A 125,000-nucleotide genomic window follows, 5' to 3' on the forward strand; every position below is an offset into this window, starting at 1 on the left:
TATTAGAATACGCTGCTTTCACCAACTTCTGTTACTTACATCGTCTACTAAGAATGCAGCTTTTTATTATAAATTTCCCTTCTTCCGTTATTCCCACTGCACAATGACGAAAAGAATCTTAAGCAAACTTAATATTTACGCTACATGAAACTAAAAAATTACAAAACAACATTGATCTAGGCCGACTTGTCAAAATGACCCTTCCTCTCCGCTCCGCTACATCTTAAAACCTAATTTTCTCTTTCCATTCCAACGTACCTCCCTCGTCATTTGGTATGCTGGTAGGGGGATAACTCTTGTCTGCCTTATTTGCTGACTTCTATACCTTATGCTGACTCCCTTGCGCTGACTCCTTTGCCTTTTTCATCCTAGGATCAGCCTAGCGAACTTTATCTAGGAATGTGTCGTTACTAATTCAACATTGTTAAATCTCAGACCTCGTTTTCACGTTTCACAACTATTTGAGTCTAATCAGCCTTTTCCATTTCCTCCACCTTCGTAAGGAGCGTTTGCTAACTAGTTGTCCTGTGAGGAATTATGTTAACAAAACATTTAGTTAATTGGCTGAACACAAACTTGTCCTTGAAATGAACGCGAGTAATCTTCCTCCCAACGATTTGCACCGGAAGTGCTACATTCCTAATACATTCCTGTCTCTCAGCGACTGAGGAAGATTTCGTTAAGCGAATTCTGGAACGCCGGGCCACAATAAACCCGCCGTTGCCTGCCGGTGTCTTGTGGCTTAGCAACAACCAACTCACTGAAGAGGGCCGTTGATGTAACCCCAGAGATAACCTTAAAATAAAGTCGTGAGGATATTTCTCTTTCTCTCTCTCTCTCTCTCTCTCTCTCTCTCTCTCTCTCTCTCTCTCTCAAAATACCGTCAGGCAGAACCAGCTTGAATTATCTGTTTGTGTACAGAATTGTCGAGTGTCTACAAACATAGCGCAATTAGTTATTGGTCTTCATTCCGTTTTATTTTTGGATGCAACAAACAGGGAGAATATTCGTGGTCTTTTAACGAATTAAAAACGGTAGTGATACTCATATTACGAGGCTAGGGGAGGGGGGGTTTACCTTCACTGTCAAGACTTGAAAATCTCCCACATTTATTTAAATATAGACTTTTTTTTCTTCCCTCTTGCTAAGTAGCGTTATTTCCATGTCTATCTTCGGTCGGTAACATTAAACCATGTTGTCCCTTGCACTGGTGTCGTTTAAATCTCTCTCTCTCTCTCTCTCTCAAATAGGACCAACGATACATTGATTTATTTATTCAACGTTTAAACATTTAAAACTAAGTATCAATTTTCCTATGATCCTGAGCTAACTACTGTCTAGGGTATTTTGGTATATATTCGCTAATTGTTGTCTTTGTTTACAGAACAAACAAAACCGAGAAGCACAGAAAGTGCTTTGGAAAACAGCATTTTAACTCCCATTAGTCTGTGTTTTCCTTGCTATGTTTTTTTGCCGTGTTATTTAGCCGCCGCAGCCTTGACAAAATATATCAACATTTCAACTTTGCAATTCTCAAGTGACGAGAGGGAGCGTTCCTTCTATCTTTGTTGTTTAAATGTGTATTTCTAGACCTTTCCTAGGCTTGTAGGCTTATAAATTTAGAATACACAGGCTTATGTGCGTAGAATACTGGACAGATGCATTTAAAATGTAGAATACGAACCCCACACTTTCCCAAATGTAGAATACAGACCAAGTGTTTCCTTCTATACCTTTCCTAGGCGAATAGGCTTATAAACGGAGAAGGCATAGGCTTATGTATGTTGAGTGGTGACTAGACCCTTTCTCAGATGTAAAAATACAAACCCCACACTTTCCCAAATGTAGAATACAGACCAAGTGTCTGTTTCTACACCTTCCTTTAACTGATGGGCTTATAAATTTAGAATTCGTGGGCTTATGTATGTAGAATATCGACTCGATCCCTTAAATATACTAGGATACAAACCCCACACTTTCCCAAATGTAGAATACAGACCAAGCGCCTCTTTCTATATCTTTCCTAGGCTTATAGGCATATAACCGTAGAATACATAGGCTTATGTATGTAGGCTACCGGTCAGATGCATTCTCAAATGTAGAATACGGAAGAGAACTTTCCGTAACGCAGAATACAGACCCTAAACCCTATATTTATGTAGCATTCGTAATCACACCAGGTGAATATTTGAATTAAGTAGGGCACACTTCTTATTTGAATTTAGGGCACACTTCTTATTTGAATTAAGTAGGGCACACTTCTTGTCTGAATTAAAATTGCCGTAGTAAATTATGCATACTTTTAGTGAATACATATATAAATAAGTATATATTATATATATTACATTTTGGAGAGAGAGAGAGAGAGAGAAAGAGAGAGAGAGAGAAAGCAATCAACCAAGCCATGTGAAAAAGAGAGAAAAAAAAAGAGAGCGAGCGGGAGTGTGAGCGCGCGTTCATGCTCTGACTCACATATAGCCGTGTTTATAGTGATGATTGGGGGTCACGCCTTCATCATGCAGCTGCTGTTGATGTTTGTTTCTTTCCCGCCCTTTCTGCCTCCCTCCCGACCACCCACACGCCTACCCGAGAGGCTGCTGAAGAGTGTTTGCACACACACACACACACACACACATGCACTCTTTCTCAAACTTTAATCGCTGCAACCAACGACTTTCTTGAGGCAGCCCACAGAGACGATTCTTTCTCTAGTCATCCTTAAAATCTCTCTCTCTCTCTCTCTCTCTCTCTCTCTCTCTCTCTCTTAGACTCCTTTAAAATATCAAGGTAATTACTGAATAATTTGATCACGATTTGTTTAGATTAATATTTGAACCGTTTATTCCTCTCTCTCTCTCTCTCACACACACACACACACACACATACACGCATACCCAACGGTACATTGATTTACTTATTCAACTTTCAAACATTAAAGGCTAAGTATTAAATTTCCTCTCTCTCTCTCTCTCTCTCTCTCTCTCTCTCTCTCTCTCTCTCTCTCTCTCTCTCTCCTAGATTCCTTTAAAATATCAAGATAATTATTGAATAATTTGATCATGATTTCTTAAAAAATATTTGAACCGTTCATCCTCTCTCTCTCTCTCTCTCTCTCTCTCTCTCTCTCTCTCTCTCTCTCTCTCTCATACAAATTCAACGATACATTGATTTAGTCATTCAACTTTTAAACATTAAAGGCTAAGTATTAAAGTTCCTCTCTCTCTCTCTCTCTCTCTGCTCTGAGAGAGAGAGAGAGAGAGAGAGAGAGAGAATTTTCCGATCGGATTGAGTCTAGTGCTAGAATACTAGATCATCTCCGCAGGTGGTTTTCTTTCCCATTCGGAAAAGCACGACTGTTTGCTCTAATTGTCATCGTGAATAGTGTGCCACAGAAAGCGCAGGATTTAATTTGTTGGATCCTTCAGGTTTTCGTCTAATTTTAGGTCTAATTTTCTGTTTATCTTGTAGTTTGAGAATTATTTTACGTTATGAAATCAAGTTTTGTTGGTAAAAGTGATGATTATTAATATAGGTGTATATACTCATATATTGGCCTTAATTATATACATATATATATATATATATATATATATATATATATATATATATATATATATATATATATATATATATATATATACAATATATTATTCGACAACAAAAGATGGCTCCAGAGCAAATGCGATAATGGTATTACCACATTCATACTTTTTAAATACCAAATCATGGATGTAACCCCTTCAGAATTTTACCCTTAGGCCTTAAAAAATGTAATATCAGAAATTGGTAATCGATGAAAATTGTTATTTTTTTTCTTAAGGAATATGTGGAACAAGTTAATAACAATTCGTATACTGACCCGCAAAAATATTAGGCCCAGCATCATCTAATAACACAGTCGCTTTGAAGGTGTTCAGTAAGTGCTTTTAATACATGAGTTAATCACTAGCTTTTATGTAATAATCACTTGCTGTCTTCAAGTAATAAAAACTAAATATATTCTTACGCTAAAGTAATTGCATGTTTAAAAACTTCGGCCACAATTCAAGACTACCTTGTGCCTATATGCCGTATACAATGCTAGCGAGGAAGAGTATGGCCCCCTTGCCACTTAAGACCCAGTATGTGAGCTTAATTTGGGATGAAATCCAGTATTTCAGGTCTATGATTTACATAACTCTAGGTCAGGTCAGGTTGAGGGGATCCATGACAGGCCAAGTGCTCCCCAGACAAATTAAGGACACGGTCCCCTCAATTACGCAAGGGACGGTAAGGTTGGTATGCCTGACGGGACCCTGCATTACGTTAAGGGAGGTAAGGTTAGGATGCATCTCTGTAACTGCCTGCAGGACATTTTTGCTTTTTATGTTTTCCGTGATTGTGCAAAATCACAAAAACAATCGTTAAAATATATATCAAATAATATACAGTAATGGAATGTGCAGTATGAAGTCATTTAGTAGCTTGAAAACAATAAAGGCCTATTGATTATGGACAAAAATCCAATATTCATTCATTCAATATTATGGTTTATGCATTTCAGACCACTTCAATTAGACCAATTCACTACTTTTGGTTACCCACAATATCGAGGTTTCCCAATAAACATTTAATAGAGACGACCGGGGGGCATACAAAAACCAGTGGTGTGCACCAACAGTAACGGTTAGATAGGCCTAAAACACTGAACAGTGGTAAAAATATATGGTTCATGTATTTGGCTAGAAATCAGTATGTATATATACATACATAGAAGTAAAACTGAATGATAGTTGACAGAAATATTGCGACCTGACACCGTCTTGGAAGAGAGAAGATTACAGGTGTCAAGGAAAATAGAAACGATGTTTTTGTAGGTTTGATAGACCTACTACACACTATATCAATCCCTATCTTTGCGCACGCACTTGTTCATAGGCTAGTAACTCTGCCCATTATTTGAAGCAAAATATAGGCCTACGGATACCTTATCTCTCTTCACCTATCATGAAAACTTATGTTAGTTCCACCCGGGTGTCTAAAATGCAAATTCATGTTATGGACGCAGCCGGGCATTGCCACGCCCAGATACGACACGGTAAAAACGCCCTTACCTAAACTACAAGTAAAGTATTACTGTTCTGTATGTTAATACATCTTAATGATGAGAATTTCATAAATCATTAATTAAAAATTAAAAGGGATATTTTATCACCTATCCAATATCTCCTCCGACTGAATATTCCCGTACATAAGCCTAGTAAATATGGCTAGCGAATTCTGCGTCATTTTATTAACATTAAGCAATAAATGACTTTCATGAAAAAAAGAGATATTAGTACGAAACTCACGAACCGAATCATTGTTTAATCACCGAATGCTAAACATATCTTCCCAAACTGGCCGCCATAACTCAGCACGAGCGGCGAAATGACCCAAATAACCGGGCGGCATAAATCTGCAGAGAAATTACCAGTTCTCAGTTCAAAAACAAACAAACCAGTTAAACAATAAACCCACCTTGTTCTGATCTGGTTATCTCTCCAAATTAGACGGCGCGAAGTTGATTAAATATTCCCAAACGGCGAGAAGAAAAGAGACGGTCTTGGGTCTTCCGCAAGGATACACAACGACGTAAACTAAAGGAATGACGTGACAAAATAATGAGAGAGGGTAATTTCGCCTCCAATGACTCTCGTCATTTCTTTTGACGGGTGAGAGAGATTTTCAGTGGCGTTTCTCACTTTATGCAATTTTATATAAACATATATATATACCTCAACGCAAACTTACTGAGCATAGGTTTATAAACAGTAGGCCATTAGGCCTATGTCTACGCAGTTGATGAGTGAGATCAGGATAATGCTGTTATAGGGAGAATGAGCTTATTAATAAGGACAAGGTGTAACATGGAAAGTAAATTATTAGTTTAGTTGGCCATTTTTTTTTACTACGTTAGTACTACAGAATTCGTAAGGAAGATCGAAGCTAGAATTTGGTCTTTTTTTTTCAAGTTGATGCTAAACACTCCCCCTCCCCGCCCCACACCTCCAGAAGTTGGTGTTTTAGTTATTCCATAACATTATCTAGGCAAAGAAATCTGAAATGTATATATTCTGTAAGTCGTCAGTGGCGTTCACACTTTCTGGCATTGTCTCTTCAGCTTATGATTACCTGAAGGTAAAGAGACTTTTGGTACAAAGTGTGAACGTCAATTGTGGATTTCTTTGCCACAGGTTTTGGAGACATCTTGTGGTTTTCCCCAGGTTAATTGATAATGTTATTAATGTGTGAAGCTATGCTGTTATTCTTCATACTGACTGACTTTGACAGAACTTCGAAATTAGAAATGCGATGATATAACCGGAGAGGTAAATGAAGCGTCCCAAACACCACCTTTGCTCCAAATGTGGTCCATTGACGAGAGCGAAAAGTTAAAATCTCAAACTTTATTTCAACAATTATCATTATTATTAATCTCATGATGATGATGATGATGATGATGATGTGATGATGATGATGATGATGATGATGATGATGATTATTATTATTATTATTATTATTATTATTATTATTATTATTATTATTATTATTATTATTATTATTCATTTTTTATTTATTTATTATTTTTTTTGTCTATCACAGTCATCCTATTCGACCGGGTGGTTTTTATAGCGTGGGGTTCCGGGTTGCATCCTGCCTCCTTGGGAGTCCATCACTTTTCTCATTACGTGCGCTGTTTCTAGTAGCACACTTTTCTGCATGAGTCCTGGAGCTACTTCGGCATCTAGTTTTTCCAGATTCCTTTTCAGGGATCTTGGGATCATGCCTAGTGTTCCTACGATTATGGGTACAATTTCCACTGGCATATTCCACATCCTTCTTATTTCGATTTTCAGGTCTTGCTACTTATCAGTTTTTTCTCTTTCTTTCTCATCTACTCTGGTGTCCTATGTTATTGCGACACCAATGAGTGATACTTTCTTCTTGATTTTGTCAATCAACGTCACGTCTGGTCTATTGGCACGTAACACCCTATCTGTTCTGGTACCATAGTCCCAGAGGATCTTTGCCTGAACGTTTTCTATCACTCCTTCGGGTTGGTGTTCGTACCAGTTATTACTGCAAACTAGCTGGTGTTTCTTGCACAGGCTTTAGTGGAGGGCTTTTGCTACTGAATCATGCCTCTTTTTGTACTGGTTCTGTGCAAGCGCCGTACATTCGCTTGCTATGTGGTTTATGGTCTCGTCTTTCATATTGCACTTCCTGCATATGGGTGAGATGTTATTTCCATTTATTGTTCTTTGGACATATCTGGTTCTTAGGGCCTGATCTTGTGCGACTGTTAGCATTCCTTGTTTCCTTCTTGAGTTCTCCCCTCTAGCCATTGCCATGTTTCATCGCTGTCCAGTTCTTTTGTCTGTCTCATGTATTATTATTATTATTATTATTATTATTATTATTATTATTATTATTCATAAAAACTGGACAATGAAAAAGTTCCATCATTATCGCTATTGGCGTATATAAATTTAATATTTGTTTTATTATTTGTTAAAATTGTTATAGCTACTGCTATAATTATCATCGTAAATGTAATTATAATTGTTATTACTATCACCTGAAATTTTTTTGTGTTAATACACCCAAGCAGATTTTCCTCTGGAGAGAACATTAAAAAATATGAAAGTGAATTGTCATAACTGCTTCAGAATTTATAAAATGTTCTTTTGTTATTGTTATTAGAAAGTTTTAGAAATGTGAGTTTCGTCACCGTCAAAATCTGATGGAAAGGGTTTTTATCGTAGGCCTATTTTTCACCTTCGCAAAATTTTAGTGAAAAGCCTTTCACGAACTTTCGTAAATATTGATGCACAGCTTTTTATACTGAACAAGCATTGATGGCCATTCTTTAATGTGCAAAGCAAGCCTTCGCTCAGTGTAAGAAAAACATCAAGAAATGATACAACATAAATAGAAAATACAGATAATACAATAATAAGCAGCCCGTAATGGCTTGGTTCGAGCGCTAAATCAGACAGCATATTCATCGGTTGATGGAGAACAAATGAAGGTAGCGATGCGTACCACTATGTTAGGATTTCTTGATAATTTGGCAATTAAGTTCTTTACGAATGTATTGTGGCTTTAAACGTTACCCCCGAAAACCTTGTAGGGTAACATTTTCTTTAAAGTGGTTTAAAGTCCATTCGTGGTATTTGAAAGGTAAACTTAAGTTTTCTTATTCGTTGCTTAATATTATAATGACTTGAACCAGTTAACGTCATGCACTACAAAATCATCATTATGAAGTTTCTGAAGCAGTTTTTTTAAGTCTATGTTTCTAATTGTTGGCTGTCATGACTTGTGTTACTTCAAGAGTTTACTAAAGTTTTAGCATATCAGAAATATTTCATCTTCACAAAGGTCTAGGCCCTGATGTTATGTAACTCCAGCTCTGTGATAAAGCAGCAACGAATGCTGTATGGAAATATGTTGTATAATAAAAAATAAACCATTAAAAAGTACAACTACGTTAATTTTAACTGGAAACAAACTGTAGTATAGGAAATGCAAGACCCAGAACAAGACAATAAACACAGCCATTGAAAGCTTGACAGAAATTGATGTGTGCTTCTTCTTAAAAACCATCTGTACACATTTATGCACACACATATGCATATGTCATTATCAAGATATTCATATAAAAGGTGCCAAGGGAAACACAATGATATCATATTGCTGGCAGACACTGTACCCCTCCCCAGAATGACTGTTGGAAACGTAAAACGAAATTGTGTTCGCGTGCTTCAATGAATTTATAAAGGATTGGCAATTGCTGAATATGCAGCCAGTCCCCATAACTTACTGTTACTGTTTCTTTTTTAACATTATCCCTGATTGAGAATACAGCTAATATGAGGTTCGAGTGTCTGCCCGTAACACAGAACTATTCAGTTTTCATCCCCCTCTGTACTTTTTACAGTATTTTCTTTCCTGTAAGCAGTGTGCATTAGATCAAAAGTCCATTGACATCTCACACGCAGTGTTACTGGAGAGAGAGAGAGAGAGAGAGAGAGAGAGAGAGAGAGAGAGAGAGAGAGAGAGAGAGAGAGAGAGAGAGAGAGAGAGAGAGAGAGAGAGCGGGGAGAAACAAACAACGCTGAGGAATATTTTGGCATAAGAATATCTGAAAAAGTATTTTTAGTTTGAGTGGTAGAATTACTGCTTTGGCTGACTCGTGTATATATTTGTTGGGGATGGGACGGGATATTAGATACTGATGATGATGAAATTAAAGAAGAGTTGAGTCACCGAGGAAATGAAAGAGGAAAAGAGCTCTGAAGGTGCAACATAAAAGAAGAGTGTTCATGGAAATAAAATTTTCAGTGTATAACCAGACTCCTGTGGTCAGTTATTCTTTACTGAAATGCGGCTGCATATTACAGTTAAACGAATTTTATCTGTCAGGTGAGCAGCTTGATAAATATTTTTACATGTTTTGGACATAAGCAAACGAGAGGTAATAAATCGTAAAAAAAAACTCACCATACATTCCTGGTTTCTTGGGAGGATGAGTAATATGGATATATGAAATGTTGACCTGAATAAGTAGCTAAACTGTCTGGACGAGATTCTAGAAAGTGCGAGTCGCTCGGAGTACATATGTTTATGTGTGTGCAACTGAATGTTGCCGTACGCAGTGTAGTGATTTATGCATTTATGAGCTAAGGGAGAGCTGGACGGTTTATATTTCCCTACTAAAGCTACACAATGAACTTAAATTAAAATAGGGATGTTATAAAACAGAACTTCTGGGTGGTTCATTTAAATAGAGCAAACGGGCAAGGACAAAATCAGAATTTTGCTGGAGGTCACGAGATGCCCGCTTGTCGCTCAAGGTAAAGTCATAATTTACATAATGCGTAGATGGCGAATCCAGGAGAAAAAAAAAACATTCCTCTTCGCTAAAAACATCATATAATGGTTGGCAAAGGTCTAAAATAAAATTATGTGGTTATAGTGAATGATGGCTCTAAACTAATTCGTATGTAGGACTCCACTTTATTATATCTTTGCTGTAATTGTTACTTTAAAGTGTTTGCACTATAATTCGCGTATTTGTATAAAAATGACTAAAATTTTAAAAATTGTTACATGTAAGATGTGTATTGCTTATACATAGTAATTTTAATATTTAAAACATAATTAACGTGATACATAACCTTTGAGTGTAGACGTCCCGGTGATAAAAGTACCGAAAGACCCTGAAAAACATAAATAAAAATAATATTAATAATATTCTACTGAACGAGATATAATCTAAACTTTATTATAATGATTCTTAATTATGTATTTTACATAATCTTTTACTGGGGGATCTTATAGTTTACTGTATAAAAAGTTAGTTTATAAATGAATTTCACGCATAAATGTATTTTTTGGTACACTGGCACGTGTTAATAACTTAGACAACAATATTTGCCACAGGTGTTTGAAAAAGATATCGCAAAATTCTTTATGATATACGGAGTATAAAGGTAACATTAGACCAAAATCGAATAAAATAAAAGCCATTTAGTTCAAATACTGCATTGCATTATATAATAAACGTGCAATAAAAGCAATAAAAAGAGATAATACCAAGAAGGATCTGTTTTGCTATTCAGCGCCGTAGCCATTTAAAACGTCGTGTTCTATTAACACACGCACTCTTAGGGGGCTCATTCAGTCCCTGACTGGCGACTGTAAATAGTCGTTAATAACTGTAACGTTAGACATAAAAGCATATATTATAATATTTATACACTTATTTTAACCGTGAGAATCGATTTCTCGCGGTTAAATTAATATGATTTAGCGAGTAAAGTGGTAAAATATGGGTTATTAGATCGTGGTGAAAACTGCGCAACACTCAAATTGGAGACTGTAAATACGCGTTAATAACATCGAGTTTAACCCCAAGAAGGTATATTTTAACACTTATACTCTTATTTTAACAGCGATAATCAATTTTCTGCGGTTATATTAACCTAATTTAACTAGTAAAGCTGTGAAAAAAAGGTTAGTAGATCGTGGAGAAAACTGCGCAACACTCAAATTGGAGACTTTGAATACGCATTAATAACACAAATTTTAACCCATAAAACGTATATTTTAACATTTATATACTTATTTTAACACCAAGAATCGATTTATCGCTGTTAAAATAAGCTAATTTAAGGAATAATTGGTAAAATTAGGGTTATTAGAGGCCGGAGAAAACTGCGCAATACTCAAATTGCTGACAAAATAAGATTATATATGGCTAATATAATTCGCTCTTGGAAGTGTTGCCATACTGAGGTCAGTGAGAAGGAGTTCGGAGGACGTCGAAGGAGTTAATGGTGAGAAAAGGATTACTATTTTAAAATATTTAAGTACTTTATCCTTTTAAATTTGTTAAATTATTTTCAGTGACGACCAATTGCTATTTTAAAGATCTATATAGGCCTAAGCGTATCTTGAAAAGCATGTTTGTGTAGGACTCTCGAAGCGAATTGTTAGGCTACTGTCGTGAGGTAGGCCTAGGATATCCTACAAGAAGAGTCCTTGCTTTAAGGGTATATATGTAGGCCTATGTGTATCTTCAAAAGCGTGTTCCTGTAGGACTCTTCAAGCGAATTATTAGGCTGTTGTCATCTGGTTGGCTAACTTTCCTATTATAGCCTAGGCCTAGGCTTACGAGATCCTATTAGCTTTGGATATCCTACACGTGGAGGCCTTGCTTTAAATATATATTAGGCCTACGATTGCCTTGAAAGTCGCGTTTGAGTAGGCTTTCTGAAGCGAATTCTTAGGCTGTTTTCGTCAGGTAGGCAAACGTTTTGTGGGCCTAGGATATCTTACCAGATTTGGATATCCTACGCGACGAGATCTTTTTTAAAGATATAGTCTAGGCCTTTGTAGTTCTACCCTACTTTTATCTTGAAAATCTCCTTCGTGTAGGTCTCTTTAAGCGAGTTGCTAGCTTACTAGCCTACCGTCAGATAGGCTAACTTTACATGTATAGGCCTAGGGTATCCTTGGATGTCCTAGGCCTATACATAGCTTTGGATAACCTACATGATGAACCCTTGTTTTTAAGATGTATGTAGACCTACATATATCAAAATGCATGTTCGTGTAGGTAGTTCTCTTGATGCAAATTGTTAGGTTATTGTCGACAGGTAGGCTAACTTTCCTTGTTTAGGCCTAGGATATCCTACTAGATTTGAATATCCTACAAGATGAAGCATTGTTATAAAATATGGGTAGGCCTACGTGTATCTTTAAGATGTTGTTTTTGTAGGACTCTTGAAACAAAGTTGTTACTGTTTAGGTAGGCTAACCTTTCTTCGATAGGCCTAGCATATCCTACTAGATTTGAACATCCTTATGTGACGATACCCTGTTTTAAAGATACATTTAGGCGTATGTGTCTTGAAAAACATTTTTGTGCAGAACTCTTGTGGTGAATTATTGCTGTTGTCAGTTAGGCTAATTAGGCTAACCTTACTTGAATAGGCCTAGGATGACCTACTAGGTTTGGATATCCTACATGAAGAGGTCTTGTTTTAATGATGTATATGTAGGCCTATGTATATCTTGAAAAGCGTTCTTATGTAGGACTCCTGAAGCAAATTGTTAGGCTGGTGTCATCAGATAGGCTAATCTTCCTCATATAGATTAGGCCTAGGATATCCTACTAGATTTGGATGCCCTGCATGATGAGGCCTTGCTTTAAAGATAGGCCTGCATTTCTTAAAAAGCGTGTTCGTTTAGTACTCTTGTATTGAATTGTTATTGTTGTCAGGCAAGCTAACCTTACTATTATAGGCCTAGGATATCCTACTAGATTTGGATGCCCTACAAGAAAAGGTCTTATTTTAAAGGTATATTTAGGCCTGTGCATGTCTTAAAAAGTGTGTTCGTGTAGGACTCTTGAAGCAAATTTTTTCTGTTTATTCTTCATGTGAGGGAACAAACGGGACCCAACACAACAAAATGCAACATAAACACAATGCAACACAAATGCAGCATTACACATGAAAAACACAAAAGGTTTGGATAAGGGTGGGCCTACTCAGCCAGTCCATGGATGGGAGAAGGGAGAGAGTGCGAAGTTTCTGATCAGTAGCATGGCTGAAGGTACGATGGAATGTTAGTAGGAGAGCATGGTAACCCCCCCCCCTCTCCCTCTCCCCATGTCTCCACTGGGTTACTGTTCTTCTTAGTCAGTTCACAGGTGTTTCAGTGGTTGCACTGAAAGATACTCCATATATTAAAGGCTACAGTATGTATGAAAGATCCTCCATATATTAAAGGCTACATATGCATACCTAGGAAAGATCCAAATTACTGGCACTTTTAAAAATTGGTTATTTTTTATATATATTTCCTTTGCTGTCTAAGGGTAATCACTATTCCATGACATTCTCAGTCATCTTATCCTAAAAAATGTAACAGGTTTGGTGTTATGTCTCATAATTCCCAGTGGCATTTATCCATACTTTTATTATATATAAATTTCCTTTTTCAAATTTTGTTCATTCTTGTTTCAGGGGTGAGAATGGTACAGTTGGTTTGCAGCTGCTTAAATATCCGCTTGCATGTGCGAGAGACACCTGAAGCCTTAGCCCCGGCGTGCCTAATCTTAAGCCGGAAGAAAGTCGACATCCTTTCTTCTCCAAGGTTATACTGATTTTTTACTTTTGGTGATGTAGTTTCTAATCTTTCCATTTAAAGCAAAAAATTATCTTTTTTATGTTCACATTATGTATTATATGTTCATATTAATGTATTATTACTCAATTTTAATAAAGTGCATTGTATCATTGGATATTTATAGTATCAATAGATGATTATCTTTCATGTTATAACTATGTATATTGAGCTAAATATGTTTTATATTTTCCTGCAGCTAGAAATGTTTTATAAATGAAGATTATTCATTCAGTATTCCAAGGATTAAGATATTTAATGTATATACTGAAGATATTCCTGTGGTCTCAGTACGAGTACCATTCAAATTTTCACAATTGTCTTTGCATTTATTTTTAGCTTCTTGTTTATGTTATAGGGTGCTTGCGTTGCCACCCTAAATTTAGGAGGTATAACAGAAGGACAAAAGTTTTTGGTACGGAGCTACTCTGTTAGTGAATGGACAGTCCATGAGTGCCTCAACTGTCATCTCTTGACACATGCCATTCATTCTACAAATGGAACGGTTGCTGTTAGCTCTCTTTTGATTGTAAGTATTTGAGTTGTTGTGAGAACATGCTATAATTTTACTTTATTTTTAGTTAGCTGAGAGCTATATAATCTAAGGTGTCTGTAATTGGAAACTTCAGCCTGATTGTGGTTATACAGATCCAGTTTTAAAATCAAGTGTAATTGATGACAAAAATGAGAGATGCATGCGACCTTTATGAAACTGTTAGCCTGATATGGGAATAATAACATTTCTGGTTAAAACAAGGAAAGTAATAGTTTCTGAAAAAATGCCTAAATTCCTTATTGGGACCCTTGAGCCTGTATAATTCTGCTATTCCAACAATGGTTACAGCTTGTATGATCTGCCCATATGACAGTCCAATTCCATGAGTAATTTTGCACTCCAGTTTTTGGCCGTCATTAAAAATGTGGAAGTTTGGATGCTGACATTCTTGATTTCATTGACTTACTGTATTTGATAATATAGTAAAAAGAATTATGAAAATAGTAATAATCTATGATTTATGAATAGTTAGGTTATGTGTCATCTTATTTATATTTATCTTTATCCTACCTGTAGAATTACATGTTTCGGATTGATACTTTAATCATTTTAAGTTCATAATCTATCTTTTTCATATAAGCAACTTACCAAGTAATTACACAGCTAATGTTTCTAACTCGCATGGCAACTTTATAAAAAAATTGCAGTAGCGCTTCTTTCGTTTTGTGTAGATAACAGGCCCCACCCACTATCAGGGAACATGGGAAATAACCTGGCAGGTAAGCTCAGTTTGTTTCTGCCGGCTCTGGTACACACATCGGCACCATTTGCAGCAGCTTTTTTTGTTTTTTTGGTTGTCTTTGCAGATTTTGGTGAAGTACAATTACTTTGTTTTGGTTGTGCAGCAGACTATTGATAGTTTATTATCCCATTTTGAGTAGTTCCCTAGTTTTTTCTGAATTATGTCAGATTCTAGCAGTTTGAGTATTTGCTATTTCATCAAAGGCTGTAGGGCTAGGCTCACAAAAGCTTGTTATGATCCTCATTCAATCTGCAGTAAATGTAGGGGGCAAGAGTATAGCATTGAGAAAACTTGTAATTAATGTTCCTCATGGGAGAGTAAACAATGGAAAATTCTAAAGTCTCACTTAGACAAATTAGAGAGAGATAGGAAGAGAAAAGCGACTTCTTGAGCCGAGAGATGTTCTCTTAGCGTAGAAGCTACACCTAAGCCTAGTTTACAGGTTAGTCCTATTGCTCTCACTACTACTGCTATTCCTACTGTTTCTCCTGTTCCTTGCCCTCCTACTATTCAGCCTCTTACTCCCGTGCCTGCCCCCCTTGCTTCTGACCCTAATGCCATCACCAGTCTCGAATACAAATGACAGAGTTAGGAGAGTCACTTAAGGTGATATGGATAAAGTGTTCTTGGATAAAGTGATGAGTGAGTGTGCAGTGCCAGTGAAGGAGTTGGCTATCCCTCCCACCAGTTCTCCTAGACCAAGGTCCCTGTCTTGCTCCCCTACATCTGGGAGAAGACATGCCAAAAGTCCGAGGGAGGCTGGTGGGGTTTGCACATTCCCAGGGGTTGGCAGACAGCCACTGGAAAGGCATGTCTTTAGATGTTCATCATTTGTCATCAAGCTCTTCCGATGACTATGGCGTGGCTAGGAGGCTCCACAAACAGTTCCTAGACTCCTCCTGACCGCTTAAGCGCGTTTCCGATGATGTTGGTCACTGTCCAGATCCGTGACCTGTTAAGCAGTATAAGAAGTCTACTAGGAGTCCCTAGCCTTCTCGTTGTTATGCTGTAGACCCTTCTGTCTCTACCTCTGTCTGTCAGTGTCCACTAATGTCTACATGGGACAGTCTGGAGGCATTCTCACCTGAGCACTCTATGGTTGAGCACCCACACCTGGCTCCCAATCTCCCAGTGACAGCTCATAAGCACTCGACTTCTGCTCCCAAACATCAGGCACCACTTCCTGAGCGCCCGGCCCTGGTTCCCGAGTGCCCGGCGCCAGCTCCTGAGAACCCGGTGCCTGCTTCCGAGCACCAAACACCCGCTCCTGGGCACCCATCGCCTCTTTCTTCTGCTCAGAGACTGCGGTCTCCTTACGTCTCCTCCAGTTAGATGTATGGCCTCATCTCCTTCACCTTTGGACCATGATGAGCCTACTCTGGCTCCTATTAAGCGGCAGTTAGCCCAAATTATGGAGTTGTTAAAGGAAGCTCCTTCCGCTCCCAAGACTCCTCAGGATGGTATCCTGTCCCTGGTCTCCTCAGAAGAGGAAGAGGTTTACCAAGAACCTGCGCCTCCTTTGGCTTATGGTGCTTTACTGCGGTATCTTTTGGCGAATTTTCCCACACGTTCACCCCAGCTGCCCTGTCATTGCCTGCTTTGACCTTTTTAATGAGGAATCAACTGGATGACAGAACAAGACATCCCAAGATGGTACTTTCTTTGTCTTCTAAGAAGTCTTTCAGGGAGATAGGAGACTGGCTCTTGGCCAAAAGGGAGCAAGGCAAAGCATCTTTCACTTTTCCTCCCTCTCATTTAATCCACAGGAGACACTTATCCTTATCCCCTTCCTTGGGAGTCACTGCCTCCTCCCAAGGGAACTTCTCTGGTCTCATCGAAGTCCTTAGTTTCCTGGACTGGATGGTCGGCGCACTGGCCAAGAAGAACGAGGCCATCAGGAGCTAGCAGCAGATATCACCTTGGACTGGCTCAGGATTCTGTCCTGTGCCAACAAAGCAATTTGAGATGGCTCCCTAGAGCTTTCCACTCTATTTACCTTCAGAGTGCTGAAGAAAAGAGAGCGCTCCTTTACTTTTAAGGGAGTGACACAAACTCAGAAGTCAGCCCTGTTGTTCTCGCTGCTAGACCAGCATCATCTCTTCCCTCAGGACACAATGAAGGGAATTGCGTCAGCTTTACAAAAAAAATCTATGCAAGACTTGATGGCCCAGTCGTTTAAGTGTTCCAGAGATTCAACTGCATTTCAAACCAGGGCTTTGTCACCCCTCCAGCAACAGCCCTTATATGGAAGTAGAGCTAGAGCCCCATTCAGGACCTGTGCCAGTGTCCGATTTACAGCCAAGTCTATTAAGAAGAGCTCTGCCAAGACAGTACCTAAAAAGTGAGAAGGAAGTCCTTCATGCACCAGTAGGAGCCAGACTTCTAGAGTTTTGGGAGAAGTGGCTGATAAGAGGAGCAGAGCCTTGGATCATTAAAGTTCTGAAGGTGGGCTATGTCATCCTATTCCTGGAGAGCCCCCCTTTAGTCACTTCTCCCATCACATTGACAGCATACTTGATAGGCTCCGAGAGACATTTGGCCCTTTTGAAGGAAGTTTCTTCACTCATTCAGAGAAGGGCCACAGGGGAAGTCAAGAACACGTACACGGAAGGGTTTCACAACCGACTCTGTGGTACCAAAGGCATCGGGGTGTTGGAGACAAGTCATTCAGTCCTTTCATCCATTCACCAGGGTGACTGGATGATAACCTTAGACATGCAGGATTGCATACTTTCACATTCCTGTCCATCCAGTTTCCAGAAAATATATAGGGTTCATCTTCCAGGACAAGGTGTATCGGTTTCGGGCCCTTTGCTTCAGCCTTTCTACAGCCCCTCATGTGTTCACTCGAGTCCTTGCTCCTCTCTCGAAATGGCTCCACTTAGTAGGGATCAGTGTCAGCCTTTATCTAGACGATTGGCTGCTTCGATCCCCATCAAAGGAAAAGTGCATGGACTTGCACAGATTCTACTTCTTATCTGGGAACTGGGTCTTCTAATTAATCTTCGAAAGTCGCAGTTGACCCTGTCGCAAGAAATCCTCTGTTTGGGGATGACTCTGAAACCTTGGATTTTTTGGTCTTTTCTGTCTCCCAAGAGAATTTCCAGCTGCCTCCAGACAGTCCAGAGTTTTCTAGCCTTTTCGTCTTGCTCGGCTCAACAGTGGATGAGCCTGCTGGGGACTCTGGCATCCATAGAGATGTTTGTCAGACTAGGCAGACTTCACATGAGAGTTCTCCAGTTCTGTCTGAAGGCCAACTGGGACAGGAAAACACAGCCAGACACATATATGTTTCTGATCTTTCTGATTACCCCGGAGATCAGATTGGACCTGCAGTGTGGCTGTCAGAAGAAAGACGTCAGAAGGGAAGTCCCTTCAACCTCTGAGCCCCGACGTAGACTTTTACTCTGACACCTCAGACATAGGCTGGGGAGCCCTTCTGTGGAGTCAGGAAGTTCAGCTTTTGAACCTCTTTGTTCTGCTTCCCTTAGGAATCTCACATGCAAGACTCTTCCTCTTTGCGTTAGCTACGGCTAAACATATTAGTGAGATTCAAGCTATTGATAAAAGGGTAGGTTTATCCCAAGGAGATGCAGTTTGCTTCTTCACCCTAGGCTTTTTGGCCAAGAACAAGGACATGTCGAAACCCTGGCCTTGTTCATTTACCATTAAGAATTTAATGGATGTTCTCGGTCATGAGGAAGAAGAGTGAGAACTTTGTCCAGTCAGAGCTCTTAGATACTATCTGAAAAGAACAGAAAAGGTAAGGGGTCCATCCAGTAACCTCTGGTGTTCAGGTAAGAACCCTTCTCATCCTCTCTCAAAGAATGCCTTGTCATTCTTCCTGAGAGATTTGATTTCAGAGGCACATTCCTAGATCCAGGGGGATGTTTTACCAAATTTTAAAGTGAAAGCTCATGATATCAGAGCGGTATCTCTCACTATTTGAAGGAAGTGGAAACAGTGTTCGATGATTGCAGTACCTGGGACCATTATTGATTGCTGGCACGGTATTGGGTGAGGAATTATTGGGAGCACTTTTTCTCCTACTATCTCTTTGCCTTGGTTTAGAGTTTTCGAGTTTTGGGGAGCCAGGGGGGTTGTGTTTGTTTTTTATAAGTGTTTTCAGTGGAGGTGACAACATTGGTTCTTTTTTAATTTTGGTATTGTGCCGAGGGCAAGGGCACCTTTGTATGCTTTGCTAGCAGTCAGGTCTTTCCTCCACTGCAAAGCTCCTACTTAAGTACGTAGAGGCGACCCACGGCTCAGCCACGCCACTGTGGGTTAAGATGAGCACCAACCAGAGTCAGTACAGTATTCACCTGCAATAGCTCTCTTACTAGGTAAGGAAACAACAAGCATTGCATTTAGTGCTGGCAAATTTTCCATTTCAAAGTCATTGCCATGCCTTAATGTTGTGGAGTAAAATATGTTCATGTATCCCACCTCCATTCAATGTGGGATTCAGCTGTGTAATTACTGTACTTGGTAAGTTGCTTATATGAAAATGACAATTTCATGATAAAATGAAGCTTTATATACTTACCAAGTAATTACAGAATCAGAGCCCTGCACTCCTCCCCTCTTATGGACATAAGAGCAAAGACAAATGGAATTTACCTGCCAGGTTGTTTCCTGTATTCCCCGATAGTAGGCAGAGCATGTCACCTACACAAAACAAAAGAAGCGCTGCCGCGAATTATTAAAAAAGTTGCCACATGAGTTAAAAATATTAGCTGTGTAATTACTTACAGATATATATGAAACTTTATTATGAAAATGTCATTTTTGTGCACTTTTTGGTATGGACATAAAGTTGAAAAACTGTGTAGTAGCTCATTAATTTTTCTTATTTTTACCCTATTGATTTTTTCAATTACCATGTTTTCCGTTACATTTGGAAAGATGATTTTTTCAAGATTTTTACCTATACAGTATTTAATCACCAAAAAACTGCCTTAGTTCAGTGGACCTAGTCAAGCTATGCTTTTACCCTTCACATTGCATGAGGGAAATAGTTGGCCTCTTTATCAAACCACACCTTCTCCTTTGCATCCTTCCTGATCACTGTAATGGTAGTGCTCAATATGATTTTCAGTTCTTTTAATTTTTACCTGGTGTGTTCTCTTCTTGTCCAGTGTAACTGGTAAATATTTCATGTCTGCTAATGTCAGTAAGTGAAGGTTTTGAGTACAACATAGTTGGGAGGTCTTACCTTTTGTGGAACTACCATTTCTAATTTAACAAGAAATTTAAAACCTAGTTTGTCTGCCTAAATAAACAAGAATGTTTGGTAGAAATAAATTATTTGTACCTAACATAAAATTGTCAAAAACTTTTTTCTCAATTATATGCACCTCAGATAAAGAGAACATAAACATTTCCAGGTTTTTAATGCATTTCTTATTGTTCTTAACATTTTCAGAACGATGCTAACAAAATTCAGATGCTTCAGAGATGTGAGGGATACTCACCCGTGTTTAACATGGTCCTCCCGACATCTTTAGATAACCGCCCGTTACCGCCACTATCGCCTACTGACTTTAACGATAAACGCTTGCCTCAGGTTGAGGAAGCCCTTGGTGCCATCCAGCAACAGGTCATTATTATTAATTTTTTGGTTTATTTAGAAAACTTGCAACAGAAGATAGGTTTGGTATTTTGTATTTATGAAATAAAAGTTATCTTGAATTTTATATTTTGTTCATTTATAGGTTGCAAAGTTCCTTAAAAAGGCTGAATCACAAGTGGAGGCCAACATACGTTCCTATACTGAGCAACAGCAGGCAGCTCTCAGTGCGCTACAAATACGTGTGAGAAGGGACAGGCAGACTATTATGAGAATTCTTTCTAACTTACAGGTTAGTTTACCTAAAAGTGCTTTTATAATATTTGAATCGTATCGTAGTTCCAGAAATATTGACAGATACATATTTTGTATTGCACATGCTTTTTGATTTTGTAAATTTTAACTACAGTGTTCATAAGAAGTATAGAACCACAGCATGATCACTGCATAGCCTGCACTAAAATAAGGTTTCTTGCCCTGTCTGGTAGTCCAGCTTGTATGGATTTCACTGTTTATGTAGTTTAGGTTAGCCGTAGTTCATACAGCTTAGATAAGAGTTGCCTGAGTTTATAACAAGTTTTATCATACTATACTATAATTATGCCTTACAGAAGTTCTGATAAAACAGAGTGCAGTAGAAGTACCAAATACTGTTTTTTTTTTTTTTTTTTTTTTTGCCTATTTTTGTGTTAAGCATGAAGTCTACACACATCAGTCCACTTGTAAGAGTGAAAGATGATCAGAAGGCTCTGGTAAGTTACTGTATGCACATACTGTCCCCTGGGGTTAAGTAGTTAACAACTCCAGTGCTTCTAAACCTTTGAAACCATAGTTCTTTGCAAAGTTAATAACATTAATTACAATTGCAAGATTTTCATCAATCCCTTGCATAATATTTGAACAGCACTGGTAGCTTGTTGAGCAGGTAGGTTATAATTTTTTAACCTTTTCAAGTACACCTTTTTTATACAATTGTTTACACTTGTTATTTTTCATAACCACTGTAAACAAAGAAGTTGTTTTTAATGTTTGTGCATGCTATTTTTGCTTTTAACATGTCTTTAAAATGATAATGTTCATGAAATGCTATACAGCAAATGAGATGTAATTTTAAATTTCAGCTATTATCTTCAGTAATTAAGTTGTATCACTATGCTGTATATTTCAAACTATTTTAAATTTCAGCTATTATCTTCAGTAATAATTAAGTTGTATCACTATGCTGTATATTTCAAACCATTGTACTATCCATAGCAATAATTTTTCAATGTCATTCCTTTAATTTAATGTACAATCTCAGTTATTTTAATATGTTTGTTAGATTACTGTAATGCATTTGTTTAATAATGTGCGATGTGGGTACTTGTTTTATGTTAATTCCTACTTCCCATTTATTCATAATTATTTCTTAAAAATTATGTAGGGCCTTTCAACACATCTCTAAATCTGGATTCTGGACTATACTATACTTTGCAACAGTATACAGTATTTTGTTGGTCAGGGAATAGAGACTAAACCCTGAATTGCTAATTAGTAATTAGTGGTTGTTAGGTAGGCGAGTGTGGTTTTCCCACCAAGGTTGCACCCTTTTTCACCCACCAGAGCTGTTGCTCTTGTTTTGCTGTAGCAGTCAGTTGCTCTTGTTGCAAGCTGGCAACGACATCCTTGTCATCAATTGTTATTTGCTGGTTTTTATGTCTACCTTTAGTGAGTGTGGCCGAAAGGTTTTTAAATCTTGGTGCTGTGGAACTTAGTGAATTGTAAGTACTGTATTATAACTTAGGTTCCTGGATAATGGGATAGTAAGGAATTTGTAAAGTCGATGGAAGGGACTTGAAGTTGTTTATTGTACATTTTTGTTTTTTCATTCATCCCGTTTCAAAAGTTCTTTATTGTACATTTTTGTTTTTTCATTCATCCCTTTTCAACTTTCTCCTCAAGCTTCTACTGTTTCTCAGTCAGTTCTGCAATATTCTTTTAAGTAAAATATCCTTAGCATTATTCTTTATGACTCATCCAGACTTCCTTTTATGTGTGACTAGAGCAGCAAGTCATGAAATGACTTTGCAAATTGGTCTGTATGATTCTAAGAAGTTAGGGGGTTGTTCAAGTACCAGGAATGTTCTAGCACATGAAATTTTTTTCTGGATTGTGGATTATAGATGTCATTTTATTTTCTTACATCTCACAGATTAGTGACTTTTCTTCTCCAGCTAAAATTCTCCTCTCTTCTTTTTCAACTCGTAAGTGCTGCTACGTGCATTTATTTGCAGATATTGTTGAATCTGTGCCTTTGTCGCTATAGCATCCACTTGGTGCACATGTAGCTTCGTTTCCACAGAAATAGAATGAAATTTTTCACTTGACTTCTAACCGCAACATCATCTTTTGCTACAGTGAGAGATTAGTCATGAAAAGTGATCCAGAATGTTTTAGTTGTAACCTCTACAGTTGTATGTTGTTGTAAATAATGTACACTCATGATTTTTTTTATATTAAGTGCATATGTAAAGTGCATTTCTTCATGAAAATGAATTCTAAATACCGTAGTGCGTTGATGGCACATTTTTGCAACAGCGGTCACCTTTATTTTAGGAACAATTTTGGATTTCTGTAGGTTTTATGTGTTTAGTATTTGTTTACACTAACTAAGCATGGAAGGGGTAGGACTTTGTGATAGCGTAGTGTATGCTAAAATATTCAGCATATAATATCTGCATCGTATACATATTCACACCCCTGTTGGGTGAGCAAGGGAGTAGTGTAATTAGAACATATTTGAAAATTGACTGGTAGCTGGAACAGTGGGTTAGAGAAGGGAATTGATATGAAATACTGTATTCCAGAGCCAATTGAACCGTGTGGTACAGAATGCTTTTGATATTTCCTTTTATGCTAAATGGACTAAAGAAAGCAAAATGAAACATCTTTCCAGACATCATTTGAATTGCAAAGTGAAGAAGATCCCTTGGATATGGAAATGGAAGGTGCTAAGGGTTTGATGGGACAAAAGGATTACCGTGACTTTTCGGAGGTTGATAAATTTGACGAAGACCTGGATGAGGCTGAGAGTGATACGCTTACTCAGGACGAACCTGATACTGCCTTACCGCCTCTCGTTAACATTCAGAGCCGAGCGTCCCAACCGCTGAGCTTAAACCCTTCCCAGGGGATAACAGTAAGTTTGAAATGATTTAATGTTAAGTACTTTCCATTTTGCTCATGTCAGCTACTTATGACACACAAAAAGGAAGTTTGCTTTTATTCATGATTTTCTGATGAAAAATAGACAACGGAATTATTTCATCCAGGTGCTAATTTGCAAAATTTTGTTTTATCTTATAAAATATATCTAAGTTGCTAAAGTAATTCTGTTACTGTATTTGTCTGATATGAAATATCTAATGCCGGTGTCACTACATATGAAATTTCCACCAAGTATGGTAAAGATTTGAACTATCTTTTCAGGCAGGAATGAGAAACATGAGGCTATCATCTTCTGTAGCTGTACCAAGAGTGAAGCCGCAGGGAAATGTGAGAGTAGCCCAGTCGTTGGATGTTGAAGGTTTGTTTCCAAATTGTGTTTGGCTTTAGTATTGGTTACAGAAGGGTCTGATAATTGTATTTTGACAAGAATGATATGCATTGTTATTCTGTTTTCTATGATTGGGTGATTTGCAAGAATGATCTGTTTGTTGGTTACTGCATTTGTTACTCCTGCCTTCATAAGTATGTTTTTGTATGCATATGTTTGTTTTTATGTGTTTAATTTAAACTCCAAAGATAAATAATTATGCAGTCAGTATTTTAATAGCAACTACAGCATTAGTCATTGAAATTAGAAGCAGAAAAGAACCAGTTAATTTACGGTAAGATATACCTGTCTGGTTTTTCTTGCTTTAGATAATTTTTTATTATTGCCTGATATCATAAAGAGAAAATTCAGTCTGAGAAACTGTGTACAGTACAAGAGAATAATTTTGTGCAGTGAGAATCATATACTGTAGAGCTTTCTATTCCAGAAATTCCTAATCTCATGAAAGGAAGACATTTTACTTTGCATTTTTAATTTTCTCGTAAAAAAAGACACTTTTGACAGATCATACTGTAATACGATGGAATAATAATTTTACATTACATTTTGCTATACTGTATTGTTTAAAAGGAGCTTTAAAGTGGTTTTGCTGAAAGATTGAAAGATGTCCAGCTGTCCGACTGTTTAGTAATGTCCCTCCCTTCACTTTCCCTTTAGCACCAAGACAAATCAGTCAGTAGGTAAGTGAATCAGATGATCTCCCTTTATTCCAGCCTGGTACAGTACAGTATATTCCACCCTACCTGCAACAGGAGAGTGTTTGTTACCTTAGTTTCTAATTGTAATAGAGCTTGAGCAGTATGAATGTAAAGCCAAATTGAGCCATTTCCATTGTACAATAAATTTGAGTCACTTTTGAGGTGGGGACATTTTTTCAATGAATGCTGGATCGTGAAAGGAACTTCTTGAATATTTATATATATTAGATACATTCTACTTTTATGATACTGTGATGTATGAAGTAAGTGTATTCTGCAGAAATTACATTGTGCTTAGTTGCATCTTGACATTTACTGTACAAAATGTAAAAATATTTCTTATGCCAAAGGGTTAAGTGTAAATTCATACATTGTAGTAAGTTTAACTTACTAAGCAGGTAGAATATGGTCTAACCAAACCATCTGGTATAGCAAAGGAACTTATGAATAAAATTTTGGTTTTGTTTTTGTCAAAGAATCAAGGGGTTGGATTTTATTTAAGTATAAAGTATCCAGAACTACTTTTGGTAGTTGAAAGTTTTACAGGACCGCCTGTGTATTGTCACAAACATCCATTACTTTACAATGGCCTATATGGGCGTCAGTTACATTTCTAGATGTGGTTCACAAGAAGAAGAAAAATCTACAGTTTCTGGGTTCCAAAATGCGGATACCAGCAGGAAATGTCATTCTACATGTGTTTGCCAGTCTGTATGGATCTGTTGACTTTGCTCCTCCATTTTTTCTTGTTTACAGTTCCACCTCAGTAGTTTGCCTCTCCTTTTGCTTTCACCATAGATTTCCCCCTTACTTGCTCCCTGGTGATTGGTGTGAGTGGTACATTTGTAAATTTTCTAATTTTCTAACTGACAAGCTTTTTAAATTATTAAGCACTGGTGGTTATTTCTTCTGACCTTCCAGTGAATGCGTATTCTTTGGCTGACCATTGTAATTCTCACCCTTTATGAACAGCTGTTCTGTTCATATGTTAATTAAGTAGTTACCAAAATTTTGTCTTGCTGTACCAATTTTGAGTTGGTTCTAAATTTTGCTACAGTTAGTTTCTTTGCCTCCAACCGTTCTTGAATGTCACTCATTGCATAATGTCCTTGGTTGGGTTTTCATTTTGCACCTTTTTGATTATTGAATTAGTCGTGGGTCCCAATGGCTCATTATTAGCATCCTGTGATATTAATGGCTTTTAACTGGGGCCATTTTTAAGTTTCTTATACTTGCCTAGTGAGATTATGTTCTTATACTTGCCTGTTGAGGTTATGTATAACCAGTAGTAATTGATTAGCTTACTGTGTTTTTTGCAATTAACAGTTTGCATAACAACTTATTTAGCTAGATGGTATCATGGTTCACCACAGGTGTAAAGCCTAGCATTGAAAGAGCCCCTTAGCTAATTTGTTATTTAATTTATTTTACATTAATGGGTCACTTGTGTAATCATTTAAGTTGCAGTGCATGTAAGGACTAGTTGTGGTCTTAGTGGATTGGATGCATTTAAGGACTAGTCGTGGTCTTAGTGGAATGGATATATAGTAGAAAGTGTGAAACGTGTCCAAGAGTTCAGAGATAAGGTGTTTTCATCTTCTGAATCTTTGTTGACCCCCTTTGCTTCTGGTTCGTCTGCTTTGTAAAGGCCTGTGGCCATAGGGCCTTTTGAATTGAAAACTTCTAGAACGGGGATGTTAATGCTTCAAGTATAAACATTTTGGAAATAAGTCTCTATAAGTTATTAGATAACTTTGATAGTAGCCTTACCACCTCCTCCAGAATAGTGACTTCAGCCTCTAATGTTTTCATGGGTAATCCCCTTCTGGGGAGATTATCAATTATGTTTTTAAGAGAGTTTAGGTGCACCCTCTATGCTCATATCAAAGCATAGGATTGGCAATGAGGTGGTTCTCCTGACACCAAACCTTTATAAGATGATCAGGTTTTGGAAGTAATCCCCATATCGACTAATACTAACTTACTTTCCTCTACTCATGCTAATACACATAGGATGCAAGAGGTGCTTGAGCACTATCTTGAAAGTATGCAAGATAGTGCTATTAGCTGTGAGGTGCATTCACTGAAAATCTTCATATGTTGATGAGGAGCATGCTTTCAAGTATTTAGCCAACTTGTGGAGCTTCAGATTTTTATTTCTTCAAGAGTGAAAAGCATGCTGCACTCCATCACTAGGCATTCCTTGCATGCTCTTTCCTTTTCCCTGACTTTTGAATACAAATTTGAGCTCACTGCCCTCCGTAGAGTACTTAATCTTTGCAAGACTTCACTGTGTCAGATTATGCAAAATCTCATGTTTATATGTTGAGACCAATCATCAGACTGGTCAGGTTTTGTTGAATGGAAAGTATGTCAGCAGGTCATGCTTGTCCTCTTCATGAGCTCATTTCTCACAGTTGCTTTCATGCTTGATGTGTTTGGAGTGTGTATCATACTATTTTTCTACAAACCCAATAATCATAAAATGCTGGCCTTCAAGGTGGAGGTTAGCATGGAAGAGTGTTATCTTTGCTTCAGGGCCATTTTAATGTGATTTGGGCATTTGTAGTAGGCCTTTTTTCCCCTTCAAGGTGTATCAGGTTGATGTGACAGGAATCTGTTGCACAGAATAAGGCTATTTACAATGAGTGGGTTTGTAGAAAGCATGCTATTCTAAGAAAAATGTTTATATGTGGTATCATTTTTACAGCTTTATGATAGAGGTAAAACATAGTGTAAATCAAGAATTTTACCGTTATGTTAATTTGATAGTGATTCTGCTTCTCAAAATATATAAGACAGTGTCACAAGAGTAAAGTTTGATTTGCAAAGCTTTATAAAAATGTTTGCTTCAAGGCTGTTGTTGCTAGTAGGTAATTTTTGTTTGGTATCTTCCTCTTAGCTGACCAACTTCAACTTACTTGCTCTAATTTTCACCTCTAACTGAAGAAAAGATGCTTTTTGGTAAGCCCCGTGAATCTAAAACTGACTTGCTGGTTTTTTTTTTAACTACTTTAAAATGATAATAATGTAAGTATCAGGTGAATCAATCCTGGACCAGATATTTGATAAGAAGGATGTTTTCATAAATAGTCATTCACCACCATTTCTAATTATAGTCTATTGATTCATTGTAATAGTCTGTCCAACAATAGAACTGCTCTTCCTTTCCTCTGTGGATGCTGTGTAGAATTAGAACGTGTACTCATTTATTTTTTAAAAAAAGATTACACTTAACATACCAGAATATTAAATACAATGGATCATCTTGGAAGAAAATTACTGCAATTGCAATCAGTGTATACAGACATGTCCAAATCTCTCACTAATGTGGGATTTACTGCAATACCTCCTAGTAGTAAAATCAGTTTTCGTCATCTAATACAGTCTTTGTTAACTAAGCAAAATTGTTCTGCCATCTTTTCTACTGATAAGATTTTTAAAAGTGCACCTACACATAAGTTTGGAGTTTTTAGTAGTTCTAGATCAAACATAAACATTTCAGTGAAGGATTATATGGTGTCTGAAGTCTATTAAAATCAGAAAATGGCAAAATGATAAACATTAAGCCAGTTAGACTAGTATTAGTTTTATGGCAGTCATCAGATGTTTAGATTGGTGACAATAGATATTTGACAGACTCTGAATATTCATTTGATGCTGTTTTAATTAGCAAGACTCCTCAAGATTTATAAAACTTGAATAGATTGCATTTTTTTTATTGAGGGAGGTAGAACCCATAAGAAATCTAAGAAAAACAGAAGTAATGAAGATAGAATATTCACAAAGGGATGAAATAGCATTAGATGGAGAAAGGATCAGTTAGGTGAAATATTTCAAATATTTAGGAACAGTTGACTGGCTGAATAAGATAAGGAAATAGAGTGAAATTATATAAAAAGGAACGCTAGTATTATTTATATTATTAAAGGGACATGAATTATAGTATGACCCTGAAACTACATCTAGAAGTTTTTGTCAATTTAGAAACAAAACTGTAATAAGATATGGAAATAGAGTGAAATTATATAAAAAGGAACCGTAGTATTATTACAGGGACATGAATTATAGTATGACCGTGAAACTACATCTAGAAGTTTTTGTCAATTTAGAAACAAAACTGTAAGAAGACTATTTGTAATCAGATGGGAGAATAGAGTGAGAAATGATAAAATAAGGGGAAATTACAACAGTTTCACATGTAGACGAGGTCATGATGAAAGGGAGATGGAGATGGCTTAAGCATATCTTCTACTCAATTCCTGTGAGAATAGTATATGATTATATTAGGTGGGCTTCTGCGAGTGCCAGAAGAGTTGGAAGAACCAGACTTATTTGCATGAAAACTATGAGAAGGGAGGCTGGAATTTTGTGGAAGACAAAGTACAGGAAAGATTTGAGTGGTAGAATTTCACAGAGGCTGTTTGTGTAACACAAATAGTGTATGTGAAATTGGCATTTTGTCATTTTTCTGGGACACTGGTAAAAATTGAACTTGTGTCAAGCTGATGAAATTTTAATTGTACTTGGCATTACTTTTGAATATTGTTATAACTAATGGTATGCATATTCCAGGACTTTTTGATATGGATGGTATGGTTGAAGCCAGCGTGATGCCTTCACAAGGAGCCTATCATTCAGATGAAGAGGACACTGATGGTAAGCATGTGGGATTATGATGCCAAGTACACTGTTCATTGCTCTGCAGGATTCTAAATTATGGTCATGCAATCACTGTGTAGATGTTCTGAGAAATACCAAATATATTTTTAATTTGGATTTTGATTTCTTTCTTTCTCATAAAGTTACTAACAGGTTTATTATGAATGTTTGATGAAAATGTAACTAAGTAATTTACTTTATATAAGAGTAATTTTTATAATGAAATTTTATGATGAAATTTGATGTATAGTCTCTGTAAACATACTAGAGGATGAAGTATGAACACAGTCTTCCTTGTGCATTCAAGCCATTTTGTAGCTATGCCTTTTCGGAGTTTCCCTTTTCTTTGTAAGTGCTCATACTTCCACTTCCACATGACTTGTGTTGTTAACTCTTATTGACCAATAGTTTATCAGTCACGACATTACTGTGGTGTTAGTCTTTTTCTGTTGTCAGCTTTCATGTTTTGTTGCATATTTCCATAAGTAAGGTTAGATGCCACATGTGCTCAACTTTTTTGTGCTCTTGCCAAGATTTTCACTTGTTCCAGTACCTCATCTGTACTTCCAATTTCCCTATGGTGTTTTGGGCCTTCCCACTGGTTGACTTCCTGCCACTTTTCAAACCAGTTGTGTCTCTCCTCTCTCCATTGTTCCAGCCTCAGAACACAATTTTCTGCTCCTTTTTTATAATATGAGCTTCCCAGTGCAGTCTGCCAATGAATCCCAGTACAGTTCATGTATTTTGTAGTGACATTTTCAGAATCCCCTTCATTTTATTAGGTGACAAAGAGTCTGTTGCATATAGATGTGTCATAAATTTTTGCCGTGTTTTCTAGTAGTAGTATACTGTACTCTTTATTTACCAGTACTGTAGTCCTGCAATCTCTTTCCACTTTATCCATGCTGCTGTTTTTATTGTAATTGCCTTCTCAACTCGTCCTCATACTCCAGCATGCCAGCAAGGTAACACTAAATGTTTATCTCTCCCCCTCTGCCCTACACATCAGTTCGGCTATCTCTGTACAGTTCATTTTTGATAGGCAAAGAGGCACCAAGAATATCATACTCCATTTAAACTTTTCAGTCCTGAGCATCTGACACCACCATTAGCTTTCATTTCTCTTTCCATTCCATTCTTTAAAATTTTGAACATTTTTAAGACCTCTTCCTATAATTCTGCAGTTAACAAGTAGTGTTCTACACACAGCAGCTTCTGTGCAATCCTTTGTGTTATTATCTTCAAATAGCTTAACGAGACCACTGAGTAAAGGGGTTAATGTTTATCCTTTGTGGACATTCTCATAGATCTCAGAGTCTTCTGACATACCTGCTACTGTCCTCGTTCAAGATCTTACGATAAACAGAAGTACCATCACTTGCTCAGTGTGTCTTGTAGTTAATGCCTTTGTAATGCTTCTCTGTCTTATTTGCCTAGTATATCTGCTGTAGTTGCTTCATGGAATAGACAACTTTTATGGTTGATTTCCAAGGACAAAATCACTCACAATTGATAATTTAAAATTTCTGTTAAACTTTCTTTTAGCACCTTCCACACTTTTGTAGGATACTCCAATATAATCTAATTCCTACTCTGTAGGTAAAAGACTGAAGCTTCACATACAGTATATGTACGTATATATACATCCGTGGGTGGTGGGTATCAACAGTTTATTTAGTGGATCCACAGTCATTCAACTTCCCTTCTTCTATGTAAACTATGTTATCCTGTGACACCATTCACTGAAAACTTTGCTCACAGTATCCACAGGCCACATTTCAAATAGCGCATTCTCTTTTGCTACTTTCGAAATATGCTAATCCTGGATTAATTTATGTTAATTTTTAATCTTCACTTCTGCTATAGTGGCAGAGTTCAAGTACTGTTTGTTTTTTTTATTTAAATGTAGATGCATGGCCAATAAACTTTGAGGGAATACAATTTACAGTAGTGTGTTAGGTCCCTTCTGCATGTTTGATGTAAATTCTGTATTCCAATCCCTTGAGCATCTCATCAGACTTATTGAACTGGCTGAACTACTATATAAAACAGTTGTGTCAACAAACTTTACTATATCTTGAATATGAGGCAGCTTTGTCATATCTAAAGAGGACCAGTTCATTTTTTCTTAGTAGCGGCTGGGCTAGATTTTGTCTCCTGTACTTCTTAGTCCTCTCAACATAGACAATTTTATTTCTTCACATAAACCATTCTTGTAAAAATTTTCTTCCCACCACTTCCTTTGGTTTATATTTCACGCTGCAGTTCACCCGAGTACACATCTTAGTTTTTATTATTACACAGGCATAGAGTAATTAGTATTTGATCAGGTTGTTTCTTGTTGTCTAGGAGAATACTGTGCATAAGAAATTTTTTAATTGTTTTGAATGTTTAATTTCTGTTGTGACAATACTTGACTGTGATTTTCAGATTCAAATCATGATGAAGGGATACATATCCCTGGTGGTCAGGATAGAGTTCGAGACATTGCTCAGTCAGTCCCAGTAAGTGTGCCTATGTGGCCTGGGTCACGTCCTAAGCAACTACCTGAGCCACTAAACATTGAAGTAAGTCGCTTGTATTCTTTCTGGTTTGTAGTTTTGTTTTGAAAAGGGTAGTTTTGTACATGCAACTTACCCGTCAGATATATACTTAGCTATAGTCTCCGATGTTCCCGACAGAAATTCAAATTTCGCGGCACACGCGACAGGTAGGTCAGGTGATCTACCATACCACGCCGCTGGGTGGCGGGAATAGGAACCATTCCCGTTTTCATATCAGATTTTCTCTGTCGCTGGTTCCGGCAACATCTGTTGTTGGTTCCTTCTGCTTTGATTTTCATTTTTCGCTTGCTGAGGATTATTTTGGACTGACCTTTGGTGACGTATTGGATCTTTGGCTTGGCTTACGCTTTTGTGGACTGTTTTGATTTTGGCTTTGGTATTTTCTTAAGAATGTCTGATCAGAGTGTTGCACCTGTGTTTCGTGGTGTGTGTTAGGTCTGATTGTAAGGTGAGACTACCGAAAGCTTGGTAGATCCTCATTCTGTGTGTTCGAGGTGTAGGGAGAATGATTGCTCTTTTGAGAACACGTGTGTTGAATGTGAGAATCTCACTGATCTGGAATGGGAGGCGTTGAACTCTTATGTACGCAAGTTGGAGAAGGACAGAGTTAGGAAGGCTTCTTCCAGAAGCTCAAGTAGGTCTCTTTCCAAGGAGGTAGATTTAGAACCTAACACTCTTCCAGATTCTCTGTCACTCCAGTTGTTTCAGCTCCTTCTCCCTTCGTCGAACCTGTGGATTCGTCGTTGGAGATGGCTGCAATGAAGGCTACGATCCGCAAGATGCAGTTGCGGATGCGTTCTTTGGAGGAAAAGAAAGTGATAAGTGATAGTGATTTGTGTAGTGTCCCCAGTGTAGTGGAGGGGGCGTCTGACCGGCTCGCATTGCTCCTAGGCCTAGACCTCTTCCAAACTCCCAGACCCAGTGGAGGAGGAATGTCGACAGCCGCAAGGGGGATGAAGAGCGCTCCCAACGGTCAGGCGTCCCTTCGGCAGCGCCTGTTGACGCGTCCCAGGCTGCCTTAGATCGCCGTAGAAAAGGGATCTTGAAGAAGTGTTTCTCGTCTTCTGCTTCTTCTTCTCCTAAACGTGGTTGGAGTTCGGCTGAGGAGTCGCGCCCTTTGAAGAGGACTTGGAAGGCTCCTAGAGGAGACGCATTGGACTCTAGCCCTGAGCGCTTTCCCTGAAGGTTCTCCTGTTGCAAAGAAGAGAACTCGAAGATCTCCCTCCTCTTCTTCTGGTGGTCAGGAGTCCACCAAGCAGATCCTGGTAGGCCTCCAGGCTCAGCTCGCTGCTCTTGCTGGCTCTTTATCAAAGAGCTCCTCTCGTCGGAAGGATGCCTCTCTTCCGATCAAGTCCTCCAAGAGACACTCTTCTCCCAGCAAGTCGTCTTCTGTGAAGCGTTCTTCTCCTGTTGCGCCCCTCCAGCAGCAGGGCTCCTTCCAGGCTCTCTCTCCTGGTAGGCGCTCCTCTCCTTGCAGGCGCTCCTCTCCGTCCAGGCGCTCCTCTCCTGGTAGGCGCTCCTCTCCTTGTAGGCGCTCCTCTCCTGTTAGGCGCTCATCTCCTGGTAGGCGCTCCTCTCCTGGTAGGCGCTTCTCTCCTCGGCGCTCTTCGTCTCCGGATAGCGCCTCTCCACCCAGGCGCTCGCGCCCTCGTCGTCGTCGGTCTTCTCCTGTTGGAGATACTTTCTCCACAGTCAAACGCTCTGCTCGTTCTTCGCCTCGTAGAAGTTCCTCTCCAGCCTCCCTCTCGTCTGTTAGGCGCCCCTCTCCCAGCAAGGGCTCCTCTTCCGTTCGAGCCTCTTCTCCTGTCAGGCGCCAGTCATCTTGCAGGCGCTTCTCTCCGGATCGTCGTTCTCCAGTGGACAAAGGCTCCTCTCCTTCTAGGCGCTCTTCTTCTGATAAATGCCCTTCTACTTAAAGACGTTCTCCTCCTCCTTCTGGCCTGGAGGCGTTATCGGAGGACGATTCCCCTAAGGATATCACCATTTCTGATTACAAGAGGTTGACAGCTCTACTGGTTCAGGAGTATGGAGATTCCCTCAAGCCTGCTTCTCCTCCTTCCCCTGGTTCCATGCTCTCGAGCACCAAGGCCTCGAAATCTTCCTCTTTAGTTAAGATGCGTCCCACGATCTCCATGAAGAAAGCTCTTAAAGGTTTGAGAGTGGCTCTCTTCAAGAAGGATGCCGGCAAGACTGTCTTCTCCTTGCCTCCCTCTAGGCTTTCGGGAAGAGCAGGAATGTGGTACGAGACTAGGGAGCCGATGGGGTTAGCTCTCCCCTCTTCAGCTGGCTCAGACTTTTCTTCGCTGGTAGATTCTTCCAGAAGACTCTCCCTTAATTCGGCCAAGGCTTCTTGGGACTTTGTGAATTGGACCATTTCCTCAAGGGCCTTTTCCGTGCTGGAAGTTTTCAACTTCATGGACTGGTCTCTGGGGCCTTAGCCAAGAGGAGTCTTGAAGAGGATTCAGTCAGTATGGAGGACCTCAGCAGTGTGTTGTCTTGCCTGGACAAGGCTGTGAAGGACGGCTCGATGGAGATCGCTTCCCTGTTCGGCACTGGCCTGCTTAAGAAGAGGTCAGTATTCAGTGCTTTCCTCTCCAAATCGGTCTCTCCTTCCCAGAGGTCTTCCCTCTTGTCACGCTCCTTTGTCTAGCCATCTTTTCCCAAGAGACTGTGAAGGAGGTCTCTCGTTCTTTGTCTGAGAAAGCTTCTCAGGATCTGCTAGCTCAGTCGTCTAAGAGGATGAGACCTACTGCTCCACTTGCTAAGAAGGAGAAAGCCCCCTTTCAGGAGCCCTTTCGAGGATCCAGGTCTATCAGGAGGCGTAGGCCTGAAAGAAGATCTAGACCTTCAGGACTCCCTTCCAGGAAGTCCAAGTGAAAAGCAAGTCCTCCAGACTCCAGTAGGTGCCAGACTTCTAAAGTTACGCCGAAGCCTGGGCACAAAGGGGGCGGACGAATGGTCCTCTCTGTTTTGAGGAAGGGTACCTCATTCCCTTCTTTTCGAAACCTCCTTGACAACAACTCCGAGGAGTTATCGGCGAGATACAAGGATCCTGTGCGGAGGCAAGCCCTTCTTCTAGCCGTCGAACAAATGCTAGAAAATCTGCAATAGAACCGGTGCAAGATCTTCACTCCCGGGATTTTACAACCGTCTTTTTCTTGTGCCAAAATCTTCGGGAGGGTGGAGACCGGTCTTGGACGTGAGCTCCCTGAACTCGTTCGTCATAAAGAAGAAGTTCTCTATGGAGACGACGTCTTCAGTTCTGTCGTCTCTTCGTCAAGGAGATTGGATGGTGTCCCTGGACCTTCAGGATGCTTACTTCCACGTTCCCATCCATCCCTCCTCCAGGAAGTTCCTAAGGTTCATGGTAGGCGGCAGAACTTTTCAGTTCAGGGCTCTGTGCTTCGGACTTTCCACAGCTCCCCAAGTGTTCACGACCATTCTCAGGAATGTAGCTCACTGGTTGCACTTGGAGGGGGTGAGGATTTCCTTGTATCTCGACGACTGGCTAATTCGGTCCAGTTCAAAGAACCGTTGTCTGGAGGACCTTTCTGACGTTAAACCTGGTCCAGTCTCTAGGACTTCTTGTAAACCTCGAGAAGTCTCAGATGATTCCTCAGCAGGAAATTGTCTACCTGGGGATTCGGATGGATTCTCGGGGTTTTCGAGCGTTTCCCTCCCTGGAAAGAAGGGAACGCTGCCTTCAAAAGGTGACAGACTTTCTAGAGAAAGACAGATGTTCAAGCGAGGAATGGATGAGTCTGCTGGGGACCATTTCCTCGCTGGAACAGTTCGTTTCTCTGGGAAGGCTTCACCTCAGACCTCACAGTTCTTCCTGAAAGAATCTTGGGATCGGAAGTCCCAAGAGTTGTCGGATTCCTTCCAGATCTCATGTCTAGTAAAGGAACATCTCCGTTGGTGGTTAGACCCACAGAAGCTGGGTCTAGGAATTCCTCTGCAACCGCCGAGCCCTCGCCTAGTGTTGTTCTCAGACGCGTCGGAGTCGGGTTGGGGAGCGACACTAGGCTCGGAAGAAGTGTCAGGCACCTGGGACACGGATCAGAGGTCCTGGCACATCAACATGAAAGAGCTAGTAGCCATTCATCTAGCTCTTGTCCAGATTCGAACTTCTGGTCAAGGGATCAGTAGTTCTTGTCAATTCCGACAACACCACAGCCCTGGCTTATATCAGGAAGCAAGGAGGGACTCATTCCTTCTCCCTGTACATTGCAGCAAGGAACCTTCTGTTGTGGGCGGGGAGAAAACATCGTTCTCCTCACCAGATTTGTTCAGGGAGAAAGGAATGTGAGGCGGATCTGCTCAGCAGAAAAGACCAGGTTCTTCCCACGGAATGGTCTCTTCATCAAGAGGTTTGCGAAAGGCTGTGGTTTCTGTGGGGAGACCTCATATCGACCTCTTCGCAACCCATTGGAACAAGAGGTTGGAGAACTACTGCTCCCCAATCTCGGACCCCAGAGCAGTAGCAATAGACGGCCTTCTCCTAGATTGGGACGGTCCAGACGGCTATGCTTTTCCCCGTTCAAGATACTAGGGAAGTAATCAGAAAGTTCAGTTCTTCAAAGGGCACCAAGCTCACCCTGATCGCTCCTTTTGGCCATCCAGGGACTGGTTCACAGAGGTACTGGAATGGATGATAGACTTTCCCAGGTCGCTCCCTCTCAGGAGCGATCTTCTCAAACAGCCCCACTTCGACAGATATCACAAGAACCTTCCCGCTCTAAACCTAACTGCCTTCAGACTGTCGAAGGACTGGTTAGAGCGAAGGGATTTTCGCACAAGGCTGCTAAGGCTATCGCCAGAGCCAGAAGATCTTCTACCTTGCGCCTCTACCAGTCGAAGTGGGAAGTCTTTAGGAGATGGTGCCGATCTAAGAAAGTGTCCTCTTCCAGTACCTCTGTAATGGAGATTGCGGATTTCCTTCTTTACCTAAGGGAGCAGTGTAACCTGGCGGTTTCCACCATCAAGGGGTATAGGAGCATGCTGTCCTCAGTTTTTAGACACAGAGGTCTGAACATCTCTGATAATAAAGACCTTCACGACCTTATAAGGTCTTTTGAAACTTCAAAAACAAGTCCCCTAGACCTCCCAGCTGGAATTTGGACGTGGTCCTAAAATTTTTAATGTCTGATAAAAGTTTGAGCCTCCTCGATCTGCCTCTTTCAGGGATTTAACCAGAAAATCGTTGTTTCTTTTTCGCTCTTGCTTCTGCCAAAAGATTGAGCGAATTACAGGCTTTGGAAGGTTCTGTAGGCTTTAAGAAGGACTCTGCAATCTGCTCCTTTCAGCCTCTCTTCTTAGCAAAGAATGAGAACCCTTCAAAACCTTGGCCTAGGAGTTTTGAGGTCAAAGGACTCTCCGATCTTTCAGGACAGGAGCTAGAACACACACTCTGTCCAGTAAGAAGTCTTAGATATTATTTGGAGAGAAAGAAACAGCTCAGAGGTAACACTGAAAGTCTTTGGTGTTCTGTCAAGGATCCTTCAAGAGCAATTTCCAAGAATGCCCAGGCTTTCTTCATTAAGGATGTTATCAAGGAGGCTCATCTTTCATGCAAAGAAGAACATTTTCAGCTCTAAGAGTTAATGCTCATGAGGTGAGAGCAATAGCTACTTCTCTGGCTTTCCACAAGTCTTGGTCCCTCCAGTCTATTGTGGACTCTACATACTGTAGATGTAACTCAGTGTTTGCTTCTCATTATTTGAGAGATGTTCGTGTGACATATGAGAAGTGCTTCTCTCTAGGAGCTTACGTAATGCTGATTCGGTGCTGGGTCAAGGAGCTGAAGCTAATCCTATTTAATCTAGTTTTTGGTTTGTTACTTTTAATTATTTGTTGTGTTTTTAATTCGGCTGAAAGAGAGTGTTGAGGGTCTCTCTCTTTCATCTCAGACACTAACAAGGTTAGGCTTGGTCAGGTGGTCGGTTTGGTTGTTAGCTCCTTGTAGTTTTATTACCTAGCTCTGTCATGTAAGAGGATAGCCCCCATTGATATGATTCAGGTAGAGGGCTCTGTCTTGTAAGTGGGTTAATCCCCATTGACACGATCCATAACAGGCTCTGTCATGTAAGGGTTTTTTCCCCATTGATATGATCCCGAAGGGCTGTCAGTCTTAGGTCACTTCCTCGCTGAAGCTCTTGAGGCATGCAGACTCATAGACAGTATCCATGAAGTCTTCTGCCCAATCAGGTAAGAACCATGGTTTTTGTTTATTCCTACAACATATGTTGTTTCCATTTTTTTAGTTATTAGCTGTCTCTTGCCCTCCTCCAAGGGTGCCAATCAGCTAAGTATATATCTGACGGGTAAGTTTCATGTACAAAAATGATATTTTTATGATAAAATAAAGTTTTGTACATACTTACCCGGCAGATATATATTTAATGGCCCTCCCAGCCTCCCCTCAGGAGACAGGTGGAAGAGAAAATCTGATATGAAAACGGAATGGTTCCTATTCCCGCCACCCAGCGGCGGGTATGGTAGATCACCTGACCTACCTGTCGCGTGTGCCGCAAAATTTGAATTTCTGTCGGGAACGTCGGAGACTATAGCTAAGTATATATCTGCCGGTAAGTATGTACAAAACTTTATTTTATCATAAAAATATCATTTTTAATGCTAACCATGGCTTAAGAGTTCTAGCTTGTCAAATTAGTGATTAAATATGATTTTCTGTGGTTCTGTATGCTTCTGTACTATAAACAAGCCTCTTTATTTCCTTCATGCTTCTGTACTGCAAACTACCTCCTTACTTCACTTAATGCCTCAGTGCTAAATAGAAGCCTATCAGTTGATTGCAGAATATATTTTTTTTTTTGATCTAGCAAAGAGGGAACATCACTGAATGAAAGTCCTTAGATCAAGGGCTTTCTCATTTCACCTGTCAAAGCAGTCAATGTTGGCCTTGGTTGTATTGTGTATGATTAATGTGTCAAGTGCTCTTCAGGTTGCAGTCAGTTTAGTAATGATCATTATTGTTATTAATAATGTTTATTTTCTCTTTTTAATATGTATTCCAATTTTTCAAAAAATAATGTGAGAGACAGATTGGGAAAATTAAGCATAAAAATAGGAAAGCTAGCAATTTAGTAAAATTTCTGTATAATTTCCTTACATATTTGCTATTGTAAATCAGATTGTTCTCTAAAAAATAAAAAGCTCTTTAACCATAGAATAAACTATAGACTCGGGGCATCAAATATATCTAAATCTAACCACCAAATTCTGTTATTTATATATAAACTAAGTTAAGTTTAAGTGATTTTTTGTCATCTTGAAACATTGTGTGTTTGTCTAGCATAGGGTAGTTCAGAGACCTTGCCATGAGGAGAGAGTGTTTATCTTCCTCTCAATCATTCCTTTGTGGTTAGCTGGAATGGGGTAAAATGAAACAGATTTTTTGCCCTTGAAAAATACAAATAACTTGGAGTTCAGAATCAATAAAATTAATTAATTACATAGTTAAAGAAAGTTAAATAATATGTAATTCTGCATTTGCATCAGTGTATGTTTGTCTACCCTGGCATAATAGCCCTGAGATTTGGTAATATTATTTTCTGTATTGTTAATAATGTTAATATTTTAATTATTTTACAGGTTTCGATAAAATTTGATGTGTGTGAGAGAGAGAGAGAGAGAGAGAGAGAGAGAGAGATGAAGGTTGTACACTACAATAATTTAAGTTTTAGCCCTAGTGCATGATTGTTATACTTTGTACTTAGAACTGTAAATATTCAGTTGGTAGCTAGTTGATTGAAGTTGACTGTATGGCCATTAAAAATTAGTACATTAGAAATTGTAAATATCTGCACCCTCTTTAGGCCTCTTAGTGTATTTGAGATTACTCTGTTAGGTACTTTTTAGCTGATGGTTTTATATATTGTAACTGTTGATAGTAACATTCTTTATTATTTTTGAGAGTATATCCTGATGACTGCCATGCTAACAGCCACATCTGCCTCTCTCCAATCTTGTCCAGTGTTAACTGCCTTACCCCCATGACAGGCTTGGGATCAGCCATGACTGTAATTTATCCCTTTGTTTTTGGGCCATCTGTGTACATAACCCATCCACTTACAGTTTACCTCTAACAGGTGTAGTCTCATTCAAGCTACGCCCACTCTATCTCTGTTCTAGGACCAGATTATTCACTTAGCTCTGCCTACCACTTTATGTGTGTGGAAACTCCTTCTTTACTACTAACCCACCTACCTGTTCCTCTCCCTCTTCCTGTTGCTTACCCAGCAGGTGTGTCTATGACTGGTGTAGTTTTATACTTGGTGCAGTGGAGGGAGCCTTACGCACCTCTTCTTGATAGTTGATTAGTTGGGGCTCTCTACCATGCCTCTTCTTGTGAGAAATGCTTCCCTTTCAGGGACTGGTGTTTTGGCAATTCCTGCTGCACTGTTTGTGGTCACTACCTGTCAGGATCACTTCTTCAGATGTCAACACACCTTTGCTTGTAACTGTACAGCTATCAAGACTTGAATTTTTACAATACTTGGCTCTGTTGCTGATGTTCTCCCTATTTTTTTCCTGATGTTGGTCATCTTTCGGAAGTTGATTGATTGTACCAGTTTTTCATTAGAGGTTACCTACTTGGGTATTACAGTGCCAGTGATGTTCCAGTTGTCCATGTAAATGGCAAACCAGGTAAAAGTGCTTAAGTTAATGCCCAGTAGGAAATTCCACAGCTATACTCTTTTCTGTAATCTCAACTCAGAATTTGAGAATTTTTATTCTTCTACACCCACCAAGTACAGTACAGCTGGATTTCAGCTGACATTTTGGCTCACAAATGGGGGATAGTTTACAATGTACTATCATGGTAGACTGTTACAAGTGAGTGTGATTGGTACTCTCCTTCTTTATGTTTTTCCACTGGCAGTGACTGTCACCTGGATTTTGGAACATGGTAGAACAGCTTTTGAATTGGATGTTGGTTTGATGATCAATTGGTAGGCATTCTTAGGGGAGCAGAGGCTTGCTTGGTTTTTTATGGTTGCCTTCACATCCTGATAAGTGGTGGGAGGCGAAAGATGGTTCATCCTCCACAGTCAGCTGATCAAGTTCATTCAGCGTACCTCTGTGGAATGAAGACTGGTTTCAGTCAATGATCTGCCAAGTTATATAAAACACGATTTACTTTTCATATCCATGAACCTCAAGATTAGTTCCATGTCTTTTTTTCTTTTTTTATTACCCTCCATCAATCATTATTTTACCCATCATAAGTTACCACTCTGCACTGAGTTCTGGATTGAGGTAATTATGCAATTTTTGGAGCATTAATATTGCAGATGAGTGTGGTAGAGAGTTAGTAGTAAGAAAATAAAAAACTTCAGAAGAAAGACACAGTCATATTTATTAAAGAACACAATGCATTTATCAAGTGATGATGCTCATGAGTATGAAGAATACATGCTTTGAACTCAATTGATATATAGCGTTCTTTAATAAATATACAATAGCCCACTGAGATAACGGATTAAAGCGTCTGAGCCTACCCAGCTATAAAAGAAATGCCGATATATCGTATATATACGTGAATGCATGTTTTTGACATAAAGTATGGGCATATTTATACCCTGAACCCCTTAAACTACTGCAAAATGATTATAACTGCTTATTTTATCAGTTCACCGCCTAATTTAATTGTTCAAACAAAAATATACCTTAAATTATCATACTAAAACAATTTAATATCAGTCCAAACAAAAATACACCCCAAACCATCATCCCAAACACCCAAAGTCATTTTAGATTACCCTCCTAAAACTGTTACCCTTAAGTTATACACCCCAAAAGTGCCTATAACAATGATTTACTAATTTTAAAATATTAATATTATTGTAAACCAGCAAAATATCTGTAAAATGTTTAATACAAATTAAGTAAATGTCTCACAGAAGTGTGACAACTAATTGAGTTAGTAGTTTTTCTCACAGTATTGAAGTCGTTCTGTTTTCTTTTTTGATATAAAGTATATTTATATAAACAGACAGTACTCTTAAAGTAAGATAAAAGCCTTATTATTAATTTGTTAAGCGTCACCGATGGCTTATCTCGGTTGGCTGCATCCCATATCACAATGCCTTCAATGGGGTAACACATCCTATCTCTTTCAAGGGTGGTGCGCTGCTCTTCCCTCTTATACAAATTGTAGGAATGTCAGTTGGTAACACTAGGAGCTAAATTAGCAGTAAATGGCAACTTTCTTTGTAGGGGAAAGACAGTCTGACGAGGACAACGACCTCCACCTCCCACCACGCTTCTGGCATTCATTGGGAAGCAACTGATTTTTTGTTTGATCCCATTTTTTCCCCCCATAATGAGTGATCTAAAGCAAAAGAAAAATCTTTTGCTTGAAGAGATCTTATCACTACTCGTTGCAGAGAATGATTGATGAAAGGAAATAATGGCGCCTTTTCCATAATTAGCACAAAAATCTCTCTCTCTCTCTCTCTCTCTCTCTCTCTCTCTCTCTCTCTCTCTCTCTCTCTCTGTCTTCTCTCAAGACTGCAAACCATAAATTTTTGTTCATGATAAGGGAAACCCCATGCAGTTCCCTTTACTTTTCGTTGACCCAAAGGTGTGAAATTCAGTGTTCAGGATAAGGGAAACACTGTGGAGTTTTTTTTAGAAGTTCTTTTGATGACAAAGTCATGGAGCACGTTGTAGCAGTAACGAACAGATTTTCCATCCAGTTTCTAGATGAATATATAGAAAGTTTGCCTACAATATCAGGTGCATTAAATTGGTATAGCACAAATGAAAATGAAATGAAACAATTCATTAATCTACTGGCTCTATGTTTCAGGGAATGGTAGTCGAATCATTTTTTTCCATTTTATATTTCATGATTATAACCTTTAGGATATAAAAATGCAAAATAAATTCTTTTATGTTTTCTTATTCTACATTATTTACTATCCTAATATCTTCATACAAAAATCAATATCAGTGTAAAAAAGAACACGTAAAAAAAGGCATAAAAATTTGCATAGACCAAATGACCGCTCTGTGAGCTAGAAAATGTGACGATATGGGAGCGGCGACGTCTCTCATAAGGGACGTTTAACAGTTTAAAATAAACTGCAGGACAGTATATAGTACAGTATGTAAAGTGAAACTACAATGTACTGTTAGCATAAACATGTATTCATGTGTGGGTGATGCACTTCTTCCCTCACTCAAACTCCCAGCATTCCTTTTGGCACCTGATTTGAAAAAACAGTTCGGCGCTCGATCGGGAGGCGAAAACCCTCAGATTTTTTTTTTTTTTTTTTTTTTTTTTAGCTGATAGGTAAGATGGCTGAAAGAAGCATGAGGGCAGTTAGATAGCTAACCATGATAGGGAATAGTTTAGAAAGTATTAGTAAGAGTAATGTAAAATGTGGTTTGGCCACAATTTTATTTAGATAAAGGTAGAATTTTTCTTACTATGGCCTTAAGGCCTTAACCCTTAGGGGATGGATTGAGCTTCAGTGTGAAGTAAAACAGGTTTTGGGAGGTGGACAGATTGAGCTTGAGTGTGAAGCAGAATTACGCACCACTGTTATGGTAATAATGATTCGAAACAAAGGTGCCAATACTTCTATATGCTATAAATTCACTAATGGCAACTTTTATACAGACGTGAGAGTTAAGACAGTATCAGTAATGCTTGTGACTTCAAAGGGGAAGGTACTGCACCTCTCTCTCTCTCTCACATGAGTCTTGTAAATTTGCTTGTAAATATACGAAGGGGTTGCTGTTGTTTTTTGTTTTTGTCTTTTACGATAGTATGTTGGTTGTAAATGTAATTTTACAAAGAAAATTACAAAGAAATTTAGAAAAAGTATGTAAAAGTAAAAAAAAAGTTACTGAATCTTCCTTCTCATAAATTTACGTGAATATTTTACAACAAATATGCAAAAAATTTGTTATTGCTTGTATTTCTTAACTGTTTTGATATTGTGTGAGCAGTAATAATAATTTTACAAAATCCAAAAAACTTATTTATTAGAAAAAAACATATATAAGTTGGTAAAATTTACGATTGTCTTGTAAATGAGGCCCCACAAGAGGTTGTAAATACTGTAGTCATTTTCAACTTCTTGTGGAAGGTAGGGAAAATTTTTTAGAATTTTTTTTATTTATACGGTGTGAATGTACGTGTCATTCTCTTTCCATTGATGTGATTTTTTTTTATTTTGCCGACCTCAAAGTTTCCCCGGTCTGGGGTGCTGCACATTGATAAATTATGCCGTCCCGTTTGGTTTAATATTAACAGATTACAAAAATGATTTTGCACTATATTGACATAGTGAACTGTACAGATTATATATTTTACATTTTATTTCTTAATAGTAGGAATACTTCTACTCAGATAAAGTTGCAATTTTTCTTATTTTATAACCTTAATAATAACTGTTATAATAATGATTTTGCAATTAGACATTTCCTAGTAGTATGATGGTTGAGGTTCATCATGATGAATATACGAAGATACACCTCATCACCATCTGTGGTCTGTGTTGTTTGGACAGTTTCTCTCTTCGACTTCTGTTTCCTCCGTCTATGCATTCTTTGATTAATTGGTTCTACTTTGTGTTTTTTGTGTATTTGTTCTATATTCAGATCATCATCTTCTTGATTGTTTCTCACTGTGGATCTTAGTATCTTATTTTGGAAATTTTGTAATGCCCTCATATTGGAAGTTGATGCTAAACACGTGGGTATTGGTGGATATTCCATTATTGGTCTTATTTTTAATATTTGTGTTCATATCCCTAAACCTTTTTAGCTTTGTATTTTGTGTTCTTGCTATTCTTAGCCTTTCTTTTACATGTCTTGATATTCCTCTTTGTCCGAATTGCATTCCTAGTATTCTTGTGTTTTTAGTAAAATTCACTGGTTGTTGATCTAACATTATTTGTGCAGGATTGTATGCAGATACTGATACTAGTTGGAATTTAGATTTATTTGTTTTTATCTTCCACTTCTTTTCAATTTAATTTATTCTTTCAATTTGGTCCATTGGTTTTTGTACTACTTGTCCCTTCTTGTACGTTTTTCTGGGTGTATAAATATTTGAGTTATATCATCTGCAAAGCAGACATCAGTACAGTACACTGATGGTGAAGTCACATTTGATGTATATAAAATGAATAATGTTGGACTTAGTACAGATCCTTGTGGGGCTCCACTTAGTAACGGGAATGGATTTCCTACGTAATTTTGTGACTTAATTGCTGCTGTTCGATCTTTAATGAAATTGCTTAGTATTTTCTCAAAAATGCCTGGGAGCTTGAGATGTAATATTTTGTACTGGAGTCCTTGTATCCATACTTTGTCAAATGCCTTGGTTATATCCCTACATTTCTTTGTAATAATGCAATGCTTTCATATATTGTTGCTGTTGCAATTTGGTTTCCTCTTCCTTTTCTAAATCCATATTGATTTTTATTGTGTAACTGGTTATCGTCTAGGAACAACACTAATCTGCTGTTAGTTATTTTTTCCAATATTTTACCAGGTACTTCTAGTAATGATATTGGTCTGATACGTATCTTTTTCTGGTTTGGGTATCAAAATCATTATTGCATTCTTGAATATAATTGGAAAATATCCCATTGAGAGAGCCCAGTTGTATATCTCTTTAATTTTTCAAATGCAATGTCTGGTAAATTTTGAATTATAACCTTGTTAATTTCACTTCTTTCTGGTGCCTTGTGTTTAAAATTTTTAATTATTGTTTTGATTTCCATAACTCTATTTTCCTTGTCAGTGGACAGTCTTCATTAAGTCTGCTAATATCTGCTGCATGATGCAGATTTGCTCTGTGTCTATGTTGTTCAATGAATTCATTAACTACTCATGTTGGTTGTCGAAATTTTGGTTATCCTCCTGCGTTATTTGGAATATTTCCCGCCAGTAAGCTTTGTGCAATACTTCTTTCTCTTGGTCATCATATATTGCTTTATGTAAGGTGATGCATTAGTTTTGAAACGGAGCTCCAAAATTGTTTTTGATTAATGTGTACTGTATGTGTGTATTTTTTATTAGGTCTTACCAGTTTTGATATAATAATGAGTTTTCTTGTACTAACTGTTCTTGTAGTGATACATATCTTCTGATAAATGTGTTGTTCCAACCTGGTATAAGTATTGTATTTTGAATGTTGTTGTAGTGTCATTGTATTAATTTTAACTTTCCACTATTAATGGGGTGTGGAGGTGTAGTGTATTTAGTTATGAGAATATGGTTTTATTGGATTTGTTGACAATGTAATTATTATTGGAATATGATTGGAGGAGGTTGCTGGTCCTTTTGTAATGGCAATATTGGGGTGAATTTTGTTATTTCCTAATATTATATCTGGCTTTCCTTTTCTGTTATTTGCTATGAAAGTATCAAAATCGGGCCCTAAATGTATGATACAGGCAGTCCCCGGTTAATGGTGATGCGGTTTTACGGCGCTTCTCTAGCGACGAAAACTGTAATTTTCGGCCCCGAAAATCGCCGATTTCTGCTTATCAGCGCCGATAATAGGGTATTGGCGCCGATACATACCTAACAGAGGCGCCAATAACTGAAAATCGGCGCTTTTTGGCGCCGATAAGCCCCAAAAATTGCCGAAAAACCACCAGAAATCGTAGATTTTTGGTTAGTGGTGATTTTCGATTATCATCACACCCCCAGAACGGAACCCCGCTGATAACCGAGGACTGCCTGTATATTTTTTATTTATTAATCTGACTATTTCTTTACCTGTGTAATTAGATTGCCTGTATCCAAATAGTTGGTGTCTGGCATTTGGATCCGGAGTGAGATATGTTGGTTCTTTCCTGTTAATTAGCTTCATTACATCTGGAAGTAGGAAATAATTTCTTCTTGTAAGCTGTAGCGATCACTATTGGTCCTTTGTTAGTTTGAATTTGGACTGCTGAAAAGTCGTCTTGGAAGTCATCTATTATTTTATGTCTAAAATTTTGTTATTGATTGCTATTGCTATTCCTGCAAAAGGTTCATCAGCAAAGTTTTGCATGCATGCATTTTACCCAAACATTTTTAGATTCATTTCGTTTCATACCATGCTCATCGATTAATATTATGTCCAGGTCTTCTTCTCTATATATGTTATATAATTATATTTCTTTGTTTTCCAGGATTTCACATTATGTTGAATTATTTTAATTCTTTGTAGAGTTGAATCCATTTGAGTTATAGTGGTCTACTGATTATGTGTTATTTTTCTTTCATTTTTCTGTTTTCTGGTATTCTTGGCTACTGGTGTAGTATGTTTTGATGCTGAAGTTAATACTTGTGGATTTTGCAAAAAGGGAGAATTGGAGAAATCTGAGAAGCTTTGTAGTGAGGCTTGTATTCTTATGTTAATTGATGCTGTGTTTCTTGCAAATTGCTTATACGTCCTGAGGGAGGAATTGGTGAGTTTGAGTCCAAATTAGGCTCATTTCTGGGTATAAAGCCTTCATCTGATGAGTCATTTTCTAAACTTTCTGCTGTGTTTTCTTCATATTGTGTGCAGTCTTGCATATCCTGAGTTGCTTGAAATTCTGTTTTGTTTGTATGGTTTTCTTGTCTTTTATTCCTTTTCATGGTGCTTGCTATCATGTTTATTGTTTCTTCAGAGAAATGTATTGTTGGTAAATTGTTATCTCCCAATATGCTGTTTATTACTGAGAGATAGAATCCTTCTTGACGCAGCCCCAGTTTTATTGCTAAATTTGTTATCATAATTTTTGCCACTTTTTGTATACAGTACTGCTTATATTTTTTTGGACGTTATTTGAATTAGCCTGGCAATTTCCTGTATTAGTGGCTGTTACTTTAGCATAACTTCTTGTACCTTTGTTTGCAATGGATGTTGCATATCTGTTTGCTCTGATCTCTTGCATTCTTTCTTTATTAGATCCTTTCTCACTGGGCATTTCGCTGCTAAAGTTCTATGTTGTTGATTACAGTTAACACATTTCTTTGTATTTTCTTTACATTCTCTGTATGTATGATCATATGATGAGCATTCAGAGCATATTTTAAAGTTTTTGTCTTTAGGACATTCCGTATACAGATGCTCATAAGAGTAGCATTTATAGCAAAACGATAATTTCACAAATATATACTGTTCAGTATATTGACTTGGAATGTATTGGTAGGCTATAAAAAGGCCTCCTTCTATGGCTTTCTTTGCCATTTTCGGCATTTCAAACTTCATTTTCTTGGTGTGGGAGTTATTGGGGAATTTTATCACGTCATCCGCATTAGCCCAATCATTTTTCCTCTCAGTGCTTTCTTTAAGGTCGTCTTCTCCGTATTCTGCCGTTGTAACGTCTAGAGGTATTGCTACTATAGTTTTCATGGCATTATATTCTGGGGGGGTCATCACTTCAAACTGTTCGCTGAGAAAAACAGTCCTGTTTCTCGACTTTCGAATCTTTTCTGAGTCATCTTCGTGAACATGGACAAAGAATGCTGTGTTGGTGTGGGTTACTCCTTGGACTCTTGCCCCAATGGCACCTATACACGTCCATAGCTTGAGCTGTCTACTTTGTTTGTTGTGCGGCCTGGGACTGTTGTCTTGTATCTTGATCTTCATTTTGTATCATGGCATTGACTTTCTTGAAGTTTTGCCACAAAGAAGGGTGACACATAAACCTAACTATGCTGGCACTGAAAGAGAGGCCAGAACGATGCCAATAACCTAGAATCGAGGAAAGATTTTAAAAAACTTCATGGGCTACTTCCCTCGGATACTAGGCAGCCATGAAAAGACATCTTACCTCTACAGGTGATAGAGGCAGACTGACCCTCAAATTTATATTTCCGTTTTGCACCTATATATCTGGAAGTACGATATACCATGGTCTATTATCTCGATGCACTACTGTAGTTTTTTCTCATTTCTCTGCTCTACTCATCTACGTTTTACTAGACTTTTGCTTGATGTGACTAATACAGCATCATATGTAGGCTATATTATTGTATTATTTCATAGTTTTCCCCTCTACTTCTGTATATTTACCAATAATACTTCATGTTCAAATCCCATGTTGAATGATGTGTAGATTACTTTTCATGATCCAAACAGGACTGGAGAAAGGAGTTGAGACATACATTTCCAGACTTATGCATTTAGCTAATCTTTTCCCTCCGAGTGTTATTTCTAAATCCATCCTGACCCCCCCCCCTGTTCTGGCAAACCTTGCAGATATCTTTTGCCTTACAAGGTTTGCCAACCCCACCTTATCGACCAGTTGCTTCCAGTGATGTATGGCGATGTTTATTTATACTCCCAACAGAATTTTTGTAAATAATGTAAATAGTATTGTTGTTGATGGTATTGTTGTTTATTGCACTGTTAATTTTTATATTGACACTGTTGTTATAGATCTATTTATTAGTTTTGATACTGATTTTATGTTGTCAATTATAATTATTTTTGGAGGCATTGAGCTGAACCCTGGACCTGTACTCATTACCGTAAGAAAAATTGCAAAGTGCTTTACTCAAATATTTGGGGCCTAAGGTCAAATTTTCTTGATCTCCAGAGTTGTGCCTCTACTACGATTTGATGTTTTATCTGAAACTTGTAAGTAGTAACAAGTCAAAGGTTGAGTTTTTAATCCTGGGGTTTGGTGGCCCTGCCTTTATTGATCGTTGTAACATCCCACATGCGTAAGGTATGGCTGTATACATTAAGTCTGGACGATCTATTTATTGTCAGAAAAATTTGGAGGTAGTTACCATGAAGTCCTTTGCTTTAAAATTTTCAGAAAGTTCTACAGTGTTTACATATTTGCTGTTGACCGCGACAGGATTCAAAAGCTTAATTTGTTATTTGTGGAGACTAATAGAAAGCGCAGTGAGTAGTAAATTCAAATTTCACAGATCAACATGGCCGTTCTGTTCTTGAGTTCTGTGCATCTTCCGAATTTGTTCAGCTAATTGAGGAAACCATGCACATTTCTGGTAATAGATTAGACCTGATATTCACAGATGTTCCAGCTATTGTCAAGTCAAAGGTCTGTGAATATATGGGCACTTCTGATCATTGTGCTATTGAGATGGACATATCTGTCAATCAGTACATTCCTAATTCCACCATTAGAGAAATGGTCTGGCTGAAATCTAGAGCCAATTGGGATCGCATTATTGAAGCTTGTCAGGCACTTAATATTTCAGAGGCTATATTAGATCCTGATCTCAAGAAGAAGTTAAATGAAATGCTGATGGCTATTTTAATAAGGTATGTCCCTAGAAAGGTCATCAAATTTAGGGCAAATGACCAGCCATGGTTTGATGATACATGCAGATGAGCCTACCGTGACAAACACCAAATTCAACGCATGGACAAAATTGTTCAAATGAAAATTACACCATTTTTACATGCTTTTATTTAACTTGACTTCGTGTCTGTCCATCTGTTTGGTCAAATCTTGTAACTCAATTTTTGACCTGTTCCCTTCTTCCGATGAACTTGAAATTTTGCTTGGTTACTCAGTCCCGGTGACAATACAACCTTACATGATCAGTAGGTCAGCAGTGACCTCTTGTGACCCTACAGTGACCTCTCCCAGTATCTCAGGATTTGTGTGAAACTTCAGATTTTTCATACCTTTGACTTGGTAGAGTAAGATAACAACTTTATGGATTTTTCAAACCTTCATTGGGTTGACAGGATATCAATTTTGTTAGCTACAATCATAAATTGGTTACAATATCTGTCAAAACCAAAAAGTATAAAATAAAAATAAATTTTTTTAATATGCTTTTATTAAAATGCTTTAAAAAGTGAAAAATAAATTTTTTGAGACACCAGGATTTTCTTACAATTAATCATGTCTACAAAAATAAAAGCATGGTCACCAGAAATGGAAGGAAATGTTACAAGAAATAAAAAAATATCTTTATTTTCTTGTAGCATTTCCTTCTGTTTGGCACCCACACTTTTATTTTTGTAGACATGGTTAATTTTAAGATAATCCTGTTGTCTCAAAAAAATTTATTTTTCTTTTTTAGTGCATTTTAATAAAAGCATGTTTAAAAAAATTTTAGTTTTTAAATTTTTATTGGTAAGTCTCGCCGTGCTGTGAATAGAACTTCCCATACAGCCGAGAGAAATTACAGTAATTTGTTAAAGAGGAAACTTGAAAGAATTACTCAGCCACATATGTGGTGGACCAAATTGGCATCATTTGTCTTCGGGTCAGGCTTGTCTTCCATTCCACCACTACTAACAGATGATGGTACTGTAGACTGGTTACTGGCCTTAGGGAAAAGGCTGAACTGCTTCATCGAGCTTTTGAAACTAAGCAATTTAGCTGAGGTTGTCCCTCTCCTGATACTTGTTATCCTGAACCTAATTCTTACAAAATTTGCATTTCGCTCTAGGGCTGTTAAGAAAATGTGGATAATCTTGATAGCTGGGGGTGAAGATCCTGTTGGTTTCTTCCCTTTGTTTTTATAAAAGTTTCTAGCAGGAAGTCTCCCAAAATTAGTAGATTCTATAGATTTTTATGTCAATGTAGTATGGATGAGCGCAAGCTTGTAATACAGTGCTTGTTCCAAAGAGTGGCATATCTGCAGACTGCAGTAACCACAGGCCAATCTCTATTCTCCTGTGCTCTCCAAAGTTGCTGAAAAACTTATTTTTAAGAAAAATAAATTTTTTTGAGACACCAGGATTTTCTTACAATTAATCATGTCTACAAAAATAAAAGCATGGTCACCAGAAATGGAAGGAAATGTTACAAGAAATAAAAAATATCTTTATTTTCTTGTAGCATTTCCTTCTGTTTTCCACACTTTTATTTTTGTAGACATGGTTAATTTTAAGATAGTCCTGTTGTCTCAAAAAATTTATTTTTAATTTTTAGTGCATTTTAATAAAAGCATGTTTAAAAAAATTTTAGTTTTTAAATTTTTTATTGGTAAGTCTCGCCGTGCTGTGAATAGAACTTCCCATACAGCCGAGAGAAATTACAGTAATTGTTAAAGAGGAAACTTGAAAGAATTACTCAGCCACATATGTGGTGGACCAAATTGGCATCATTTGTCTTCGGGTCAGGCTTGTCTTCCATTCCACCACTACTAACAGATGATGGTACTGTAGACTGGTTACTGGCCTTAGGGAAAAGGCTGAACTGCTTCATCGAGCTTTTGAAACTAAGCAATTTAGCTGAGGTTGTCCCTCTCCCTGATACTTGTTATCCTGAACCTAATTCTTACAAAATTTGCATTTCGCTCTAGGGCTGTTAAGAAAATGTGGATAATCTTGATAGCTGGGGGGTGAAGATCCTGTTGGTTTCTTCCCTTTGTTTTTTATAAAAGTTTCTAGCAGGAAGTCTCCCAAAATTAGTAGATTCTATAGATTTTTATGTCAATGTAGTACAGTATCTTTATGATGATGAGCGCAAGCTTAGTAATACAGTGCTTGTTCCAAAGAGTGGCATATCTGCAGACTGCAGTAACCACAGGCCAATCTCTATTCTCCCTGTGCTCTCCAAAGTTGCTGAAAAACTTATTTTTAAGAAAAATAAATTTTTTGAGACACCAGGATTTTCTTACAATTAATCATGTCTACAAAAATAAAAGCATGGTCACCAGAAATGGAAGGAAATGTTACAAGAAATAAAAAAATATCTTTATTTTCTTGTAGCATTTCCTTCTGTTTGGCACCCACACTTTTATTTTTGTAGACATGGTTAATTTTAAGATAATCCTGTTGTCTCAAAAAATTTATTTTTCACTTTTTAGTGCATTTTAATAAAAGCATGTTTAAAAAAATTTTAGTTTTTAAATTTTTTATTGGTAAGTCTCGCCGTGCTGTGAATAGAACTTCCCATACAGCCGAGAGAAATTACAGTAATTTGTTAAAGAGGAAACTTGAAAGAATTACTCAGCCACATATGTGGTGGACCAAATTGGCATCATTTGTCTTGGGTCAGGCTTGTCTTCCATTCCACCACTACTAACAGATGATGGTACTGTAGACTGGTTACTGGCCTTAGGGAAAAGGCTGAACTGCTTCATCGAGCTTTTGAAACTAAGCAATTTAGCTGAGGTTGTCCCTCTCCTGATACTTGTTATCCTGAACCTAATTCTTACAAAATTTGCATTTCGCTCTAGGGCTGTTAAGAAAATGTGGATAATCTTGATAGCTGGGGGGTGAAGATCCTGTTGGTTTCTTCCCTTTGTTTTTTATAAAAGTTTCTAGCAGGAAGTCTCCCAAAATTAGTAGATTCTATAGATTTTTATGTCAATGTAGTATCTTTGCGGATGAGCGCAAGCTTAGTAATACAGTGCTTGTTCCAAAGAGTGGCATATCTGCAGACTGCAGTAACCACAGGCCAATCTCTATTCTCCCTGTGCTCTCCAAAGTTGCTGAAAAACTTATTTTTAAGCCACTATATAAGTACAGTATGCTGAATCTAAAGGATTGTTAGCCGATAGTCAATATGCATATAGGAAGCAGTTAGGTACCTGCGATGCTCTTTTAGAGTTGACATGCCATTTGCAAGGGAACCTTGATGAGGGTTTTGAGTGCAGAGTAATTCAAAGAGATTTTAGTGCTGTTCTGATTTAGTAAGTCACAAGGCACTTATAAACTTCAGAATCTTGGAGTGGGGGATATGTTTTAGGATTACTTCAAGATTTCCTTAGGTAGGCAGCGGCGAGTCGCTGTGGATGGGATTTACTGAACCAAGACCTATTGTGTCTGGAGTTCCACAGGGCAGCATTCTTGGTCCACTGTTATTTTCAGTGTATACAAGTGACATGGTTGTTGGCCTGGAAAACAAGATTGTTCAGTATGCTGATGATGCAGGACTTGTGGGTGTAGTAAAGTCTCCACTTATGAGAAATGAAGCTGCCCTCAGCCTTAATCAGGACATGGACCAGATCAGGGAATGGTGTAGTCGGTGGGGCATGAGGCTGAACTCCAGCAAAACAAAAACACTATTGATTAGCAGAACTCATACAGATTTCCCACCCCATATTCCCCTTCAGGTGGATGGAACTTTGTGGAATGAATCTGAAGCTTTAACTATTCCAGGTGTAATTTTTACTCACATCTAACTTTTGAGAAATGCCGCACAAAAATTAGGTATTATTCATAAGGCCTCATATATTTATAACAGTGATAAAATCAGTGCAACCTGTTTTAGGTCATTTGTACATCCTTTACTAAAATACTGGTGTCTGGTGTGGTTGTCTGCTTCTGCCAGAGATTTATCTCTTTTTAGATAGAGTGGCTCATGGTGGTAGGTTTTTATTTCCTAATAGTAGTAGTTATGACTTGGGACATCGACGGATGGTCTCTTGTTTGTTACTTTTTTCATAAGTTGTATTTCAACAGAGATCTTTCACATTCACAATTGATCCCTTCTATCTGCCGAGAGCAACAAGATTCGCTGAAAAGCAGCACCAATATGCAGTAAATGTGCCTCGCTGTTGAATTTCTCAGTTCCAGAGGTCCTTTATTCCTCATACTGTTGGACTGTGGAACAGCCTCCCAGAGGAAGTCGTGCAATTGGAACTTCAGAAGTTCCAGTAAAGATGCAATGCATTACCACCCTAATACTATTCTCCTTGCATTTTAATACATTATCTATTTGTTAATTTATTTTTTATTTTTTTAACCCTTAAACGCCGACTGGACGTATCGTAAATCGACTAAAATTGTCTGTCGGGTGACGAGTGGACATACCGTATGTCGACTACAAAAAATTTCAACCTTCGGTCAACTTTGACTTGACCGAAATGGTCAAAAAACACAATTGTAAGCTAAAACTCTTACATTCCAGTAATATTCAATCATTTACCTTCATTTTGCAACAAATTGGAAGTCTGTAGCACAATATTTCGATTTATGGTGAATTTTTGAAAAAAAAATTTTCCCTACGTCCGCGTGGTAACTTGGCCGAAAATTTCAGAAATTCTTTCATCATTTTGTCGTAATTTTTGCACTGTTTTATATTAGCCGTTACATAAACTTTTATATATGAAAATTTGTGTACTTTCATGTAAAATACAACAAAAAACAACCCATGGTAGTAGCTTTTATCAGTTTGGAAATATTTTCATATAAATCACGATAAGTGCCAAAATTTCAATCTTCGGTCAATTTTGACTCGACCGAAATGGTCGAAAAACATAATTATAAGCTAAAACTTTTACATTCTAGTAATATTCAATCGTTTACCTTCATTTTGCAACAAATTGGAAGTCTCTAGCACAATATTTCGATTTATGATGAATTTTTGAAAAAATCTTTTTCCTTATGTCCGCGTGCGGTAACTCGGCCGAACATCTCAGAAATTCTTTCATCACTTTGTCGTAATGTTTGCACCGTTTTATATTAGCCGTTACATAAAGTTTTATATATGAAAATGTGCGCAATTTCATGTAGAATACAATAAAAATAACTCATGGTTGTAGCTTTTATCAGTTTTGAAATATTTTCATATAAATCACAACGTGCCAAAATGTCAACCTTCGGTCAACTTTGACTCAACTAAAATGGTCAAAAAATGCAATTGTAAGCAAAAACTCTTACATTCTAGTAATATTCAATCATTTACCTTCATTTTGCAATAAATTGGAAGTCTCTAGCACAATATTTCGATTTATGGTGAATTTTTGAAAAAAACTTTTTCCTTACGTCCGCGCGGTAACTGTCACTTTGTCGTAATGTTTGCACCGTTTTTCTAATAGCCGTTACATAAAGTTTTATATATGAAAATGTGTGCAATTTCAGGTAGAATACAACAAAAAATTACTCATGGTTGTAGCTTTTATCAGTTTTGAAATATTTTCATATAAATCGCGATAAATAGAAAAAATTTGACCTTCAGTCAACTTTAACTCGATCGAAATGGTCAAAAACTGCAATTGTAAGCTAAAGCACTTACAGTCTAGTAATATTCAATCAATTACCTTCATTTTGCAATAAACAGGAAGTCTCTAGCACAATATTTCGATTTCTGGTGAATTTTTGAAAAAAACATTTTTTACGTCCGTGCATTACGAATTCATGCATCATTTTGTGATAATATTTTCTGTGTTGGTTTGATCGTTTTACAATCTGTTATATACCAAAATCATCACAATTTAGTGTACAATACAAAGAAAAAAAATAACTCATTAGCTTTATCCGTTTTGCTCACAGCACGATTTGTATACAATTATATATGAAATTTTTTTTTCGCACTGTCATATATTTCAATATTTATATATGATAATGATATTTTTTTTTATTTCTGATGGTTGCATACTAAACTTCAGGCAATAGCAAAAAAAGGAGCCAAAAATTAACTCTTAATCTCAAAAACTAAGCGTGCTGTGATTTTTTTTAAAAAAACTTTTTCCGCTTCGGTGCTAACTCCCGAACGCCGCCGGCATACGGCAAACACTTTTGTAAATAGAGGCTGGGCGTTTAAGGGTTAATAAGTGGGATCTCTTCTTTCTGTATTTCCCTGTACGTCCTCTTACTTCTTCCTAATGAACACCATATTCCTTGGAAGCTTGAATTTCAAGTCAATGGCCCCTGTGGGGCTTGTTCCATATGAATGGGTTTCGTCTACTGAATAATAATATTAGTAATGGGCCTTTATCTGGTGTTACTGGTAGTATTATTAGTGTTCTGTCACTCATTTTCATAGAAATTTTTTTTCAACAATTCATTTACAGATGCCAAGTGATAATGACCAGATGGCAGCTTCTATACAGGCCTTGGCACGAAGTGTTCACAGTACATCTGTTGACCTTTTTGGAGACCTCCCCCGCCCTGGCCGCCCCCGTCAGCCACTTTAGGAGCCGCCTTTGGTAATGATGTAAATGTTCTACCTGCTCTAATCTGAAGAACTATCACGTGTGAATTGTGTAGCTGTGACCTTGTAACAGAAAATATGTTGTAAAAAAGCGAAAGATCGTATTATAGACACTGCAATGGTCTTGGATATTTTAAAACTATTACTAAATGAAGTCAGTTCATTACACGCTTCATGTAAAATACAGTATAATCTGTAGTGACTTTACAGGACTAAGATTGTGAGACTGAAGGTTGTTCCCATGTGAATATCTTACGTTGTTTGTAATGGATCCTAGAATGGTATTGGTATACTGTCCTATGTTCCAGTTTGCTATAGTTAAGTTTTCAGACTGTTTATGAAAGTATGTTAAGTTTGTACATTGTACTATGGTAGCTGCAAGTTTAAGACAAGTTCAAACAATTATTGGAAATTTGATCCATATGCTAAACTTATTCACTTGATTATTTGTTGTGAGATACGCTAGCAAAAACCTTAATACTAAAGCTACAAAAAAAATTGAGTAATAAAAAAAGTGAAAGCGTAGTAGAGGTTACCTGACATATTGCTTATTTTGAAATCTTCACAAAAATTAAGTTTGACAAATATTGTACTATAAGAACATTTATTACCTGCCAATAATTTAAGAGATTGTAAACTGGACGCCTTTTATTGAGTTCACAAAACTTGCGGCTCATGACTTAAAAAGGTTTCCCCCTATTTAAGCATTCTATTGGACAGCATGTGCTTCTAATAACAGTGGGCACTAATTTTATGTTATAATTAGCTACATGACATAGTGAATGTATGTTGTGCATAATACGCCTGCTTGTTTGTCAGTTCAAAACCAAAGTTTGAGAATAACCACAAATATAACCCATTTTAGAATTTGTTAACAATTGTGAGTGATTGTTTCATGTTTGATGAACTTATTGTGATGCCGTTCGATTAATTTTCAGGAGTGCTGAACTGTTTAAAGCTCATTTAAAATTATATAGATGCTGAAAATTTTAACAATTTTTGGAGTAAGTGCAGCTTATGATTAGAAGACTTTTATACTCAATCTGTTACGAGATATTTGTTCTGAAAATCAGATTTTTTCAGTCTATGTACCAGCAAGTGCATATCTTAAGCACAAATGATATAGTGTAGCATGTACATTTTTAGTTGTTTAATGCAGAGCGTAATATTTTTCAGCCGCAGATGTTAGTTATGTTTGCCAGTACAGTAATAGTACAGCAGTAGTTTCACAGTAGCAAAATATTTTTGTATGATTTTGAAATAATTTGTAATTTCTAACTGTATCAAAGGTTGAGAATTTACATATATAAGTACATAAAAATTATTACCACACCAAGGTACTGTAAAGTGAACAATGGTAAATCAAGTGAACATAAATTATATACATATAAATGCACTAATCAGAAATGTCATTAAAAAAAATGGAATACAGTACTCTCTTGGTTATCCACACAAATAGATCCAAGGTTGTGGGGGAGCAGAAAGGGGTGTAATATAGATAAGTGTGATCTCTTCTGCTAAACCTACCCTAAACTGTACACTCTAAAACCTAAAGAATTACCAGAAGCAAGAGCAATATAGCACAGGTATGATAAAGTTCAATAAACACTTATTGTACTTGAAATACAAATGAAAACTTCTTTTGCAAGCAACAATGACCCTCTTAGACCATCATGATAGCCAAACTATTGGTCCATTATAATCAGGTATGCACCACCAACACAAGCATTCAAAACAGTATGCAAAAATAACTGTAGATTGACATAGACTTCAGTGTTCTACAGGATGTGCACCCGTAAATGAGAAACAGCTAACATAAAAAGTTAATGTAACACCTGTGTGCCCTTGCCATTTTCTTTCAGTTATTTTTAACCAATTTTCTGTTGTATGCACATGCTACAAAAGTCACACAAGCCAAAACCAAGGAAGAATTTCTAAACATATTTTATATTATGTTGTAAAATAGAACTTTTGTAAACAAAACATCTAATGTTGAGGCAGTTGTTCGTTAAATGAACATTTTGATAAAATACTATACACAAAAGTTTACATGAATGTTTCCCCAGGACTTGCCACTGTGTGCATATATTAAATAAGTTAAAGCCAGTAAACAAAATTCAGCATTAGTTTGAACATATTTTACTGTACAGTTTACTGTGTATTTCACCATACAGCCCCTCCATGCATTGCAGCATGTTTAAGAATTGTAGGTTTTCTCAGGGTCAGTAACAGTAGATACATGGTAATAGTATATACACATATATAACAACATGGAAAGAAAAGTTTTATAGCTGTGCTTGCACTTATATTGGTAATGTTCCCCTTAGCAACACCAGGTACATGACTATTACCCTTTATTCCTTCCCCTTAACCTGTGGAGATAGTCAAGCCAATCAGTGCATGACATATTAAGGCAATCAAGTATCTGTCTAAGCAAAAGTTACTAGAACAGTAAACTTTGTTCGAGCACAGCATTCAGTGTTCACCCCCTCTGCACTAATAGCTTTCATGCTGACTTTGAGGGATTTTGTACATCTGAGCACATATAACTTCTTCACAAAGTGTAGTTAAGGGTGCACTAGAGACAAAGAAAAGGTGGATAAGTGAGAGATTACTGTATGTACCAAGTTCTTTCATCTTGTTTATTATTAAACAGCATCAAGATCTTGGTGGCTCATAGTTTCATTTTAGTTTTTTTCTCTTCTCAATAAATATACATAAGGTATACTATACTGGGTATAAACAGGTATCCCCAGTAACTCAACATAGTTTATGATATTCACTTGATTGTGGAATTGAACACGCAGTTCTAATATTGTTTAATCATCCAACATCTGCCCTTTGAAACTCTACATGCATATACTGATACAGAAACACTTGAAAGGTGTTTGTTATTGCCATGTAAATAATTTTGTAAACAACTTGACTCTGGGTTACAGCTGTAAGACATGCAGTATTTGTACTATATTTTCAAGATTTTAAACCATGATTTGAATGGTCTTGTTTGAACAAGCATATCATGTTTGCTTCAAGATGCTAATTGAGCTTCCACACTGTAAGTGTTAAAATTTTAGTGATAGTTCTACTTTTAATTATAATTGCAATATTACCCTCAAGACAAATTACATTTACTACATTACTGTTTTTCTTTATTTTGATTTAATGAAGCTGATTTCACATTTTGGTGTAATATTCAAACAGTATTAAAGTTTTATTGCAAGCTGAAAACTTAGGGAGTTTTGTATTATTAGAAATGGTATATCTTAAACTTTTTAATATGAGAGCACAATTCAGAAGTTATACGTAGATTTGTTCTCATTTTATAGTTATAGAAACTCAAGAATAGTTTGGTTATTGGGTAAAGTTTGGCATTTTTTTTGGAATGCAGTAGCACCTCAGCTAATTGGATTTCATTATTTAAGAAAGTTTAGAATACCTGGATTTCCTTAAAACAAAATCAGATTTTGTAATAAACAGAAAAATCCAATAAGTGTGCAAGGTATAGTAAACACATGGAGCGAACCCAATTGATGTTGAACCGTCTGTGCATGGAGGTGATGGGTTTTATTGTTGCCAGCTCTTGCTGTTTTCAAAACTATTCTCTGTTTTTGCAGATAGACTTTGATTTTTGTCGTTTACTCCCTTTATGTTGAACATTTTTAAACATTGCACACATATGGTTGGTACAAATGTTGTCACATTAAAACAATTTACTTGTTATATGAGAATCCATAAATGATAATTAGCCTTATTCCATGTAAAGCAGACCCAGCTACATCGACTTGAAGAATTGAAGGAAGAAAGGTTCTTTCACATATGCCCATCCTTCAGTCCACTTGCAACATCTGTAGCTCAGATTGCATTGAACATGTGGTTCATCCCAATTCTGCACAAGTTCATCACAGTTTTTATACTATTTTCCAATTTCTGAATTATTGCTTTTCACACATTACGATGAAGTTTCTTGTCATGGGGTGTTGAAGAGGTGCTTGTCATCGTTTCATGTTGGGTTCGGTTCTTTCATTCTGCAGAGTTGATATCTCTCTCTCTGGAACTCGTGTGTGATGAGTAGTTTGCATATCTATGGTTTGACACTCTTGTAGCTTTGCTTGCAGTTTCACTGTTGGTGGCGTCTCTCCCTTCTTTGGGGACATCCCTTCGACCCTTTGATGTCTGTGTATTCTCATTGAAGTGTCCTGTTTCTCAAATTTTCTAGTGCCTTTGCCTGTTTCTGAGATCTTGGTCTTGCATTGTGGGTTTACCTATACTTTATTTCAGATTCTTTTTGCCCCTGGGATCTCTTCCTCTCGCATTGTCAGGCACCATATAATTTTCAGTCTGCTGGGTTTCATGTTTCCAGTGCTTCAGTGCCCTCTGGTTTCCTCCAAGAGCCAATAGCATTACCCTTAGTCTTTGTTTTCTGGGTCTTTGCTTCGTCTTAGTTCGTGGCTCCTTGTTTTAGGTGAAATGTTCACTACCATCGCCCTTGAATCTCCCCTTCTTACCCAGGAGTGTGGGAGTTGTTTTGGAGGCCCCTAAATTCACCATTAATTAATAGCTTAGCAATCTTAATATAGAAGAGTGGAGGGAAAGGAGGAGGATGTTGGAGATCATGATTAATGGGTTGTAATAAAGCTTAAGTTTGTTATACAAAAACCTTTTTGTCATAATTAGATAGATTCACAGTTGAGGAAGGAGGAGAAGAAGTACTGAAGAAAAAAGATGACAGGTTCAGTAAGTCCAGTTTTTGTAGATGGAAAACAGTAGAGCCAATAATGAACTCAGAAATCTTAGTAACTTCCATATGTAACAGATACAACAGAGGGCATAACCCTGGATAGTACATGTGCCAAGCACCTGAGGTGTAAAGGCAGGTACTTGAAGGTAAACACACTTGGTGAGGTTAAACAGGAGAGGCGAGATGCTCAATCCCTGAGGGTAAAGCTGCTGACCTAGGTGAGTATGTGAATGCACCATTCTCTTTTCATCCTGTGATCATGGATTCTGAAAAACTACAGTTTTTAGTTAACAGAAGTCAAATTGCACATGTGTTCATACTTCAGAATAGGTAATGTTTCAGTCATGCTTCATGTTGATTCTGAATTGTCTAAAATGCCCCAAGTTGCTGCAACCACGTAGGGGTTTACCTATACCATACACTTAGCAAGGTAAAGAAATAATTGGAGTTATCCAGCTGATGAGTGTCACAAGGCAAGAGTAACAGAATTTGTGTGTTGGGATTTCACCAGTTATCCAAAAACCATATTCCCACATCATCTGGTAAGTTTAGGTGCTACTGAAGTTTTTCCTTGTGCCATACAATCCTCCCTATCTTTAGTTATACAGTATGCTAGATGATTTTTTAAAAATTATACAAGACATCAGTCCTGTTAGCTTTAGTTATAGTTTTTAATTTTTTATTGGGTCATGATGTGCCATTGTAGCTCAATTCATCTACTTACTTTCAAATACTGTGAAATTGTGTACTCAAATTTTGTGGTTTATATAGAAGACATACTCCCAAAATACATTGTAAGTCCCCCCCAAGTCTTTCACATGAAGGTAAATCAATAGTCAGTCAGTACAAATCTTTGTGAATTGGATCACTTTAATAACCATTCAATATAAAGCTATTTCATTCTTACCAATCCATTACTTTGCTTATTAAAGGAGGGATAGGCTCTTCAAAAATATGAAATTGTTTGATAAATAAAACATACAAAAAATTTTCATGACAGTTTTATCATTTACACTATCAATTCTTAAATGTCATTGTATTGTATTTATGTTTTGAGGTTTATGTATATTCCTTAAAATACAAGATTAAGTAGACTGGAGGTATTGTTTTCAGTGGTATGCAAAGGAATTGTTCCTATGAAAATACAGACCTTCCTCTTTTACAGTAGGTACAATAAAAAGGTAGTTAAAGGTGGCAGGGTACTGTCCACACCTTTTTTGGTATCCAAATCACTTTCTCTTTGGTCATAATCTGATCAAAGAACTTTACTTGGTTTTGATACTGTCCTTGTCATCTGATTTATGCATTGATAGTTTAGTATGTGAGGGATACTTGAATAACAGTTATTATTTAAAAATACTTTTATTTCTTCTGTTGTGTTTTTCAGTCTACCAGGGATACTTGAAAAAATAATTTATTTCATTTCTGCAACATATTTTCTTTTAATGGATTTTTTTTAACAATACAAGTTTGAAGATCCATAACCATTATTGTGGTTCATATAAACCACATATTTTTATAACAAGTGTGCATGTGTATTAGAGAAACATTATCAACTGTCTCTCTCATACTCTCTTCTTCTACAGGTAGAGATTGTTGGGACTTTTCAGAGCAGTGCCTGGATTCCATTCTGCCATCCTGCTCTCTCTCCTTTCTCAGTCTTCAGATTCATGATAAGGGGTTGCTCCAGTGTTTTCTCCTTGTGGTTATACAACTTAGGGATTTCCTGAGCATTCTATTCTGTAAAAGAAACCAAGAGGTTTGGTTTGCTTCCCTACCTCACTGCTGGGCCATCCAGGATACAGATCATTCACGGAGAAGCTGAGATACTGACAGATCATCAAACTGCATCTCCAAAAAAAAATTAAAAAAATCTGCAGTAAGTGTGACATGAAGGGAGACTCCAGATAGTTCACATCTCACTGCAAAGACGAGTGGGGAAGTGGATACCGAGTCAACAAGAGAGAGTGGAAGGAAGAAGCATAGTAACAGGAAGAAAATGGATGGAAGGTAGATGGCAGAGACACATCTTGGCTGAGGGTACCCAGACAAATAGAGCCCTCTTCTCACAAGTGAGAAGGGACGTGAGGTCCAGTCTGAGGAAACTTGTCACAGCAGAGCAAGACTCTGATGAAGGCAGTCATGGCTCACACCTCAAGAGGAGTCTTTCTCCTTTACTGGAACATTCAGCTAGTCCAATTCTGGTATACATGCTTGAAACAAGGCAGATTTTGAAGAAGTGAATCAAATGCATCAGCTTCAGTCTTTGTATATTCTCTTCTGAGCAAATGAATACTCCTGCTTGTATGGCCAGTGGCAGCATGTTTCACAAGTCTGCTGCAGGGAACAATTCTGCCCCTACCAAGAAGCACACAGTAGAGGGTCTTGATCCAAATTAAACATGAATGAGTTGGAAGCCTGTCCAGGTAGCTCTTGCCACATAAGCTGTGGCATATTAGTCACACAGAAAAGGAAATCCTGAACACATACAGCCCCAGCCAAAGCAATGCTGGACATTTGCTGGCTATCTACACTCACAATCACTATGAACCATTAAGTGTCAAATTACTAAGGAAAAGGGAGGCACTCGAAGACAATAATAATTAAACTGGCTTACAGAGAAAAATGTGTTTGAAAAGTTATGCAACAACATCTGAGCCCTAAAATTACATTACAGAAAAATGCTACCTAATATAAAATCCCAAAAATAAAAACCAAATTCAACTGGCAATAAATAAAACATATTTACATAAAAATGAATGGAGAAAATTAAGATCATCTAGCAAGTGATATTTCACCAAGCATTAATCACATTTTGCTTGTTTTACACATGCAGTAAGCCCTTGGTTAAACATGCCTATTGGATGTTAAGTAAAAGAAAAGGTTTGTTTGCAGTATAGACACTGTTCCCAGTTCACACAAGTGAATTCTACTGAATAATAACCATGACAAAAGTTTTAATTTACAATATAAATATATTGCCAAGGAAATTTAGAAAAAAATATGCATTTCACTAAAATTCACAAGAAAAGTTTCTGCATAACATTCTGAGGGAAAAACTGCTGCTTGGTGAATTAGCCTTACAAATAACATTCTAACCTGAGGAGTACAGAACCACACTTAACTGTCAGAGTACGTTTCTCTAAATGAAAACTACCCAAGAAGAACACCTCTGTACATTATTGGGTACTCTAGCAAAGTTTGGGGTTTCAATAAGGAAAGGATACATTACAAAACTACATCTAATCTTCATACCACTTTTTACTACTAGTTTCATTCTTTACAGCTGACATCTTTTGCTTGTACTGATGAACCATGTCATTAAAAGATTTTTCTTTCCTCAATTCTGATTTTAAATTTTTAGGAAGAGGCTTCTTCCGCCTCTTGTTCTTTGTTTTTGTCGTCGTCACTTCCTCCTTAGACTTTTTGGCAACTGGCTCCTCTTCTCTGTTGTCGAAGACTCTTAACCTTTTACGACCTTTTTGTCGGTCTAGGTGTTGCTTTCTAAGCTGCTTTCTTGTGATTTTACTGCTGATTCTGTTTCCTCGGACCTAAATATATAAAAAATTGGTTATAAATAAAATGCACCTTGAATACATCTTGAATATGTAATATAGAAAACATTACAAGAAAAATTTTGCAAATGGTGGACTTTTGCATTATCCTATGATCATCCAAATGTAAAGTGCAGTGCTAATAACAAAACCAATTTTACAAAATGCAGATATTACAAATTCTTACAATTAATATTTTTCCTAGGTATGCAAACTGTAGCCTTCATATAAGGAGTATCTTTCTGCCCATGTGCTGAACTGGCTGTGTACTGACAAAACAAGGAATGTATCCAGGTGGGGATAATCCACCTAACCCTTTAACGCTGAAGCCCTATTTACAAAAACGTCTCCTGTATGCCGGCGGCGTTCGGTGAGTTAGTGCCGAAGCGGAAAAAAAGTTTTTATAAAAAAATCACAGCACGCTTAGTTTTTAAGATTAAGAGTTCGTTTTGGCTAATTTTTTCATTACCTGAAGTTTAGTATGCAACCATCAGAAATGAAAAAAAATATCATTATCATATATAAACATTGGAATATATGACAGCGAAAAAAAAAAAACTTGTATATAATTGTATACAAATCGCTGTAAGCAAAACGGTTAAAGCTAATTGAGTTAATTTTTTTAGTTGTATTGTACACTAAATTGCAATGATTTTGGTATATAACAAATTTTAAAACGATCAAAGCAACAGAGAGAAAATATTACAAAATGATGCATGAATTTGTAACGTAGCGGACATAAAAAAGTTTTTTCAAAATTCACCATAAATCGAAATATTGTGCTAGAGACTTCCCGTTTGTTGAAAAATGAAGCTAATTGATTGAATATTACTAGACTGTAAGTGTTTTAGCTTACAATTGTAGTTTTCGACCATTTCGGTTGAGTTAAAGTTGACCGAAAGTCGAATTTTTTCTATTTATTGTGATTTATATGGAAATATTTCAAAACTGATAAAAGCTACAACCATGAGTTATTTTCTGTTGTATTCTACATGAAATTGCGCACATTTTCATATATAAAACTTTATGTAACGACTAATATAAAGCGGTGCAAATATTACGACAACGAGACGAAAGAATTTCTGAGATGTTGGCAGAGTTACTGCGCAGACATAAGGAAAATGTTTTTTAAAAATTCACCATAAATCGAAATATTGTGCTAGAGACTTCCAATTTATTGCAAAATGAAGTTAAACGATTGAATATTACTAGAATGTAAGAGTTTTAGCTTACAATTGCGTTTTTTTACCATTTCGGTCAAGTTAAAGTTGACCGAGGGTTGAAATTTTGGCAGTTATCGTAATTTATGTGAAAATATTTCAAAACTGATAAAAGCTACAACCATAAGCTATTTTCTGTTGTATTCTACATGAAATTGCGCACATTTTCATATATAAAAGTTTATGTAACGACTAATGTAAAACGATGCAAACATTATGACAACATGACGAAAGAATTTCTGAGATGTTCGGCTGAGTTACCGCGAGCAGGCGTAAGGAAAAAAAATTTTTTTCAGAAATTCACCATAAATCGAAATGTTGTGCTAGAGACTTCCAGTTTGTTGCAAAATGAAGGTACATGATTGAATATTACTAGAATGTAAGAGTTTTAGCTTATAATTGCGTTTTTACCATTTGGTCGAGTTAAAGTTGACCGAAGCTTGAAATTTTGGCAGTTATCGTGATTTATATGAAAATATTTCAAAACTGATAAAAGCTACAACCATGAGTTATTTTCTGTTGTATTCTACATGAAATTGCGCACATTTCCATATATAAAACTTTATGTAACGACTAATATAAAACAGTGCAAACATTACGACAACGTGTGAAAGAATTTCTGGCGCGGACATAAGGAAAAAGTTTTTTAAAAAATTCACCATAAATCGAAATATTGTGCTAGAGACTTCCAATTGGTTGCAAAATAAGGTAAATGATTGAATATTACTAGATCGTAAGAGTTTTAGCTTAAAATTGCGTTTTTTACCATTTCGGTCGCGTCAAAGTTGACCGAAGGTTGAAATTTTGGCAGTTATCGTGGTTTATATGAAAATATTTCCAAACTGATAAAAGCTACAACCAAGGGTTGTATTTTGCTGTATTGTACATGAAATTGCACACATTTTCATATATAAAACTTTATGTAACGGCTAATATAGAACAGTGCAAAAATTACGACAAAATGACGAAAAGTTTATGAAATTTTCTGCTGAGTTACCGCCGTGCGTAAGAAAAAGTTTTTTCAAAAATTTACCATAAATCAAAATATTGTGCTAGAGACTTCCAATTTGTTGCAAAATGAAGGTATATGATTGAATATTACTAGAATGTAAGAGTTTTAGCTTACAATTGCGTTTTTCGACCATTTCGGTCGAGTCAAAGTTGACCGAAGGTTGAAATTTTTTGTAGTCGACGTACGGTACGTCCACTCAGCACCCAACAGACAATTTTAGTCGACGTATGATACGTCCAATAGGCGTTTAAGGCTCCTAATAAGCTCAGCACCCTAATTAACTATGCATCACAAAAACCAGCTAAAATTAAACCCACCAACACTTGTCTTTCCCTGTCATGTGCTAGCCACTAAAATGCAGCAAGCAGGAGAACCACAGATCAGTTCTTGCAATCACTGAAGCACTTTGCAAAAGACTGTCAATTTGAAGCTGTCAATATATCCCAGCATGCTGATCAAGCCATTTGTGATCCTTTCACCAATGAATTAGCCTCTCCTGCTATGAGTCAGCATCTGCTCGAAAGCTCAGAGTTGACATTAGAGACAGCTGTATCAACTGTCAGAAGTTTGGAGATGGTCCATATGAATGCAGCTTCCTTGAATACTAGCCTGAGCATTGTAGTTCAAGCTTCAGTGGAAGTATCTGAACCTGAGTGGAAATGCAAGTGGGACCTCTGGAAAGTGTGAATTCTATAACTATGCAGACTGCATGTTTATAAGTTGTTCCATGATTAATGCACATCTTTCTGTTCTTTCTCTTCTCATGTTTATCTGTTCTTTCTCTTCTCATGTTTATAAGTTGTTCAATGATTAATGCATATCTTTCTTTTCTTTCTCTTCTACAGGTGATGTTGAAACGAGTCAAATAAAGCCTTTAATCTAGGTTTCAGACTATTATTCACCACAGCTATCCCATCACAAATTAGAAAAAAACATACAATTTGTAACTAGTAATGTAATCAGATACAACTGAAATATACTCTAACAAGGCCAACTCATGAGCTGCATAAGAATCCAAAGACATGCAGAACTGTGGGGTCAGGAGTAATGTAATTAAGTAATGGGTTTTCACTGTATTGAAAAAATTTAAATTCTTTAGTTGGATTTCAGCGAAAGATCAAACATGGATAGGCTGAATAAGCTTCCAAAATAGACTGAGGCTACATCAATATCATTTTATCCATAAGTAGTGATCAGCATATTTAAGTACATACCTTAGGTCCTATATTGGCTGGTAAAGCATTCTTGACCCCAGCTGAAGGATCAGATTTAGAACCCATGTAAGACGTGTCATTCGTCCATTCCTCTTTGTCTGTCGAGTTGTTGTCATCCTGGCTTTTCTTTCCTATTAGTAAATTAGTATGAGTCACAAAATAGAAAAAATAAAACCCATATTATGAAAAAGTTTTTCATACAATGCAAAATGTAGCTATAAATACAAACCTTATGCACTTATGTGCTTTAATACTGTATACTGGAAAACTTTCTGAGTCTTGAATGTCTTCCATAAGACAGACCGACTTTTGGTCAATCAAAAAATAATTGCATGCAAAACCTATTGGTGTAGAAACTTGAAGCTTTATATAATGAATACAGAGGTACTATAAAAGGAGAATGATCATACCCCAGCACCTTGAAGCAACTAAATAATGTACTGGAACTTATCCAAGTTCATAAACCTGATATGATTGACTAAACAAATGACATATTCAAGATTTATACTGACAATGAATTTCATAATAAAGAGTACATATATTCATGTATTTACCTTTTAGTTCTGAATTTTTCAAGTTCTTTCCTTTATGAAAGGCAGCATTTTTCTCTCTGCTTTTCTCTAACCTTTTCTCACGAGCTCGAATAATTTCACGATTTTCCATGGAAAATTCAATGATCGGTCTCTGAAAAAAGAACAGAAAACAATGACTTACCTAAAGAACTCTACAGGTAAATAAAAATAATTTTCATAATAGATCTTAATTCTCGCAAGCTTTACCTTTTCAAAAGGCAGATAGTAAATCAATCTCAAAGCAGAAAACTAATGCATACCTACTCTCTCAAGTTATATTTTATTTTTACTCCAAGTAATTACTAGGATTATTTATGTCTATATAGAGTGCATATATACCCAATGATATCTAAACCTCAAGTAGCTTACAATGTATTTAAGACTGTGCAAGGAAATTACGTTATTGTATGTCATACCAAATAAACAATACACTTGCAAAAATTTGTATGAAATGTTCATCACATTTCTAATATGGGGATATCAAAATAAGCATATAAAATTAGGAATATGTACTGACCCTCAAAGAAGATAATGCAAAACTGACAATTAACTGCATATCTAGTATTAAGTGGTGGATGGTATGATCTGGGAAGATCTCTCAGTGTACAGGAACATCAGAATTATGAAATATTTTATACAGCATGCACAATGAGGTACTTATGTGATGGTTCCAAAGATTATTATCAATTAGAAGTTAGAATGGAATGGAATATAAAATTTGGGCAAAGGTCAAGACCTAGGACCTATGTAGTCACTGAATGGGAAATTGAAAGTAAAAAGGTTTTAAAGGTGTAACAGGAGGAAAACCACGCTGTTGCACTATGAAACAATTGTTAGGAGCAGGTGGGAAGTAAGATGGATGAAAGAGACTATGAACAGAGGTAGAGTAAAAGGAATGAAGGGGTTGGAGCTTGGAGCCAAAGGGACGCCGCAAAGAATCTTAAGTAATGCCTACTGTGCACTGTGAGAGCTGCACTGAAGGTACTACCCTCCTAAGGGGAAGTTTGACTTCGTTTGTAAAGAGGTTGTACTGCATATACAGTATGTCTACTGTGACTCAGTGATCACATTACACCACGTAATAATAATAGCAATCAAATGCCAATCATTAATATATAATATATTATGAACTATAAATATCAAGCTTACTTTATTTTTTGTAAATGTATTAGGGTTGTTGTTCAACTTTCGAAGGGCAGCTAATGCATGCTCGTGTTCTGTAAATGAAACAAATCCATATCCACGACTTTTGGGCTTCCCATCATCACCAATGTCACGTAGATTTCGCATAATTCGAGCCTGGAGAAAGAGCAGAAGAAAAATTCTCAATTGAAAATCATGAAATACAAACATACCTACCAACAATCATATCTAGTTTATTATGAATACAAATTTAAATGTTTTAGTTATATACAACTAAATTCAACATAGCAGATAATACCCTTATTACACTTAACTAACATAATCTTTCAGGCAATAAGGTTTACTCCCCAAAATTGTTTTCAACTTGACTTTTTATCTCTACGGGTAGATTAAATCTCACTAACCAACAGAATTATCTTACAAAAGTAAAGATCAAGGCAAAATTACTTTTCACTGAGAAAGATACCATAGAAGACAATTCAGTTACAGAAGCCAAGGTAGTGAATTAGCATATCAAACATGATTACGAAAGAAGAGCAGCATATATAGATACATAACTATCCATTAAAAAAATATGCTCTTTACGTCTCTTAATCAAATGAATGGATATGTAATGAAAGCTAATTCACGTGGAAAAACTTACCAAGTATGAAGAAGACATTGCCCATTTCTCCCATGTAAATGCAAAAGAAAGGCATACACTCCAATCTCCTCATTATCATAAATAATAATGTAACACAGACGTATAACCTAACAAGTTTCAAATCGTCCACTATTGTATAACATATCAGTGCGTAACATCTTTGCCGATGAGAATTTTGTAGCTAGAAACTGAAAAATGAAAGCTAAACAAACTTCTCACATCATGTGTGCTTTTCATTATATTTATATGGACAAAACCAATAGCATTTATAAGGCAATGCACCAGCCAAATTATAATCTACTCTTTGAATTTCTATTCTCTCCCAGCCTTCTAGTTTTACTCTCAACTAAGCATACTCAGTTCTTTTGACTATGCTAAATAATTTGGGACATAAAGCTCATTTAGCAGGTACATCCTTCATACTTTTTTACTGATTTAGTTATCTCTTTGTGGCTTTGTACAAACCACAGGCGAGTACAGTACAGGCTGACTGACTTTACATTCTAAGAATTTTACTTATTTTTCTCTATAAGTTTTACATGTCCTAAAAATAAGACCACACATTTTAAAGTTGACTGATCTAAAGATTAATGTAAATTTATGCTAGTTCCATGGTTTCTGATTTTGTTTTCCAAATCAAACTTAAATCATAAGTAATCTCCACATCTAGTGGCAAAAACCTTTGCTAAACTTTCTGAGTAATATCAATTCACTAGTTATTTCTCTTGTCTATTCAAGTACTTCATATTACCTAATCCTTTCTGTACTTTGGTTCTCATCCTCACTTCCAATTACCTAGCCTACTTTTCCTGTAATACCTAATGGAACAATGACTAAGTTTTTGTACTGTTTAAGCAGAACCCATGTAACCTGATATCTACTATGCTACAAAATATTTCAAGGAAGTTAACGTCTGTTTTTATGAGAGAAAATATTTTTAGTCTTAAGACAACTCTTGTAATACAGTACTATTTATTACAAAACCTGAATTACTATTATTGTTAGATGATGAATACTATTCATATGGAACAAGCCCACAGGAGCCAATGACTTTTAATTCAACTGTCCACAGAATATAGTGTTCACTTGAAAAAGTAACAGGAGGTAATTGGAAATACAGAAAGAAGAAATCTGTTCCTAGAATACAAAAAAAAACTTAGTTGTTATCAGCAAGACTTCATTAGGCAGTTGTATACCGAGACTTTTCTTCACCTGAACCCTCAACAAATAAGCAGTGCTATTACTATACCTACTCACCTCAGTAATTTTACAGCCTGGTTCTCCATGTTTCAGGAATAACTTCCGGAGGTCACCATCAGTGAATTTCTCGGGTAAATTGTTAATACACAGACGCGTTTTGGAGATGAAAATATTCAGATTCTTCAGCATCCTACGTTTTACTTGTTCTCGCATATGTCTAAACTTCAAGTCTCCTTCTGATAGTCCTACTGCTGCCTGAGTTCCAGGACGAATAACTGAAAAGTAAAGATAATTATCTCCTAAATGTTGCATAACCTAGCTATTAATATATGTTCATACCCTCAAGTGTTTCATCACAAACCCATTAACCATGTACAACCCTATTTGCTGTCCACATGTCCCCAGACACAAATAATCATATGGAATGGAATGGAATAAAAAATCTAGGCCAAAGGACAAGCACTGGGGCCTATGAGGTCATTCAGCACTGAAAGGGAAATTAAAAGTAAAAAGGTTTTAAGGTGTAACAGGAGGAAAACCTCACAGTTGCACTATGAAATATTTGTTAGGAGAGGGTGGAAAGTAAGGCAGAAGAAAGAGAATATGGACGGGGGTACAGTAAAAGGAATGAAAAAACATTGCAGCTTGGAGCTGAAGGAACATTGCAAAGAACCTTAAGTAATGACTACAGTGCACTTCATGAGTTGCACTGACGTCACTAGCCCCCTACAGGGCATATAATTGTATGTCTTTTAGACAGAAGCAGAAGCGCTCAGAGTGAATGTCCCCACATGTACATCTTTGACCCAACAGCAGGTGGTAATTATTCTCTTACTGTTCACAAATCTGTGATACTGACAATATGGTACAAGAATCTTAACCATATTATGCTTTAGCAATCTGGAAGAAATTTAATTATTTAATCAGTTTACTCAGTAACCTACCAGAAATTCTTTTTTTTTTTTTTATTTTCACCTAAGTATGTTAATAACCACAACCACTATCACTAAGGTTGCTTAACTTTATGATGGCAACCCCTGCCAAACAAGTGGGTGAGATGACTTTCTCCACAAAAAAAGCTTGCTTAACTTTATGATGGCAACCCCTGCCAAACAAGTGGGTGAGATGATTTCTCCTTTCTTTATGATGGCAACCCCTGCCAAACAAGTGGGTGAGATGACTTTCTCCACAAAAAAAGCTTGAATTCTGGACAAACTAATATGTTCATAACACTGCAAGTTCAAAGGGCTGATTCATGCTTACTCTACCAATGTTAGCAGTGAGAACAAGAAGAGGATATGGACATGGTCATGTCTTGGTCTAAGCTTACAAAAAGTCTGTGTGTGCAAGTTCATGGTGAACTGAGGTTTCTGAAGGCTGGCACTTCCTGTCCACCTCAAACTTGGACTCATTAACCATAGGGCTCAAGCAAAGCTTGGAGGCTTCAGAAATTTTTGGCGACTCAATGGCAATGGTGATGAAAACAGGGTGCCAGACTATGAAGTTGTTGCTTCTGTAGATACTCAGGATGATGACAACCCAAGATTAAGCAAGGTAAGGGGGTAACTTTAGAACATTATTATGTGATCTAAGATGTCTTTGTAACTCACTTTCAGGAATTGTAACACCATTCAGTACTTCTTTCCTTCAGGCATTCTAAATTGCATTCAGAAAATCACCAACTATGTCCACATATTTCCATAACAGCATTCATCTTTACTGATAAATCACAAGAAACTGATGCTAATAGTTACCATTACTTCAGAGATTTTTAACAGCTTTACTGTAAACTGCTTGACAATAATAATAGCTTTAATCTCCCCAAAATTTCAAGGCTTCAGTAAAACAGAGGTTTGTACTGATACAACAAAATACCTGTACCTCAGTTAAAATTGTTATAGGTTTTTACCATAACAGCTAAATATAACAAACTACTCATCATGAAAAAATGTACCTCTATCGCAACAATGAGCATTCTTTTGATAAGACTGTACCCTTTTAAGGATAACCTAATCCTTAAAATTTATAGCTACAGTGTTTGGCATGACAATTATACTTACATCCTTCCCTGGCTAAATAAAGATTACGCTTATCTTTAAATTTCTTCTCATTTTCTTGGTTTTTCTTTTCTATTAAGGTGTTTCTGCTGACAGCTTTAAAAATATACATGGGACGACCTAAAACTACAAAATTCTCTTTCGTCAAGGGATCCTCTGCTCTGGCCAAACATGCAGAAGCACTTTCTCTAGTCTGTTAAAAATAAAAAAGCATGAATTAGATTGTAAAACTGTATCATGAAATTTCTGGGAACATTAAATTTAAAATAAAATCTCTTTGTCATTTATAGTCATGGGTATATAGACATAATTACTGATATCTTAATTCTTTGAAAGTTAAGTCTAACCAGACCACTAAACTAAAAGGTTCTTTGAAAAAATACACATATTTATTGGCTATAACTGAAAACCAAACAGTAGTTTGCAATCTGTATGCATACCCTCAAAGCCTTAAAAAAAATTAAATGATCATCAATGCTCACCTTGAACTGGGCAAAGGCTGTTCCACGAGGGTGTTCTGTAAGAGGATCCATGCAAAGGAGGACATATTTAAGCTCTCCGAACTCTGAAAGAACATTTGCAATATCTTCCTCAGAGGCATCGAAAGGAAGATTCTTGATAAAAACTGTCCTTTCCTCTGCTACATCTTTACTGGGATTTGTTGTCTTTGGCTGTTTTGTAGGCTTTGCTTTTCTTTCCTCTTCTTCCTCACTCTCATCGTCTTCATCACTTTCATCATCATCATCATCATCACTACCACTTTCATCACTTCCCTCGCTATCCTCGCTGTCATCCTTATCTTCTAACCCGCTGTCTTTATCTTCATCCTCGTCTAGTTTTTCCTCTTTAATCTTTACATCTGGATAGCCAGAGTTGAAAGAACTTTCACCACTCACAGAATATTCCTCTCCTAATTCCTGTTTAATTTCAACTACCTCTTCCTTTATGTCATTTGAATCTTCAGTTTTTACAGTCTGTGATTCGTACTTCTTTTTGGCAACAGCTAAATCAACTACAACTGGGCGTCCTGAAATAAAATACAGTATTCACAATCCAAAGACTGCAAGACTAACCATTATGCTACATACTACCATCACAGATATATATAAATGCCAAAACATCACTAGCATTACAGCATATTATACCTCACACCAAATAATGTAAAATGTATACATGAAATACAATGTCCAATACCTAAATTTAATATGAAGTAAATAATATAAGGTATACCAGAGCAAAGCAGAATTATAAAGACAGGATAAGATTACAAAGCAATACAATATAAACTCTTTATCATATTACATTAGAATATAAAAGCATTATATGGACAAATAGAAACTGGCAATGTTAATACCATGATTATAGTAAGAATAAGACTTGGGCTAATGTAGCCCAATTTCACCACTCCATACAATCACAACATCTTTGTCAGCTTACTACACTCACATGCAGTCAATAGGATAAAAAAATGACGATGCATTTGAGTATGAGTGAAAGGGTGCAACACATAATGTGATAAAAAAAAAGAGAGCACAATTTAAATTTTGAAACTTATCACCTTAATTTCCCCAAGGGAACATAAAACTGTGGATATAGCACTTGTGATCTAATCTTCAAAAACTTAAAGTCACCAAGTCCAATAAGGATAAAAATGTTGTCCTATCCCAATAATCAAAAACTTTGAGTTATGAAGTTTTCATAATAAAACAAATATTGTAATACTTACCTGAACACCTGAATTAGCCCTGGTCACCTACCAGCCCGAACTACATCCCCATAGCTTTTACCCACTTAGTGGGTAATTAACTGTCAGCGTTACCAACGGTTACAGGAAAATCTTGTCATATGAGTTACCTGAAGTACCGCTGGCAAGCTGCTGCAAGTCCCGGCCGAGTGAAGCCAAGATCCACAATTGCATTATTCACTATTCAAATTGAAGTGGGGAGGAGGGTGGGAATCATTCAGTGTTCAGGTAAGTATTACAATATTAGTTGTATTATGAAAACTTCATATTGCAATACACTCCCTGAACACCTGAATTAGCCCGAATGAGAAAATTTTAAGGAGGTGGGATCAATCTAATTCAGCCCAACCTGCCAACAGGGAAAGCAGGTAACTCATTATTTGCCTACTCTGTATAAATGAATGTATCCTCACCTGGTTATCCAACTCGGCAGGTGAGGATGCCTGTAAAGAGAGTACCCCCGAAGTTACTCATGTCTAGGTACTGTCCGAATCGAGCTACGTCTCATGTGGTATTCAAACCTCCTCATGGATAGAGAGTAGCAAAAACCAACCTACCATGTGGCTAATCACAGCCTCCCTGAGTAGCGGAGAACGATGAACCTCCCATGTGGCTATTGTAGCCTCTCATGTATGGAGAAGTTGAGTGTGCAGGATCTTCGAGTTCTTCGCCGCCTGTTGCCGCCGATGTCTGCGCAGAAGAGGTTGAAGAAACCAAACCTGTCCAATGGATCTGCCTAACTTCACAGCACTAACGCCAAACTTAATACTCTCACTATGAATCCCGACCAACAGAGACTTCTAAGTTCCTTAGACTACATTCATTACCTAAAGTCCCGCCCCCACCCTTGACATTACTACGTAATTATAAGATCAAGTTGGTCGCCACAAAGGGACCCAGCGAATAACTCTTCTCCGAAGAAAACTGAATGTCTCTGAGGTAGAAAGTCGTGAAAACCGACACCAACTTCCAAGTGGCTGCCTCTAAGAACCTCTGCACTAAGAGACTACCCCCTCAATTAAATGAACACACCCTCGATAATAGAGTTAGCCGCTACACACGGACTAAGAGAATAACTCTCATGTAAGGAGGAGAATGAAGAACCCCTCAAGTGGCTATTCAGAGCCCACAATGTATGGAGGGAATGAGATAGTGTGCCGAACCATTGACCCTCCACCTTGCAGGTTGCAGCAAAGGCCGACAACCGACAAGTGAAGAAGTATCTCAGCGCCGACGAAAGAGCCTAGGCTAGCCTACAAGAGCACCCCCTTGGACTCTCATAGGGAAACTATCAAAGACTAGGATACTTAAAATGTACTAAACCTAAGTTCATGTGATTATACTATCACTGTTGCTCAAGATTCTAAAGCCTAAAAGGAATTCCTCTATCTGGTTAACCTAAGAACCACCGCATTCGTGAATACCACCTTAGCTAAATGACCGCACCCTAGAAAATACACTTCGCCATTATGCGTGGACTAAGAGAATAACCTTCCAAGCCTTAGCACTAAGAGAATACCACCTCAGCTAAATGAATGCACTCTAGATAGGAGACTTCCCTGCTATACGCTCTGCGGCGAATTGAATGTCTCTTAAGTAAAGGAAGAAAATACTGAGATGGACTTCCAAGTAAACTGCCTCCAGAATAGAAGACACTGAACAATTCCTTAGAAAGGAAGATGATGTGGACATACTCCGAATACTGTGCGGTTGGGGAAATACAGAGCTGAAGAAGATGAGGACGAACTCTGAGAAGCCTGGGAAATCACCAGCAATAAAGGAAATTCGAAATATTAAGTAACATCTGGAATTTTTTTTTTTTTCTGGGAAGGGTGCTGAATTAAATAAAAAAACTGTTAAATGCTAAATATAATGTAAAGTCAAAATTAAATTGTATTCAAGGGCATAAAGCTCGCACTACATGAGAATCGTGTAGTGTGCCTGCAACTATGTTTGTGGAGTGAGGGCTTATGAACCAAGAACCAGGAACCCGCTCTCCTGAAAGTAACTAATCACATTCTTTGACAGCGGACAGGAAGGATTCCATGGAGAGACAAGAAGAGTACACAGAAGCGGACGGAGTTTCTCAACTTTTGATAAATAGACTTTAATATTCACACTGGACATAAAGACATCCCCGCTGGATCGCCAGAACCGAACACTTGCAGATAAAGAACCTTAAACGAACAAGGCAGAGTTTTAGCCTTCGACACTGTCTTCGCCACGAATTCCGGAAGAAGAGAAATACATATCATTTCCCGCCTAGGAAACCAACCTAGAAAACTTCCCAAAGCTCCCCCACCTTTCTAGCTGCAGCTAAAGCCGAAAGAAAGAAAACACCTAATCAGTTGTCTTAACGTTAGAACTTCCAACAAACCTTACGAAGTAGCCCGAGTCAGCAAGACCGGATGTTAAACTTAAAGGAATGTAATAAATCATAAAAGATCTAACTACTAGAAATTTTCAGGAAGATGGAAAAAAGTACTGCTAAGTGTTGAGCGGTAGCCAGCAATAGCTGAAAACGAAAGAATCTTGACTTTCCAAAGGAATAAGAGAAAATCAGCTAATTTGGTTATGGCAGGCCTAAAGATGGAATGACCTTCCTTATGATACCGACTTCCACATGTCCAGCTGACCTGGTAAAGCTTACACGTTGACTTTCTCAAGCTGAAAGAAACACTGTCTAGACATAGCTTTAGAGAGTCCGGTCTGTCTAGATGTTTGCTCAGCAGTCGCCTGCAACTAGATTCATCACGCAAGAGTATGGATGATAATGGTGAAAATGCAGTTGTCTAGAAGATCTTCCGCATGAGAAGGAACATCGGAACTTCCGAAGGAGCATTAGGAGTTCTGAAAAACAAGGGCGTTAGGGCCAGCAAGGAGCTAGAGTCATAGATGTCTTGACACTCCCGCAATTCCTGATTACCTGATGAATGAGGCTGAATGGTGGAAAGCATACACCTCTAAAGTTCTATAGATCTTGTTCCCCCCGAGTTCTCTGATACGACATGGCAGTTACCATGTCGCAAAGCAGACCCACTACTCTGTTGCGCACTAGGACTGAAAAACACCTGAAGCTTCCTTTATGGCCCTGAGTTCCCGAAGATTATGACTCCTCTTGTTCCCGATTCCCCCAGAGGCCTGAAGCCTGGGTTCCTCCAAGGTTGCACCCCAACCTTGATATGAGGCATCTGAGTACAGATGAACGTCGGGAAGAGGGGAGACGATAGACCTTCCGGATGTCAGATGCACTTCTTCTGACTATCACAGAAGATCCGACAAGCAAGAATCGCTCCAGACTAAAACTGCATTCTCGATGTGGAAGTCCCAGCAATTCCTGAGACATACCTGAAGAGAAAAGCATACAGAGACAACAAGTGTCTCCAAGTGGGTACTGGCTGTTCCCGGTTGGACAGGTACACCTCTACTTCAACATTTTGTACCCTCGATGATGCATAATTGCCGACACTGGAGACATGAGTTAGAAGCAACAAGTTCATTATACTGGCCACATCCCCTGAACCCTGAGCAGCCACACTAATCATAGCCTGCTGTGACGCTACTGCTGACAACGGCTACACGAAATTGACCATGGAGGAAATATCCCCCTCCCTAAGACTGTTGCAGAGCAAAAGGCGCCCTCAACAGAACCGTCTCCGTATGTCTGGGTAGTGAGGCTGAAGCTTTAAAAAGAAGTCCCTCCTCTTCTTGCCAAAAAACGTTGTACAGTCAGATGAAATGTTAACATGGTATGCCAGCCCCATTGAAACCGAAGTGATGAGATGTCAGGCAGTACAGGACTGGAGGGAGTATATCCATCTTGTTTGAGAAAACCCTATCAACCCGGACTGCATCCACATAGAGTGGGACAAGGCCTCCGACTGGCTGCAAAAGGTGTCCTCCAAGATACAAGCCTCCCTAGATGAAACTGAGAACAGACAATTTGACGAAGGAACCCGAGAGAAAAGAGCCTCAACAGATACGTTGAGAGGAACCCTGACACCCGCAGAAGGGTTAAAAGCTACCTTGTAAAAATCCCTCCTGAATAGGAAGCAAGGTTGAATCCTGCTTACTCGACCCTATCAAAGCCACTAACCTACGTCTGCCTCCCTCAATGCCTGCCCGACACGGCCAAACCAGACCAGATTCTTTGATGATTGAGCAACTACCGGTTCCGTAGCATATAGCGACTCGAACATCGCTTGATTCAGTACTGTAGGCTCCTCCGGAGCCTTGGACTGAGGATAAAGAGTATGGATGAAGTGCGCCATCCGCTTATACTCATTCTCATTAGCTGAAGGAAAACTAATATCCGGTATGGATCCTCTTCTTCAAATGAACAATCCTTGTCGGACTGGTCCGACTGAGCCAAACAGGAAAAGAGACAGGCCGACCCCTAGCAAATGCCAAACTCGAAAACCCGGAACTCGCCACACCTGGGTGCGCGAGACGGACACCTGACGTATCAATCCTGAAGATACTGGAGGCACCAAAGTAGGTTGCGCAAACCCTGCACCACCCAACGACGATGACGCAACACCTGGGCCAGCCACACCTGGGTGGACAACACCCACTCCTGAGAGCGAAGAGGCCGCAACACCCGAACCACGCAAATCCGGATGTATCAAAACCGCATGAGAATGGGAATCCGGAACTGAAGACCTGCTGGTTAATGAAGAAGGGAGGAAAAGTCCTTGATGACCCGGAATCAACCCTGAACCTACATGGATGCCTTAGACGGAGGGACAGAGAAACCTGCAGGAAAGTTGAGAAGGATGAAGGAAGAAGTAACCACTGGGGCGCTAACGCCGACGTTGGACCAGAACTCAAAGGAGTTTTGAAGGGGAAGTTACGAGGTACTGACCCCAGGTAACAGAGGAAGATAAATTACCAGCTATCCTAGAGAATGGAAAGGCTGAGGAAACTATCAGTGCTGATACACTGAACGCTTGCGTAGGCGAACTGCCGACTGCCGTAGCATCTGCAAGAATCGGGGAGGATACATTACGGTTAGAAACCCACAAAGAATGAAAATAAGGAGTTGCTGACACCTCCGCAAACACCTGAGAAGCAACTAGACCGGATGCCTGGGAAACTACAGGATTCACAAAAGGTAATAAAGAAGACGGATCCGTTAAAAGTACCCCTTCCCTTAACCCCGAAGAGAGAGAGGGAGCTGCTGAGGCTCTAATATCACAGGGTTGAACCGAGAAAAGCCTTTGCTCTGCCGAGTTAAAAGCCAAGAAAACAGGATGAGCAAACAAAGACCCCAAAGAACCCTCAGAAGAGCGGACCAAAAAAGAAGACTGAGTCAGGGCAATGGAAGAAGGCTTAGAAGAAAATGGGGAAAAAAGGAAAATTCCGTAACAGCCGAAGAGGTCATAGATTTCAAAGAAAGAAAATAGACTGATTCTGTTCCCACCCCATGATAATCTTGATAGACATCATTAGCAAATTCAGAAAATTCCTTAAGACATAATCATGAATATTGGAAAACCAAAAATTGAAACATTGCCTAACTAGAATCTATAACCTTTAGAGGGACCCAACAAATCTGCATTATATTCAGCAACATTGAAAACTTGATCGCCAGAATTACCACCATCACAAGATGAAAAAAATTTTAACCCCTGAAGGAAAAGGAACCTTCGAAGAAGGAGTATACAAGGAAAGACAAAACAAATTCAGAACCAGATACATCAGAAACCAAATCTGAACGACCCTCCACGGATCTGGAAACCTTTTGTTGTAAAGAGCACGAAGCAGGAAATAAAACCGACGATTGATCTAAATGAGAGGCCTAAACATTAGCGACCCCAACCCAACCTGAACCCAAAGAAGACTGCACGTTCAACTACTCTTCCTGAATACTTCCTAAAGTAGTATTCCCACTCGTCTGAGTGATTCCTAATTCTAAATCCACCTTAGAACTTATGCTTTTAGAGGGAAGGGGGAAATCTACTGCCAACACTGCCTGCTCCACACTGGGGGGGCCGGCAGACCCTACCTTCGAGGTTTGCAGTTCTCCATGACACCCGCCGCCCATTAGGGCTGGTTCTGTAACAGGCGGGGGGGCTGCAAAAGAACGATTAGTATCTACAACACTAGTACTACTATCCCTCCCTATCTTTAGTTTCCTTTAATTTAGTCATAAAGCTAGAAAAATAGACTAGACGTACTAGCTGATGACTTGTCCTCTAACTTTTTGAATAATTCTTCCATCTGATCTACCGACCAAGACTCGCCGCCTATCTGCCTGATACTACACTGCATCTTCCTACACAAAATACAAACAGAATGTTGATCATGTTTGAGGGTACTCATCCTACCCCTGCAGGACATGCAGGACCGATGAGCGTCAGCATCTCCAGCAGTAGAAGACTGTCATGGAATATGAAAATGAGGTGGAAGCATCGGCACTAGCAGACGGCGACGTCTTCTTGTTTGACTTATCCAATCGAGTCCAAAGTACTGATCCCAGTGTCAAAACCAGGAGAGAAGTTCCAAATCCAGTCAATAAAGTATCAATCCAGGAGAAAAGGCGTTGAAAACAGTCCAAATCGTAATCTGATGTCCAAATTCTTTAAATGAGGGTCGGGCTAAATGACCAAAAGTTTGCCTGATATGGGACACACCCACACAGCATAGAGAACAAAAAGCAATTGGGGATCTCGGCCGGGACTTGCAGCAGCGTTACCAAGGGTGCTTCAGGTAACTCATTTGACAAGATTCTCCTGTAAGTGTTGGTAACACTGACAGTTAATTACCCACTTAGTGGGTAAAAGCTATGGGGATGTAGTTTGGGCTGGTAGGTGACCAGGGCTAATTCAGGTGTTCAGGAGTGTATTGCAATAAGAATTTTTATTCATCTGTCTGGTTCAACCCCCAAATAATAAAAACAACACACAGCAAAAACAGAAAATGGCCATGTAAAATACTTGGCAAAGTGCATTACAACTGAAAGAAAGAATTCCCACTTACCTAACAAAGGCTTCATATTGCACTCTTGAATAGCCTTTAATGCTTCCAACTTTGTTTCGTACTGCAAAAATGCAAAACCTGCTAATTTCTTGCCATCTTTACGAACAATATTTATCTCATTTATTGTGCCATATGGGGAGAAATGATCTCTTATTATCTTCTCAGTAACCTAAAAATTAAAAACAGTAATCAGTAACTCCTATTATTAACTTATGGATTGTCAAATGTTAAAACAATTATTTAATCTATTAAATACTGCATCAACAAGACAACCTCTTCTATTTTACAATTTTCTTTGCTACAATTCATCTTAAAATAAGAAGCCTAGCTTAAGATATGAAGATAATACTTCTCAGTGCTATATACTATAAGGAAAATTATGGCATTATCACATGTAAGTATTGACACCTTACCTGAAAAGAAAATAATACATGCCTGGAAAGATAAGTTCCTCAAGATGATTCTACCTTTCTTCAAATTTCTGTCTTCACTGTTCACATCAAATTTTTTTCTGTTTGTGGACCTTTTCTTCTGATGTATTTCCTTCACTTCACCATCAAAATGCTCCTCCTTTGCTGCATCTAACTTCTTAATCTTTTTATCTCCCTTTTTCTCGTACTTCTGGGTTCGGGAAAATTTGACTTTTAAGGCTGAACCTCTAAACTGTTTCCTGTTCAGGGATAAATGTGCTCTTTCTGCATCTTGGGCATGGCAAAACTGCACATATGCCATGCCCTTGAATTCCCAATCTGAAATGAAAGCCAAATAAATAAGAATTCCTGAGCAGCAATATCATAAAACAATTACTTCAACAAGTATGAACTGAATGCATGTAAGGATTTCTAATTCATAGGCTGCATTAATCTCTTCCCAACAAGCTTTATTTTACCTTTATCTCTCACTAGATGACATCTCCGCACTGGACCAACTGCTCCAAAGAAATCTTCGATTTCTCTTTTGGTGGCATCTTTTGGTAAATGTGTTACTACGAGTGAAGTCGGTTTGTTTTTCTGGAGATTGCTTGGAACACTAGGTTTCTTATTACGTTCCTCTGTATCCATGGTGATTTATGGTAAAAAAAAAACCTGGCTTCCTAAAATGCTCCTTCCCGACACCTTGCCAATAAATGATGGTTTTTCCTGCCTAGTATCGGGACACAATGCTTCTCTGAAAAGGGGAAAACAATGTTAATCTCAAATGCCATATACCCAAAGTTATCTTAATTACATGTACATTATCACTCATAGCATGACATGTTAGCCAATGGCTTTGGAAAAAAAAATCATATTCTCTCACCCAGTGAGTATTCTCCAACAACGAAGAGCCCTGAATTTGTCATCATCTGTAATTAAGAGCCTCACTAAAGTGAAGCAACATGTGACCCAACTATTGTTGTAGGGAGGAGTGATTCATATTAAATTGTAGATTTACAACTTAAAAAAAATTTCTCATTTACGTCTAGTCGTTAATTAAACGGGAGGCAATGTAACAGCTCTTTATCAATTTGACCAATTAATGATCCAAACATACTGTTAGGTATGCCCAGAACTTTTTTTACATTTTACCCTATACCATATTGTATATGGTAGAATGACGATAAAATGTGCCATTATTGTATTCAAAAAGTGTAAATGTGACTTACCTACCAAGTGCTCTATGGGTAACAGGAATTTTACAAAGGTTGATGTGAAAGAACTATACCTTACATCACCTGCAATTACTGGTTATAAAAAAAAATTATAAATGAAATGGTAAATCAGATACACATGACTGTTCCCATGGCCTTGGGATGTGAAAATACAATAAAGGGAAATCGTCTCTGATTATAATTAGTCAGATACCTTCATACTTGGTGTTTTATAAAAAAAAAACCTGAGGCCCCTCTTGACATAGGTAGCCACCCCTTGTTTTGTTCACTGAAACATTAGAGCATGTTTTGAACGTCACTTTAAACTATTATGGGTTTTGAATTATGCCTTTTCAAACTTACATTAATCCTATCAGCCACACTATTGTTCATATCTATGTGGGCCTTTCATGTCAACATATTGTTTGTACATAATTTTCTTTACTTTGCACTTCATTCATGTCTATAACTTGCACCTTTGTAATTTTCTACTCTATTCAGTTGTCTTCCAATTTGTTTGGTTCTCAAGTGTTTTGAGGCTTCATTTGCTTTGTCGTAACTTATATCTAGTCTTCACAGCTCATATGAAGTGGAACAGCAGTCCTGTTTGGTGTCTATCTATACACCTTTCATTTCGAGAACTATCATGACTCCTTTGCTTCTTAGTTGATCAGTAGCTCATCAAGGAGTTCAGTAAAAATGGAAGGGAGAAGCATGAGAACAAACCTAGACTTGTGATGATAAAAGTGGGAAATGAGAATGAGAAATGGAAATACTAAAACTGTAAAATGAAGTTTACCCTGCCTCAAACAAATCAGGTAGGAATAAGCAAAGAGGAAAAGTGAGGAAGTTATAAAACCATGGAATGAACTAAAAAGGAAAAAAGTGGAGAGTACGGGTGGCATATAAAACACTACTCTGAATAGAGGCAAGCATCAGGAGAACAATGCAAATTGGCAGACAAAAAACAGGTGCAATTGCACTGGCTGTACCCTCATCGTTAGCTCAACTAGGGTAGCCTATATATACAAGCAGACAGACCAATATTTTTCTGCTAGTTTATTGCTCTAGGTTAGGTTAGGCTGCACCTTTGTAAGATTTGAATTTCACTTACGAGCTACAATGCCCTAGGTTTAGTTGCAGAGGTCGTGGGGCCTGGATAGGTCGGACTAGACACCCTACCAGTAGGTTACATTGGTATCCATCCCCATAATTCAGGCCTATCCTAGTTCTCATAGCCTACTTCCTGCAAAATGGTTTTCCACTGCAGTCCCCAGCTTCGGGCCATTACTGTACAGGCCTACCATCAAGGTTTTGAGTAGATGCATTACCTTTTAGCCTACATGCACTCATACTCCTTAATTCTGAGATAGGCTACGCAGTAAAATTGCAGACTAGGCTATGACTGCAGCCCTTTTGTTCGGCAACTTCCAGTTTATGTGCAAAACGTGCGCCAGTCCCTTGGGGATGAATGTAAAACAGGGCGAGTGAAGAATGAAGGGAACAGGTTCCACAGACAAAAACAAACCTAAGTTATGTATACCTTAGTTTAACCAGAACACGGAGCTGATTAACAGCTCTCCTAGGGCTGGCCCGAAGGATTAGATTTATTTTACGTGGCTAAGAACCAATTGGTTACCTAGCAATGGGACCTACAGGTTATAACCTTTTCTAGAATGCCATGTACTGACCTAGGCTAACTAGACTGGGTAGTTTAGAGGGTAAAATTTTACAAGTTGCCAATAAGACTCCAGCCAGCCATTTTTGCACGAAAAACCATTTTGAGTTTTTCATGCAAAAATGACTATGAAATAATAGGGCACTAAAAGAACCTTAAAATACCAATATAACTTCACCAACAGGTGTTGACTGGTTACAATTTTGCCGTATTAGCTATGGAGGGGAGGGGTATTCTTACCTTATAAGTCGTAAATTTTCTAATTTTTTTATTTGTCATTTGCGAATAGTGTTTATGGGGTTCAATTTAATGAGAATGAAGAGCTCTTTTCAAAAATGTAAGTTACAATTTCATAGTGTGTATTGGCAACTTATAAAATAATACTGTTTAGAGAATGACAGGACTACCTCTTAACAGAAGTTTAGTCCATTGTCTCCAATGTTTAGTGTTACTTGGGGGGATCCAGGAGGGGTCAAAACCCCCAACCCCAGCCAGGTCAGGGGGCAATGCCCTAGGCCTATGTGAGGTTAAGAAGGCAAGGCCTGGTTAGGTCAGGACCTGACATTCTCGGTTAGGTTAGGTATGTTTTCGTCTGCAGAACCTGCTCCCGTCGTTCTACACTCATCCCCCTTCATAACCTTCCTTAGGCGCCGTGCCCTAACCTTCGGCCCCAAGTAACACTAAACACCAGAGACAATGCAGTAAGCTTCCTCTAGGAGGCAGTCCCGTCCTTCTGCAACCCACCCCGGTGGTGACTGGCAGGAATCAGGCCAAGGTAGAAGGGTAGGATTAGAATGCAAGTTTACCCATCCATGGGCCTAGTAAGCAATTCTATAATGAGGCCTTTACTATGCTGTGATTCACTTTAGGTTGCTTACATTAAGTGGGCAAGGGTAAATAGTGGTTATATAGTGAACTTGTTACCACTGGTTGTAACAGAATTAGGCCTCGCCTAGTCTAGGCTACGGAGTGGACAACAGCCTGGAACCCTGGCCTAGCCTATTTCACAGAATTATTACAAATATACACTCTAAAACTTATATTAAACATAATTATGTACATAACCTCATTTTACATACGGTATATTACGGTCCCTTCGTCATGTGCCACTGCAATGTTAAAATTTCCACTATCAAATAAGGAGTCTTGGCTGACTAGTAGTACGCAGCACTATACCACGTTGTTGCGATTGTTTATACTCAACATATGTCTCGTCTTCCTCTTCTTGCAAAAAATTTTGACAATATCTGAATCGGTGACGTCGTTGTGCATCTCTATTTAATTTGAGATTTTGGTGGATTGTCTCTTCAGTTATAAAACCATTTCATGAAAAATAACCAATCGAAGAGCTATCTATACGGTTTCGGCTGAAAAAGGGTCGTCACCGGATACTGTAAATTGTTACAATCATCATACCGAGGAGCACCAAAATGAAAATTTATGGGCATTGCATCTGATATAATGCTACTCAAGGGGATGAAATCATGTTAGTGAAATAGAGGAGTTCTTGACATTGTGTGACTCTGAGAAGTCCAAAGGATATTCATTAACGTATAGAATTAGATGTCCAAATGTGGACAGCTTGAAAATACTGTATAGGCCTACCTCCATCATTTTTTTAAAGAAAATTTGAAGTTAAAGTCATTGTAAATTATAAGCCTTCCCTTTGCAGCTAAGAGGTATCATTACAATTCGGTGAGACTACGAACTCATGTCAGGACTTCTAGGGTTTGACATTAGGATTTGTTCTTAAAGGAGGTGAAAATTATAGTAGAGTGGAGTTTAAGAAGTCGTGCAGCCAGCAGGGATAAGACCGGAAGGAGCAGACAATGAGTAAACGGAAGAAAACGATGCTGGTGGGAATATAATAGAATATAGAATTGAGGACAAAGGCCAAGCACTGGAACCTATGAGGTCATTTAGCGCTTAAACTAAACGGAAATTTACAGTAAAAATGTTTGAAAGGTGTAACAGGAGGAAAATCTCGCAGTTTTACTGTGAATCAACCGTTAGGGGAGAGTGGACAGGGAAATGGAAGAGAATACGAAAGGAGGTACAGTAAAAAGAATGAAAGGGGTTGCATCTAGGGGTCAAAGAACCTTAAGTAATGCCTACAGTATTCAAGGGAGGAAATATGAAGACCCGCAATGATTGACATAACTTCCACAAATTACACCTTTCCTCTTTACCTAGTAATACCGGTTTTCTCTAAGCAGAATTGCCCACAATCTCAACTGCCAAATATCCATCAAATCAATCCATCATCTGCTGTTAAGATTACCTTAAAAAATCTTTGGAGATTTTCAGTCGTTTGAGTGCAGTATGAGAACCCAAATATAATCTTCCAAAATATTTCCCTCATTCCATATACGAAGTTGGTATAAACCTTGAATTGCACTTAATTCTTCCTGCAAAAGCCCTGTTAACTACTACTGCAGCTTACTTAGCCATGCAGTCAAAGCTAAATAAAAAAAAAGTCTCACCATAACAGCTACTGTAATATAATGATACAGACTGCGTCCATGCCTGAATATACCGCCAGTACAATGTAGTACCTTAAAGCTACTTACATTCTCCGAACGCTTATGATGTTCAGCAGTGACAGAATAAGCAAAAAAAAGTAAATGCCTGATGTATGGGTTGAACCAAGATATAACCTTTCTAAACGTAGCCTCTAGATTACTTGGGAAAGAAGGGAAAATATCAGCAAAAAACATCCGATTAAAAATGTAATGGTACGAATTACTGCGTATACAAGCATTCAGCAGTCAGTCAAGCATTAGACGCTCCTAGTTTCCTAATACCGTACTGGTCAAGGATACTGATCTACCTCTTCCTTTTTTTTTTTTTAGCTGATAGGTAAGATGGGCTCTTCCTTTACTTCAGTGGAAAATGTTTTCCATAAAAAAGTCTAATATCCTGTTGTTCCTCTTTACCATGAAGAAATTCTGGTTCTTTACCATCACAGTTCTCAACTCTGTTAAATAAACTTTCTTCCACTGTTACATCCTACTGGATAATGACTGGCTTTTACTTATCAAACAAATCATGCTTTCGACTCCTATTTTCTAGCCTATTACTCCTCTCGGCAATTGCAGTGCATTTAATTTTTCCTGTTTGTCAGGGTCCAGAGAACTCCTGCATTCTTGAAGGTCAACAAGGCACCTTGCTGTAATTTGTTTCTAGCAAGACCTCCGAAGAATTTTGTGGATGAACTGGTCTGGGTATTTTGTCTCTTTTCTAATTTATATTTCTTGCAGCTGACGTTCTCCAGACCAGAAGCTTTCAAAGAAAGGTGATCACTTCAGTCTTTCAAACTACCAACCAAGCTCTGGAGCCCAATCTGCCAAAAAATCTTCTGAATTTTACTAGTCCTTTCCTTCTCAACACCTGCAGCCTTTTTTTTTTATCAACAGTACGACTTAGACGAGGAGATATGAACTAGAGACTTCTTTCTTTATTGTCCTGCAGGACTTTTATGTTGATCTTATAGTTTTCAGGAATTCGACCAAGTCTGGCAAAAGATCCTGTTAGCTGATCTTAATGAGTTCCTGATCCTCACTGTACAATCATTTCTACCATTTTTAAACCGTTTGTATAATCTGTTGTTGATGGAACAATTTTTGCTACTGCCTTCTTACTTACTTTTCGATTTCCTCCCCCTTCTCGTCATTCTGTTGAGCTGGATGAAAATAAAATTTAGCTCGATTATTTTGTACACATTGCAGATGATGAAATTGCTCCAATCTTGCATTGGAGAGACCACAAAATTCAGACAGAAAAAGTCAGTTGTTTAACTTTGACAAATTTCATCATTCTCAGTTGGAAAAAATCACGGTATTTTCCCAATCTTCACCACTGGTTTCATCTCTTCTCCAGCCTCTCTCATTCTTCACTGTCTGGTCTAGCTGTCAGTTTTTTTTTTTTTTTTTCTGTTTAGCTAAAGAGAGCCATCACCTTGTCGACAGCCACGTAATTCAGAAAGAAATTTCACATAGCTGTGAGATTTCTTTGGCCAACTCTATAACACAAAACCATTGGGAAAATAACATCATCAGATCAAAGTCACATTTATTAAGGTCAGTCAGTTCTATATATTCCATAGTAGTATTATTTGACAAACAAACAATATTTCTCTCAACCCACGTAGAGTACAGCCCATCTACATTAACAGCGCGATACTCCAAGGTGGGTTTGTTTTTTTTTTTATTTCTCTGGGTAAACGTCATTCTTCTTAAGATTCAGATTTGAAGATTATTTATATGCATTTCTATAATAAAAGCAGCTTAAGGAAATACACACAACTGGTACAGGTAGATTTTTAAAGAGATAACTGTGGTATGGGGGTGGGTACAGGGAAGGGGATAGTAGTTCAGAAGTAACAGTAGTTAGTCATAGTCATAGTAGTATTTAGGTACTGTAGGTCATCCCTAGTATTTGTATTCTTATTCACTTGCAATACAAACAGTCAATACAAACATCACACTAAAACACCATGCCTGCGATAATACTCTGTTTTTTTTTAAATATTTTTTTTAAATATTATCCCATTCAAGTTTAAGATTAGATATATTTTCTTCAATAAAGGTAACAGTGATGATATTTAAGTGTCTTGCAAACAACAGATAAGACTCTCTCATAAGAAGTGAAGTTGTCTACTAGTAGGTAATTCTATCTGTTTGCTTATGAAGATGATTAAGAATTGAATGAATAGATTAAATAAGTGTAGATTAAATCATATATAGAATATATATATATATATATATATATATATATATATATATATATATATATATATATATATACTGTATATTAGTACAGACAGAGGAGAGAGAGCGTTATAAGAATATGTGTATAATGTTCATAATTAGATTAGTTATGTATACATGTATGCATATACCAGAATACACACACACGTATGCAGTTACAGTACATACATACATGTGCAATATATATATTATATATATCCTTAGGTCTGTGCTCTAAACATGTGACCATCAAAAAGACATAAAATTGAAAGAGATGAAAAGTGAAGTGAATTAATATCCATTCTGTCTGATCCTCACCACCTATTTCCTTCTGAGTTCAATTTAGCTTTTGCTTATTTATTTATTTATTCATTAATTTATTTATATCTTTGTCTTTTTGTAAATCAAATACGAATATGGAATTAAAATGTCCCTGGATCATTTTCTCGATCTCAGAAGCATGGTAATAAGAAAAGGGTTTCCATACTCGCATGGTCATGAGAGAGAGAGAGAGAGAGAGAGAGAGAGAGAGAGAGAGAGAGAGAGAGAGAGAGAGAGAGAGAGTCTGTTAACAACTTCACATTCAATAGATATCAACTATCTAATGACTAGATATACAACTCTGGAAAGTGTCAGGAAGAGGAGGTTTAAAAAGTCCATTCAATTTTCTCATGACCAAGTTTTAGGACATATCAGGGCATTTTTAGGACATTTGCGGTTGTCATAAATTCAGAGTGATTTTCTCCCTCACTTTTTTTTCCTGTGGAATTCATCCTTTCAATTTTGAACAAGCGGGCTCAATTAAGGCAGCATGAACAGCTATGTAATCGAAAATTCTTCGTCAAATTATGAAATTGTGAATTTTTATGTGTTGGTGTATAAGTACATTCCTGCTTGTTTTGTTATAAGCTCCAATGCAATAATATTCTGGCAAAGATACCAATAGTGGAAGTTATCTTTATCATTCCATCACAATTTTCAATCATGTTTATGCTAGTTACTTCATTTATAAAAGCATTTTATCATCCAATTTTATGTTTGCTTTCTCTTAATGCATTTTACAATCATATTTTTGCTTTCATGCTGCTTTTGAACTCTGACGATGAACGTACGGGAGAAAAAAATTTTGTTGTCTCATTTCACGAAATAAAGATAAATTGATTTCAGATGAACACTGTCTATGATGATATGTTGTTTTTTTGTTTAATTTTTATGGAGATATGATTTTATTCTTTAGATGTTCCCGTAAGCTCGCACCTTCCCTGTCAGTCTCTTCTCTCCTTTTGTGTGATCTACCACGTGCTGAACCTGTACAGGGAGAAGAAGTAATAATAATAATAATAATAATAATAATAATAATAATAATAATAAATAATAATAATAATAATCCAAACAAAAACTTCTTTCAGTTTTCTTCCGAAGATGAAAAGAGAAACCCACAAGATTCCTGTGTATAACTTTTCTTGTAAATATTTACATGTTACTTGAATCTCGAGTACTTTCAGGTCCTAACTGTGACCCTTTTTCAAGAGATGTGAATGTGGTCAGGCTGGTTCAAGGCCCAGCAATCTTCTGGAACTTCTTCTCCCTGTGCTGTCTTTTATATAATGGCTGTCCTGGTTTCCATTCTCTTGAGAGTTGTTAATCCCCTCCTGTCGGTCTGATATCCTGACCTAATGGTCAGTGGGATTAACCCTTGTGGTAAATGAGTGGTCACCATTGATCTGTTGGGTAGGAGACCTAACCTCAGGTCAGAAGAGTCGATCTTAGCATCTTTTAATATTAAAGCTTGGCTTATGGGATCTTCTGAGGTAAATTCTTTGTTTCCTACTATCACTACCCTTAAACTACCCTCTTCGTTGGGAAAGTCGGTAGAGCTGTGGACTAGCACTCGCTAGGCCCGAGTTCGAGTCTCCAACCAGCCGATGAAGAGTTAGAGGAATTTATTTCTGGTGATAGAAATTCATTTCTCACTATAATGTGGTTCGGATTCCACAATAAGCTGTAGGTCCCGTTGCTATGTAACCAATTGGTTCTTAGCCACGTAAAATAAGTCTAATCCTTCGGGCCAGCCCTAGGAGAGCTGTTAATCAGCTCAGTGGTCTGGTAAAACTAAGGTATACTTAACTTCCACCACCCTCCTATGACTGATGTTATTGCTTTTGTATATAAGCCTACTGTTTTTAAAACCCATCCTATGGTCCTTTTCCCAACAATGCCTAGCTATAGCACTCCCCTGTGAGTTGAGCTGTACTGCCCTTCTGTGTTCTTGGAGTCTAGTCCTTATTCCCCTACCTGTTTCACCTACATATTTGTCTCCACAATTGTTGCAATTAATTATGTATACCCCCAATATCATCTGCAGTACTGTCTTCTCCTTCCAATTTATTTTTACATACTTTGTTTTTTACAGTGCTGTCAAAGGTATACATAAATTTATATTTAATTTCTTTCATTTTTGATGTAACTTGTTTCATTTTAAGCATATAAGGGAGGGCAACTATTTTCTTGTTTTCGGTATTCCATGATATAGGGGGTATACATAATTAATTGCAACAATTGTGGAGACAAATATGTAGGTGAAACAGGTAGGGGAATAAGGACTAGAATCCAAGAACACAGAAGGGCAGTACAGCATAGAATGGATTTTAAAAACAGTAGGCTTATATACAAAAGCAATAACATCAGTCATTGGAGGGTAGTCGAAGGGGCACTCATCAGGGAGATTAAAGTGATAGTAGGAAACAAAGGATTTACCTCAGAAGATCCCATAAGCCAAGCTTTAATTTTAAAAGAAGCTAAGATCGACCCTTCTGACCTGGAGGTTAGGTCTCCTGCCCAACAGACCGATGGTGACAACTCACTTACCACAAGGGTTAATCCCACTGACCATCAGGTCAGGATATCAGAACGGGGATTAACAACGCTCAAGAGAATGGAAACCAGGACAGCCATCATATAAATGACAGCACAGGGAGAAAAAGTTCCAGAAGATTGCTGGGCCTTGAACCAAACTGACCACTTTCACATCTCTTGAAAAAGGGTCACAGTTAGGACCTGAAAGTACATGAGATTCAAGTAATATGTAAATATTTACAAGAAAACAAGTTATACACAGGAATCTTGTGGGTTTCTCTTTTTTTCAATAATAATAATAATAATTCCAGGTACTAACCCCATCTTCCCTATCACTCTCCAAAATACTACAGTATAGTCTCAATACAATTTTAAAAAGTTTCTCTTATCAGTGAATAATAATAATAATAATAATAATAATAATAATAATAATAATAATAATAATAATAATAATTCTAGGTACTACCCTCCACCTATCCAGTCACTACCCAACATACTGTAGTTCAAATATAATTTTAAGAAGTTTCTGTTATCATTAAATAATAATAATATTAATAATAATAATAATAATTCTAGGTGCTACCCTCCACATATCCTGTCACTACCCAACATACTGTGGCTCAAGTATAATTTTAAGAAGTTTCTGTTATCATTAAATAATAAAATAATAATAATAATAATAATAATAATAATAATAATAATAATAATAATAATAATAATAATAATAATTCTAGGTACTACTCCCACCTTCCATACACTGCCTAATATACTGTAGCTCAAATAAAATTATAACAAGTTTCTCTGACTACTGAATAAGTGAAGAAATAATAAATGAACAGAGGAATTTACGCACAAGCAGGCACTGGAGCCTAAAAGTTTAATTTGACACAAGAATCAAAAGCCTCTGTCCACCTTCAGATAACTACATTTTGCAAAGTGACAAAACACTCCTCTTTTGCTCTATACTGCCTTCGAAAATAATCCTGTCCTTGTACCACACCATGGAGATCCCCCTAGCATCTTACAGAAACAAAGATAGGTTATTAAAAGTAATGAATTATTATCATTTTCAGACCAGCAAAATAAACTAAATAACAAGTTGGTAGATGAGTTAATTTTACTTTGCATCTAAACCAAATAGTTTGATTGTCCAAGATGAGAATATTTACTTAACTGCTAGAATGTCAAACACTAAGAAAAAATTAAGAAATGGCTTTATGATTAAACAACGTTCAAGTGGTTTTCAAAAACTATCAGTTAAAGAAACATTTTCTGGAGTCCATTCCAGTAAAATTTTACTTGGAAGTAAAACGACAAGTATATTACATTTGATACACAAATGAGATACTGGCTAAAACTTGTTCTTCTTTAAATTTCTAGAGGTTACTCTTATCATCTACAGCATGCAGGTCAGGAACTATACAATAAACAAAAAAAAAAAAAAAAATCATTCTTGTTGAATAATCATTATCTGAAACACTCAAGCAATATTCTACATTCTGAATCTGTTTCAGTTATCAAACTGCCATGATAAAATAAAGGCAAATAGTCACATGCAGGGGCATATGCAAATCACTGGCGTACTGTACAGTGATATATAAAAAATTACATACCGGGTTTATCTTAGGGCATTCCTACATCATATAATGCTTCAAATTAACTGGCCTGGGCACCGATGCAAGAAAAATTGCTTGCAGAATTTTCAGCACTGTAATATTTAAGGTAAGGAGCCATGCAGATTGAATGATCCGAAAATAGCGTTATATTCAAGCAAAATGGAAAGAGAAGGAAGCAACACAATCATGACACACAGTAGTTCAAAGATCTAGATATTTTACCAAATTATGAATTAGAAGCAAACTGCAAAGTATAAACAAAGTGATATAAAGAAGTAACAGGTGAAAGTGTTGAAGGGTATAAACAGAATTTTGGATTAATTTGAGAGTAGGACCAGGTAAATAGCTTTAAAGCTCTCAAGATTCAACAGAACTACAAATGAAGTGAAAATTGCAAACACAATAAAAGAGAGATCCAGAAAAATAAGTAAAATGCAAAAAAAAAAGAGATAAAGTAATGGTTTGAAAGGCATTTTTTTTCAATGCCCTAATCTTTTTCAATTAGTGGAACAAAGACTATGAAAAGTAATAAAGGCAAAAGTAATGATAATTTCTAATCTAATCATGAAAGAAACAACATAACAAAATTAACTGAAAAAACAAAGTATAAATAATATTTATCATTTTTCTTCGTATTTTTTGCAGTAGAGGTTTTACCATTGAAAGTAAAATTTGTAAGCAACAACTGTTAGCTATAGGCAAAACACTACACAAAAAAATAAACAACAACGAAAGAAAAATTATAAATTTGAATTGTCAACATGGTTTCAATTTTATACTCACAACATGCATCCTCAACCGTACAGGTTTCCATATGACTAGACATTATGGTCACTTTTGCCAATAGCGGATCCGAGAAAATTTCATAGGGTCCACCAGTTTTCATATTATCCATATACTGTATGTATATATATATATATATATATATATATATATATATATATATATATATATATATATATATATATATATATTTATACATACATAGATTTTTTATTTTTTTCCATATTTTTATATTTCTCATTTATGTTATTATTATCCAAACCTTCAGTATTATTATTTTGTCATTATTTTTCATGGGGGGGGGGGGGCGACGCGCCCAGGTGCCACCCGCTGGAGTCGCTAGTGGATTTTGCTATTTTCTATTTCCCTGCTTTTTGTTTCTTATTTTCAGTCTCTCCGTCTATCTTCTGTTTCAGTTACAAGTTTATAAAGTGTTCTGTGATCCAGTGTTGGGTCTGCTGTTACCACTTCATTTACTACTGCCGTCGACTTCACATTCTTGTTATTATTTTATTATTCTCTTCTGAGATGTTTTTATTAACTTTGTGCATGGTTTTAAGTATTAATGTCTTACAAATTATATTTATTATGTAATTTGGTTTGTTTTTCTCATGTATTGTTATCCATCTTTTGACCTTATGTTTCTCTTTTATGTTTTTACTTTGATTTCCTGTGACATGTATTATCTACTTTCTATTTCGCTTACATTATTTTACTTCATAATCTTGTATTATTTAAGGAATATACAGTGATTATATATATAATATATATATATATATATATATTATATATATATATATATATATACATGTATATATATATATATATATATATATATATATATATATATATATATATATATATATATATATATATATATATATATATATATATGTATGTATATATAATCTCAGTATTATATAGTATATATACTGTATATACATTCCATGAATAGTATAAGATTACACCGAAATATATTGTAAGAATAATTCCTCAAGGGGTAAACAAAAACATCAAAGGGACACCAACCAAAAACTAAAAGCAGAGCAAAAATCTTAGGAAGGGCAGTCCATGGAAGCAAAAGGGACTAGTAAAACTGGTCAATTATCAGCCCAAAGGAAAACTAACAGTCCAAAACAAGCAACCAAAAACACACACACACACACACACACTCACAGACTGACGAGAACACACCAACTTTCAGTAGGCTGGGTACATGTGGGAAGGATGACAATTTACTGCTTCCTCTTCTCTGGTTTTACCTGGTCGGTGGCGACGTGTCCGATGCAGATCAGGGGGTCCTTGAAATAGCCACACAGCTGAGGAAGACAGACCGGTAAAAGGTGTGAGGCAACAGAACGTCAGGTCTTTGCTTGGAGGCACAAAGTATCTTTATCACTAACTCAAAGGCTCAAAAACCTCAGGTTTTTGCTCGGAGGCGCAATGTATGTTTATTACTAACTCAAAAACCTCAGGTTTTTGCTTGGAGGAACAATGTATGTTTGTTACTGACTCAAAAACCTCAGGTTTTTGCTTGGAGGAACAATGTATGTTTATTACTGACTCAAAAACCTCAGGTTTTTGCTTGGAGGAACAATGTATGTTTATTACTGACTCAAAAACCTCAGGTTTTTTGCTTGTTTGTTACTAACTCAAAAACAATGTAGTTTTGACTTGGAGGAACAATGTATGTTTATTTGACTCAAAAACCTCAGGTTTTGCTTTGAGGAACAATGTATGTTTGTTACTAACTCAAAAACCTCAGGTTTTTGCTTGAACAATGTATGTTTATTACTGACTCAAAACCTCAGGTTTTTGCTTGGAGGAACAAATGTCAAAATGTTTATTCAAAAACTGACTCAAAAACCTCAGGTTTTTGCTTGGAGGAACAATGTATGTTTATTACTGACTCAAAAACCTTGGAGGAACAATCATGGTCAGGTTTTTGCTTGGAGGAACAATGTATGTTTATTACTAACTACTAACTCAAAAAAAACCTCAAAAAGGTTTTTGCTTGGAGGAACAAATGTGACTCAAAAATGTTTATTACTGACTCAAAAACCTCAGGTTTTGCTTGGAGGAACAATGTATGTTTATTACTGACTCAAAACCTCAGGTTTCTTGGAGGAACAATGTATGTTTATTACTGACTCAAAAACCTCAGGTTTTTTGCTTGGAGCTCAAAACCTCAGACAACAATGTATGTTTAAACTGACTCAAAACCTCAGGTTTTTGCTTGGAGGAACAATGTATGTTTATTACTGTTCAAAACCTCAGGTTTTTGCTTACTAACAATGTATGTTTATTACTAACTCAAAACCTGAGGTTTTGCTTGGAGGAACAATGTATGTTTATTACTGACTCAAAGGTTTTTTTCAAAAACTTCAGGTCTTTGCTTGAACAAAGGCAAAAGAACTCAAAAACCTGAGGTTTTTGGTACCAATCCAGTGTTTCTAAAATTGCAATCCAGTGTTTCTAAAATTGCATGAGAACATAGGAATGGAATGATACAGTTTGTTATATCGATGCTTACAATACAGTAGCAGATACGAAAGTGGTAGCTAAATATATAATTTCAATATTGTAACTTTAATAATGACTTCTTGTAAACAAGTAAATTATTCACATATTATTAGGCATGAGAACATAAGGAATGGAGTGGTATAACTTGCATAACGATGCTTACAGTATAGTAACAGATATGATGGTGGTAGCTAAGTATGTAATTTCAATATTGTAACTTTAATCATGATTTCCTGTAAATATATATACAGTATTATTCACATATCACTTCAGGCGCAATTGACACTCAAGATGCTACCTGCATTTACCCTTTGGGTAGCATAATTAAACACAAGATTGTGCCAGGAATGGAATATAAAATTCAGGCCAAAGGTCAAGCGCTGGGACCTATGAGGTCAAGCAGCGCTGGAAAGCAAATTGAGAGCAAAATGTCAGAAAGGCGTAACAGGAGGAAATCCTCGCAGTCGCACCTTTGAAACAATTGTTAGGAGAGAGTGGAGAGTAAGTTGGAAGAAAGAGAATATGAATAGGGTTGCAGTAAAAGGAATGAAAGAGGTTGCAACTAGGTATCGAAGGGACGCTGCAAAGAACCGTAAGTGATGCCTACAGTACATCGCGTGAGGTGAACTGTGGGTTTTTGCTGAGAGGCAAAATTTGCATTTAGTACCAACTCAGTGTTTCTGCACTGCATTAAAACTGTGACACTGATCTCATAATTATATATGATCAACGTATTTGAGTTTTTGAAATAATCAAAGTGGAGGTTCACTTTACACTTTTTTATTATATGACTTTTCAGCTTTATTTCATAGTTTTAAAAACCATCTTCTCATCTGCTATATACCGAAGAAAGTTTTCTAATAATCAAAATGAAGGTTCAGTTTCGTTTTCTTTTAAGAGAAACCTAAACAAATTAATAAAAAAAGCCGCTACCGAAACATTTCAATAATTTTGTTTTACTTTCTCCAGTAATACGATTTACTAATAGAATATAAAATCACACTCACACATTTCTGAAAAGAAAACAGTTTTCTGAATTGAATGTAAGGAAAATGACAAGGACCACCACAAGAGAGAACAAGGAACGGAGAAATGTGGAACATAATTATTAGAACGTTGGATTCGAAGCGTTAATCACTACTGGGAGATCTGTACTGAAATTAACTTTACCGTCTTAGGTATCTGTCGGTGGCGTCGTACAACCTGGCAACACAGGCCCCGTCCGATGTCACATTCCGAACTGACGCTGCAGGCCTCGTCTGGCAGACAATGATGAATGTTAGTATGATTTATCATAACCATTTCCACAAGTGTAATAAACAAACAGAATATACACACATGCGATATATAATATATATATATATATATGCATATATATATAATATATATATATATATATATATATATATATATATATATATATATATATATATATATATATATATATATATATATATATATATATATAATATATACAATTGCTATATGTAGAATTCACTATCCCTTGGAAATCACTTGCTCCCAAATTAGCCTACTTATATCATAATTAACGCACCTAACCTGACCTAGATTCGAATCCATGCCTTTTATGGCTAATATATTGAATACAGTAACTTAATGGATTCGGCCATCTCTCTCGAGTACATTAAGTCAATTTCTCCCATTAATCAACTTTAAACAACATGGGTTCGAATCCAGGTCAGATTAAAGTGCAGTTATCACTTATAAAGTAATTCCCTGTGGGTGTAAGTTGTTCCCAAGGTATATTGAATTTGATATGAACGGGATATTTGTGGCTTGACATTTAAAAGTATTGAAAATTAAATGTGCAGAATTATTGCCACTTAAAGATAGGAATTTAAATAAAAATGTGAAAGTATTAAATATTCAATGCTGTGAATTATTGCCACTTAAAGACAGGAATTTAAAAAAATCATATAATGTACATACATAAATAAACATACATAAATAAAAGAAATGTACCAATCCCCAATATTAATATTTAGAATTTTTCTATCACCTGGCAGAAAAAATATTCGATATCACATGTACAATTGGTACATATGACCCACAATACATAGAAAAGTACATAAAATACAGTAATAAATTGTAAAACTCTTGAAATGATTTACATTGAGTACAGCAATTATAGCAAATTAAATCTGCAAGTTACCAAAAGGATCCCCAATTATAGCAAATTAACTCTGTAATTTACCTAAAAAGTCCCCAATTATAGCAAATTAACTCGGCAATTTACCTAAAAAATCCCCAATGATAACAAATTAACTCTGCAATTTAACTTAAAAAATCCCCAACTATAAAAAATTAACTCTGCAATTAACCTACAAAATCCCCAGTCATAACAAACTGACTGCAATTCTTATCTGAAAAATTCCTAATTATTTACCTAAGCACACACAAAAGAGCTAAATAACAATGCATATCTAAAACACTACTTCAGCATAGTTTTGTTAATTCCTACAACATTCCTTTCAGTAAAACACACAAAAAACGGCTTAACTATTTTAGTATATTTCTGTTAATTCCTGCTAGAAGCCGTTTCAATAAAACATAAAAATCATTATGTTAGGATGAATATTCAAGGCGCGTTCACAAGAGTCAGAGAAAGTCGACTCAATTTTTGCTTACTGTAGCGTTTTTTGCCCTGGACTCGAACGCAGGATCCCAGGTCGCAGATGAGTCCAGCCCCGCACTCGAAGTCGCCTCGGCAATCCGCCCCTTCAGACAGAGCGGATGATGGCATGCACGTCCCGGATGCTGAGGAGGAAATGAAAGGAGGAAAAGGTCATTAGACAGTGAGGAATAAAAGAGGAGATTCTAAAAGTGGAAATGACACTTTTTGTTTAATTTTGTTTGGATTTGCGGAGAAACAACAGATTCTAATCATGGAAATCACCCCTGTTTCATTCTTGCTATTCGGGTTGGAGAGAATGGAACGAAATGGAACATAAAATTTAGGCCAAAGGCCAAGCGCTGGGACCTATGAGGTTATTCTGCGCTGAAAGAGATTGAGAGTAAAATGGTTTTCAAGGCGTAACAGGAGGAAAACCTCGCAGTTGCACTATGAAACATGGAAGAAAGGGAATATGAAGGGAGGTAAAGCAAAAGAAATGGAAAGGATTACAGTTAGGGGCTGAAGGGACGTCAAGTAATGCCTACAGTGCACCGCGTCAGGTGCACTAGTCGGGTTGGTAAGAAATCGTGGTTACAAAAATATGCGGAAGTCTGGAAATGATCTGACTATTTTTGCAAAGATTCTCATTATGTTTATGAAAGTTCACTGTTCGAGCATACAGTAGGAAAATATTTAATATCTATATATCTTCATCAACAGCTATTGCTAAACTGCAACTATAAGATATTTTCATAACTCATTTTCTATGTAGTGCATTTCAACGAATTTCTACAAACGTTCCTTGTAATTCATTTTACTATAAAAAGATTTTTGAACTAATTTTCCCTGTAATTCATTTCAACAAATTTCAACTAACGTTTCTAGTAATTCATTCTAATAATTGTCACTTTGTAATCAACTTCAGCAATCAATTCCAGCATGTGTCAATATGTTACTCTACATAATTACGGTATTGCAGTACAACAAATCACACCTTTGAAGGTCATTAGTACTTTATTTTTATATGTGATTAATTTATACATTTACATTAAATTCGAAAACATTAAATGTGTCAGAAGCTAAGAGCTGTTATATACAGCAAGACGTCTCTCTTTCCTTGACTTAAAAACGCTGGAAAACAGGTTACTTAAAAATACAAGTGGAATACCAGTACCAGTCCCAATGGCTGAAATGAAAGGATCTTAGATGTACCAGGAGAGATCCAACACTTTCTTTATAACTGATTTCTTTGATACGCTTCGAAAATAAATTCAAATGCAAGTTTTCCCATACATATTCTCTAATAAAAAATCTTTTCTTTGCACATTGCAATTCATTACAAAATGAATTTCGCTGGCGTCTGTAAAATTTAAAATTACTGCACTTGTTTAACAAGTAAAACAAAATCAATATATCATGAAAACAGTTTTCGCCATATTTATTCTTTAATAAAAAAAATCTATATGAAAAGTTCCCTTGACGAAACTTTTTGGACCATGAATCGATTGGTGGCACGTTTATGTTCGTGTGTCCCCCCCCATTCTCTCTCTCTCTCTCTCTCTCTCTCTCTCTCTCTCTCTCTCTCTCTTACAGGAAATATCTCGATAAGGCACGGAAGCACGGAAGAGACCCTCCTCCTCGTGACGTCACTGGTTGAAAATAGAACTCTCGACCTTCGTTATTCAACCCGTCAATAGTTTTTTCCGCTTCTTCTCTCTCTCTCTCTCTGCGACTTCCGCCTGGACTCAAACACTGTGTTTGTTGTGTTTGGTCTTACCCGGCCTTGGGGGGGGGGGAAATTAACCTGTTATCTGAGTGTTCCAGTTTGGCGCGAAAACAGCTTGCAATTCGCTGGTTTTTACAAACAGATATAAATAATTTAAAATTCTATTGCAACTGAAGAAAACAGCTTGCGATTCGCTGGTTTTTATAAATGAACTGAAAAAAATTATAATTCTCTTGCAATTGGCGAACATAGTTTGCAACTCGCTGGTTTTTATAAACGGCTACAAACAATTTTCAATAAGAATGGAACTGGCGAACATAGCTTGCAGTTCGCTGGTTTTATAAAACAAATTGAAAAAAATTTATAATTCTATTGCAATTGGCGAACATAGCTTACAATATGCTGGTTTTAATAAACAAATATAAAAAATTTACAATTCTATTGCAACTGCCGAAAAGAACTTGCAATTCGCTGGTTTTGATCAACAAACATAAACAATTTGCAATTCCACTACAACTGGAGAAAACAGCTTGCAATTCGTTGTTTTTATAAACAGCTACAAACAATTTGCAATTCTGTTGCAATTGGCGAACACAGCTTGTAATTCGCTGGTTTTTGTAAACAAATACAAACAATTTACAGTTAACACATTACAATTCTGTCTGTTGTACACTGCTTACAGTTAATCGTGTTCAAGCATAAGCATTAACAGGAAAACAAAAGGAGTAAACAATATTTATAGAGAACCAGGTTACTAATTATCCTCTCATTAAGAAAGTACTAAATACTGTTTGAGGAAAAGTTTGGATATTCCTGATAAAATCAGATCCAGTACATAGAACACGTCAATACAAAAATGTGATGATTATGCATGAATGTAAAGCCATTCATATTTGTAACAGAATCTTGAATGACACGAAGTACAGAATGTATGAATATAGAATACTTTAGTACTCAGTGTTGTGCACTTTGAGACTACACTGATCTTTGGCGCCTTACCCAAAAAGGAATTACGTACTTCGAGAATAATCGTCGAATAGAATAGAACAGAATATAGAATTTAGGCCAAAGGACAAGTGCTAGGACCTATGAGATTATTCAGCGTTGAAACGGAAATTGACAGTAAAATGGTTAGAAAGGTGTGACAGGAGGAAAACCTCGCAGTTGCACTATGGATCAATTGTTTGGAGAGGATTGAGGAAAGTAAGATGGAAGAAAGACAGAGAATATGAACGGAGGTACAGTAAAAGGAATGAAAGGCGTTTCAGCTAGGGGACGAAGGGACGCTGCAAAGAACCTTAAGTAACGCCTACAGTGCACCGCATGAGGCACAATGACGGGACTATAACAGTACACCACACATAGTACTATAAACATACTCTGACCATGGCAAGGTTTCGAAAGATAAATATAGAAGATAAACTTTACACTAACCAGTATTCAAACTTAGGTTTGGAAAGTGGCTTCCTAAATCATGACGCCATTACAGGAGACTGCAAATATACTGAGAAATCACCAGATAGTAAAGAGATGGTAAAGATCATGTACAGATTTCTTCAGCTAATTTTCATTCACGCTGATTCCTCTTTCTAGTAGTGTGATGACAAAGGGTTCCTTTTTCTGTCTACCCTTCTACCTCATTCAACTCTTAGTCAACTCTTTAGACTTTCTCACCAATTTTAACCATGCAGATAACAAGGTATTGTCATCAGTCTTGACAACAGAATAACCGTTAGTGGGCCTCACTTTTTGGAGATGCTTGTTAATGGAATAGGTTCCTATCCTTCGCCTGAATGTGAGTGAAAGGAATTGTCACTCATATGGGAAACAAGGTATAGCTTAGCTAAATCCAAGCGGTGGTATTTAAAAAAAAATCTAAATGCTGTTCTATAGCTCTTACTTCACCTATGTGAGAAGCTTTTAAATTTGCAATTAAATCTTATATACTCTCTGCAACTGCCTTCCTAATTTCCACCATAGCTTCTGAAATGTCAAATATAGTTGTGACCATCAGTCCTATGCATTTAGCAGATGGTCATTATATGGAACTTTGAGGCATCTGTAGTGTCCTTGACGTATCTGAGGCTTCCTCCTCAAGTGTTTGTAATAAGGTCGTACTTCACTTTCGATTTCCAGTTTCCCAGGGGACCGCTAACAACGCAGCGAGTTCAGTTGCTGAGTTTGCTTCTTTCCTCAGTTCAGGATGCGCCTTTTTAGTTTTCTTCTTCTTTACCTTTCCCTTGCTGATTTAAGAATAATTAGAAGCTTAGGCATTCCTTAAAAGTTCAGTGTGCTGATTCCTCACTTACGGTCTCCTTAGTCAGAGTTATTCCAGAACGTAGGATATAAAAATTTTTGATGATGATATTTCCCATCTTAATTACCGTCCTTGGTAACATTAAAGTTACCCATATTCCAAAATGCGGACTATACAGCAAAACAAGTCATGTCTGGGGGTGAAAAATTTAAAGGAACCTTTTCTTCGAATTGGCTTTTTTTGTTTCAACTCTCAATGAGGACACATTCACCCAAACTTGCAGCCTTGCTAATTCTGACAGGTATATATCTCTCTGCTTGCAGTGTTGCTCTACGCTGACCTTTACATTCTATAAATAGCCTGACATTTGCAGGCCACAGTCATCAAGTCTCTTATTTTTTCCAGTGCACAGTTAATTCTTGTTTCTCTCTCTTCCTTGCAATTACCAAAGAGGGCGTTTATATCAAGTTCTGATACTTGGTTGTCAAAGAGCCACTTTGTCTCACAACGTCCTCCACTTTTGTCCTTCAGTCTCGGGTATTCTGTTCATTCTTCTGTGTTCTCAGAACCTCATTTAAGCGGTGTGTCTGTTAACTCGAAAGGGCTAACATATTTTACAAGATGTGCATCTCAGTTATGTGCTCACTTTTAGAAAGGAAAATCTAAGTTACTTTGGAAGATATGGTTAAAGAAACCATGCTTACACACATATAGTTACATAGATAAATACATACATACATACATACACACATACACAAACACATACATATATATATGTATATTTACATATATGGATATTTGTGCATATCTATCTGTCTATCTATCTATCCATATATATATATATATATATATATATATATATATATATATATATATATATATATATATATATTCAAGATACCTCCCACACACACACACACACACATACACCCCCACAGAACGCTGAACCCATCAAGAAAAATGGAAAACAATTCACCGAATTCCCAGTCGAAGCCTTTATTTACAAAGGGAATAAGAACATGCTCCAATAAGTGCAGTTTTAAAATCTCGCACTTTTGAAACACCCTCGAATGGAAGAAGCAAATATTCGGTAAAAATGATAATCCTTACAGCGACTGAGAGAGAGAGAGAGAGAGAGAGAGAGAGAGAGAGAGAGAGAGAGAGAGAGAGAGAGAGAGAGAGAGAGAGAGAATGCTATGTTTACCACATTCATGTGTGATGACTCAAAAAGGGGGAAAAGAAATCTTCGACTAGAATTTTGCAGAGAGAGAGAGAGAGAGAGAGAGAGAGAGAGAGAGAGAGAGAGAGAGAGAGAGAATCTGTTATTCTGTTTGTTGAAGTCGGAGCAGAGACAGTGACAGATATAATTGGCAAACACCGTTACAATAGAGGTCTTCAGCAGAACTGGTCAAAGGGGAAAGCGAACATAAACGACATACAGCCTTGAATCCCAAGTGACCTCAGATAAGGTCAACTTTGGTGACATTTCTATTTTCACTTATTAAATTTTGCTCTGAGGTCACCTGTGTCTATTCGTGATGACGTCTCGGTTTCGTCTGCGTGCGTGACATCGTGATTAGTGATAGGGTAAATTTTGTAGTTTTTTTTTTATATATATTTGCGGATTTAATTCGATTACTTATAAATACTTGATTGAGGTAACTTAGGAGAACCAGTCATCAGAAGCAGCAAAAACAAATGTAATTATAACTTGTACTTATTTGTTTCTACGGCATTTTCAGCGACAGGAAATCTTTGGCAACGTTTCTGGATGATTTCTATTTATATTTTCTGATTAATTCATTCACTTATGAAGTACGTGATTGAGGTAACTTAACAGTAACTGAAGCATTCATCACAAGCAACACAAACAAATGTAATTAGAAACTATACTTGTTTATTTCTACAGCATTTTCAGCCACTGGGAATCTTTACAAGTTTGTCCTCTTGCTCTCATTTAGAATGAAATGAGAAACTTCCCTCCATCCCAGAGGAGATTCGGTAAAATACCAGGACGAGGACAATTACGAAGAAAGTGTTGTTCTTCTCCGAAATTCTAGGACTCTGTCAGGGGATTATTTAACTTGAAAAGTAATGTAAATAAGACGACCAGGACTTCTGGAACAGAATAAATCGCGAACTTCCAACATAACTTCGACAGATATATGGCGTGTTCGTGAGAAAGCGAGTCCCAAGGGGTACCATTAGTTAGGGGCCAAAGGCCAAGCGCTGGGATCCGTGAGGTCATTCAGCGCTGAAAAGGAAAGTGAATGTGAAAAGGTTTGAAAGGCGTAACAGGAGGACAACCTCGCAGCTGCAATATGAAACAATTGTTAGGAGAGGGTGGAAAGTAAGATGGAAGAAAGAGAATATGAACGGTGGTAGTGTAAAAGAATGAAAGGGGTTGCACCTAGGGGCCGAAGGATGCTTCAAAGTGACACACTCCCCTACGAAGACAATTAGTCAGGAGTGTTGATACTAGAACAAGAAGGAAATGGAAGATGTGGTCTCGCATTTTCACTCCTTGTGAAATGAGATACACAAACGAGTAGAATCTTGAGTTTGAGAATTCATGCTAAATTAGCAGGAATGGCTGGTGGCTAGTTTTTTAGAAGAATTCTGAGTAATTTCAAATCAATAAGCTATCACCTTAAAAAATCATGGAAAAAATATACAAGATTTTTTTCGAAAAATTATGGATAAGTTCAAATCAATAATCTAGCAGCTAAAAAACATACAAAAAACATATACAATTAGTTACCATACGCTGACATTACAATAAAAGCCACAGGCATAGACAAAACAAAGAAAAACAAACAAACACACATACACGTCAGAGGCGCCCGATCCTAAGAAGTAATCAAGTTAATAGCAAGTGATGATTTTGTCCCCCTGCTTCGTATAACGCCACGCCCTTTGATTGTTTGGTTGATAGCATGAAAGGGAAGCTTCGACACTGATACATACAGAGATATTTATGTGCAAGTATCCTTTTTCTTTCACGGCATTTATCCCTTTTATTGCCTTCGAAGTGATGAATTCGTGTTAGAAGCAGCCTAACAAAGAGTTATTTGTTTCTTGATACTATAAAATCTTGCCAGAAGCCCCTTAACAAAAAGTTATTTGTTTCTTGCTTTTATAAATTGTCAGCTATCAGGAACTGCAGCAAATATTTTTACAATGTGTGTGTGTGTGTGAGTGTGTGAGCTACGCAAACAAAATGCAGTTTTATTAAAACTGTGTTAGCTTGACTAGTAGTGTAAGATGAAGATCTGTATAGAGGCAAATTCAATTTTAGCTTGTACACTGGTGTTATTAAAGATCTGTTAATTTCATTTTATTTTGCTAACAATGCATGTCATATTACTATATAATCTATGTCTCACAAGTTTCTATATCAGGGAAAGATGGAGCATATCCAAAACCCGATATAGGAGAGAGAGAGAGAGAGAGAGAGAGAGAGAGAGAGAGAGAGAGAGAGAGAGAGAGAGAGAGAGAGAGAATCATTTAGCCCTCGAGATGTGTGCACACACACACATCATGAGGGCTAAATCAGTGGACGTCCTGACTTCTTCCATTACAGGATTAGAGGACTAATTACTGCTTATGATCCCACTGAAGTCGTTACTTATCATATGTATATTCCATGTAAATACTTACTCTATATTTCCCTTTGATATTCATCGGTGTTGAGGGCTGTGGTAGTCATATTAACCGATATATGCTCTATGGAGTTCGTTTTCCTTAAGGACTTTCTTTAAAGCCATATATACATACATTCAAACATATGCACACATAACAGGCACACACATATATATGTTTATATATGTATTATGTATATATGTATATATATAGTCAGGTAGTTATAATATATATATATATATATATATATATATATATATATATATATATATATATATATATATATATAAATATACATATAGTATATAATTTATATATACAGTTTATATATTATGACTACCGGACGATGGGGACAGATTAGTCTTTGAAAATTTGTAACTTTTGTGGATGAAGACGGTCTCTAATGGAGATTTAATTCACAGAAGTTGCAAGCATTCAAGGACTAATCTGTCCCCATAGTTGTATGATATATATATATATATATATATATATATATATATATATATATATATATATATATATATATATATATATATATATATATATATATATATATATATATATATATCGTATACACACACACATATATACTGCATATATATATATATACACATATACACGCACACACATACTCCCACAAAAACTCCTTGCACAAAACTGGAAGACCAGTTGCTAAACCAACCGAAACAGCACTTCATCATCGCTTACTTCCGTCAAACTCGACGCAGACGTGACCGGTGCAACACTCCTCATTGGCTGTGCAACGGCGCCCCTCACACAGTTGCTCCTCCAGAATCTCCTCGCCAAGCAGAGCCTCCATCAGCTGGTCTCTGGGAGAGACTATCCTCTGCAGAAAGGGAAAACAAACAGAGATGAGACAGAGATCAAGTTTTTTGGGTCAGTGTTACTATGCAGTGGGATGACTGAGGTTACTTATTAATACTTGCATTCTTGGTTCAGAAGTTAAAAAAATGTTAAGAAATCAACGTGGTTGTGACTGAGTTTTTATATATACACATATATTTACATAGTATATATATATATATATATATATATATATATATATATATATATATATAATTTATATATATAATCTCACAAATATTAAGCCTAAATATAAGTGAATATAATAAAATCACGTCTGTACGTGATAAAAAAATCATGTGTGTGTATGTGTATAATATATATATATATATATATATATATATATATATATATATATATATATATATATATATATATATATATATATATATATATATATATATATATATATATATATACGCACGTTTCCTCACAACAGCCTGGTAAACTACATAACTATCAAACATAGCTCCTGAGACGGTACAGCGTAATGCATAAAAACATGCATGTTCGTTAACCTGCAAATTTTTAAAATTACGTAATTACATGGCCAGTATTATTTCTGATTCAGAGGCCCAGAGAAATTTAATGTCGTGGCTTTTATGCATGGAATTTTGAACGAATTAATGGCAATCGTTATTATAACTTTACATATCATTGCGCGATGAGGGCTTCGCAGTTTGCAGTCACAGTAATGGTACACGAGTAGACTGAACGGATACGAGAAATGTGTGCTGAATTTTTTATGTTTGTATACAGTATATGTTACAGGGAATATGTGAAATCCAGGGATTTCACGAAATCCCTACGGAATATGTGAAATGAGCAACTCGTTTAGGAACACTTGATCCCATAGGGCTAGTACTAAAAACGGCGAAACAGTGATTCATCTACATTGTTTCGCTGTGTTTAGTAGGCTACTAGCCCCTGGGTGTTAAATGTATTTCACAGCGTTTAGTACTATCCCCTGGGGGGTTAAATGTATTTCACAGTGTTAAGTACTAACCCCTGAGGGTTCAAATGTCCCTAAGTTCGTTTGATCCCCCAGGGGCTAGTACTAAATATGGCGAAACACATTTGACACCCCAGGGGCTAGTACTAAATACGGCGAAACACATTTGACATCCCAGGGGCTAGCACTAAGCATGGCGAAACAGTGTAGATGAATCACTGTTTCGCCGTGTTTAGTACTAGCCTCCTCGGGGATAAAACGTTCCTAAGAGAATTTGGTCATTTCACCGATACCCTAGGGATTTCGTGAAATTCTTGATTTCAGATATTCCCTGTAACATATATACATATACGAACACATGTATACACACGCACACACACACACACACACACACATATATATATATATATATATATATATATATATATATATATATATATATATATATATATATATATATATATACAGAATATATATATATATATGTATGTATATATACAAATATTATATATATATATATATATATATATATATATATATAATATATACAAATATTATATATATATACACTATATACATATACCCTGTATATAACTATACATCTATATACATATATATATATATATATATATATATATATATATATACATACACATACACACACACACAAAGTTACCCATAATCATACCACCACTTACTCATAAACAAAGCAAATGCGGACTATTTCCCAAAGGAATACAAATACCGAAGGAGCGCAAGCACGCAAAAACAAACTGACAGACAGAGAGAAGCGCGCGCTCGCCTCAAGTATTTCATTCGCCCAATTTATGGTCCGGAAATAACAACATATTCTCGAGCTCCGCCCACCTCTCGGCGCATTTCCTCGGTTCCTTAACTAATTTGTCTAAGGCGGTAATATGACATTTCCTCAAATCGATTTTTGTTTTGCTTGTCCTTGTTTTTTTTTTTTTTTTTTTTGCCTAAAGCTGGTTTTTTGGTGTGATGATATTCTGTGCCTAAGGGGACTGCAGTATCAGGTGAATACACACATATATATATACATGTATATGTACAGTATATATGCATACACACTTATATACATATATATATTATATATATATAAATATATACAACTATGTGTATATATATACTATATATATATATATATATATATATATATATATATATATATATATATATATATATATATATAAAGTATAAAAGCTAAGTAATGGGGAACAAACAAATCAGAATCCAATTGATATCAAATATTTTGTCTTTCATCTTTAATGCTGACGCGTTATTTTACTTTGTTATTGAAACTTACATTAATGCTTTACTTTCCTTTTAAACTTAATAACGCTTGTTCATTGAGAGAAAAGTGTTATAAGTGACGGGAATTTTGTCAATATTCTCCATAAAGTCAAAACAATTAAATTGCCTTAGGAATTTGAACAATATTTAATCAATGCACTAGTAATATGTACTAGGTATTAATAATCACTGTCATAAATTACATGCTAGTGATAATAACTTAATATATGTACTAGGTATTATCACTGTCATAATATACGTACTAGGTATTAATTAACACTGCCCTAATACTGTATGTATACTATGTATTAATATTTAATCCCGTTATCAACCCGAGATTAAAAGACATTTTTAAAGTAAACTTCGACGTCATCCTCTAGAACATTTACATTAAGTAATTACGTAATCAAAGATAAGACCATCTAACATATTCTCGTATGCTGTTTGAACTCGGCGAGTGAAACTACTGAAATGCAAAAACCAAGAGTTTGTGTGAACGTGTGGGTGAACTGTTCTGGATATTCGACGTCAGAAAATAAACTGATTTAAATTCACATTCAACTTGACAGAATCTGTTTTAAAGTTACTGATCTCTCTATTTCAGATACGACTCGGAAGATTTTAAAAAAAGAGTAATCATAATCGTGAACAGAATTCGAAGTAGATTGTGGACATTTAATCTATATTTCATTGTAACAAGGAATTTTAAGCTGAATTAAACTTAAACCAGAGTCAGATTTTAAGATTTTAATATGAATACAATCGTCTATTTTCCTTACTTTTAAAATGAATTGAAACGGATATGATAATTAAAATCGGACGATGTTGTTCTCTCGCTCTGAATATATATACATACAATATATATATATATATATTATATATATATATATATATATATATATATATATATATATATATATATATATATATATATATATATATATAAACTACCTTACTTGTATGAAATATAAATATATGTATATAAACATATTACTCACGTTTCTTCTTAAATACATGTGCAAGAACTTTACTGTGTTGTGCATGCGCATGCGCAAAAGCACACACACATAAAGGTGTGAGACACTCGTGACGAGCTTCAGAAAAGAAAACCCACTTTTATTTTTCAGAAATACACACACCACGGTTAATGAGATTCACATTTAACCTACGTATGATCATTCACACCAAGCACTTTAGAGAGAGAGAGAGAGAGAGAGAGAGGAGGAGGAGAGAGGAGGAGGAGGAGGAGGAGGAGGAGGAGGAGGAGGAGGAGGGGCTGTCAAACGCTCCCCTTTAGGCTGTCAGTTGTATTTGACCTTACTCAAGGAGACCTGGCCACGCCCACCTTGGTTCCCGCCGCTACCTTCAGGGCAAAAACGCCCACATTAATCTCGGGCGTAAGGGTCGTTTCTTTGTAACGGCCCCTCCGCGCTTCTTCTCGCGTTTCTCTGGGTACAGGAGCAGAGACGTATATATATATATCTTCCAAGGGATTCCTACGACCTCATTTCCCTTTGACTTTTCACATTTTTTTTCCAAGAGACGAATCACACACAATCATACGTTGAGTGGAATTGCGCACAGGTATGTTTGCGTAATCGAGTCAAAGATTCGGGTTTCTCTCATTCAAGGAAGATCAAAAGAGAATTTCTAATGTCGTCCTCGAGTCTTATATAGAAGTCGTTCTTTTCTAACTTTTTTCCCTCTTGTATTTTAACGAGAATATATATATATATATATATATATATATATATATATATATATATATATATATATATATATATATATATATATATATATACATACGTACATACACACACACACGACGGAGTTCAGATACGTGGGAGAGCGTGGGTGGTCGGCAGATATGGAGTTTGGTGGAGGAAAGTTGGGACGTGTTTCTCGAATTTCAAGACTTACACAAACACACACACACTTACACGAGTCTGTTCTAATTTATGCTAAGGTAACACACACTAATTAAATTGATAGGTACACCCCATGACGATTTCTCTAGCCTTTGCTAATCAAAGCACCGATGTAAGTACCTAGTGGTTGGTGGACTCTAGTGGATTATCCTATATATGGAAGGTTGATGAATCACTGATTTACTGTGAGTACAAAGCACTTGCAGTTCAAGAGCAGCTCCACACACAAACATATATATATATGTATATATATATCGCATGCATACATACATACATACATATATATATATATATGTATATATATATATATATATATATATATATATATATATATATATATATATATATATATATATATATATATATATATATATATATACACAGATACACCTTCCCTATCTCAGCTGGAAGCAATTTGCTAAAAGATATGAAGTGTAAGCAGCATAATGAACCCGGGAGGCAGGACAGGAAATGAGCTCGCCTCGTAATTTCATACGGTATTAGCATAATGACGATAAAACTCTACGGTCTCATCACGCCGTGTTTCGCCTTCAGGCGCACAGAGCCTCAGAGCGACGTTGTGTAAAAAAAAAAACTTCGGATTAGTTTACATACACACACACACACACACACACACACAAACACATATACTCAGATAATTAAAGCTAACAGTTACGTCGTTTCTACTGTTCAGGGGAATTACTTTGTGCAAGACCTGTTGCATATATACTGTCTGTGTATGTATGTATGTATGTATGTATGTATGTATGTATATATATATATATATATATATATATATATATATATATATATATATATATATATATATAAAATTTACACACACAAACACACACACACATATATATACGTTTTAGTTATATACAAGGATCATTTCATCAATCACTGTTTTTGTTATATCATGTTATTTTGTTATTTTACGATTTTAAGGAAAGAAAATTGAAAATTAAACTACAAATTCGAAATAATTCTCACGAAAACATTAAAAAATAAAAACTGAAATCTTCACGACTGAGTGATCGTATATCAAATTATTATTAAATACCCAAGGCACGCAAGAAATAATAAATTAATATATAAACCTTTACGAACAATTAACAAGAGATCGTATTTTTTTTAATAACAACATTATCACAGAATAATTCAAATGATTACTCTTATTACGGCGTTACAAATCAGCTGATACTTGAATAGAATACAATATAGAATTTAGGCCAAAAGCACGCCCTGGGACCTATGAGGTCATTCAGCGCTGAAAGGGAAATTGCCAGTAAGAAGGTTTGAAAGGTGTAACAGGAGGAAAACCTCGCAGTTGCATTAGGAAACAATTTTTAGAGAGGGCTGAGGAAAGTCAGGTGGAAGGAAGAGAATATGAACGGAGGTACATTAAAAGGAATGAAAGGCGTTGCAGCTAGGTGCCGATGGGATTGCAGAGACTCTTAAGTAATGCCTACAGTGTACCACGTGAGGTGTTGAATGAATATGGAATGATCAGCTTGTTATAATTATAATAACATACACTCATAATCTATATATTCCTGTAGGATCTAACGCCTACCACTGTGACTGCAAGCAGTTAAAAAATGTTGGAGGTCGTAGCTATTATTTTACCATAAAAAATATAAATACTTTTAGTTTAAAAAACATAAATAAAATAGCAAAAACCAAATACGTAATAATAATAATAATAATAATAATAATAATAATAATAATATTATTATTATTATTATTATTATTATTATTATTAATAATACCAATAATAAAACAATTACTCTACAAACTATTCAGTGTTGTTTTATATTGTAGAATAATTCTTTTATTATTATTATTATTATTATTATTATTATTATTATTATTATTATTATTATCATTATTATTATTATTATTATTATTATTACGTATTTGGTTTTTGCTATCTTATTTTTGTGTTTTTAAACTAAAAGTATTTATATTGTTTTTTTATGGTAAAATAATAGCTACCACCTCCGGCATTTTTTAACTGCTTGCAATCACAGTGGTAGGCGTTAGATCCTACAGGAATATACAGATCAGGAGTGCATGTTATAACTATAACAAGCTGGCCATTCAATATTAACTCAGCACCTCACGTGGTGCGCTGTAGGCATTACTTAAGGGTCTTTGCAGTGTCCCTTCGGCCCCTAGCTGCAACCCCTTTCATTCCTTGTACCGTACCTCCGTTCATATTCTCTTTCTTCCATCTGAAAAATAATAATAATAATAATAATAATAATAATAATAATAATAATAATAATAATAATAATAATAATAATAATAATCTTGAAGCGTAGAATCTGTCGTTACCGACTGGCCTGGGCCACGGCTCGTGAGAAATACGAATATTACCTACGAGAGGAATAACAAAGAACCTTAATTACGGGTAAGTGGCAGGTAGGCAGCAGTACAAATTGTAATCATAGATGTTACTACACCTGGAAAATATATCATTTGAAAAGTGCTTTGTGCGTGTGCGTGGCAGAGAGAGAGAGAGAGAGAGAGAGAGAGAGAGAGAGAGAGAGAGAGAGAGAGAGAGAGAGAGAGAGAATTCATAATTGTTCCTCAGTTTTTTCGGAGAGAGTGAAAGAGAGATTGACAACCATTCCTCAACAGATTTTTTTGAGGAGAGAGAGAGAGAGAGAGAGAGAGAGAGAGAGAGAGAGAGAGAGAGAGAGAGAGAGAGAGAGAGAGAGAGAGAATTCATAATTGTTCCTCAGTTTTTTCGGAGAGAGTGAGAGAGAGATTGACTTCCTCAACAGATTTTTCGAGGAGAGAGAGAGAGAGAGAGAGAGAGAGAGAGAGAGAGAGAGAGAGAGAGAGAGAGAGAGAGAGAGAGAGAGAGATTTCTTTACTCCATAATGCCTCCTAAATTAACAGGGTAATTACTACTGCCCTTTACTTATTCATGTATAGACCGTACACTAATTAGTTACCTCAAATCATGCCTTATAATTACAGTTAATTGGGTGTAGAGTACCACGCAGTGAAAGATGAAACACAAGGTTCTTATTTACAAATACAAATAGTTCATACATGATACACATCTGTGTATACATGAACACATACACAAAACTATATACACGCACTTATATACAGTACAGTATATATGTATATATATTATATATACATGTATATATTATATATATATCTATATATATACTGTATGTATATATAAATGTATACACACACACACACACACACACACACATATATATATATATATATATATATATATATATATATATATATATATATATATATATATATATATATATATATATATATATATATATATATATATACCAGACTTACCAGACGGATACCAAGTAGACTGTTTTGCAGAATATGGAATAAGGAAAGAAAGCCTAATGACTGGGAAAAAAAATTATATCAAAGTTACCTCAGTGAATGCGGTAAGTATAGAGGCATTACACTTCCGTTCTGTTGTAATGAAAATGTTCTGTATGGTTACTCTTAACAGGCTGGAGAGAAGTGATACACAGCTTAAGAGAAGAACAAGCTGGTTTCAGAAAGAGAAGGAGTTTCACAAAGGGTGCAACAGTGTATTAAATTTTTACAAATAATCTTCTTAGTAGATGCAAAGGTAATATTGATGGGGTCTTGTAAAATAAATTTTCAGTAAATAGTGGAGTGCTACAAGGGGATATTATATCACCTCTGGTGTTTGTCCTTCTCACAGATTTTATAATAAAAAGATGGTTGTCACTGGAGTAAATGAGAAATCTGACAGGCATAGAATATACAACCAACGCTGTTTTAATTGGAAAAACACACCACAAGATTTACAAAGCCTGCCTAATAGGACGTAACACATATCTAAAGAGATGGAACTCTAAATAACCTTAAGAAAAACCGAAGTAATGAGGACAGAGTAAGCACAAAATGATGAATAAACATCACATGAAGAAAGGATTAATGATGTTGAATCTACCAAATATTCATGAGCAATTATAACCAAAACAAGTTCCCTTAAGTTGTAGTTTAGTCAAAGACTAAAAAGAGGCGAATAAAACAATAAGAAGGTTGAATAAGTTTTGTAAATTAAAGAGATTGAAACTGCATACGAAAGTATGACTACACAAATCCAATAGGATATAGTATTACTATTATTCAGAAAATGAAGAACCCTATTTATATGGAACAAGCCCACCCACAGGGGCCACTGCCTTGAAATTCAAGCTTCCAAAGAATATGGTGTTCATTTGAAAGAAGTAACAGAAGGTAACAGCAAATACAGAAAGAAGAGATCAGTTATCAGAAAAGAAAATTAAAACAAATAAATCAGTTAGATAAAAATGTAAATAAATGATCAAAATACAAGGAGAATTCTACACGGGAATGAATCATGGTACACCAATTAAACTATATCTAAAGATAAAGATTTTGTGAATAAAACTTTAAGATGAATATCACACATCAGATGCAGAACAGAGTTAGAAATGACACCACAGGGGAAATTACAAAACATTAATAATTTTCTTTGTCAAACTCCATCAACCCTATTGCTACTGGTATATGGCATGAAGCATTAAAATAATCTTTTTCAATTATGGTTTCCTCTGATGGCGAATGTCCAATATCTTCTTCCTATCTGAATGAATCTCTGTCACTACAGTTATTCGTCCCAACCAATATCGAAGTCTCGAAAATGTATGGAGTCCCTGTACGGCTTCGTCGGGATTAAATTGACTTGAGGAAGCCATAATAACTGCCAAGTTTTGGGAACCTCATTAATTTGAATTAATGGACGAACTTTTAATCTGATTTCTCTTTTTTAGTCTAATTCTGTGTCAGTGCTTCTCTGTCTATTGAAAGGACCATCCATCTTTCTATATTAAAGTCTGCTGTATAATTATTATGATGGATGATTTAAAATGGCCCCATCTATCTTCCTCTATATTGGCCTATATACAAGTCAAATATATTATCGTTATTGTCTATATACAAGTGTAATATTTTATCATTGTTATTCAAAATGAGTAAACATTTCTATGGAACAATCCTAACAGGTAATTAACATATAAAGTAAAGTAAACATCTAAAGAACAGTTTCCTCCTCTCTCTCTCTCTTTCATTTAAAGTAAACATCCACAGAACAGATTGCCCTTGTTTCTCTCTCTCTCTCTCGTGTAAAGTAAGCATCCACAGAACAGATTGCCCCCACTCTCTCTCTCTCTCGTGTAAACATCCATAGAACAGACTGTCCCCTCTCTCTCTCTCTCTCTCTCTTGTGTAAAGTAAACATCCATAGAACAGATTGTCCTCTCTCTCTCTTTCTCTCTCCTATATAAAATAAACATCCAGAGAACAGATTGTCCTCTCTCTCTCTTTCTCTCTCCTATGTAAAATAAACATCCAGAGAACAGATTGTCTCTCTCTCTCTCTCTCTCTCTCCTTGCCCATTTTTATAAACTTATTGAAATACAATAACTTCCCCGCCCCTTCCTCTATATTCCTTTAGAATTAACTTACGTCATGTTTGTCTTTCTCTACAAACATTATCAGACAGATTACTTGGAAAATTAAAGTGAGCCCTGGAAGCTCACTCTTATAAAGAAAAAATAGTTTGGAGTTATTTGGGTCTTTTTAGGCTTTTTAAGACAATTGTTTATATTAGTTCTGACAAGACTCACAATGATGGTTTTCATATCTGACAGTTTTACAGCATGTCATGTAAATGTATAGGTCAGTATAACGTAGCATTGCACATTGCAGTGCGATATTATTAAATGATTGAATAAATTAATGGGTGTTAAGGCTTCCTCTTCCATTAAATAAATGCAATAAACTTTAACAGAAATACTAACACGGCCCCTTTTTTGCTAAGCTGGCACTGTACAACAAAACTAGTACAACTGCAATATGAAAACTGCAATGAGAGAAGAGGTTTTTCCGAAGGAGAATAACAATAAAACACAAAAAAATTGTTGTGAGATAAAATCACAGTACTTTGAAAATGTAATATGCTTGCATCATTCAATAAATTGAGAAAGAATTTCACTCTGAACCTCCCTGTGACCTTGAATTTATCCAAATGACCCTGGGTCAAAGTCAGGTCAAATCTTCCATGCAACCTTTGTGTCAGATACAGTTCCTGAGAAGAAATCCTGAGAGAGGAATTTTACTCTGCCTCTTTATGTGATCTTGACCTTGTCTAAATGACTTTGTGCAAGTTCGTGACACACCCTCTTGCCCTACGCAACCTTACTACCGGTGTGACCTTGAAGTCATTCAAAGGTCCACGGTTCAGGGATGTGACACTTGCAGTTATCAAGGCAATATTCCTCTACAGTATGAGTTGGCGCAATTCCTTCACTAGAAATATTTGACTCGAACCAGAATTACAGTCTACCTACGCCTGCGACTTTACCAAAATGACCTTGGGTCAAATTGAAGTGTCACTCTCCGATACTAATCAATGCCAGTTCCTGCAACTTGTGTGTTTCAAAACACTTTGCTTTTACCCACCCCTGTTACCTAAATCCATTAAACTCAAGGACACAGTACATTCACTTGCCTTAAAATTCTACAGTAGATGTGGCAGTATGAATGAAGGCTGCGTAAATTTAAATACAAGTACAAAGTGAGCAATTACTGCAACACGACGAGGTAATTGGTGGCTATGATATGTAATCATTATGGAACAGTTGGCAATAAGGGAAATGAAACATGACAGCGATTACACACGTCATCCTGCAAAGTATCAACGATTTTTCTTGATGTGACTACAGAACATTTTACCATTACAAAAAGTAATGATCTATTGTTATTACTGATTTTTTTATTGATTTTTTCCCTCGATGGACAACTTCCTTTGCAAACATGTTTTTTTTTGTATTTTACCTGACTGGCAATCTTCTCGTATCTTACCCAAAGAAAATTTATAAATGGGGCAAAATCAAGTGAATGTGTAGGTAACGAAATTCCACACATGGATATATAAATACATAGATACATGTATACATACATTCATTATATATATATATATATATATATATATATATATATATATATATATATATATATATATATATATATATATATATATATATATATATATATATATATACATACATACGACTGGCAATCTCCTCTTATCCGAATCAAAGAAAATTTATGTAGGACACAAAATCAAGTGAACGTATAGGTAACGTAACACCATACACACATACATACATAAACGATTAGGACCACTAATAACTCAATTTTTGGAATTTGGATGGGTTTAGCTTATCTATTTTTAGTTGGCTTTTTATATTTTGTATTTTAGCTCTATGTATGAATTTCACGCTATTGTATTTCATGCGAAATAAAGCATATATCAGTAATATTCATTATTTTACATACATACATACAGGCATACATACATACAAACATTATGAGGTGTGAATTATTCCCATGTTAACCTACATTCCAAAACCACAAAAAATAATAACAATAATCCTGAAATGTTTCCCCCCCCCACAAACATATGTCAACACATAGAGAAGGAACCTTTTCTCCATCGTAAAACAAAGGGACCCAAAAGCCCCTAGATGAAAGGGGTCCAGAGTTCCCCTTGTTCTTAATTACCTCCCTTTTCACGCCTTCCGAACCTCCATTTGTTTCAATATAACCACATGCTGGCGAACATTAAGTAGTGTGTGGGTTCAGTCGGCACTCTGGTAAGTAAATAATTCGGTGAATTTCGGTGTGTTTAAGGCAGGCTGTAGAGACGTGAAGGAATGAATAACATTTCAGAGGACAAAGACATGGGAAGATAAATTTATATATATATATATATATATATATATATATATATATATATATATATATATATATATATATATATATATATATATATATATATATATATATATTACTAAAAGGACCTCATTCAAACTGGATGGTATCTAATGGAGTTTTATTCACAAAGTTACAAGCTTTCTTGGACAAACAGTTCACATTATCAAGTATCCGTACAATGAGCAAACGCATAGTCCGGCTGTATTTATATCTGTGTGCTGGGTACTTTTAATCCTATAATCGCCTAGCTCTTCCTGTGTGACCTCCACCCTCTCTTGACTTTGGTCTTTCTCTGATCCCTGGTTCCAGATGTCCGTTTTCCGTGCGTTCTCTTGCGTTTTTTCTTCGTTTCCTTGCTACTGTGGAGTTTACGATTTTTCTAGATATACTGTCTTCAAAGCCGTTTCCGGTGTTCCCTGCCATCGTGTTGTTGGCGCAAGTTATGAAGGCGTTCTCTACAACCAGTCTAGATGTTTTGTTGGTGTTCCTGTACAGAAACCTCATATTTTCCCAGTCTATTCTGTGATCATTTTCCCAACAGTGTTTGGCAACTGCCGACGTCTGATTATAATGCCTTATGTTCTGCAGATGTTGTTTGCTTCGCTCTTTACATGATTTGCCAGTTTCGCCATAGTACCCTTCTTCACAGTCTAGACACGCTGCCATATAAACCCCCTCTAATCTCTCCCCCCCTCTACGACTTTTTGTTTGAAGAATTTTACTAATGGCGAAACTGGCAAATCATGTAAAGAGCGAAGCAAACAACATCTGCAGAACATAAGGCATTATAATCAGACGTCGGCAGTTGCCAAACACTGTTGGGAAAATGATCACAAAAATAGACTGGGAAAATATGAGGTTTCTGTACAGGAACACCAACAAAACATCTAGACTGGTTGTAGAGAACGCCTTCATAACTTGCGCCAACAACACGATGGCAGGGAACACCGGAAACGGCTTTGAAGACAGCATATCTAGAAAATCGTAAACCCACAGTAGCAAGGAAACGAAGAAAAACGCAAGAGAACGCACGGAAAACGGACATCTGGAACCAGGGATCAGAGAAAGACCAAGGTCAAGAGAGGGTGGAGGTCACACAGGAAGAGCTAGGCGATTATAGGATTAAAAGTACCCAGCGCACAGATATAAATACAGCCGGACTATGCGTTTGCTCATTGTACGGATACTTGATAATGTGGACTGTTTGTCCAAGAAAGCTTATAACTTTGTGAATAAAAACTCCATTAGATACCATCCAGTTTGAATGAGGTCCTTTTAGTAATTCTACTAATGCACAGAACAATTGTGTATGTGATAAAGTTAATATATATATATATATATATATATATATATATATATATATATATATATATATATATATATATAAATAATAATTATTAATAAACTGAAGGATGGGTAGTTAAAGGCAGATAATACAGAAAGTGAGTACGAGAATGGACCAAGTCTTTTCACACACACACACACACATATATATATACATATATATATATATATATATATATATATATATATATATATATATATATATATATATATATATATATATATATATATATATATATATACAATCATGAAGCTACAAATGTCGTTTAATATCCAATTTACGCTACTTCGGGAGAGTGAATTGGATATTAAACATTTGTAGGTTGACGATTGTACATAAATCACGGTGTGATAAAAATTTCATATATATATATATATATATATATATATATATATATATATATATATATATATATATATATATATATAATTATGTATGCATCACTGTACTTGTAATATATTTCTCCAAAAGTTTCTACTCTGAATTAAACTCTTTTATACATCCTAACATACTGTTCGAATTTCTTACGGAATTTCATTATGCACGATGTTTACGTCTTTTTCCGTCTGACTGTTTAAGGCACAAACAAGACACTTGCCTAATAATTTTTTTTTTCCAGAAAAGAGTTTATCTAAACGTTTAAATAAAAACGTTTATCCAAAGTTTTCGATAAAAGTTGATTTGCAGGGCTCTTAACAAAAGCTGATTGACTTTCAATACTCTTGCAATCGATGTATTAAGTAAACATTTCCCTGGGAGTTTTCGTACAACATATACGGTAGAACTTCCACATAGCCCCACTATCTCGTACTAATATACGAACTCACATTACTAGAGATGCGCTTCATACTTCACCTTTTTCTCATAATGTATGTACATGTGATATGGTTCTTACCCTCAGGAGCTACCTGTCTAAGGTAAAAACAATATATATATATATATGTATATATATATATATATATATATATATATATATATATATATATATATATATATATATATATATATATATATATGAGTGTGTGTGTATATAATGTATATATATATATATATATATATATATATATATATATATATATATATATATATATATATATATATAAATTTGCAGGTTCATACAAAGAGAATAAAATAAAAAACGAGTACTTTCGTGTAATTGCTACACATTTGTACCTTGAAAATGTGTAGCAATTACACAAAAGCACTCTGTACCTAGTTTTTTTATTTTCCACTCCTTCTGGCGAACCTGCAAATCTGATATCACGCGAAAGTGTTGTGATTCCTCTTCATATATATATATATATATATATATATATATATATATATATATATATATATATATATATATATATATATATATCACACATTTATTTTTTTGAGGGGACAGCCTGAAGAGTTATCAATGCAAACTATCACATATAGAAAATAAAAAAACTCTCAACCCTGCTACACCCTCCCAAAACCGTCTGAGAGAGAGAGAGAGAGAGAGAGAGAGAGAGAGAGAGAGAGAGAGAGAGAGAGAGAGAGAGAGAGAGAGATTAAACACAAACTTATTTCAGAAATAATTCTCATACTTGTAAGGAAATTATGCAAGAGAGTGCACTGAGAGGCAAGTTCAATTTGAATTTGA

The 125,000-nt window shown here is 36.6% G+C and overlaps 4 protein-coding genes across 7 annotated transcripts in view; 1 reads left to right on the top strand and 3 right to left on the bottom strand.

Annotated features, from left to right (window-relative positions):
- Positions 1–5,693, bottom strand: part of LOC136845279 (coactosin-like protein) — an 85,930-nt gene extending 80,237 nt beyond the window's left edge. The window contains exon 1 of the mRNA XM_067115430.1: positions 5,500–5,693. The gene's annotated coding sequence lies outside the window, so the exon portion shown is untranslated. The remainder of the gene's footprint in view (positions 1–5,499) is intronic.
- A 7,877-nt stretch (positions 5,694–13,570) lies between these two features.
- On the top strand, positions 13,571–62,689 carry PRAS40 (Proline-rich Akt substrate 40 kDa). Its single transcript, XM_067115436.1, is given in 10 exon segments — positions 13,571–13,637; positions 13,640–13,692; positions 14,081–14,251; positions 20,446–20,619; positions 20,735–20,881; positions 23,525–23,767; positions 24,058–24,154; positions 29,458–29,541; positions 31,975–32,111; positions 56,820–62,689. Coding segments are annotated over 10 exon segments (1,296 nt in total). The 3' UTR covers positions 56,943–62,689.
- A 357-nt stretch (positions 62,690–63,046) lies between these two features.
- On the bottom strand, positions 63,047–87,773 carry LOC136845281 (RNA-binding protein 28). 2 transcript variants are annotated; one of them, XM_067115433.1, is made up of 11 exons: positions 87,422–87,773; positions 83,927–84,204; positions 83,473–83,786; positions 83,038–83,206; positions 74,795–75,339; positions 74,316–74,505; positions 72,313–72,530; positions 70,419–70,568; positions 69,252–69,381; positions 68,698–68,828; positions 63,047–65,248 (listed from the first exon to the last, which is right to left on the bottom strand). In XM_067115433.1, the coding sequence occupies exons 2-11, from the start codon at positions 84,096–84,098 to the stop codon at positions 64,940–64,942; spliced, it is 2,328 nt and encodes a 775-aa protein (XP_066971534.1). In that variant the 5' UTR covers positions 84,099–84,204; positions 87,422–87,773; the 3' UTR covers positions 63,047–64,939. The 2 variants fall into 2 exon arrangements, with proteins under 2 accessions (XP_066971534.1, XP_066971535.1); XM_067115434.1 differs by having other exon boundaries at positions 87,403–87,526.
- Positions 87,774–91,484: 3,711 nt separating this feature from the next.
- The window catches only part of spab (space blanket), an 88,897-nt gene continuing 55,381 nt past the window's right edge, over positions 91,485–125,000 (bottom strand). The window contains exons 4-8 of one of the 3 annotated variants that reach the window (XR_010855133.1): positions 109,837–109,975; positions 101,518–101,646; positions 100,039–100,127; positions 97,522–97,664; positions 91,485–92,398 (exon numbers count right to left, since the gene is read on the bottom strand). Coding sequence is in view for 2 of the 3 variants with exons in the window: in XM_067115437.1 (XP_066971538.1) it covers positions 92,324–92,398; positions 97,608–97,664; positions 100,039–100,127; positions 101,518–101,646; positions 109,837–109,975 (489 nt within the window). In the remaining variant the exon portion in view is untranslated. The remainder of the gene's footprint in view (positions 92,399–97,521; positions 97,665–100,038; positions 100,128–101,517; positions 101,647–109,836; positions 109,976–125,000) is intronic. The other 2 variants (XM_067115438.1, XM_067115437.1) reach the window with 2 other exon arrangements.

The sequence above is a fragment of the Macrobrachium rosenbergii genome, chromosome 13 (assembly GCF_040412425.1).
Source record: "Macrobrachium rosenbergii isolate ZJJX-2024 chromosome 13, ASM4041242v1, whole genome shotgun sequence".
Lineage (NCBI taxonomy): Eukaryota > Metazoa > Arthropoda > Malacostraca > Decapoda > Palaemonidae > Macrobrachium > Macrobrachium rosenbergii.

Excerpts from the sequence above, each read along its gene's own strand:
- LOC136845281 (XM_067115433.1), bottom strand. The coding sequence starts at position 84,098 with ATGGATACAGAGGAACGTAATAAGAAACCTAGTGTTCCAAGCAATCTC. Across the intron at positions 75,340-83,037 it reads CAATATGAAGCCTTTGTTAG|GACGCCCAGTTGTAGTTGAT; the intron begins GTAAGTGGGAAT and ends ATTTTATTTCAG. Across the intron at positions 65,249-68,697 it reads CAGCCAATATAGGACCTAAG|GTCCGAGGAAACAGAATCAG; the intron begins GTATGTACTTAA and ends TTATATATTTAG.